Below are 130,000 nucleotides of genomic sequence, written 5' to 3'. Positions count from 1 at the left end.
ACCTTTGGGAGGTCCTTGGGGGTCGGGGGCAGTTGGGGGCCTGGGGGGCCTTTGGGACCCCGTTGGTCCTTTGGGAGCTCGATGGGCCTTTGGGGGGCCCGGGGATGGCCTTTGGGGGTCTGGGTGGGCCTTTGGGGGTGCCGGTGGCCCTTTGGGAGCTTGGGGGGCCTTTGAGGGTCCGGGGGGACAGTTGGGGGCCTGGGGGACATTTGGGGACCGGTGGAGGGCCTTTGGGGCACAGGGAGGGCCTTTGGGGCACAGGGAGGGCCTTTGGGGGTCCGGGGGGGCAGTTGGGGGCCTGGGGGGCCTTTGGGACCCCGTTGGTCCTTTGGGAGCTCGATGGGCCTTTGGTGGGCCCGGGGATGGCCTTTGGGGGTCTTGGTGGGCCTTTGGGGGCGCCGGTGTCCCTTTGGGAGCTTGGGGGGCCTTTGAGGGTCCGGGGGGACAGTTGGGGGCCTGGGGGACATTTGGGGACCGGTGGAGGGCCTTTGGGAGCTTGGGGGGCTTTTGAGGACCGGGGGCTTCCTTCGGGGTTGGGGTAGGAGGATTGGAACCCTTTGGGGTTGGGTTAGAGGACCTCACAACACTGTTCAAATGAAACTTGTGTATTATAACGACCACACTCAAAACCTCTTCCAAAATCTCTTCAAAAATCTTCTTTTAAAATGTCTCTATCTGTTTCGCCGAAATAGTTCCATAACCTGTCTAAAACGGTTTCGCCCAAATAATCCCTAAACGTAAATTCAGCGTGTTCCTTTGTTATTGGCATCTCTGCGCTAACGCATTTCAAAGTAATAAGAAACCTTTTCGCGCGCTAAAACAATTCATCGCTAAGATGTTTCTTGCCTAATTGTTTTCTTGGCCTTTGGTTATTAATATCCTTTGGAGTTCGACCAAAAGAGTTGTTCCCGAGGCAAAGACATTAATGATTTGGATCTATTCCTGGAGAAATGTTTCTAGGCGAAAATTTTTAAAGTCTGACAGATGATGTCATTGATTGATTGATCTGTCAAGAAAGGGGAAATTAATTTGTTGTTTCTAAGGGGAATTATTGATTCACGATAGGTGAATTGAGGTCACAGGTGTTCCAAGGTCGATGTTGTTGTTGTTGTAAGTGCAAGCTCTCAGCGAATGTCAAGGTCGATGTTGTTGTTGTTGACACACTTTGATTACGCAATCAAGTTCTCGGAAATTCACTTCCCTCTCGAGTCCTAGATCAATAACATTGTCCCCGTAAGAATTCAATGCGCATGTGCAACCTTCGCCCCGGAGTTATTACACATAGAAACATCAAATAAATCGACCTTGGAAAAAGAGGTCATTGACCGATTACGCAATCATTCTCCCTAGGGAGGCTATGCCCTTATTTGGACTCCCGTCAGCATTAAAAATGCCGACAGGACCACGTGGTTCTATGCCCATATATGGTGTGGGGTCACGATCAATAGGGTCTCTCTACTTCTAAGTATCTATCTATATATTATTGTTGTTTTTTGAGACTTGTGGTCTACTTGGGACAGCAATTCCCAGTAGACAGAATATATCCGATTATATTATATGTTAAATGAATAAAAGTATTGTATTTTAGACAACCTCTCTATGATCTATTTTTAGCCTCTCGAACATACCCAGTTGGTACTCCTTATTAGTTCGGTCATAGCCTAAGGCACGCTACCAAATTTAAATTACCTTAGGGCCAGAGTTTATATCCCATATAAAGGGAGAATAAAGGCATCTACAACTACAACCCCCCAATTACCATAGAAAAACATTTCACAACACTACGACAACGTCTTCTATAAGAACCTTATATGCCCCCAGGGCATAACTTAAAACCTTTGCCCTGAGGGTTGTGGGGGAGTCTCCTCCTCAAAAATATATTTTCTATCTGGAAATCAACTACGCGGAGCCAAATGGCTACCTCAAAATTTTGATTGGATGTGTTTGGGGAAATGATGGGCGGGGGGGGGGGGGCTAGTTGCCCTCCAATCACTTTCGACTATTAAAAAATACATTAGCCCTTTGAATTACCAATCGAATGAGCCTGTTTTGAAGTTTTTACGACAACGTCTTCTATAAAAACCTTATATGCCCCCAGGGCATAACTTAAAACCCTGCCCTGAAGGCTCTGGGGGAGTGTCCTCCTCAAAAACATATTTTCTAACTTGAAATCAACTACGCTGAATAAAATGGCTATCTCAAAATTTTGATTGGATGTGTTTGGGGAAATGATGGCCGTGGGCGGGGGCTAGTTGCCCTCCAATCACATTTGATTATTGAAAAGGACACTAGCCCTTTGAATTTATAATCGAATGAGCCTGTTTTGAAGTTTCTACGACTATGCATTCTATAAGAACATTATATGCCCCTGAGCATAAATAAAAACACTTGCCCTGAGGGTTGTGAGGAGTTGTCTTTCGCAAAAACAAATTTTCTATTAGGAAATCAACCAGGCTTAACAAAATGGCTCTCTCACAATTGTGATGGAATGTGTTTGGGGGAATGATGGGCGTGGAAGGGGGGGGGGCTAGCTGCCCTCCAATCACTTTCTACTAATAAAAAGGTACTAGCCCTTCGAATTTACAATTGAATGAGCCTGTTTTGAAGTTTCTACGACAGCGCCTTCTATAAAAAACCTTATATGCCCCCAGGCCACTACTTAAAACCCTTGCCCTGAGGGCTCTGAGGGAGTGTCCTCCTCAAAAACATATTTTCTATCTTGAAATCAACTACGCTGAACAAAATGGCTATCTCAAAATTTTGATTGGATGTGTTTGAGGAAATGATGGGCATGGGGGGGATAGTTGCCCTTGAATCACTTTCGACTATTAAAAAGGGCACTAGCCCTTTAAATTTCCAATCGCATAAGTCTGTTTTGAAGTCTCTACGACAATGCCTTCTATAAAAACCTTATATGCCCCCAGGGAATAACTTAAAACCCTTGCCCTGAGGGCTCTGGGGGAATTTCCTCCTCAAAAACGTATTTTCTATCCTGAAATCAACTACTCTGAACAAAATGGATATCTCAAAATTTTGATTCGATGTGTTTGGCGAAATGATGGGCATGGGGGGGCTAGTTGCCCTCCAATCACTTTCAACTATTAAAAAGGGCACTAGCCTTTGAATTTCCAATCAAATGACCCTATTTTTAAGTTTCTACGACAACGCCTTCTATAAAAACCTTATACGCCCCCGGGGCGTAACTTAAAACCCTTGCCCTGAGGGTTATGGGGGAGTGTCCTCCTTAAAACCATATTTTCTATTTAGAAATCAACTACGCTGAACAAAATGGCGATCTCAAAATTTTGATTGGATTTGTTTGGGGGTATGATGGGCGGGGGGGGGGGGGCTAGTTCCCCTCCAATTACTTTCGAATATTAAAAAGGGTACTAGCCCTTCGAATTTCCAATCGAATGAGCCTGTTTTGAAGTTTCTATGACAGTGCCTTCTATAAAAACCTTATATGCCCCCAGGGCATAACTTACAACCCATGCCCTGAGGGCTCTGGGGGAGTTTCCTCATCAAAAACGTATTTTCTATCTGGAAATCAACTACGCTGAACAAAATGGATATCACAAAATTTTGATTGGATGTGTTTGGGGAAATGGTGGGCGTGGGGGGGGCTAGTTGCCCCCCGACCACTTTCGACTATTCAAAAGGGAACTATTCCTTTGAATTTCCAATCCAATGAGCCTGTTTTGAAGTTTCTACGACAACGCCTTCTATAAAAACCTTATATGCCCCTGGGCATATCTTAAAACCCTTGCCCTCAGGGTTATGGGGGAGTGTCCTCCTCAATAATATATTTTCTATCGGGAAATTAACTACGCTCAGCAAAATGGCTATCACAAAATTTTGATTGGATGTGTTTGGGGAAATGATGGGCGGGGGGGGAGGAGGGCTAGTTGCCCAACAATCACTTTAAAATATTAAAAAGGGCACTAGCCCTTTGAATTTAAAATCGAATGAGCCTGTTTTGAAGTTTCTACGACAGCACCTTCTATAAAAACCTTATATGCCCCCAGGACATAACTTAAAACCCTTGCCCTGAGGGCCCTGAGGGATTGTCCTCCTCAAAAACATATTTTCTTTCTTGAAATCAACTACGCTGAACAAAATGGCTATCTCAAAATTTTGATTGGATGTGTTTGAGGAAATGATGGGCGTGGGGGGATAGTTGCCCTCGAATCACTTTCGACTATTAAAAAGGGCACTAGCCCTTTGAATTTCTAATCGAATGAGCCTGTTTTGAAGTTTCTACGACAACGCCTTCAATAAAAACCTAAATACCTCCAGGGCATAATTTAAAACCCTTGCCCTGAGGGCTCTGGGGGAGTGTCCTCCTCAAAAACATAATTTTCTATCTTGATATCAACTACGCTGAACAAAATGGCTATCTCAAGATTTTGATTGGATGTGTTTGGAGAAATGATGGGCATTGGGGGGGGGGTGCTAGTTGTTCTCCAATCACTTTCGACTTTTGAAAAGAGCACTAGACCTTTGAATTTCAAATCAAATGAGCCTTTTTTTAAGTTTCTACGACAATGCCTTCTATAAAAACCATATATGCCCCCAAGGCATACCTTAGAACCTTTGCCTGGAGGGTTTTTGGGGAGTGTCCTCGTCAAAAACATATTTTCGATCTGGAAGTCAACTACACGGAACAAAATAGCTATCTCAAAATTCTGATTGGATGTGATTGGGGAAATGATGGGTGTGGGGGGGGCTAGTTGCCCTCCAATCACTTTTGACTATTAAAAAGTGCACTAGAACTCAATTTTCAGTCGAATGAGCCCCTTTTGAAGTTTCTACGACGACCCCTTTCATATAAAGTGCCCTGCTCTAAAGGACAAAATAATAAATAGTACATTGTGCCAACATCATTCTTATATGCGTTCAGGGCATAACTTAAAACCCTTGCCCCGAGGGTTGGGGGAAGTGTCCTCCTCAAAAAAATATTCTCTATCTGGAAATCAACTACGCTGAACAAAATGGCTATCTCAAAATTTTGATTGGGTGTGTTTGGGGGAATGATGGGCGTGGGGGGGACTAGTTGCTCTTCAATCACTTTCGACTATTAAAATGGGCACTAGCCACTCCAATTTCCAATTGAATGAGCCCTCTTCGAAGTTTATACGACAACTCCTTCGATACGAAGTGCCCGGGTATGGAGAAAAAAAAACACATTGTTCCCACACCGTTCTTTATTTAGGCAGCGCTAGCGCGCTGCCTATTTTTTTTTATATATTGCCTATTTATAGGCATTGCAGGTATTATAACTATAAAGTGATTTATTTTCTCTGTAAAAACCAGGGAATACCTCAGGACTGATATATTTCTTACACTGATACGAGAATATTCCTGCTTGGTAGTCATGAACCTGCCTGACATTAAGCACTTTAAGTTTATTATAACATGCCCCAGTGTCATTGACTTTTTCCAAGTATCCACCAATAAGTCGTATTGTTTTGTTTCGAAGAATTTCTATTCGTTTAATACGAATAGAAATTCGAATAAAAATTTGAGTAAAAGTTGCTTGACCACAACATATATCCATATGAAATATATGGGTGGACTAAAGCATTATATAAAAGGAATAAAATTTGTGGTGGTAAGAAATTCTTAAAATGTCGAATTGCTCCAACTCCTTGTGCGACTTTTGTTGCAACAACATCCCTATGTCGTTTCCACAAAAGATTGTAATCCAGGTTGAAACCAAGGTATCGCGTTTCGTGCACTTATTTTACTGGCTCCTTCGCAAACAAAATTTGTCCATTAATGTCCTGGGGCTCACCTACTCTTGAATATAAAATAAAACTTGTTTTCGCAATATTAACAGGAGTAAGCTTAAAGTACTAAAAATATGGAAATTTTTCAAAACATGATTAACCGCTGAAGGTATTAGTTGAAAATTTCTGGGTATGTTGAAGGAGATGTAGCAGAGCTATTGGGGGGCAACCAGCCCCCCTTGTCCTTTTTAGATGCTCCCCTCCCTCATTACTGATCAACATTTTAGAAAAGCGATTTTGTTCAAAGCAATCAAAAGGTCTAGTAACTATGCCTCCTGATATGCAATGCCCACCACAGCACCCTGGATAAGGATTGCAAATTATGCCATTTGCTCTTTTTTTACATGCAGGATTTTATCATTAGAAAAAAGGGCTAAGGGTATTAAAGTGAAACTTTGGCAAATATTGAAGGATATGTTAAACTAAATTTAAAGATACTATTTGCATCCTGTTCATCGAAAAGATGCATCTGTAATATCACAAGAACATCTGAGGGTACTAAGTTTAAACTCTCAGAACATGTTGAACAGGATATTAAAAAGTGGTTTGAGGGTAACCAACCCTTTCCCGTTCTCTTTTTAGCTGACATCCTTCCAAGGATATCCAAGGATAAAACTTTAAAATAGCCATCTTGCTCAAAATAGTCAAAAAATTAAATAACTCAGGGGATGAGTTAACCCCCAGAGCCGCTGGGTCAAGTGATTAAGTCATATAATTTACCCATTGTTTATATACAAGGCTGCATATTGAGATGAGGAGGGCATGTTTGATCCTGAGTCTCCAAAAAGGGCGAGAATATAAGATAAAAGTTTTAGAAAATGTCGAGTGAGTTGCCAAACAAAAATCAAAGCACACTATACGCAGGATGGTTTTTAAAAGGACACAACAGAAATATCTAAGGAGCAGCTAAGGATATTAAGTTGAAACTTTAAAGCCATGTTGAGAGGGATGTCAAAAGCGGAACAAAGGACAGTCCCCATTTACCCTTTTAGATACGCCCCTTAAAACTGATAGGGATCTATAAAATCAATTTTGTCTGAAATAGTCACAAAGTCTAGTAGCTATGCCTATGGGATGCGTATTCAGTATTCTTGGACGAATCTTAGGAGACAATATTTTTTCATTTTTTCTATCCTTTTCTGTTCATGTAGCAGCAAGTCATACATTTTTGTTTATTCATTTACGAAATGCAGTTTTGTATATACCGTGTTACAGATGAAGTCCTTAGGCTAAAGGGCAACAACATTTGTTTGAACCCACCGTTTGATTGTCAGATCAGTCTATAAATAAATTAGTCACAAAATCAGCATTAATCAGTTTCAAAGGTAAACAACCTAAAGGGTAAGACAGCTCTGAAGAAATTGGAACATCTGTAAACAAAACAAAGCATGGCAACACTGCCATCTCTGAAGTACGGAAATAAACATTACAAGGTAAGACAAAACCTGCAATTTTTGAACATAAATGAAGAAGACAAAATTACAATTTTGGCAAATCTGTGAGACACTTAATTTGTAAAAAGATGAGTATTCAGTATTCTCTTACTAGTTCAACAGTTTCATCCCCCACAGCCCCCGGGGTAAGGAATATAAATTATGCAGTTTCTTCATATTTCGCATAAAGGATTTATCATTAGGAAAGCTGGCCAGGGGCGTAATTTCGTCAAAATCCTGGGGGGTGGCAAAGTTGGAGCCAATTTTCCCAAATCAAGTAACAAGGACAGTAAAAACTAAAAAAACCGTTTTGGTACCATAAAGGTACTATCTAGTACTTTAAAAGTACTATAAAGTTACTTTGTAGTACTATATAAAGGTAACTTATAGCACTATAAAGGTAAATATGTACTAAAGAACTGATCTGTTTCTGTTGATGCTTGAATTATGCAGGTTTATCTTAGTCTTGACAAAATTTTGAAAGAAACCAATTTTAAGCTGGGGGGGGGGCAAACTGGGGTTTGGGGGAAGGGCAAACCGAGGTCTGGGAGGGGCAGTTGTCCCCCTGCCACACAGAAAATTAAGCCCCTGCTAAGGGTATTGAGGCAAATTTCGGGAAATTTTGATGGGTATGTTTAGCTAAATCTTAAAAATAAGAAATGAATGTGGATTGACAGTTTAATGTACGTATACTGATATTTATTCCTAAAAGTCTTGATAACTTTTGATTTATTAAAGTTTGAAATTTGAAAGTATTTGAAAGCATTTAAATGTATTTGGTTTTCAGTAAAGTGTAAATTATATTTTGATCTTGATAAGGCATGGGGGCTGTCAACTCACCTCATGTTAAAAGTGCAAATTATATTCTGATCTTGATAAGGCGTGGGGGCTGTCAGCTCAGCTCATGTTAATATCTGCTCATTTTGAGTTTGGCTCAGTTATTTATTATAATTTCTGTTTCTTTTGGGTTTTATTTATTTATTGACGGTGATTTGTGGTGTTTTTACTTTTGGAAGATTATTTGACTTTATTTCTACTCATTTTTGGTTTAATAGAGCTCTTCACTATTTTTTGAAACACCTCTTTTTTGGAACTTTTTAAATTAATTTATGTTAAGTAACTAATTTGTTAATCATGTTGTACTAAATGCAATACCAGTTGAGTCTCATCAACTAGACAGCCTGGCAAACACCAAGCCTTAACATCTGCTGAAATATTCATATGATATCAATTACCCTCTTTTGGTTAATTAATCAAAAACACTATTTGCACAAAATAAGTTTTTCCAAAAAAAGTCAAGAACTCCATTAGACCAAAAATGAATAAAAATAGAATCAGATAATCTACCAAGCATACAACTACCACAAATCAGTATCAATAAATAAATGAAACCAAAAAAAAAAAAAAAGAAATTAAAATAAGTCATACTCATTACAAGCAGAAATTAAGCTGAGTAGGGTTCTAAGTCGTATGCTTTCTAAAATCCAGATTGTAATCTGTACTTTACTGAAAAAAATTCAAATGAATTTACCAAAAAAAATGTGCATTGTCAGTTTAATATACCTGACTTATATCCGATCCATTCTTTGTGGCTGTATTGGGGCTTCTTCTCTTCTAACTAGTCGTTGAATATGGCGACGGTATTCAGTTCTATCTGATGTAAGACGCAGGAGTTGGGTGAGGTTCTGGCCATTGAAGTTGTTGTACCATCTCTTGCAAGGTCGGCCACGAGGTCGTGTGCCATGTCCCCAACCTTCGAATGTGATTTTGGGGAGTTGATTTGATGACATTCGTTGGATATGACCAAGCCAGCGGAGTTGCTGACTTCTTATTCGGTCCATGATAGTGTGTGAGCAGTGGGGGAGTTTACGGAGGTCTTCATTAGATACTCGTTCGATGTAGGTGATCCCTACTATATAACGGAGATATTTTGTTGTAAATGCAGAGATTCACCTTTCGTCATTAGCTTTAACTATCCATGTTGTAATTGTATACATAGCAGTTGGGATTGGGAGAGAGTTAAAGAGCCGTACCATCAATGATTTTGATAGTAATTTACTTTTCCAACTTGATTATAGGTTCTAGAAGAAGCTGGGTGCAAAGCCCATTCTAAATCAGATCAATTTTGAGCAATCGTTATTAGAGGTTAAAAGACTGACGAGGTAGACAAAAGATTCGAAATTTTCAATTTGCTCCCCTTTTATGGTTAGCTGCATGGCTCTGGGTGCCAAGTCTCTCGATACCCGCACGACTTTTGTTTTTGTTGTGTGGACAACCATCACAAGGCCCTCGGTTGCTGACACTATCTCATTTGTTTCAGTTTGGAGGAGATGTTCATGACTGTTAATTTTCACGATGTCGTCTGCGTACGCTAATTTGTCGACAAGTATCCTTACAATGGAAGCACCGTCTGTGGTTTTAGCAAGTGATAAAGATGCATTTAGAAACAGATTAAATAGATGAGGGGATAGGAGGCAACCCTGAAGAACACCTGCTTACGTCTGAAACTCTTCTGTCAATCCCTCAGGCGTATGAACCTGGCTACAGAAGTTCAAATGCCTATGTTTAATCAACGCTACCATGTTTTTGGGGACTCCATAATGCAGATGTATGTGCCAAAGCTCGTTGCGCCATATTAAATCGAAGGCCTGTTTAAAGTCAATAAAAATTAAGAGCAATTCTTTCACAATTTCTATATTTTTCTCGATCAGTTGCCAGATGGAAAATATATGATATATAGTAGATCGATCTCTTCGGAAGCCGGCCTGATATTCCTCTAAAGTGAGGTCTGTCAGGGATTTTAGTCGGTCAAGTAGGATTTTCGTGAGGATCTTTGCCGGTTGGCTTGTCATGCTAATTGGTCTGTAGTTATTACACTCGCCCTTTCCACCCTTTTTGTAAAGGGGCAATCATGACTTTCACCCAAGATGTGGGGAAGTGGCCTGTTTCCCAGATGCCTACTGTGACTTTATGATAGATGCCTACCAGTTCTTCTGGGCCCGACTTAAGTAGCTCTGACTGTATGCCATCTCGCTCAGGAGTTTTATTTGTTTTCAGGGATTGCATAGCAGCAACTACCTCTTCTCGTAATGGTGGTGGACTTGGATCTACTGGGTACTCCGGTAGTTGAAAAGACAGTAGGATAGATGGGTCAGGTGTTATTGTGGGTTTTAGTTTCTGGCAAAAATGTTCCTTCCAGCGTTCTCGCCTCTCCTCAGAATCTGTGATAAGTTGTCCATGTTAATCTAACTGGGTTAATGCTGCCGTGGGTTTCATTTTCGACAGCTCCCGTAATTTTTTTTGCATGTAGTGGCTGTCATTTTTTTGAAGGCGTCTTTGCAATCATAGCACTTGTCGTTGACGTAGTGGCACACAGCCAGTTATATTTTTTTCTCTATTAGATGTTTTAACCTCTTGCATTCATCCTGGCTTTGTTGGTCGTGTTTGTTGGCTTGAATATATTTTCCAGAACTGATATTGATGATTTCGACTGTGATCAGTGGTTTATCCGAGCGGAGCTGTGCTCCTAAGATTTCATTAGTCGTTTCTCTGATGATTGAGGCGCTTTCATCAACCAGACGGTCGATTTCCTCGGTGGTTGGGATTCCCGTCAGTTGGATGCTTGACAGGTTATTCGGGAGAGCAGTTTTATATTTGTTTCTTGTTTCGATGTTTTTTAGGAGATAGACACGGTAGTTTGGGTAGCTTTTCTTGGGTAGTTGCGGGTTTTCGGAAGCGCATACGTAGTCCTGACATGACTAGAACATGGTCTGAGTCAAAATCACCACCGGCCAAAGATACTGTATTCAGCACTGACGACTTCCAACGCTTGTGGACCAGTATGAGGTCAATCATATTTGAGGTTCGGCCGTCTGGGGATCTCCATGTGACCTTTCTGTGTTCTCTAAGTCGAAACATTGTGTTGGTAATGAAAAGCTCGTTATCACTACAGAAATCTATGAGTATTTCCCCTCTAAGGTTTTGTCTCCCATGTCCGAACTTGCCCATTACGTCTTCGAAACCTGCATTTGATTGTCCGACGACAGCGTTAAAGTCCCCAATGACGAACAGAACATCCTTCTTGGGCACCTGGTCTATGGTGTATTGGAGCTGGGTGTAAAAGTCTTCTGCATCCTGGTCACTCCGGGAAGAGTCGGGGGCATAAACTTGGATGATGGAAGTGTTACCGATGGATCCCTTAAAACGGACAGTAATGATACGGTCTGAAAGTGGATTTATGGCAAGTAGAGATTTTTTAACACGTTTTGAGAGTAGAAAGCCAATATCTTGACGGTGAACACCGTCGCTTCGTCCTAAGGTGATGAGGGTGTTCCCGTTTTTGGTTTGTATTTCAATTAGAGGAAAGTGGGTGTCTGATATTCCAATAATATTCCAACGGTAGCGGTCGATTTCATTTAAAATTAATTACTTTTTTCTCGGTTTAGCAAGTGTTCGTATGTTTAACGTTCCAAGTGAAAGTGATGCCTTTGGGGTAAATATTGGTGTCTGCTCTGACTGGAGAGTTGTCAAATTGGTTAAATAATCTTCTGTTGCCCCGGACGCGGTAAATAAAACATTAGCATTATCATCATCAGTATTATCATCAATAATATTATCATTTCTACTATTTATAACTCTAGATATCAGACCGTCGGTTGTCCTGGATGCGGTAGCACAGGCTCTTATTCTATATTTTGCCATTTCATATTAAAGAGAAGGAGTTTCGTGGCATTTTTTTCAGGATAGCGGTATGCCATTACTCTCTATCCTAAGCGAAGGTCGTTGTCCATGGTTCTAGATCATCTGCCCTTCACAGTTGTCCCTCTCGTTCGGTGTTCTGCAGCACCGAGCAATTTGACCCATCGCTGGGGGAAGGTTTGTAACCGCCGGGAAGTGTCCACTTCCGGTGGGCCCTATACAGTGTAAATCTTAGGGGCCTTCCTCCTCCTACGCCTGTATTTATGACCCCCGGGCGAGGGTGTCCCAGTTTCAATTATGGACCCCCAGGAACGAGGTCCCCCCTATGTCCGCACCTCCCATGGAGGTATCCTACATATCCGTAGGACATTCCCCTATCTGCCACCTGGGGACCCGCTCAGTAGCCTGGGGGAGGCCCCCTACTAAGAATATGACTCAGTAGGACTCAGAATATCAGCATATGTTTAATATACATATGCTGATATTCATTCCTTAAAATCTTAATTAATTTTTGTTTTCTTAAAGTTATAAATGAAAATATAAAAAAAAAAAATTTTTCAGTAAAGTAAAAATTGTATTCCGGCTTTTAGAAAGCATAGGGTTTAGAACCCTACTCAGATTAATTTCTGCTCGTTTTGAGTTTGAATTATTTTAATTTCTGTTTGTTTTGGGTTTTATTTATTTATTGATACTGATTTGTGGTAGTTGTATGATTGGTCGATTATTTGATTCTATTTTTGTTCAAATTTGGTTTAATTGAGTTTTTTACTTTTGTTTGAAAAACTTATTTTGTGCAAATTTTTTTTTGGATTAATTTCTGTTCGTTTTATATTGACATAGTCTTTTTCAGGGGGAAAATCCGAGCCTCTTCTGAAGTTAATCAACCATCCCTTCCATAAGAACCTTTAATACCCCCTGGGCATAACTTACAACCCTTGACCCTAATCTTTAGGGTTTGTTTCAACCCCAAAAGCCATGTTATATGATATTTAGACTATTTTGAATAGAATGTTTATCTCAAAATTCCTATTAGTTTTACGACTACACTTTCTATATGACATTATATGCCCCCAGGGCATAACTTACAACCTTAGCCCTGAGGGCTGTGGGGGGTTGTCATACTTAAAGAAATAATTTCCAGACCCTTCAACTTCGTTCAATAAAATTGCTACATAAAAATGTTGATCATGAGTCTTTGGGGAAATAATGGGTATGGGGGGGGCATTCGCCCTCCGATCGCTTTTGACTGTTAAAAAGGGCACTAGTCCTCTCAATTCCCAATTGAATGAGTCCTTTTTGAAGTTTATACGACAACGCTGGTAAAGACCTAATTTCCAGAATTTTCAACTACGTTGAACAAAATGTCTATCTCAAAATTTTGATTCGATGTGTTTGGGGAAATGGTACGCTTGAGAGGGGCGTTAGTTGCCCTCCAATCACTTTCGACTATGAAATAGGGCACTAGCGCTTTAAATTTCCAATGGAATGAGTCCTTTTTGAAGTTTCTACGACAACGCTTCCTATAAAACCTTATATTCCCCCAGGGAATAACTTACAACCCTAGCCCTGTGGGGGGAGTTTCACCCTCAAAGACATAATTTTCACGTTTTTCAACTACATTGAATAAAATGGCTATCTTACAATTTTTAATGGATGTGTTTGGGGAAACGATGGACGTGGGAGGGGTTTTATACTCCCTTCAACCAATTTTGACTCTTCAAACTGGTACTAAACCATTGAAGTTTTTGATGTTTCTATTACAACGATCTATAAAATCCTTATATGTCCCCAGGGCATAACATATAATCCGGACCCTGAGGTGTGTCGGGGGGGGGGGGCTATCATCCTCAAAGATATAATACCCAGAACTTTAAACTACGTTGAAAAAAATGGCTATCTCAAAATTTTGTTTGGATTGTTTGGGGAAATGGTGGGCGTGAGAGGGAGGCTATTTGCCCTCCAACCAGTTTTGACTAGCCTATTAAAAAGGGCAGAAGCCCTATCAATTTCCAATTGAATGAACCTTTTTGAAGTTTCTTATGACAACATTTTCTATAAGAAACCTTAAATGCCCTCAGGGCATAACTTACAACATTAGCCCTAAGGGCTCTGGAGGGAGTGTCATTCTCAAACACCTAGTTTCCAGAACTTCCATATGCGTTGAACAAAATGGCTATCTCAAAATTTGATTCGATGTGTTTGGGGAAATGGTGAGCTTTAGAGGGGGCTAGTTGCCCCCCAATCACTTTCGACTATTAAAAAGGGCACTAGACCTTTCAATTTCCAATCTAATGAGCCCTTTTTTAAGTCTGTACGAAAACGCTTTCTATAAAAACCCTATATGCCCCCAGGGCATAACTTCCAGTCCTTGCCCTGAGGGGTTTGTCATCCTTAAATCCTAATTTTCAGAGCTTTCACCTACGTTGAACAAAATGGCTATATCAGAATTTTAATGGAATGTGTTTTGGGAAATGGTGGGCGTGAGAGGGGGGTTAGTTGCTCTCCATTCACTTTCGACTATTAAAAAGGGCACTAGCCCTTTCAACTTCCAATCGTAAGAGCCCTTTTTGAAGTTTCTAAAACGACACTTTCTATAAAAACTTTATATACCCCAGGGTATAACTTACAGCCCTTGCCCTGAGGGATCTGACGGGGTTGTAATCTTAAAAGACCTAATTTCTAGAACTTTTAACTATGTTGAAATAAATGAATATCTCAAAATTTTTACTGGATGTGATTTGAAAAATGGTGGGCGTGAGAGGGGAGTTAGTTGCCCTCCAATAACTTTAACTATTATAAAGGGCAATAGCCCTTTCAATTTTCAATCGAATGAGCCCTTTTTAAAGTTTGACGACAACGCTGTCTATAAAACCTCATATGCCCCCAGGGCATAACTTACAACCCCTGTCCTGAGGGCTGTGGGGGGTTGTCATCCTCAAAGACATAATTTCCATAATTTTCAACTACGTTGGAAAAAATTGCTATCTCATATTTTGATTGTATGTATTTGGGTGGGCGTGAGACGGGGGTTACTTGGCCTCCAATTACTTTCGAGCATTAAAAAGGCCACTTGCAATTTCAATTTACAATGGAATGAGCCCTTTTTGAAGTTTCTACGACAACGCTTTATATGCCCTCCAGTTGCCCTCCAATCACTTTCGACTATTAAAAAGCGCACTACACCTTCAATTTCCAATCTAATGAGCCCTTTTTGAAGTCTGTACGAAAACGCTTTCTATAAAAACCTTATATACCCCCAGGGCATAACTTCCAGCCCTTGCCCTGAGGGGTTTGTCATCCTCAAAATCATAGTTTCCAGAACTTTCAACTACGTTGAACAGAATAGCTATCTAAATATGTTAATTGAATGTGTTCGGGGACAAGAGGGGTTTGGGAGGGATGTTAGTTGCCCTACACTAACTTTCGACTATTAAAAAAGGCACAGGCCCTTTGAATTTCTAGCCAAATAAGCCTATTTTCAAGTTTCTACAACAATACTTTCTATAAAATCCTTATATGCCCCCAGGGTATAAATTATAATTTCCATAACTTTCAACTACGTTGAAAAAAATGAACATCTAAAAATTTTGACTGGATGTGTTTGGGAAAATGGTGGGCGAGAGAGGGGGGTTAGTTGCCCTCCAATTACTTTCAACTATTATAAAGGGCACTAGCCTTTTCAATTTTCAATCGTATGAGCCCTTTTTGAAGTTTTACGACAACGCTGTCTATAAAACCTCATATGCCTCCAGGGCATAACTTACAACCCTTGTCCCGAGGGCTGTGGGGGGTTGTCATTCTCAAAGAAATAATTTCCATAACTTTCAACTACGTTGAAAAAAAATTCTATCTCTAAATTTTGATTGTCTGTGTTTGGGAAAATGGTGGGCGTGAGAGGGGGGTTACTTGGCCTCCAATTACTTTCTCCAATTACTTAAAAAGGGCACTGGCAATTTCAATTTACTATGGAATGATCCCTTTTTGAAGTTTCTACGACAACGCTTTGTATGCCCCCAGGGCATAACTTCCATCCCTTGCCCTGAAGGGTGTGGGGGGGGGGTATCATCCTTAAAGACCTAATTTCCAACACTTTTAACTACGTTGAACGAAATGGCTATCCAAAAAACTTAATTATGTGTGTTTGGGGAAAAGGTGGGCGTGAGAGGGGGGTTAGTTGCCTTCCAACCACTTTTGACTATTAAAAAGGGCACTAGCCCTTCGAATTTTCAATCGAATGCGCCCTTTTTCAAGTTTATAATACAAAGCTTTCAATAAAATCTTATATGCCCCCACGGTATAACTTATAACCCTTTCCCTGAGGGCTCTGACGGGATTATCATCTTCAAAGACCTAATTTCCAAAACTTTCAACTACGCTGAACACAATGGCTATCTCAAAATTTTGATTGGATGCGTTTTTACAAATGGTTGGTGTGGAAGGGGTGTTAGTTGCCTTCCAATCACTTTCGACTATTAAATAGGGCACTAGCCATTTCAATTTTCTACTGAATGAGCCCATTTTGAAGTTTCTACGACAACGATTTCTATGAAAACCTTATAGGCCCCGCGGGCATGACTTATAACCCTTGCCCTGAGGGCTGTGGGGGGGGGGGTTCATCCTCAAAGACCTAATTTTCAGAACTTTCAACTACGTTGAAAAAACTGGCTATCTAAAAATTTTAATTGAATGTGTTTGGGGAAAAGGTAGGCGTAAGAGTGGGGTTAGTTGCCCTCCAATCACTTTCGACTATTGAAAAGGGCACTATCCCTTTGAATTTACAATTGAATGAACCTTTTTTGAAGTTTCTATGACAACGCTGTCTATAAAAATCTTATATACCCCAGGCCCTAACTTAAAACCCTTGCCCTGAGGGCTGTGGGGGAGTGTCCTCAAAAACATAATTTCTATCTGGAAATCAACTACGCGGAACAATATGACTATCTAAAAATTTTGATTGGATGTTTGGGGAGACGGTGGGCGTGGAAGGGAAGTTAGTTGCCTTCCAATCACTTTCGACTATTAAAAAGGGCACTAGCCATTTCAATTTCCAACCGAATGAGCCCTTTTCGAAGTTTCTGCGACAGCTCGTTCGATACGAAGTGCCCGGGTCTGAGACCAAGAAAAAAAAAAAAAAAAAAAATACATTGTGCCAACATCGTTCTTTACTTAGGCAGTGCTACTGCGCTCCCTATGATATTGACCTAAAACGTGTACTTTTGGACCTTTAGTGATACTGATTGAGTATCCTTTTGTGAGAACTTCTCGGCAGGAATATTTTCAGTGTTTCTTTGTCTTCACCGGTTGTAGATTTTCTCCTTTTTTGTTATTATGGTTGTCCTACATTTTCTCTAATTGTCATGTTATAATAATAGGCCCTATAGCGTTAGAACTTATTCAGTAGCAAACAAGCCTCTTGGAATTTAGCAAGTAACATTTTAACCATTAACTTTTCATCAGCTTCCAAGTTTAAAAAGCTTAGTGGAAGATATAAGGCTTTTAAAAATTTGGAAACCAACAAGAAGCCAATAGGGAAAAAATACTGACTTCGAACGAACAACTTTAAAATGCCCATTCGAAATGTAAATGGCTTATAAATCTTGAAAAGCCAATGCGCGAAGTCGATACTAGAGTAAACGTTAAATTTATTTTTAGACCAAAGAAATTAAATACACTCTAAATTGGTTTCTAGATTGTTTGTCTGCATGGACAAATAAGGAATCGAACTAGCTTCTAAAAAAATAGAAGCCCTTGAATAAGCCAATTCCTTTCTTCGGTATAATTATTAGGCATTTCATCATAATGAATCTTACAGTTACTAAGTACCTGTTGTTATATTTCAATTACCGAGACAACCCAAAATTTTTAATTAACAGAAAAGAAACATTAAGCAATCCGGAAGATGGTCTAAATCCTTAAAAACACTATTGGACACAATAATGGACATATTGTTCCTCAAGTTCTTTAACCCTACTGGCAATAGATTAGAATTGCGCATGCCTGAAGGTCTCAAAGAATTAAAATTTTTGGATATAAGTGCCTGAGAAATAACATTTCTCTATCAGAACTAAAAAAGTTTAAAAGAAAGTTGCTCGTCTAAACAACCAAAAATGATGAAAATATTTGTAAGTCTTTTTTATTATTTTATCATCTTTTTTCCTACTATGAAAACAATTTTGGATTCCTGACCTTTGAAGTTGCTTTAGTTTTCTTCCCCCCCCCCTAAATATATTAATTTCAAGTTGTTTCTTTGTTTCTTTTCCGAAATTTTTCACACAAGGGACTCTGAGCTTTTCAAATTGCTGATTTCATTAACCCACTAAGGTCAAAGACCAGCTACCGGTAAAATTTTGCGGTACTTACTTTAGTGCAGTGAAGTAGGGTTTTAATTTAAAGATTCGTGGTGTCAAATATTTTTTCGCACCAACGGTGTAACCATAGTGCCATGTTCTCATATGTGAAAGTTGGACGTTAATGTTGTCCTTGGAACTAAAAAACTTATATGGATATATATATTTTTTCATGCTGAATGAAAGTTAATATAAAAGATAACTTTAAGTTAGGCATGAAATTGCTCGTAACACCGTTATAAGTGAAGTTGACAATCTTTGTAGTCTAGCTGTGCATTTATTTTGCATATGTGGCACTGAAATAACTTCTCTGTTGTCATTAGTACATGAGTGGTTGATTTCTTAGGGTAGATATGTGGAAATTCTGAACTCCAACCCTCACCTTGACGGTAGGTTACGAGCTGGTTAACGAAACCACGTTTTCCCCTGGTGAAGCGGTTTAAAAGAGCCGTCTATAGAGTTGTAATTTGTTCCTACACAAAAAGCTGGGCTGTCTTTCCGCTTTATAACCAAAACCACTCGATCTGACATGTAGGCATAATAACCACGTTCTTTCTTTTCAATAACTTTGGTTTCTTCGAGACAACATCCCTTCAAGCAATTTTCACGTACGGTGACTGTGACACGAGTTCCTCTTGAGTGAAGCTGCGTGAGAGGATCGTGGCTTGTGAAGAAGTTACCAAAGAAGATTTTGTGACGAGATGCTTTTTCAGACAAAAGAGAATAGGTTTGTAATTGTTTTTGGACCAAGAGGTATTGATGGCTGTTCTTCACACTTTTCTCACCCCCTGTACAGATCGATTTTGAACGGATATCCATGAAAAAGCTAGCACTCATGATTTGTATAAAGATCAAATTAGTTTTCCCTGGATAGACACGTTGCAGCTGTGACGATCAAAAAAAGATAGCATTTGTTCGTCCAAGGAAAGTTTAGTGTTCACGGCATGTGAAAGTGACCTCGCTTTAGCCATTTTGTCACTTTCCTTATTATTTGCAAAGTGTAGGTTTTTCTCTATCTTCAGAAATCTGTTGCGGCTCATGACTTGTCAACCTATAAGAATGACTAGTTCATCTGACCGGGACCCGCGGATGTAGACGAGTCCAGTCAACAGTGATAGAAATATTCATTTGATTGCAATCTATCATCTTATTAACTAATTGAGATTAAATATCAACAAATATAATTTTCCTTAGAAAAATGGTCATGAGGATGGAGGGCTTCGTAGGGCAGAGATGACTACCTCTGCCCTACGGTGGCAAGAAGTGGCACAATCTTACGCTGGCGAGAAGCGGGAGAGGGGTACCAATACCAGAAGTTCTTAGTTCTAGTGTCCGCTTCAACTGCAGAAGGAGCGTCGCCTCAAAATACCCTGTTCTTTTTTGCTAAAAACGATCAAATGTCATCGAAAAAACCTCCAAGATTGTCGAAAAAGAATAAAAAAAAGTGCTGAAAGTTGACATTCATACCAGTTAGCCCAATTATTTTTGTTTTTCGTTAAAGGCTACTGTAGTTAGAAGATTTAGCTAGCTATTTGAAAATTTACCAAAAAAAATTCGTTTCTTCGAAAACTTCCTTTGACTTGATTGATGAAATGCTAGGTCATTTGTGATCCACTGACTTCGATTAGGTAATCCAAGGTATACCAAAATAAAACAATTCTTATATTCAAATTGCAAACACAATAGCTGGCTTGTTATCCACTTAACCATGTATTTCCACGGGATTATTTCAATTAATATTTGTTAGGAAAAATAAAACTTTATTTTTTCATGGGTGATTTCCCATTGTAAAAAATAAAAATAAAACGATGGGACACCCACCCAATAAGAGCGTTTTAATTGAAAGGTTATGAATTTATACACAAAAAGTTAATAATATTACTTATTTAATACAAAAAAACTTTTCTTGAAACTATTTTTGAAGACTATGTAGAAAAATTTACATCTTCATTAATCTATTTCTCTTTTTTAGGTTTTCCTTGTCATTTTCGCAGTTGCTTCCTGTGCACAGACAGAAGAAAAAAAGGAGGCCACAGACATCCAAGGAAGTGAATCCTTCCTTCCAAGCTATGGTTTTGGTCATGGCGTTGGACTTGGCTTCGGTTATGGTGGACTCTATGGAGCTTACGGTGCTGGATTATACAGGGGCATTTACAGTCCCTTTTACAGTGGTTACGGCTATGGTCGTGGACTTGGCTACTGGTGAACTAGTTAAATCCCTTTGTAATTATTATCTTTAAAATAAATATCGATGTCTGAAGCATATTATTTTTCTTAGAAGGAGAATGAAGGTAGAATGAATGATAATATATATACATATATATATCGTTCATAAAGGATTGGGACAAAAGTTCGAACTTTATGGTAAAGATCGGGGTATAGAGGAGGGGCCAGTCCCCTCATATACGGAATAATTTCTGTTTGTTTTAAGTTTTGATGTTGCTCCTTACTTTCAGTGGAAAAAAACATGTTTTTTTATTTAATTTCTGATAATTTTTTAAATAATGACTATGAAGTCCACCACCCCCTCCATAGACATTACCCCCAAGAGAAATTTTTCCATTTAAAGTTCCTTGCATGTAAAGTCTTTACCCCTGGGGAATCACCCTTGTACAATTCCATCCTTGCTGTGAATTCACCGTAGAAAATTTCTTGGAAACAATTCTGCCTGAAAAATAGTCCTCAAAATACTGTCATTTGAAAAAAGACTGGTCTTTTTAGTTACTTTCTAATCGTTTTCAGGCTATGGCGGAATCCCCCATCCCTGTATGGAACACTCCTCCCGGAAATCCCCCTCCAATGGAAAAATTTCCCCTGGTGGTAATTATCCCATGGAAAATTTCTCCCGCGGTAAATCCCAACCCCATGAATAAATCCCCAGAGAATTCCAACTCCGCTGAACCTCCTCCCCGGACAATACCCCAGAGCATCTCCAAATGTAAAATGAGGTCACCAACGAGATAGTAAAAAAAAAATGAAATAAAATATCGTATATGAATTCTGGAAAATCCCCCCCCCCGTGTACAATTTCCCCTGGAAAGTTCACCCTCGGGAACTCCCATCCCAGTGAAAAATTCGCTCCATAGAAAATACATCCCCAGAAAATACCCCAGGAAAATGTCCGCTTACTTTCCAGTAACAAATACTACATGTAAATAATGGGCAAATTTCAAAGCTTACGGCAGGCCTCCCGCTAGATTTTTTGTGAAAAATATGAACTTTTGACCACAAAAATATGAACTTTTGAATGCGCTTTTTATGATCCTAAATTTACAATATTTGTACCTCAGAAACTGTCCATGGACACAAAAAGCGGCAGTTGGTGTTTTCATTACTGGTGCGCGTATTCTTCTTGTTTTTTTTCATGAGTTCAGTTAAATGCGTTTAATTTGTATAAAAGTACAAAATACAATAGTACAAAAAACACTCTACTTGTTCCTTTTGGCAAAATATGACGAACTTAAGGACGACTTTAGTTTGTTTACCCTGCTCTGTATCAGCTCAACCTCTCTGGCTGCCTCATTTTCTTCGCGCATCTTCCGGCTCAAAGCCTCGATCATACTTTGTGCGAGGCTTTTTTCTACAAAGTCTTTGGCATCTATGGCTTTTTTCAGCTTCTCATTAGCTTCTTGAAGAGCCTTTTTGCTACTTGTCTCTTCTCCTTTTCAACTGACTTCTTCTCAATCAAATCTTTTTCCAGGTGTTCAATGGTCTTCTCCTCAGATAACATCATCTTTTTTTCCTCTTCTTCTTCTTTCCTTTTGGACTCCTTTTCAGCCTGTCTTGATCGCTCAGCTTCCAGGTACAGTTTATAGCTCTGGAACGCGTTTCGCCCCAAATTCAACAGCTTTCTGGTAATAGGGACTATCTCGGGCCTGTTCTCAAACTTCTTTAGAGCGTCAGAGACAATCAGTCTATCATTGAGCATTTTGACTTTCATGGACGATTTTTCCTCGGTCATGATCTGTCCTGACCGGGAAAAATCATGTTCAACGTCAGCGTTTCCATGCGACATGCAGAGAGCTGCTTTTACTATCTTTGAAACAAGGGGATATTTTGTCTGTCCTTGATGGTTTTTCAGACTAAAAACCGAGTTCAATAAGTGTATGTTGCATGTCCCAATATCAGCTAGGCCTCGGTCGCTGCGCACAGTTCTAATTTCGGAATCAAATAACCTCCGAACTTTCTTGTTGACATTAGGTCCGTCACTCCCCATCATCAAGACTTGACGAAGATCAAGGTTAGCATCCTTTAGAGCTTGTAGTAGGTGCTGGTGTAAATCTTCCGCTTTTGCGTGTCCTATGTAAAAGGACAGTAGGTGGCGTACAGACACTCTTTCTTCGGTCTCCGACCAGTATCTAATCATGATATTCAACTCCTTTGCACCTTTGGCATTTGTAGTCTCATCGTAAAGCAACGCCAAGTAAGAAGATCCAATGTCGCGTAGAAGGTCCTTGCAAAAAGCATTAGTGTGAATCCATGTAAAAAAAAAGAAAAAAAAAAAAATAATCAATCAACTTATGATCTTCTGCCAAGAAGTTATGTTACAGCTCATAAGCTTAAATCAACCATTTAGGAATATTACTACTAGAAAATTCTATGAATGTAGCAAAGACTCAAGCCAGAAAAAGGAAAAGACTAAAAGATAGCTTAGTACAAGAAGATATAGTAGCAATATAGGAACCAAGTTCGATGCAACAATATCTGTTTGAACAGAATAAAATGTATGTTCACAAAACATGCTGAGTGTTAAAGTATGAAACTTTTTAAATAAAACTCTTGCACATACATTTGCTTCGCTTGTCCTTTATAAGGAAAAAGACAGCAACCGCAAGTGCTTACCAGCTGATGACAAGAAAATTATGAACTTCATGAACCATTTATGAAGCTAGGTTAAAAATATAAACTTTGTTCATAATTATGAACCCAGTGGGACGCCTGCTTACGGCCATTCCTCCGGGGGCTGGGGGGGGGGGGGTCATGTCATCCCCATAGACATAGTTATTCTACCTTTCAACCATACTGAACAAAACGGCTATATCAAAATTTTGATCAGACGACTATGGAGAGAAAAGGGTTAGGAGGGGGGCTAGTTGCCCTCTTGACTTTTGGGGGATGTCACCCCCCTTTTTACGAAAATCAGGCAAATTCTCTCAGGCTCATTGATGGGTAACATTTAATTTAATGAATCTTATATATTTGGAATCAGCAAAAAAGTCAATTCTTTTGATATATCTATCGTTATCAAAATTATTTTTTTTAGGGTCTCACTTACTATTGAGCCGAGTCACTCCTTACTTGGTGGATCCAGGGGGGGGGGCAGGCCCTAAGATTTTTCTGGCGCCCTCATTCTGCTTTTTTTTTCTTCTGTTTTTCACTCTTTTTTTTTAGAAATAAACTTGTCAATTTGGTCAATAATTGGCACGCTTGTCACAACCCCCCCTCCAAGATTTTGCTCTAGATCCACCCTTGGCAGTCAAGGTCTTAAAAAGAGTAAAATTAGTATAATATCAAGTTTACTAAAACATCTTGGTTGAAACAGCATTTATGAAAAATTTCTATAAGGATGAACTTTGTATAGGAAATCAAGAGTTGGATAGAGGCTGTTTATCTAATGTTAACAATGAAAGTACAAGGGTAGGTGGGGGGGGGGGGGTGAATTTCAAGGCCGAAGCAAAAGGGATGTGCTATTAAAAATTTGAAAAGTTTACTGCTATAGTATACAAACAAAAAATTTAATCACAGAGAAGGGGCAGGGGAATATTGGTTGCAGTTCTTAGCTTCAATACACATAGCCACGGCTACAACCGATTATGTTTATAAGTATTGGTACTGTACTGCTAAAAATAAAAAACAAAGAGAGCAAGGGAAGAAAGGAAGAAGTCTGGCCCTGGGCCCAATCTTAGCAGGAAGAAGCATATGCCCAAGACCACCGTGGAGATCGATTCGCTACTCCCTCTAATGCTGGCAGCCAAGGGGGAAATGAAGTTATTACATCGATTTTTTCGAAACACAGGGTTCTAGTCTCAAAATTACCCGTTCGTGGCAAAGCAACTTTGCATCACATGGCAGTTCTAAAAATACGAGTTCTTGATGATCGGTTCAGTTATCCGATAATACATTGAAACAGATACGGTAATGTACGAACACAAATATAAAATATTTAATTTTGTATTGTTCAATATACATAACAATTAACGGAATGTGAAAATTAATAACACAGCTGCACTGTAATTGCATAAAGAACTAGACAATTTTCTTTCCCTTTGACCCAAAAACATCAATAAGTAAAAAGGTAGAATCAATTAGTAGAATGCAAACTCGTCGAAATGGTTGGCTATGGAGTACCGAGCAAAAATCTGCCAGAATTAATCAGGAATAAAAATTAATCAAATAGACATTATTGGAAGATTTCTTGACAGTTTTTTCAACTTGACAGTCTTGACAGGGATTAAATTAGGTCAACATCAAAATTTTTATTTCTATCTATCTCATCCCAGAGTAACAGTATTCAAATTATTGGAATGTCAAGGAAGGTAGTCTGTAGTCTAATATATAAAGGTGCTCGGTCTTACTTTTCAATATTACATCGAAGTAAAAATAGCGTTTGCCACATTTAAACAGACAATCCAAATTACTATAAGTGATCTTTGAGCGATAGGTTTCGAAACACTTTTTATCTCAATTATGAGTGGCAGATCCAAGATTTTTTTTAGGGGGGGGGGGCGCAAAATAGTTTAATCCGATAAACTTGCGTTAGGAGCAAGTTTATTTAACGCAAACTTGCGTTAATTAAGTAAATTATACTACTTTAGACTACGTTAGGGGGGCGCCCCCCTCTGGATCTGCCACTGCACTATGCAAAGGTTGCTAAGAACTAGAAGAAAATCGTCCAAAATGTGAACCTGAACACGTTTGTACATAAAAATACTAATAGCTTATTTAAAAGTAAACTTGTTTTTACTCCGTAAGACACAGTACGAACCAACACAACAGTGCGAAATCCCCAAATTTTCTAAAAAAAAAAAACAACTATTCCCATGAAAACATGTTTTTTTCTGTCACTTTACTAAGATGAAATTTGGCCATGAGCATGCACAAATACATTCAGCGGATAAAGCCTCTTTAAAAATCTGAAATCTACGAAGCACAAAACTTATTTTCCCCAAAGGTGAAACCAAAAACCTTCATACATAACTTTACGAAAATGGTATTAATCAGTACAATATAGAAAATAACCGTATCACTAATATGAACCAATAAAAATAAGCTCTTAACCATAGAAATCCCCAATCCCGTGACTTCTATCAAGACTGCGGATTTTTAACTCGATTTTCAATCTCTTTCATTCCTCGGAGGACTAGCTCTTCTTGCCAAGGCAGACCGACTACTTGAACGCAAAGGGGAAGTCCAATTGCACCTTCCGTTGTCTACAATGAAAAAGAGGGGGGTTACTGTTGAAATTCAATATGAATGAAGATGAGGAACTGCACTAATAACCCCTTTAAATAAAAAAAATCGACACTTTCCTCATAAATTCTCATGAAAACATATATTTTCAATCGTTAGAACTTTCAAACCTTTCATTTTGAGACGAAAATTCAAATTTTTTTGTTTTTTGGTAAATGGCTTACTATCGTTTTTAAATCTTCCCTTTTTCATGGTCCTTCGCTATTCCTATACGAGAGGCGTTCAAAGACACGCAGAACTATTTAAATCTATTAATTTTTCCATTATATTAAATCTGTTCTTCAACATGACCTTCCTCAGATCCATGCACTTCTCCAGGCGGTATTTCCATTCTCAGAGATCATTTTTGAAGAAATCTGGAGACCCCTTTATGAGTCATGTTTATGCTGCGTGTTATGCTTCATCACTGCCATCAAAAAGGACACATTTCAACTGTTTTTTGAATTTCGAGAATTAAAAGTTAGGTTGGACTAGGTCTGGGTTGCAAGCAATTCCTCTCAAGCTGTTTTTTTTAACGTCTTTTGTAACAAGTAAAGAATAAGCTGCGGCATTGGATAGAAGAGGATTGATTTTAAGACAGAGCTTTCCTGGATTCTTTTTGGCTAATTCTGGGCTCAGTTTCCTAAAAATTTTAAAATTACAATCCCTTTAAAGTACCACAACGATTGCCAGTGCCTTGTTGACTGATCTCTAAGACTTAAATTTGATTGAGCAAGATGATCCACATGGAAGCCATTGTTTTGACTGAAATATTGTTTCAAAATCGTACTGTTAAACCCACAATTCATTCTTAGCGATGATTCGATTGAAATTAATTTGTTGCAAATTCTGTCAAAATTACTACCGACAATTCCCAATAGTTTGCTGATCTGGGCATAACAATTTTTGGAACACTGTGCATAAGGTCCAAATCATCCGGGTTCCTCCTTGGACTAGAATGGTAGACTACGGGAGAGCTACAGCTTGCCGGATCCTCTTGATGCTGCATATAAGCTTTTTTCCAAGCTTACGGGTTATCCGTCGAACCACCCTTGGAAGGATTTTTTGTCTTAATGCTAGTTTCCTTTATTTTTTTTTTGCTGGATTATTATTACTTTTTTTTTATATTGTATTATTTATTTGTATGATACATTTCAAGAGGTTTGCAACCCTTGGAGTGGCCTAATTTTATAAATTGTTTGGTTTATTGAGTTTTAATTTGCACGTATTTGCTCCTGTTTTTGTACGTGTGTTTTTTGTTTTTTTTCATTTTCTTTCTTTTTATTATACTCCATCGTCATGCTTTGTATCTTTGATGAGTTATAAAATAAATAAATAAATTAAGCAGAATTGAATGAGCTGAACTAAGGGATATACCCATCGGTTGAGCTATCTAATAAAGTGTCATTAAGTATCTTTAATACTTAATTTATTTATAAAGTATATTTATGTTTTATAAAGTGTCTTTATACTTTATTTGTAAACTATTATACTTTATTTATAAAGTATCTTTTTGACAAGGCTCCTAAAAGCATGAACGTTTTCAAAATTGTTAAGGTTACTGGTGTTCCACGGCTCTCATTATCTTCAACAGCTTCTCTACCATCTCAAAACATTTTATAAACACACATTTTTTTTAGAGTATGATCTACATTAGCGTTTTACGAGGCTTCAGAAATCTTCATTTCTTCTAAGCTATGCTAAAAATCTAGGTAAATTCTTATCTCAAAATCTCCACACCCCATGGGGCAAAAAACTGCCTTTTATCCACTACCATCTTAGAGCTTGGTTTCAAGGCGACTATTGATTGTTGGCAAAAGTAAGATCGTCATTATCGTGCTCTTTCCGATCTTACCTTGTTGGCACTAGGGTCATGGAAGCATTCGTTTTATTTATTATCCTCGTATGTTCGGGAATTTAAATATATTTGCATCAATTGACCCAACATTGTTTTTTGAAAAACAATTTTCACCTAAAGTTTCTTCCTAATATAAAATTTCTCAGCAGATATGTTTTTGGCCCTTTTATTCACTCAGTTTCATATTTCATCCAAGATTTTAGAAAAGTTGAAAAGCAAAGCGAACAATAAAGTAATATATTGGTTCAAACATAAAACGAACATAAATAAAAATAAATAATAACGTCAAACACAAAGAGGAGCAGATAATGCTATAGATAAATAATTGAATGCTAAAACGAACAGAAATTACCCCTAACAGGAGTAGAACTACCACCCCTAAACCTTCTAAAGGCAACACTGTCATTTACGCTTTACTGAAACCGAGTTGTGTTTCGAGCAGTGTCTTTTTTTGTTTTGTTCCTTATATCAAGTCACAATGGATACAACTACAACCACAATATTTTACACTGCAGCTGATAATTTCCAGAACTTCTTGTTAATATTTGTCTTATCAAAATTTTTAGGTCTTGACTATATTTCGTTATTTTTCCGAGTTTTATATTTTGAATCGTTAGAAATTTCAAACCTTTCATTTTGAGAAGAAAATTCAAAGTTTCTAGTTTTTTGGTAAATGGCTTACTATCGTTTTTAAATCTTCCATTTTTCATGGTCCTTCGCTATTCCTATACGAGAGGCGTTCAAAGACACGGGAGGCGTAGACTTATAACGGAAAGACAGTTTGGTCGTAGATGTTATTTATGACTGTTAGTAAGATCTTTTTCGAAGGCCAATACTAGCTAAACACGCAATATTTCAGTTAAAAGATTTAGCTAAACCTAATTGCTGATTTACCAAAACATAACTACTGCAACACATCGAATATTTCTACGCTACAAGATGAAGAAGAAGACAATTTTCGTTTGTCTCTGAACAGCACATTTCTATAAAGAAATTAAGTATAAATGAGAATACTACGAATAAAACTGAAAAATGCCACGTATACAAACTTACAAATTTGAAAAACTTGGAAAAACGTTTCATACCCAAGGTTTTCCTAACCAAAAATGTGACTGCTAACCGAACCGCAAGGTGATTTTAAGGAGTGGCCTATTGTGGCCTAGGTGATTTTGACCTCGAAGAAATTATAGCGTAGTAAATGAAGAATAGATTTGAAAATTAATGTTCAGAAGACTAAGTCACTAAGATTAGGAATAAGTGACGGTTAAAAGATGATGTTGGGTAACGAGAAGATCGATCAAGTGGACAGCTTCACCTACCGAGGTAGTATTATTAGTAAGACGGTGGATGACGTGAAGATGTTGAAATTAGAATAGCCAAGGCCCAAGGCTTTTTTTCACAGTTGAAAAATGTATGGAAGAAAAGGAATACAAAGTCAATGAACCAAGATTAGAATTTTGGAAGCTACAGTGATTAAAGTTGTCAAGTATGGTTCTGAAGCGTGGGCACTCCGAATAACGGAGGAAGATTTGCTGGATGTTTTCCAGAGAAATTGCCTACGGATTGTTTTGGGTATCCGACTGACTGACCGCATCTAAAAAATGTCGTATGATGGAAAAAAATTTAAGGGAAGAAGATGGCATAATAGTAAGATATTGTCTTGAGACGTTAAGAAATTAAGAGGACGTAGTCAGTCTCGATTTGTCCCAGCTAAAAATAGGAACAGGGCCACTTTTAGTGATAATGGAAGTGTTTAAGAGAGTTAGATTGAGAGACATGATATTTTGAGAATGTCTTAAAGCGAGATAAAGTTACAGGAAATAATATAGAAAATTTTGACAATTTGGAAGTAAAGGAAGAATTATTTTGGGAAGAAGAGTTAGAGATAATTCTAAAAGGATTGAAAAATAATTAGATCCCAGGCGTCAATAGCGTGGTAAATGAGCTTTTAAATATGCTGGTAGCAAAATTACCAATACATTACTACGGGACTAAAGGAGATGAAAGAAACTGGAACATCATGGAACGGGGGTAAAGCTTCATGGAAAGCTTTTAAGAGGTTGGTGTTGAGGAGAAGCGTGCACAGCCGCGTTGTCTTCAGCAAGAAGTACTGCAGTAACTTATTGGGGGTAGCAGAAGGCACTTTGGCCAATCAAAACAAAGGTGATATCATACAAATCTTCCCATTCATTTGGTCATACTTATAAAACCGGTTAACTTCAAGCACAAGGCTATATAATTGTGCCTGTGGTGGCACAATGGATTCATCTCTGCTTGGCAGTAGGGTTCAATCTCACCTGTCATAGGGTGGACGCAAGGACCTTTATGGCCAAGAAGCGTCGTTATTTCATACACTAGTCTAGACAATATTTGAGAATCTAAAGGAGATTCCAGGATTCAGCTCACAGACCAGAATTCGCCATGATGTTTATACACGAAAGGTAAGAACTACTATATGTGCTATTTATTTATTAATATTTCCTACCTTTGCAATTTCACTGAGAAGCTTGTCATTCCTAGGATATTGTTTTAATTCCTCCTGATCTTCTTGTGATTCCTTGGACACTGGCAAAATGCCACAGGGGAAATTTAAAATGTTGTACGTGAGAGTGTAGCTAACACACGCTAAAAGAACGAAAATGACAGTATTATAGACAAATAAATAAATAAAACAAGATCAAGTTTCTAAAAAAAATAATTTCATATTGAAATAAAAAGCAGATCGAAAATTATTCATTTTAAAGGTGATTACCAATAAATAAAAAAAAGTGGAGTTCAATATAAACAAAATAAAACAAAACCTAACCGAAAGATCAACAAAATATTAGACCTAACCTGACTTGAGAAACCTAACCTAAGAACTAACCAAAATAGAGTCAGGTATTTTTAACAGAAGGACAAGAATCTGAAAAAGCAAAGAACTACTTCCTTTATTGGTACTACCATGAGGACATGAATGGGGGTGTACAATTGCACGATCGCTTAGAATCAAGGGTAAACATGCATCATTCAAAAAAGAAGAAAGCAACTAATCTCTTTTTTGGTATCAAAATACGGACTTGAATGAGTGTGTACACTTGAGCGATTGCTCAGAATCAAGAGAAAACTTACATAATCCAAACAAGCAAGAAACTATTTCCTTTATTGGTACTACAATCATGAATTGAATGAGAGTGTGCACTTGCACGAGCGCTCAGAATCAAGGGAAAACATACATAATTCAAAAAAGAAGAAAGCAGCTAATTTTTTTTTATTGGTACTGCAATGAGGACTTGGATGACGGTGTATACTTGCACAATTGCTCAGAATAAAGGAAAAATAGCCAAAAGCCAATATTATGTCCATATAATTGGCGCGGAATAGCCAGATCGTGATTAATCATAGGCAGCGCAATAGCGCTGCCTAAGTAAAGAACGATGTTGCCACAATGTATTATTATTATTTTTTTTTAGAACAGGGCAATTCGTTTCGAAGGAGTTGTCGTAGAACTTCGAAAAGGGCTCATTCGATTGGAAATTGAAAGGGCTAGTGCCCTTTTTAATAGTTGAAAGTGATTGGAGGGCAACTAACCACCCTTCCACGCCCACTACTTCCCTAAACACATTCAATCAAAATTTTGAGATAGCTATTTTGTTTAACATAGTTGAAAGATCTGGAGATTTTGTCTTTGAGAACTACAACCCCCCCCCCCCCCCAGAGCCATCAGGGCAAAGGTTGTAAGTTATGACCTGGGGGCATGTAAGGTTTTTTATAGAAAGCGTTGTAGTAGAAACTTAATAAAGGGCTCATTCGATTGGAAATTGAAAGGGCAAGCGCCCTTTTCAATAGTCGAAAGTTATTGGAGAGCAACTAATCCCTCTCCCACGCCCACCATTTCCCGAAAGACATCCAATCAAAATTTGAGATAGCCATTTTGTTAAACGTAGTTGAAAGTTCGGGAAATTATGTCTTTGAGGATGACACCCCCCCCCCACAGTCCTTAAGGGCAAAGGTTGTAATTTATGCCCTGGGGGTATATAAGGTTTTTATAGAGTGTTGTCGTAGAAACTTCAAAAAGGGCTCATTTGATTGGAAATTGAGAGGGATAGTGCCCTTTATTAATAGTCGAAGGTTATCAGAGGGCGAATGACGCCCCTCCCAACGCCCATCGTTTCCCCGAACACTTTCGATCAACATTTTGATAGAGCAATTTTGTTTAACGTAGTTGAAAGGTTTGGGAATTATGTCTTTGAGAATTATGTCTGTTCAGCATAGTAGAATGATCCAGCAACTATTTCTTTAGGGATATTGGGCAGGTCAACCCACCATTATTATGCAATTGGCCAGTTATGCTTTAAAAATAAATCAAAATGCGTTGTGTTTATGGTTGCCAATAAGTAACCTCTGCAATATATTGAGAACGTCTGGAATGCAAAATTCAAGTTATTATACTCATGATTTAAATAAAGCTTCCAATTTCAACTTTTTTCTCAATACCCCCCTCCCACTCCTAAAATTTTTGAGATAGCCATTCTGTTAAACCTAGTTGAAAGGTCCGGAAATTATGTCTTTGAGGATGACCCCCCCCACAGTCCTCAAGGGCAAAGGTTGTAATTTCTGCCCTAGGGGCATATAAGGTTTTTATAGAATGTGTTCAACACCATTTCTCAGCCATTCAGATAGCCATTTTGTTAAACGTAGTTGAAAGGTCCGGAAATTATGTCTTTGAGGATGACGCCCTCCCCAGTGGTGGCTTAAATAAGAAGGTGGCTTAGCGACTAATCCATCTTCGAGACCTATTGAGAATCTGGGGTTTGACTATAAAATTTGATTCAAAGGACGGTAAATTAAAAAGTCATGAATCATTTCAAAAGTCATGAGACAATCGTTTTTCCTTCCTCTACAAATATGACTAACGGTCCATCAGCAAATTCTCGTAGAGGACTAGCCACCTTCGAGAGTTATTGAGAATCTGGGGTTTGACTATGAAATTTGATTCAAAGAACAGTAAAATTTTGTGTCCCCTTTGTCGGGAAAGGTTTTTAATCAGAGCGGGTACCATCACGGAGAACTCCCAAAGCTGCCAAATTCTTCAAATGGATTTCCTTTGAGCTGATTTTTAGCGTTTTTATAGTTTTTTTTTCTAGAAAGCGTTGTCGAAGAAGCTTCAAAGGAGAGCTACTACCCCTCTTCCACGTCCACCCGTCCCCCAAACATTTCCAATCAAAATTTTGAAATAGCCATTTTTTCAACATATTTGAAAGGTCCGGAAATTATGTCTTTGATGATAACAAATCCTTCCCAGCCCTCAGGGCAAGGGTTGTAAGTTATGCCCTGGGGGGATATAAGGTTTTTTTTTTATAGAAAGCGTGGTCATACGCTTTCCTTCGGAGGGGCTCTTTGGATTGGTAATCAGAACCTCTAGTGTTCTTTTTAAGAGTCAAAGTGATCGGAGGGCAGCTATACCCCCCCCCCAACACGTCGTATTGTCCCGAAATGCATCTAATAGAAATTTTGAGATAGCCATTTTATTCAAAACAGTCTAAATATCATATAACAAGGCTTTTACAGTTGAAACAAACTCTAGAGTCTAGGGGCAAGGGTTGTATGTTATGCCCAGGATTTATTTAATGTTTTTACGGAAGGGATGGTTGTATAAACTTTAGAGGAGGATCATTTGGTTAAAAATTGGAATTTCTAGTTTCCTTTTAAGAGCCAACAGTGACGGAGAGCAGCTAGCCTCACCCCCCCTTCCGACAACCCCTCTTCACCAAATAACATCTGATTAAAATTGTGAGATAGTGGTTTTGCTCAAAATCGTCCAAAGTACTAAACAATTCCTCTAGGGTTGACGCAACTCCCCAGTGCCCTGGGGATAGGAATGTAAGTCATGACCTGGGGCCATATAAGGTTTTTATGGAATGAGTGATCGCATAAACTTCAGATGGGGCTCATTTTATTTGAAATTGAAAGTCATACTGCCCTTTTTAGGAGTAAAAGAGAAAAAGTGATGAGAGCAACCACTCCCCCTCCCCACGCTCACCATTTCTCCAAAGACGTCCAATCTAAATTTGGATATACACATTGTTCAATGTAGTTGAAGAGTCCGGAAATTATATCTTTCAGGAAGACACCCCCGCCCCTACAGCTCTAAGGGCAAGGGTTGTAAGTTATACCCCAGGGCATATAAAATTTTTATAGAAAGGGTGGTTGTATATACTTCGGAGGGGATTCATTAGATTGGTAATCTAACTTTCTAGTACCCTTTTTAAGGGTCAAGGTGATGAGAAGGTAGTTACCCCCCCCCCCCAAAAAAAAACGTCGTGTTTTCCTGAAATGCTTCGAATAAAAAAATTTGACACAGTCATTTTATTCAAAATAGTCCAAAGATCATAGAACAAGGCTTATGGGGTAGATACAAACCACCAGAGGCTAGGAGCGGGGGTTGTAAGTTATGCCGCGTGGCATTTAATGTTTTTATGGAAGGGATGGTTGTTTAACTTTAGAAGAGGCTCATTTGGTTGGAAATTGGAAATTCTAGCTCCTTTTTGAGCGTCAAAAGTGATGGAGGACATTCCTCCCCTCCCCGACAACCCCTCGTTTCACCAAACGTATCTGAATGAAATTGTGAGACAGTAAAATTTTGTTAAAAATAGTTCAAAGAGCATATAATAATGTCTATAGGGGTGAATCAACCCCCCAGTGCCCTGGGGATAGGCTTGTAAGTTATGTCGTGTGGGCATATAAGGTTTTTGTGGAATGGGTGGTCGTATGAACTTCAGACTGGGCTTATTTGATTTGAAATTGGAAGTTATATTGCTCTTTTTAAGAGTCAAAGTGATTTGAGAGCAACCAGCCCCCCCCCCTCCATGCTCATCATTTCTCTTAACGCCTCCAATGAAAATTTGGAGATAACAAATTTGTTCATCGTAGTTGAAGGTTTCAGAAAGTATGTCTGTGAAGAAGACACCCCCCCCCCCCAGTATATATCTCAGGGAAATGGTTGTAAGTTATGCCCTGGGGACATATAAGGTTCTTAAATACATTCTAAGACCACATTGGCTATACATGACGTATGAAACCACGAAAGGAAAGGATATAACAAATGAAAAATAAAATCAAATAGGTAAGAAAACAAGGATTTTTTCAGCCAGTAGCAAAATATGAAGACGAAAAACAAGCAAATATTTCGACAAGGACCTCAAAAAAAAAAAAAAAAAAAAAAAAAAAAAAAAAAAAAAAACATAAGGTTCTCATAGAAAGGGTGGTCATATATGCTTTGGACGGGACTCACTGGATTGGTAGTCAGAAGTTCTAGTGCCCTTCTTAAGAGTCAAAGTGAACTGAGCGCAGCTACCCCCTCCCCCCCACACACACATACACGTCTTTTTTCCCGAGATGGATTCAATACATATTTTGAGACAGTCCTTTTATTCAAAATAGTCCAAATATTATATAGCAAGGCTTTTGTGGTTGATACAAACCACCTGAGCCTGAGGGCGAGGGTTGCAGGTTATGCATCTGGGGCATTTAAGGTTCTTGTCGAAGGAATCGTTGTATAGACTTTAGAGGTACCTCAATTTATTGAAATTGGAAGTTCCAGTTCTCTTTTAAGAGCCAATAACCATGGAAGTCAAGTAGCCTCCCCCCACCCAACTACCCCACTTTTCATCAAATGTATCTGGTTGAAATTTTGGAATGGCAATTCTGTTTAAAATAGTCCAAAGAACATATAACAATCCCTCAAGGGTTGGCACAACCCCCCAGAAGCACTGGGGCAAGGGCTTGAAGTTATGCCGTGGGGGCATATAAGGTTTTTATGGAATGGGTGGTCGTATTAAATTCACATGAGTCTCATTTTAAATTGGAAGTTATACTGCCTTTTTTAAGAGCCAAAGTGATTTGAGGTGCCCCCCCCCCACGCCCATCATTTTCCATAACAAACATCCAAACAAAGTTTTGAGACATCAACTTTTTTCAGCGTTGTTGAAAGCTTCAGTAATTATGCGTAGCAATAGTTGTAGTAGTAGTAGCATTAGTAGCAGTATGCAAATAGCACTTTTTTTCAACAACGCCTTCAACATACAATGAAATTTTCAATTTATTACCATCAACCGGTCCTGAAGCATTGCTGATACGGCCTCTTGACAACTTATATAGGCAAGTTTGTTTCGATTTATTTCAATACAGTTACAGTATTGCCCAAAATTTTCGCCTTAATACCCTTAGGTTTATTAGTAGTAGCAGTAGCACTAGTAGTTACAGTAATAGCAGTAGGGGCAACGTTAATAGTAATAGTCTTAGCTTTAGTAGCAGTAGTAGTAGTAGTAGCAGTAATAATAATAGTAGCAGCAGTAATAGTTGTAGGAGTAGAAGCAATAGTATTATGATGCATATATTGTCTTTTGTTTAGTTAAACATCCCCAAAAACAAGCGTTGTAAGTTTTAATTTCACACACGAAACTGTTCCTGAGATATTGCTGATATGCTCTTTTGACAACCTGCATACGGATGGTAGGTTGTCATCCGTACAACAGAAATATTCTCCGAAAATTTCACCTTTATAACTTCATAGGTTGCGGATTTTGAATTAGCCAGAAGACACTCTGTGTATACATTTAATGCTGCTTCTACGGTTACTGTGACTAACGACACTAATGGCATTAAGTTGAAACTTTTAGCGAACGTTTAGGGGGAGTTTCAATTAATTGAAAGAACTATAGGGCATATAAGGACATAGGCAGCGATGCTCTATCATAGCTAGCAATATCATTCATATTTTAAAAGAGCTAATTTGATTAAAAATTAAAAGTTCTAGTGCCCTTTTAAGAGTCAAAAGTGATGGGAGGGCAATCAGCCCTCCTCTTTAGCTCATAATTTTCCAAACACTTCCAATCAAAACTTTAAGACAACCATTTTGTTCAGCATAGCTGAACAGTCTAGTAACTATATCTCTAGGGTTATTGGGTAGGTCAACCCCCCCCCATAGTTATGTAATTTGCCCATTATGCTTAAAAACTAAATGTTGCTTTAAAATTAAATACAAAACCGACTGTATGTATGCTGGTTGCCAATAAGACATCTCAGCAATATGCCAAGAACGACTGAGGGTATTAAGCTCAAACTTTCGGGGCTACTTCTATTACTACTTCCTCTCTTAATATTTTACTAAATCAAAAGAGTGTAAGTGTGTCCAGGCTGTGAAAGAGCATAGATTTAAATTTTTAGGAATGGTACTAAGTTTTATTAATCAGGTCAACTAGAGGATGTATATTACTAAATTAAACACTACTATTTGTGTCATGATTTTCAAAAGGGTTAGTGTCACTAAAAATTGCTAAAAAAGTTTCTCCAGCATGCAAATAGCAAACTATAAATTCTTAAAGAAAACCAGAAAGATTCAGACTATTATTTCATTTTTCCCCTGAAAAAGGCTATGTCAATATAAAACAAACAGAAATTAATTAAAAAGGAGAAATTTCGACAAAATAAGTTTGTCGAAAAAAGTAAAAAACTTCATTAAACCAAAAATGAACCAAAAAAATCAAATAATCTACCAAACATACAACTACCACAAATCAGCATCAATAAATAAATGAAACCCAAAACGAACAGAGAATTACCATAAATAGCCGAGTAAAACTTAAAAAGAACAGATTTTAACACGAGTAGCGTTCAAAACCCCTATGCTTTCTAAAAGCCAGAATATAATTTGCACTTTACTGAAAAAATTCTCTTAAATGTTGTCACTTTTATAACTTTAAGAAATCAAAACTTAATTAAAATTTTATAAAAATCAGCATATGTATATTTGACAATGCACATTCATTTGAATTTTTTTTTCAGTAAAGTACAAATTATATTCTGGCTTTTACTCTTACCCTGAGGGCAAGAGTAAAAACTGATAATAAAAAAACTTAAAATAAAACTTATTTTCAAAATAAGTTTTTGAAAAACTTATTTTGTGGAAAAAGTTTCTTTAATTAATAAGTGAAAGAATCGAAACACTAATGTAGGAAACTATGCAAGAAAATATTATATTTATTAGAATATTAATAGACAGTGAGGAACTTTATAATTCAATAGTTTTATATGATATTGGTTGGTCAATTATGTTAGGTGCCGCAAGGCTATCCAATATAGGAAGTATTTTACTGTTCCATGTTTAATAGAGGACCACTTGCCAGCAATCTCATTGGTGATTTTATAGAGAGCTCCTGCGTCGCCTCTCTTTGCTGCTTCCTCTGCCTGGGCTGTCTTCCGCTCAAATAATTTTCTCGGGTTTTTTCTGGCGCTTTATTTTATCAACTCATATGCAGCTCTGCATTTCTCCGTTATTGAGCATCTGGCAATTGGGAACTTGCCTTTGGATAAGTGATGGCTGTAACTTTTTTTTTCAATGATATCCCATGTTTAGTCAGGCAATCAACTGGTTCTTTGGGCTCTTCCGACATCCAATAATGACTGTTACGGAATCGTGAAAGACATCTTTTTTGCTTTCCAAGATTTTTTCACTGTCTACATTATCTGGTAAAGACAGGGGATCAAATCTATTTAGCTTAAAGGCAGGCACACCAATTAGGGAGGGGGGGGGGGCAATTAGCCCCTCATAGACTTTGAAAAATACCTTTTTATTTCTATTTCAAAGCTATTTTCTATTTTAGCTATGTGCTAAATTATAACAGCAAGATTGGATAACTGGTTGTTTTATTTGACACCCCTGTGCTTCGTTTTTTTTTGCAGCTATTAAATAGCACTCCACTCCAAAAACTGCTACGATTACCGCATGTTTTAGGTATACCTGCTCAATGTTGTTCAGTTTTTTTTTATCTCCAATAAAAAATAAAACGGAAAAAATTCTCACCCCCCTCCCTTCATTTTCGTGAATCGATGCCACTGCTTAATGTTTTGGTTGGATTCTCTGCACCGCAATTTCTCCAAGTTGAAGATCGGGTTAGCCACACCGATCTTTGACTTCAGCCACAAACTTTTTTCGATGTTTTTTTTTTTGTTGCTTAGCAGCCCAATATCACTCACAGCTACTTCCTAGTTTATTAACAATAGCGTTCATAGGTAATTTGAAGTCTTAGGATATTAGTTGTAACATTCATTCACTCAGTCTGAAGGTTAAAATGAAGAAAAAGCCACAATTTCTTGGCATTTACTTAGTAAAAGTAAATACATTTCTGTTAACAATTAAGAGATTTTCAAAATACGCAAGCATATTTTCTTGCTAAATGATTCTGTTAGGTTAGCTAAAGAATGGCCTTTCACATTTACAAGTCCTTTCAAACTAGGTTAATGTAAAAATTCATAAAACCAACAGAATCATCGTCTAAAATCTGAAAATTCAAAAACTAAAATGTGATAAAGATTGATCAAGCTCTGATCAAGGGCGAAACACTTACTTGGGAAAGTCTGTTAATTTATTTCCTAAATGTATTAATTGTTTATCTGAAAATTCAGTTTGATGTCAATATGTGGGCCTATTCATACCACCCCCTTAAAATTTTTCAAAGAAGTCGGAAGAAAAAGCAGTATTACTCTCAAGTAGTTATAGCCACACGTCACGAGTAGTCACAGTCACAAGTAGTCGTTGTTGAGGTCACAAGCAGTCATAGTTAAAAGTAGTCGCCGTCGGAAGTAATCTTAGTCACAGTAGCAAGAAGTTGCGGTAGCAATCACAGTAATAGTTGCAGTTGTAGTGACCCTCAACGTTTCAAGTTAATAACCTTAACCGTCTCTAAGGTATTGCCGATAAGTCTTTTAGATAGCCTGAAACCACAATTTGTCTTTACATTTAGCTCAAAATACCCCAAAATTTCATCTCAATACGGTTAGCCTTTTCCCCTCCAGGTTCAAACACTCCATCCGTTCCAAATGATAAATCCTGCTTGTAAAGAAGTGCACAAATGAACAATTTATAATGCTGGGGCTGGGGGGCATTGCAAACTAGGAGGCATAATTGTTAGATCTTTCGACTATTTTCAACAAAATGTTGTTTGTTTTCAAAATTTTGGTCAGTGTTGAGAATAGAAGGCATTTCAGTGTTGAGAAGATGGGGCAAGGACTATTTTTAATATCCCTCTCAGCATTTCCTTAAAGTTGCACCTTAATATCCAAACCCATTTTGGAGAACTATGATCAAAAATACCCCTTTTTCCAAAAAAAAAAACTGATAGGATATGGAAACAACGGGCATCTTGCATAATGTAGAACCCATGTCCTAGGGGCTGCGGAGGCTATGTTGTTCCAGGAGGCATATTTATTTGACTCTTAGGACTATTTTGAAGGAGAAAGCTGTTTCAGAATTTTGATGAAATGTAGTTTGGGGAGGGAAACTAAAAAGGGCAGGAAAGGAGTACTGGTCTCCAACAACTTTTCAACATCCCTCTAAATGCCCTGAAAGTTTCAATTTAATACCCTTGGCTCTAATTTAATACCTAGATAATTTCGGAGACCACACTGCCTTTCCATGACGATAAAATAAAAGTCCAAAATAGGGATAAAATCCTTTTTAATAGACAGTGTATAATAAATTTCACAAAAAATACCAGATATTTCGGTCACATATACAGTGACCGTCATCAGTAGTAAAACTTTACTACTGATGTCACTACTGATTTTTCACTACTGATTTTTACCAATGGCAGAACTACATTTTTAATAAACTGGATGCAAATAGTCACTTTTGAGTTGGTTTAGCATACCCCCACCCCAACATTTCCCAAAGTTTCACCTTAATACCCTCAGCTTTTTTGGAAGCACGCAGAATCAACCATTCCACCTTTCCCAGTGATAAATCCTTCATGTAAATAAGGGTTATATTGCCTAATTCAAGAACCTTGCCTGTGGGCTGTGGAAGGCTTGACATCCCCAGAGGCGTACCTAACAAACCTAACAAACAGAGGCGTACCCAGAGGCGTACATATTTAAACATTTTGATAATTTTGAACAAAATAGCTATCTCAAAATGCTGATCAGTATTGTTGCGAGGGGACATTTAAAAAGGAAAGGGGACAGGTTAGTAAGTATGACAACACTAAACCCTTAAGGTCGAAACCGGCAGTGCTGATCTCTGTTTCGTAGCTCTTCAGCCAGGAATTACAATGGGGAGTTGGAGGCCAGCCATCCTGTGCTTTTGGAAACCCTTCCTGCTTACCTTCCCAAAGATCTGTCCAGGTACCCATTCAGAGCTGGGTCAACTCTGGATGAGCTTTCAGAGCCAAGCCACCGACCCTTGTTTCAAAGAAATCACCGGCCACATTAGGAATCGAACCTGTGCCACTCGGACAAAGGATTCCCAACCTAGCGCGCCCACCACTTAGCCAGCTAGGACATATTCCCCTCCGATCACTGTTCGCACCCGTAAAATTTCAACTTAATACCCCTATTCGTTCCTTAGATATTGCTGATACACCCTGGTCATATAAAAAAAAGAATGGTTTACCAAGTCTGGTGGCTCATTTCCTATAGTTTAATTTTTGCCTGTAATTTGTTATATGGGATTCTTTTTTTCTTTAATTGTGTATTTCTTTTCCTTTTAATTGTAAAATCTATGGAGTCCTGCATCGCCTGATTTCTGTGTCATACTTGAATGAACTTTCTTTCCTTCTGTCGCTTCTTCTCTTTTTCTTTCTGCTCTCTATTTTGTGAATAGGTATTTTTGGCACTACACGTGGTTAATGAAAAATAATTTAATATTTGAAAGTCTCGTTTCGTTGTCCCCCTCTTTTACAGGCCATGAAGCCTTTGTAGGGGACTTGTGATTGTTTTATTGAGTTGTTTTTTTTTGTTTTTTTTTAATATATATTATCTATATTATTGAAATATGCCCCATTTTCCCAATAATTAAAAAAACATAAAAAATGAGCAACTTGTATAACTTAGAGCCCCTGCCCCGGGAATTGTGTCAACCACAAAGTTATAGTTATTGGAACTTCGGACTATTTTAAACAAAATGGCTAACTCAAAATTCTGATCAGATATCTTTAGAGGAAAAGGGCGTGAAAAGGGGGTTGGTTGCCCTCCGATCACTCTTAAAAAGTGCACTAGCACTTTCAATCGAATGAGCCTCCTCCGAGGTTTATACGACTACCCCTTCCGTATGAAGTGGCTCTTAGGGAAAAAAAAATCATACACTGAAGCTTTATAGCTCCATACTGTAGGCAACACCAGAGCGTTGTTTTCTGACATAACGAATCTGTTTTCTCTGATATAATGATAGATAAATCGATCATGAGGGAACAGTTACAGGAAAAAATTAAAATGCGAAAACAGCATGACCAACCACAATTAGTGTTTGTTTGTTTATATTAGCTAGGACCTTTTTAAACAAAGGGCAAAGATCATTCTTTGAAGTTTTCATTATAATAACATTATACATTAAAATTAATTAATAAATTACTTGCTTAAAAAATGTATATTATACAAACAAGATGAAGTTCCCTTGCAAGTTGCACCATGCAGGACTGGAAATGAAAATACCTTATGGGTAGGCATGGTTACTTCCGCCACATCGACACAGGGGTTATTGTACCGTACTATTATTTTAAGAGTTTATCTTAATTGGAAGAATCGTAATTTGCTATCTTTAATCACTTCATGCTGTCCTGTTGGTTCAAAGTTTCACTTATGTGCATGGATATTAAATAGTACGACAATGTTGTCAAAATAGTTTAGATGGAACTCTAATTATCATTACCGGTCAGTCATTGTACTTTAACATTTAGGGGATGACCCGGGGTCTAAAGCCCGGGTAGTCTAATAGTCTTTCCCTCACCCTTAGAAAACCCAAATAATCTGTGAAGTTTTGCCTTAATTTGCCAGCGACAGTCAGGTTAGGTATCCAAACATTCAAACACAAATCAAACAAAAACGTTTAGAGGGGTCAGGGATGGGAGGTTAGGGCAGGGCCATATCTAGGGGGAGGGGAGGTTAGGGGGTTGGAAATCCCCCTCCCCGAAATTTTTGTCTGACTCGCACAAACATAACAAAAATGGACATAAACAAATTTTGTATGCGTTTTTTTAGTTCTTTTTCGTTTAGTAGAGCCCCCTCCGAAAAACAAAATCCTGGGTAAGGCCTTGGGTTAGGGGGAAGTATTTAGAATCTATACTCCCCTTTGTGATAATTTCTATTAATTTTAATTTTTTTTTTCAGTAAATTTACCTTTCTGCTAAGTTTCTTTAAGTTCGATTTCGGTAAATGTTTCTTTCCTTTGTTCTCCAATAACAATTCAGTTAGAATCCCAATCCAGCAGCAACTCCTTAAACAACAAATTATTAAAAAAGGAGTTCATTCAAAACTATTTTGACAACCTTGTCGTAATGTTTACTATCCATGCACATAAATGAAGCTTTGAATCAACAGGACAACATAAAGTGATTAAAGATAGTAAATTACGATTCTTCCAATTAACATAAACTTTAAAAATAATATTATTAACTACCCTTGTGTTGGTGTAATGGAAGTAACCGTGGATAACTATCAGAGGTCTTCAAGTTCATTCCCAAACGGCGCTAGGGGATTCCACAAATATATACTTTGACAATAATCTTTTATTAATTTTTAATTAATTTTAATGTATAATATTATTATCACTAAAACCTTAAAAATTGATCTTTCGCTCTTTGTTTAAAAGGGCTCACTAATTCAAATCAACAAACAACAATTGTGGTTGGTCAACAAGCGTTGAGGATGTCTCAACACTGATCACAATTATGAAACCGTCAAATTGTTTAAACTAGTCAAAAGGTCTTAATAACTGCCTCTGAGAGCACCTTGCACCCATAGCCCCCAAGGAAAGGGCTCTAAATTATGCAATAACTCATTGTTTACAAACAGGACTTGTCACTAGGACAGGGAGGAGTGTGTATTAACTTGAAACATAAGGACCACTATTGCTACTACTACTGTGACTATAACTGCAATTACTTGCGACTGTGAAAACTTAGAAGAACTTTCAAGTCTGACAGCGTGTGACATCGACTACGAATAGTTACGACCAAAACTGTATCTACTAGCGAACATGACTACTTGTGACTGAGACAAAAGTAATTCTGACTACTTGTAACTGCGACAGCTTAAAACTGAAAATTATTGTGACTGTGACTACTTACTACTATTATGACTTATAAATGTGAGTGCACATGCGAATACAACTGACTGCTACTGTGGCTACTTGCGAATGTGACTACTTGTAGCTACGACTGGGAGTACAACTTGAACACACGAATGCAATACCTCGTGACTGCAAGTACTACTACTGGCAACCGTGGCTACCTCTATTAGAACTGCTACTACTTCTGTGATTGGGACTGTGACTTCAAATATTACTATAACTTTTACTATTACAGCTAGAGCTTTTGAACTAATTCAAAAGAATTTAACTGTATCCTGATTGTCAAAATGATGATGTGCATCCAGGGGTTTATCTGCAACAATCCGAGAATAGGTAAGGTTATTCGAACCTTAGTTAAGGTTAAATGAACAAAAATTAAAATAAATAATCGTATCAAGCATAAAGATAAAAGATAGCGATACAGAAGATATATTCAGTTTTAAACGAGTAAAAATTAAATTTAATATTTAAATATGACAACACTAAACCCTTAAGGTCCAAACGGGCAGTGCTGATCTCTGTTTTGTAGCCCTTCAGCCAGGAATTGCAATGGGGAGTTGGGGTGTACCATGATATATTTAAAATACAGGATTCTTTCCTTCTAAAGATGATTCGGGCAGAAATTAAACGTCCCCTAATTGAGTTCAAATACCGCTTCCAAGAGTCTAAATTCTTAATCAGCAAAAAGAGAAATCGCATTCTAGCTTCAGTCAAACAACGACGCTAGTCGTTCGAATTTCGCTAAGATAATTAGTAGCAAAAAAATGCTATGCACAATATTTCTAAGGAAGTTTAAATGGCAAAAAACCGTGTTAATGCTTGAATCATCAAAAACATTTAAAAGAATTCATTTTACGAAATATTTACATCCTTAGTCCTCTTAGGCCAATGGCGAGCAGTCCTTACAGCGCAGGACGAAAGAACTGCGTTTGGTAGTGGGGTAGATGTGTTTTTTAATTTTAATCGTAAGTCAGATTTGAAACGATTCGTAAGTCAGACCTAGAGAGATTCAGACGAAATTCTTATCACCGTTATTGTCACTGAAGTGATCCGTTGCTGTGCAACTAAGCATGTAAGTTCAATAAATCTATTGTCTTTTTTTATCTGTGTTTATTTCATCTTATATGTCTGCACCTAGCCTAATAATAGATAATTAGTTCGTGAGTCTCCAAGGTAAATGCTCCCAAAGGAATGTGACCTCCAGATAGCTCGAGAAAGAAGAGACAACATTCATATGTCTACATATTCAATTTTCTCCCATTAATTGAGAGCGGCGCTAGCCTAGTTGACACAATCTCCAGCGCTATAAGCGGCGCTATCGGAGAAATTTCTATCGCTACAAATGGTGCGAGTCGGAAATTGGAGAAAAACTTGCGAACTAATTAGGCTACGAAACTTTGTAATTTGAACCTAATTGTTGGGAAAGATACAGACATATAAGAAAAGTTATTAGGCCTATTACCACTAAGCTACGATAGGAAAACCCTTAAATCTCATTGGAGATAGTAGTATCCTCCAAAATAGATTAAGTAAAAATAAATTTCTTTTCAATTGATTCAAAAAAAAATGGAAGGACTGAACGATTAATTAATAGTGCAGAAGTTAGTCGCAAAAAATATAGAGATAGAAAAATCTATACCAGAGTACAATGGTCAGTCAGATATTGACGAATTTAATATCCAATTGACCCAGTTTGTACAACTAACAAAAACAGACGTTGGAGCGTTAAAAGACATGCTTCTACTACGATTAAAAGGCCAGGCCTTAACTTTTCTAAAACAGATCGAACATACCATAAGCAATAACGCCAACTTGCCAATAAATACGGTTGACGACTTGTTAAAAGCATTCAAAGAGAGATTTATAGAAACCAGTTCTATAAATAAATTAAAACACGGAGTAGTGAACTTTGATTTTTCACAGAATATAAGGGAATATCTTGATAATATACGCATTTCTGTAAAAGCAAAATACGGAAGTGGTTCTGGGCAACTGTATGAAAGTCATACTAAATACCTTTTTGCAAGGGCTACCCCCAAAACTATATAGAGTAGTAATATCCAAAAATATTCAGACGTTGGATCTTGCAGTCCAAGAGGTAGAGCGACTAATCGAAGTTGATAAAATGGTTGCTAATCATAGTAATGCAAAAAAAAAATAGCCTAGGCGACTCAAACGCGAACCTAATCTTCAAGGGCGATCAGGCATTCCCCAATTTCTTTTCAAGGGATAATTCCCCAGTGGCACAAAGAAATAAAACGTCAGGACCCGCTAGGCAGAAAACAGTACGTTTTCAGCCTATTAAACAAGCTAATTACGGAAATAACCCTACAATAATAAGGTGCTATAATTGTAATCGTGTTGGCCATATCGCAAGAGAGTGCCACTATATCAACAATCCTATACCAAGAATTGCTGTCGGTAACACGCAAAATTACGGTAACCATTTGTTCTGAAGAACAAATTTCAGCACCGGTTGTGCAATAGGCTATAGCCAAGGGGGATTGCGCCAATCAGTACCTTATAATGCATACCAACAAAATCTGTATAACCCTCTCCCCAACAGGCAAATTAATTACCGGTTTGAAAACCCAAATACTCGCCAAGGCCAATATAATGCGAGAATGCAATATAGAAATCATGAAAATTTGCCGATGAGAAATGAAAATTTTGCAAGCCAACAGTACTGGCAGTCAGCGCCAGCAAACGGCACTGACACGAGAAATCCACGTTACCATAATAATACATGGAGAAGACAGACAGACGTAAATCAATTAAATATGCCTACGGAACCTAATACGTCTGAATATCTATTACAGGCACCGACAAATGAAATAAATCCTCAGGGAAACGCTTCAGGCCCCTCAGAAATATAAATTGGACCCAGAGGGTGCCCGGAATATTTAACAGGTCCAAGATAATATTAGTGCCGTCTTGTAGCGATATTAATAACAAGTTACCTATATTTAATGATTTTTGTGTAGAAAATGTTTATTTTAAGGCTTTGATTGACTCAGGTGCAACAATTAGTATCATAAACTCTTGCGTATTTAATATCTTGCCTCCGCACATTAAACGACAGAGGAACCCTAAGAATCCCAATTTAACAAGTGTGACAGGTCATAAATTAAATGCAAAAGGGTCAATTTGGCTAAACTTAAAAAGAGACAATAGAACGTCCATGACAAATTTTATCATATGTGATAATTTCCCATATGAAGCCATGATAGGGGCAAATATTCTAAGGTCTAATAGAATACTATTAGACGAAGCCAACGAGAGGCTTGTCTACCCAGCTAACGTAGGGGAAGAAATTTCTACCTTAAGAAATCGTAACAGGGGTTACGAAGACAACATAACGGTAAACAAAATTTCTAGTGGTATAATGTCGAAGTATTATGAACCTCATGTCTCGCAAAGACATGGCATAATTGGAAATTTGTTCAATTACCCTGAGAGACATTGCAGAAATGAAGTAAATTTAAATAATGACAGTACTGAATCTGCGAAAATAAAAATAGGAGATATGCGACAGTAGAGGTCAAACGAAATTAAGAAATTAGTGGAATTGTGGAAAAACATAGTAAAACCCAACGTGACGCCCCAAGATGCCGCAATGGCGCAGCATAGCGCCAGTATGAATCTCATAAACAATGAAAATGAAGAAAAATAAGACGGATTCGCGATAAGGAAAACAAAAGTCCCTCCCAAAACGATGCTAAAAATTCAAATATCACAGATGATCAAATCAGGAGTTAGCAAATCAGAAATATGGTTTGCATACCCATCTGAAAGACCTGAAAATCTGTTTTGTGAGGAACAGATTATATCTTATGACAAAGGGGAAGGTTTTATTTGGGTAGCCAACAACCATGAAAATGATACAATTACAATTAAAAAGGGGACATGTTTAGTTCAAATCCAGGTTTTAACGGAAAATGATTTAAATACATAAGAAAATTCTAAAAGAAACCTAGTTAACGGTATTAAAACTTCAAATGACAAATATCCTTTAACTAAATCGCAATTTTTAAACAAATTTAATATGGATCATATTACGGACTTGAACCTTAAGAAAAAATTATGCGAATTACTATGTAATTTTAAGGATTTATTCTCTGCATCTTATTATGACATCGGGATATTACATTTTTATTAAAATTAAATTTGAACGACTGGTAATCCCGTTCCAAAACAGCCGTATTTTGTGCCATATAAGCACAAAGTGTGATTAAAAAATGAAATCCATTAATAAGAAAAAAGTGAAATTATATGCCCATGCTTAAGTCCGTATCGTGTATCATTGATCTTAGTACCAAAAAAGAATGGAAATATTAGACTCTTAGTAGATTAAGGATTCCTCAACAAAACAAGTAGTTAGTGATAAATTTCCTCTACCAAGGATAGATGAAATTCTTGACTCAATTTCAAGCAAAAACAAAATTTTTACTTCTTTGGACCTTACCCAAGGCTACCACCAAGTAAAAATAGCCGAAAAGGATGTCCATATAACTGCTTTTTCAGCATCTGAATGTGGTTCTTATGAATACTTAAGGATACCATTTGGGCTTAAAACAAGTTCAAGCGCGCTATGTAGACTCCTATTGCACCTGTTAAGAGGATTAAAGAATATAATTCATTTTGTTGATGATATTATATGTGTGGGGGAAAACACTGAACAACACTTAGCATCGTTAGCTAAGGTGCTCGAGAAGTTCAGGCAAGGAAATTTAATATGCCGGCCTGAGAAAGTAAATTTATTTCAATATAAAATTAAATTCTTTGGAGTAGTAGTAACCTAAGGAGAGATATCCCCAGACCCTGATAAAACAAAATGTGTTGAAAACCTCAAGCCCCCCAGAACTATGAAAGAATTAAGGGAAATTTTAAGACTCACTGGCTACTTTAGAAAATTCGTACGCAACTATAACCAAATTGCAAAACCCATCACGAAATTAACTAAAGGAAACTCCCATAATGTTACGTGGTCCCAGGTGGCTCAAATTTCCCTAGACCGACTCAAAAAGGCGCTCACTTCTGAACCAATTTTATCGCTTCCTGATTTCGAAAACGAAAAATTTGTGGTCACAACGGATGCTAGCTCAAAGGGCATAGGCGCTATCCTTTCGCAAATTATCCCGGTAGAAAACCCTAATCCCCTTGAGGGAACGCCTAAGCAAAAACAAATAAAAAAAGTTATATTCTATTCAAGTGAAACTTTATCAAAAGGCGAAAGTAGTTATTCAGCCACAAACTTGGAATTGTTATCTATTATCTGCCACTTGGACAAATTTAGACATTATTTAATTGGTAGAAAATTTATACTACGATCAGAACCTAAAAGCTTGCAGTACCTGCGCACATTTAAAAACCCCACGGGCATTCTAGCTAGATGGATTATGAAAATCCAAGACCTAGATTACGAATTTGAACATTTAAAGGGAAAACAAAACGCAGCTTGCGACTTTTTAAGTAGATACCCAGAAAATATTCCATAGAAAGCTGAAGAAAATAAGGTTAACGCGATAATTGTAAAGAGCAAAAATGGCTGTAAGAAAAACAAAGTCAGAGACGCAGTAAAAGAAAATAAGACTAACTTTTGTCCTTTATCTTTGGAAAATATAAAAAGAAAGCAAAAAAAGGACGAAATGTGTCTAGTACTAATTGATTATTTTGTGAATGATGAGGCGTTACCGGATAAATTCAAAACTCTTAGAAAAGAGATAGATAATTTTTACTACGATCTTGATGAAGAAATACTGTGTAGAATTGTGACTGCTGAGAGAAATAGAAACCAAACCTCGATAATACCTATGTTACCACAAAACTTGATAGGGCCTGCATTTGAATATTTTCATTCGGACACAGGTGGACATTTAGGAGTTATGAAAACGTTCCATAAGTTAAAACAATACTTTTACGTACAATCTGCACTGACAAAACTTAAAGAATTTGTAAGTACATGCGAAGCATGTAATTTGAGAAAAATCACCCCAGCTTATCCAAATCCTCCAATGGGAACGGTCCCGGTAGCAAAGCACCCCTTCGATATTATCTCATTTGACCTCTACGGGACAAGTGGAGGCTTACCTGTTTCTAGCAGAGGTAATGCTTGTATTCTTTAGGTTATAGATCATTTTTCCGGATTTACTTTTGCAAAAGCATTAAAAAATCAAGGTGCTTATGCCATAAGAAGGGCGTTAGCAAAATTATTTTTACAATTTGGCATTCCTAATAGAATTTTGAGCGACAATGGGAGCAATTCCGTTTCGAAAGTAACAAAAGATTTAATGAGTTTCCTTAATTTATAGAAAATGGTGACAGCGCCGTACCATCCACAAGCTAATGGCAAAAAAGAAGACAGGCATAAAATATTTTCGAACGTTCTAAGTATTTATACGAAAGAAAATAGGAGTGACTGGGATAAATTTTTACCTTATTTAACCAACGTAATCAACACGGCTTATTCCGAAACAACCAGAGACAATCCATTTTATTTACTTTTTGGTCGATATTTTATAATCCCGTATGATGAGATTATTTAATCTCGGCAGTATTATAACGACTCAGAAGATTATAAACAAGAATTCATAAATAGAATGAGGAAAACTTATAAAATAGTTAGGCAAGAGTTGGAAAAATGTAAAATAAACCAAGAGCTTAGAAACCAACCCAAAGTTAAGAGTAATATAAATTTCAAAGTAGAATACTTCGTGTACCTAAAGAATGAGGCAAAAACGGAAGGAAAAAAAACTTTCCGACAAATATTCTGGACCGTACAGAATAGTCAAAAAGTACGATAATGAATATACCTTTAAAATGGAAAACCTCGATAGTGGAAGAACGAACAAGGTGCATGTTAGCCGAATATAAAGAGCCAAATTTCCAGAGAGATGGGTGTCACATCCCTCTTCTACTGTTTCGTCAGATTTGGAAAATGAGCCCCCTAAATCAAGATTGGCAGAGCTAAAACCCTTTAATTTCAAGCAATACTATTTCGAGAATGATAGTGATGAACAAAATTTTGAAGAATTTTTAGCTATGGAAAATCTAGTTATTCCAGAGGAAAAATCCCTAACACCAGTAAGAATAAGAACGCCAAAAAGTCCAAAAAGTTATTCATCGGCGAGTGCAGGAGATTTAGATTATACAATATCTCCAAAAACCCAATTTTTCCCCGATAGAATTTTGACCCCATGTCCCCCGAAAAGATTTCTAGACGATATGGTTTCCCTTGCAACACCGATTGAAAGGCCCCTGTCTTTACAGGAGGAATTAAACAGAGCTGTAGAAACCCCCGGCATTGCTGTAAAGAAAACTCCTCTCAAAGATTTAATTAAAACAAACCTGCGAGAAGCTATGGATTTAATTAATTTCCCCATAAAAAAGTCAAAGTACATTGCCCAAGAATAAAACTCCCAAGGATGACCAGCAAGGTCAACATCAGGATTGAACCGATTCCAAATTCACACCGTAAAGATAGAATTCGTTGAAGGAAATCTTTGTACAGAGAACGCCTCACCTGCCTAAGGAAATGATATTCAAAAAATGGAGGAACTCCACACAACCTTTTGATGCCTCCAAAAGCTCTCAATAATCTTTCAAATTCTCTGAGTTGGGAACTCAAGGCGAGGACTTAGAGAATAAACCTTCTACTTCCAGAGGAGTAGAAATTTACGAAGGAAGGGCAGGTGACACCTCAAAAAGTGCCACCTCTAAAAGTTCTAATCCGGATTTGTCGGAAACCAGTTCCGAAAAGTCTGACGGCGAATCAGACCATAGAGTAGTTAAACAAATAGGAAAGTCAAGACCGACCTCAGCAGCCGCACACGGGAAACAAACGAAATTAAAAGGGCAAGAATTTTTGAAAAAACAATACAAAAAGTTTGACCTTATTTTGATAGAAAAACCGAAAAAGAAAAAACCGCAAGAAGTCGAGGAGAAAGTAACGACACAGTCAGGCAGAACGGTTAAAAAACCTGACAGATGGAAATATCCCTAATTAATGTAAAGAAAAATTTCAAAGATAACAAATTTAACACCATAATAAATTTAACAGTGTGCAAGTAAAGTTAACCAAGTCAATATTAAAGAAAAAAAAATACGAGTGATGTCAAAACGTTGACGATCACAGAAAATAACCAAAGGTAGGAAGCTAGTGGTCTACTGAGAACGACAACTGGTGTTGGACCACTTCTTGTGGGAAGCCGGGGGTGTAACTCAAGGCCAATTATTGTTTTTTGTAATTTCTTTTTAAACGACCGTAGGAAGGGATATTTCTCAGTCCTTCAAGTGCAAGAAATTAGTATTTTTATGCCAATCAGGGCCAGTCAAAGCAATACTTAAAGGTTGAATAGAAACTTCAGTGAGCTAAGTTTTCGTTTTTTGGATCAAAATGCTTTGAAAGAGAAACAGAGAGTTTACTTTTTATAGCTCCGAGGCGAAAAAAAAAAGAGAAAAAAGCTTTTTAATTTCATTATATTATATCTATGACGTATACAATAACAGAGAGATCACTGTTCTATAGTTCCGTGACAAAAATGTTCTTTAATTTCATTGGTTTATCTATGACATATCTTTTGCTCTAATTATTTTGACATATTTTCGCAAGTCAGTCACGTTATATCTTACCTATACTAACTCAGGTCCCCCTCAGATTTTCCATGAAAAATCGACCCATTTCCTAACCAAGATGGATATTATAAAAAAAAAATCCGATCCGAACTTTATCTATATTTGGCTATCGGTACGTTTATATGTAGAATTTCAAGGTGAATGTGGAATTATATCTCAATAATAATATGTAAAATTTTAAAACCATTTGAACAGTTAAGATACACGAATTGAAACCCTGTGTATGTCCAATGGTGATTAAGTAAAACCCAAAAGGAATTACCCAATAATGTGAAGATGTTTTTCGCTTAACATATTCTAATAAGACTTTAATATCAATTTATTTATTTAGTTCTGAAGATTTGCTGAAACAATAGCCTTCTAAAAAAAGATATTGATGTCAGTTCTTCATTAGGCTTATATTCTTTGCCAAGCATCAACTGGAATATACGTGGACAAGCTTGGAACCCTGCATCTAATTACCTTATTCGAAAGGCGAATATGAGGCACCAATATTGACTTGTAATTACGGAAAATCCAAGAGAAGAACACGGGGAAACAGCTGAAATGCTGAGGTTAAACCCGGAACCCCATGAGAACGTCTAAGCTAAGAAATAGGGGAGACATCACTAAACGAGTGGGTATTGAGGTCTCCATTCGTCCTTGTTATGTCTTGTTCCCTCATTGTAGTATCGTTTACGTAAAACCGTGTGGTTATGACGCTGCACATGCGTTTCTTAAACAGCACGGACTTGCGTGAACAATGCAGGCATTAAATAAGTTTTAAAATTATACCTCAAAAAAAAAAAAAAAAAATTAACCATGTAGCATAAACTCCGTTTAAATGATTATTTTAAATCTAATTAACTATGTGTTGGAAGAAGTTAAAATAAAGTGTATGTAGTAGTATATATTAGAAATTATAATAAGAGACCATACTTAAAGTTGGAGAATTAGTATTTTATAAAAAACTCCTATGTATTGAATTTCCCAATGGGAACAATTATAACCCAATTAATGCGTGAATTATTGTATGAGTATTTACTTCAAAGAACGTGTGATTCTGCCTTGCTATTTTTATTACAGGAAGTAAATGGACACATTGATTATTGAGCATTACAATGAGCTGCCCAGTACAGATACGACCCAGTAGCATCTATTTTCATCATATCTCAACCAACGAAGAGTACTCACCATAACTCCAGGCAACTTTCATCCCAACTTTGTCTACGAGAACAACAGTTACCATTGATCGTTGTTTCTTCGACCATAAACCATATTACGTATCAGGTAACACTTATTTGAACCTCAGTATCAAGTACTTTAACGAACTATATAATCACATAAACGCTGAGAAACCAATCGGTCAGTACAAGATATAAATACGTAGATATCGCCTTTGATACTCGCTATGGACCCCAGAATAATTTGACAGTATAGTGATGATAGTTGAAGCTAAACGATATTTAACGACATTCGAAGTTAAATAATATTTAAATTTGAAGATATTTGAAGCCGAAGTTAGAGACAATTTGGAGTTTAATTCTAAAAACCCCATCGATCGGCACACGATAAACGATATTTAATTATATTTGGAGTTGAATGATATTTAAAGACATTTGAAGATATTTGAAGCTGAAGTTAGGGACAATTTGAGGTTTAATTCTGAGAACACCATCGAGCAGTGCGGAATGGACGATATTTAACGATATTTGAAGTTAAATAATATTTGAAGATGTTTGAAGTTTAATTTAAAGACAATATGTTAAAAGAGTCACTATAGTAAGACGACAACCCGTTTCAAAAGGCAAAAATGAACAATTTTACGCGAGAATACATCCTCTATGTGCCTAAAAAAATCCTAAAAAAGACATGCTCAGAAAAAAAACACCACCACCTGTAGTGGGAAGAATCATTTCCCAGTTGACTATTAGAACGATATTCAACGGTCATTTCCCAGTTGACTATCAGGGAAAACTTGTCGCGTAAAGACAACTAGACTCGAACTGTTCCATGAAGAGACCATAACGTAAATGCTTCAAAATTTTTGCCAAGACAAAAAGAGTGATGGACAATAATTTACAACAGGAGGGTGTAGTACACTAAGGACTCGAAGGTGATGAATAGATGTGAATCTACATATGTTACTTCCTAATAACTTGGACAATTCAAAAATCCCAATAGTGAAAGTATTTTAAAAAATACCAGTGAACATGATAAACACAATATTGTGTTTTTCAAATCGTTTTTGTATGTAGTGTTAGATATCCAGATAGTTATGTGTAGCGTTGTCAAGCTATTCATTTAATGTAGTGTAGATAGAATGTAGTATGCCACATAGAAAAAAAAAGTGAATTAAAAAAAAAACTAATATAAATGTAGAATAGCCCCAACCTTGTTGTAAATATAAATGTAAACAGTGTTAGATGTAGAAAAAAAAATCCTTAGTATAGTAGCTAACCTAGAACCATAAATAATCTTAGTCCGGTAAATTTTAGATAGGGAAGTAGAATAAAATAAGAAAAATAATAGAGAAAATTTTTAGCACTCCTAATGAGCAGTTACTAATGACGGGACGTCATTAATTGATGGGAAGGGTGATGTGTACCATGATATACTTAAAATACAGGATTCTTTCCTTCTAAAGATGATTCGGGCAGAAATTAAACGTCCCCTAATTGAGTTCAAATACCGCTTCCAAGAGTCTAAATTCTTAATCAGCAAAAAGAGAAATCGCATTCTAGCTTCAGTCAAACAACGACGCTAGTCGTTCGAATTTCGCCAAGATAATCAGTAGCAGAAAAAATGCTATGCACAATATTTCTAAGGAAGTTTAAATGGCAAAAAACCGTGTGAATGCTTGAATCATCAAAAACATTTAAAAGAATTCATTGGACGAAAGATTTACATTCTTGGTCCTCTTGGGCCAATGGCGAGCAGTCCTTACAGCGTAGGACGAAAGAACTGCGTTTGGTAGTGGGGTAGATGTGTTTTTTAATTTTAATCGTAAGTCAGATTTGAAACGATTAGTAAGTCAGACCTAGAGAGATTCAGACAAAATTCTTATCACCGTTATTGTCATTGAAGTGACCCGTTGCTGTGCAACTAAGCATGTAAGTTCAATAAATCTATTGTCTTTTTTTATCTGTGTTTATTTCATCTTATATGTCTGCATCTAGCCTAATAATAGATAATTAGTTCGTAAGTCTCTAAGGCAAATGCTCCCAAAGGAATCGGATCTCTAGATAGCTCAAGAAAGAAGAGGCCACGTTTGTATGTCTACATGTTCAATCTTCATATATATATATATATACCTTTAATTGAGAGCGGCGTTAGCCTAGTCGACACAATCTACAGCGCTATAAGCGGCGCTATCGGAGGAATTTCTATCGCCACAGGGGGCCAGCCATCCTGTGCTTTTGGAAACCCTTCCTGCTTACCTTCCCAAAGATCAGTCAAGGTACCCATTCAGAGCTGGGTCAACACTGAATGAGCTTTCAGAGTCACGCCACTGACCCCTGTTCGAAAGAAATAACATCAGGAAACGAACCTGTGCCACTCGGACAATGGATTCCCAACCTAGCGCGCCCACCACTTAGCCAGCTAGGACAAATTCCCCTCCGATCACTATTCGTACCCGTAAAATTTCAACTTAATACTCCCAGTCGTTCCTTAGATATTGCTGATACACCCTGGTCATATAAAAAAAAAAATAGTTTACCAAGTCTGGTGGCTCATTTCCTATAGTTAAATTTTTACCTTTAATTTGTTATATGGGATTCTTTTTTCTTTAATTATGTATTATTTTTCTTTTTATTGTCAAATCTATGGAGTCCTGCGTCGCCTGATTTCTGCGTCATATTTGAATGAACTTTCTTTCCTTCTGTCGCTTCTTCTTTTTTTCTTTTTTTTCTGCTCTCTATTTCGTGAGTAGTTGTTTTTGGCACTTCACGTGGTTAAATGAATAATAATTTAATATTTGAAAGTCTCGTTTAGCTGTCCCTCTCTTTTACAAGCCATGGAGCCTTTGTGGGGGACTTGTGATTGTGTTAATGAGTTGTTTTTTTTTATTTATTTAAATATATATTATCTATCTTACCGAAATATGCCTCATTTTTCTAATATATAAAAAACATAAACAAAGGGCAACTTGTTTAGCTTAGAGCCCCTGCCCCGGGAATTGTATAACTAGCACCTTCAATCGAATAAGCCCCCTCCGAGGTTTATACGACCACCCCTTCCGTATGAAGTGGCTCTCAGGGAAAAAAACCATACACTGAAGCCTTATAGCTCCATACTGTAGGCCACGCTAGAGCTTTGTTCTCTGATATAATGAATTGTTGTTCTCTGATATAATGATAGACAAATTGATTATGACGGAACACAGGAAAAACTAAAATGTTAAAAAAGCATGACCAACCACAATTGGTGTTTGTTTGTTTATATTAGCTAGGACCCTTTTAAACAAAGGGCAAAGAGCATTCTTTGAGGCCTTCATTTTAATAATATTATACATTAAAATTAATCAATAAATAATTTGCTTTAAAGAATATATAATATACCAACAAGAAGAAGTTCCCTTACACGTGGCACCATGCAGGATTGGAAATGAAAATGCCTGATGGGTAGGCATGGTTACTTCCGCTACACCGACACAGGGGTGATTAAACTTTTATTTTAAGAGCTTATCTTAATTGGAAGAATCGTAATTTGATATCTTTAATCACTTCATGCTGTCCTGTTGGTTCAAAGTTTCACTTATGTGCATAGATATTAAACAGTACGACAATGTTGTCAAAACAGTTTAGATGGAACTCGAATTAACATTATAATGATAATACCATTGTAACATTACAATAGCATTATAACATTATAATATCATTACAATGACCGGTCAGTCATTGTACCTTAACATTTAGGGGAGACCCGGTGCCTAAAGCCCGGGTAGTCTACTAGTCTTTCCCTCACCCTTAGAAAATCTAAATAGCCTGTCAAGTTTTGCCTTAATTTTTTTCTTTTTTAATTTTTTATTAATTTTTCAGTAATTTTACTGTATAATATTATAATTATGAAAACCTTAAAAAGTGATCATTCGACCTTTGTTTAAAGGACTCACTAATATAAATTAACAAAGAACAATTGCGGTTGGTCAACAAGTGTTGAGGATGCCTCAACACTGATCATAGTTTTGAAACAGCCAAATTGTTTAAACTAGTCAAAAGGTCTTAATAACTGCCTCTGGGATTACCGTGCATCCATAGCCCTCAGGAAATGGGCTCTAAATTATGCAATAACTCATTGTTTAAAAACAGGACTTGTCATTAGGAAATGGAGGAGTGTGTATTAACTTGAAACATAAGGACCACTATTGCTACTACTGTGACTACAACTGCAATTACTTGCGACTGTGACACCTTGTAAGAACTTTCAAGTCTGACAGCGTGTGACATCGACAACGAATAGTTACGACCAAAACTGTATCTACTAGCGAACATGACTACTTGTGACTGAGACATAAGTAATAATGACTACTTGTGACTGCGACAGCTTAAGACTGAAAATTATTGTGACTGTGACTACTTACTACTGTAACAACTTATAAATGCGACTGCAAATGCGAATATAATTCGACTGCTACTGTGACTACTTGTAGCTACGACTGCGAGTACAACTTGAGCACACGAATGCAATAACTCGTGACTGCAAGTACTACTGCTGGCAACCGTGGCTACCTCTATTAGAACTGCTACTACTTCTGTGATTAGGACTGTGACTTCAAATGTTACTGCAACTTTTACTATTACAGCTAGAGCTTTTGAACTAATTCAAAAGAATTTAACTGTATCCTGATTGTCAAAATCATGACGTGCATCCAGGGGCTTATCTGCAACAATTCACGAAAAGCTAAGGTTATTCGAACCTAAGTTAAGATTAAATGAACAAAAATTAAAATAAATGATCCTATCGAGCATAAAGACTATGCTTTTAATCAGGTGACTTTGGGAAAAAATGAGCGTGGGAGGGAGCCTAGTAACCCTCCAATTTTTTTGGTATCCTAAAAAGGGCACTAGAACTTTTAATTTCCGTTCAAATGAGTCCTATCATGATATTCTAGGACCAATGGACCGATACGATCACCCCTGAAAAAAAAAGCAAGAAAGCATCCGTGATCTTTCTTCTGGCAAAAAATACAAAATTCCACGCTTTTCCAGATAGGAGCTTGAAACCTCTACAGTAGAGTTTTCTGATACACTCAATCTGATGGTATGATGTTCATTAGGATTCTATCACTTTTAGGGGGTGTTTCCCCCTTTTTTCGAAAATAAGACAAATTTTTTCAGGCTCGTAACTTTTGATGGGTAAGACTAAACTTGATGAAGCTTATATATTTGAAACCAGCATAAAAATCCAATGTATTGGTATCAAAATTTCGTTTCTTAGAGTTTCGGGTACTATTGAGCAGGGTCGCTCCTTACTTACAGTTCGTTACCACGAACTGTTTGATGAACTCACTTGATTCAATCGTCAGAAACAAACGTATATGCTCAAAGCATTTCCCACAAAGTTCTTTCTATGAGCAAAGTGCATCAAGTTTAAGAGTTTGCCTCAAGCCAGACGCCGTTCCTTCTATACTTGACAAAACAGGTAAGCTAAATTCAATGTACGTAATACAGTAAGCTCAATTTCTTTCGCTTAAGGCTAACCTCTAATATCTTATAATAAATACTATATGTAAACAATGGGGAAATGTAATAGCCTGCGAACCTTCTTCTGGCTGTTCTGGGGAATCATGTCATCTCTAAAGACACAGTTATCGTACCTTTCAACTCACAGCATAAATATTATATAATATTATAATATTTAGCATATAACATTAATCATGCACTTGTTTTGTTTTTTAGTTGTTTTTTTATTCTTTTTCTTTCTCCCATGTTTTTAGTTGTCATTATTTAGATGGTTTTATTTTTTAAATATGTTTTTCCTTCCTTAAAGTTTTTGTTTCTTCCCGTTTAGAAAGTCTCCCGGGCGTGAAACCTTACTCCCGTTGAGAAAGGCTCCCGGACGTGAAGCCGAAATATTTGTATCTTTTTATTTTTATCTATTAATATTTTCTTTTCCTTTACCTCTTTTCCACTGTTTTATTGAAGTTAAACGCGTTCTTCTCTCTTAGTTTTTGAACGACTTTTTGAAAAAAAGGCATTGGAGGGGTGCTAGTTGTCCTTCAGTTTTTTTTTCACTTTAAAAGGACACGAGAACTTATAATTTCCGTTCGAATAAACGTTAAGATCGTTACGTTTGTTCGTTACGATCACCTCTGGGAGATACAAACAAATAAAGATGGATTCTCTGATACGCTAAACATGAAGGCGTGATTTGTTTTTAGATTCATTAACTTTTGGGGGGTGTTCCCCCCTTTTTCAAAATTTGAAGAATTTTCTCAAGCTCGTAGCCTTTGATTTGTAACATAAAACTTAATGAATATTACATATTTTGAATCAGCATAATAAGTCAATTCCTTTAGTATATCTATGTATATCAAAATTCAGTGTTTAGAGTTTCGGTTATTATTGAGCCGCGTCGCTCATTACTTAAAGTTAGTAACCAAGAACTGTTTGATAAGAAAAAAAAGGTAAAGAATACTGCACTAGACCATTAAGGGCCAAACCGACGGTGCTAATCTCCATTAACCAGGAAGTACAATGGGGGCTGGGGGATATAAGCATGGTGTTTAAATTATAAATTATAACGCATTTTTATCCCATAAAAGTGCAGCACTTGATTATGTACTGCGGTATTTTGTATTATCTTCTTTCATTACAGAGCTTGGAGTTGAGGATGCTGCTTGTGGAACAACAGATAGAAGTAATGCTTTCGACAAGATGCAAATTAAATTCATTAACTTGGGGCGTCAAATTCTGTCGCACCCAAAAACCCTCGCCAGTTGGCAGCACCCTCTATTGGAAGTGTGTCAGGTCATTCAACCGAGATATATTGACAACTGTGACCTCACAGAAGCTTCATCGAATGGTTGGAATCATTTTTAGCAATAACCTTAGTATCTTGTAAAATATACCTAAATTAAAAACGGTTAAGGAAAAAGGTAAGATAATTTTGTGGCTTCGAGTTCTTCTGTAATTTTGATAGCATGACGAACATCCAAAACTGTAAGGGAAAACAACTTCATGCGACCAGAAGAAACATGCAAAATAATAGTTGCAAAATTGGATTTTTACAAAAACTAACACAATTCGGTCTGGAGAATATTATTGTATATTATGTAATCTAATCTTAAAAATTGGTGATACCCTCAGACCTGCGTCAAAGAGAAGCTGACGACTATGAAGAAGTTTTGTTTTCCATTTTATACTTTGCATCCATTATTTTGGTGTGAAAGACGCGTGAAGCAATTGCGCAGTTTCAATGTTTAGTATAAAAATTTACTTCTGATGTTTTCGGTTTATGTAGAAATTAGAATGGTGAACGGGAAAATAGAGGGGTGGGTGCATGGTTGTTTTGAAAGCTTTTTAACAATTGTTGAGTGCCTTGCTTATAATACATTTTTATAGCACGAAAAACTAACTGCCTTTTTAATTGTTGGAATTTTCTATAGATTATCATACTGGTGATGCCATAGATAAGAGTGAATACCCAGTGACACCGACGACGACTCCTAAACGCCAGAAAATGGCAGAAGTGGACAAAACTCCTTCGAAACGCGTTATATCCGATTCTAGAGCACTTTGTTAGTCCGAATCGTCTACGATTAACGGATCTAGGAACTTCAAAACAAAATACACACCTCGAAATTTAAATTCCGTAAAATCCTCAGACTAAAGGAACAGAAAATCAAGTGCTCCAAAAAACGAATCTTAAATCTAAAAAATAAAGTGAAAGCAAGAACCTTGGTCTGCAAAACAAAACTGAAAAGGATGCTTTACAGGAATACGTAATCTAACCTAACCTAGGTACCTTTTTTGCCCCTTCAACCCCAAAAAACTAAAGTTTGAATCTTTGTCACGGAGTGAGCAATACCTCACAAGGCAGCGAAAACCGGTTTTTCATAAAGCATCTTTGAGATTTCGATGCGGTCTTTCTTGTGTATTTACCGGATTCTTAATAAGTACCAAAAAATTTTAGATCGGCATTTTGTTCAAAATTATTCATAGATCCAATGAATATGGCTCCCGGAACGACGTGAACCTCCAGTCCCAGGAGTGAAGGTCATTCACAATGGACATTGCCAATTGTTTACATAGGTTCTATAGCGGAGCTTTCAACTACATTGAACAAAATGGCTATCTCAAAATATTGATTGGATGTGTTTGGGGAAATGGTGGGCGTGGAAGGGGTATTAGTTGCCTTCCAATTACTTTTGGCTATTAAAAAAGGAACTAGCCATTCCAATTTCCAATTGAATGAGCCTTTTTCAAAGTTTCTACAACGACTCCTTTGATACAAAGTGCCCTGGTCTAAAGGAAACAAATAAATAATACATTGTGCCAACATTGTTCTTTACTTAGGCAGTACTATTGCGCTGCCTATGATAAACAAGTGAAGGTAACTTAAGTTTTGTAATCTTGCCGGGTAATCTAGACCTTTGCACCCTTCTATACATTTTGTGGCCTTTTGTTGAATGGATTCAAGGGCAGCTACATCATCTTTATTGATAGGGGAGGCAAAAGTCATTCCATATTCTATGACAGGCCAAACTAGGGCTTTGTACAACTTTAGCAAGGCCTGTGGAGCTCTGGAGGAGAATGTCTGTTTTATTAACGGTAGTCTTTGTGATTCTTTACCAACAATCATTCCTGTATGGGAAAACAACAATAACAGCCGTGACAGATTGAAATGACTACTGAATTTAAAAGCTAATATCATGGCTTCGAAAATTATATTACATGAAAATCCTGACAGAATATATCCAGTTGCATCAAATCACATTTCTTATGCGGAAGGGGGGGGGGCGTTTGTGCAATTTTGTCAATGACGTCATTTATGGTTGTAACATATTATATATACCTTTATATATTATGACGTCATGCATCAATATAAAAGGATGCAAAGAGTCAAGTGATCTCCGTATGATAAAATTACAAACAGGAAAAAGCCTACGGCTCTTTTTTAATTGGAATAGTAAGAGACGACCTGGCTACATCCTACTATTATGACGTCATTGATCAATCTTTAACATGAAATATGCAGTTTTTCGTAAAAATGATTCTATTTTTAAAATAATTTGTTTTTATTACAAAAGGTTTTTAACCCCATTAATTTCCTTTAAAATGAGCCACCTACGATGTTCCAGTGCCAAGCTATCTGTGGAAGAAAAAAAGAAAAAGAAAGATGCCGTTTATGCAGAATACTGTAGTAGCTGCCACTTTTCTTGATTTTCAAGCCAATATATTTCGCTTGCTGTTCAAGCCAAGGGCCAGAAAGTTTCCTATATAGATGGTTTCGGACAAGGTTGTTCTAATGGTGTACTCTTTTGTTTTGATCTGACTCTTTTTTTAGGAGTTATGGGTTTTTATATTTCTTAACATTGGACGTGATCGTCTCTTACTAGGTTTCTAGCTACCGCTGCAACCCGGATGACAGCAGCATTACGTAGCGTAATGCTAAAGGTAAACCTCGAGTCTACTTGATACTGCCTACGTAACGGAAAAAAAATTTGAATTATACTAGTGTGAAAACTTCTTCGGCAGAGTGCGGAAGTTTCACTACTAATTTCGGACTTTTTGGTCTGAGTATTCCAGTACCTTATCTTTGCAAACATGAGTCAGGTTTGCAACTGCATTTAAAATACAATCTGGTTAAGTAATATATCTTATTAATTAGATTAAACAAGATTTTATTCGGAAAAAATGGACTATGAAAAAACCAAATGGACCAAATTCCCACTTCAGAGTCAATCTCTGATATTATGAGATTGGTAAAAAAAAATCAAATCATCATTTCAAAAAGACTGACAACAATTAAAACTAGCAGAACTTATACAAAAAAATAAAAATAAAACACAAAGACAATTAAGTCTTGGTAACTAACAAACACAAATCGCAATTTAGTTATATATCAAATAAAAAAAAAAACAAGTTTTTTAAACTGAAAGTAAGGAGCGACATTAAAACTTAAAACGAACAGAAATTATTCCGTATATGAAAGGGACTGTCCCCTCCTCAACGCCTCGCTCTTTACGCTTAAGTTTTTTATTGTTTAAAAAAATAAAGTTGTGAGACAGAGTCAAACTTTTAGCGTAAAGAGTGAGGCGTTGAGGAGGGGACAGTCCCTTTCATATACGGAATAATTTCTGTTCGTTTTAAGTTTTAATGTCGCTCCTTACTTTCAGTTTAAAAAAACTTGTTTTTTTTATTTAATTTTTGAACGTTTTTGAATAAATGCAGCTTTTGATCTTGGCTCACCTTACATGAATAATTAAAACAAAATTTTCATATTAATTTACTTTTATTTAGTTAAATGGCTTTCTTGAAACTTGTTTAATTTTATTTACGAACGTTTTTATTAGTAATAAATATACGCAACTTACGAATTAACTTACGTAACAAACTTCTATATTCATATATTTTTAATACGTTTATTAGGGGGCTCACTCCCTAGTCAATACCTCGCTCTTTAAGCTAAAGTTCGAATTTTGTTCCAATTCTTTAAAAATGACCGCTTAATCACAAAGGCCGTTAATTCGAATAAATAGCTCTAATGAAAGTACTAAAAAATCTTTGGCTTAAAGAGCGAGGTATTGACTACGGGGTGAACCCAATCATATATGTAATATTTTCTGTTCGTTTAATGTTTCGATGTTGCTGCTGTTGCAGTTGAAATACTTGTTTTTTTATATTAAATTTCTTATCTTTTTTTAAATAATGATGGGAAGTCCGGCGTCCCCTTCATAGCAATGTCCCTTCCCCCATGAAAACTTCCTTCATGGAAAAATCCTCCCACCTACCCCCCGACCCCCCCCCCCCCCTACCAGGAAAAATCGCCCCTGAAAACGTCTGTATGCTTCCAAATAACCAATACTATATGTTAACATTAGGTAAAGTTCATAACTTTCAGCCCTCCCCCCGGGAACTTTGGGGGATTAAGTCATCCTAAAAGACATAATTATAATATTTTCGAACATGCTGAACAAAATGGCTATCTCAAAATTTTGACCAGGTAACTTTGGGAAAAAAATGAGCGTGGGAGGGGGCCTAGTTGCCCTCCATTTTTTTTTGGTCACTTAAAAAGGGCACTAGAACTTTTAATTTCCATTCCATTGAGCCCTCCCACGATATTCTAGGACCACTGGGTCGATACGATCACTCCTGGGAAGAAAAACAAACAAAAAACAAACAAATAAACACGCATTTATGATCTTTCTTCTGGCAAAAAATAAAAAATTCCACATTTCTCTAGATAGGAGGTTGATACCTCTACAGTAGGGTTATCTGATACGCTGCATCTGATCGTGTGATTGTCATTCAGGTTCTATAGCTTTTAGTGGGCCTTTCCCCCTTTTTTCGAAAATCAGCCAAATTTTCTCAGGTGCGTAGCTTTTGATAAGTAGGATTAAACTTGATCAAATTTACATATTTGAAATCAGCCTTAAAATCTGATTCTTTTCATGCATCTATTTGTATCAAAATACCGTTTTCTAGAGTTTCGGTTACCATTGAGCCGGGTCGCTCCTTACTTACAGTTCGTTACCACGAACTGTTTGATATGAAAAATGAACTATAAAAGGTATGCTCAAAATCAGTAAAATAAACTTTGAACAATTATTGGTAAGAGGAATGTGTGGTGGGGGGGGGGAGAAATTTCAATTATTTAACATATGAATTATGTAGGGGATATTTTTTTATATTTTTCTGTGGAAAATGTTATAGGGGCAAAAATGAGTATTTTTTTCAGAGCAGAACGAAGGGGGTGAGGTGTAAGGGGAAAACTGACTAGGGAAAAGTGGATTTACCTGGGAATTACGAACGGCAGTATTAGAACACAAAAAGTTATTACAGTCCTTCCCTGGAGGGCGACTAAATATGGCCACCAAAGAAGGGAGAAACAAGAGACTAATCATCGAGATACAGGGAGTAGCACTTTTAACAAATAATAAAGACAGGAATTGCGAATAAGCCGACCTTCCAATTCAATGTCTGGTCCTGAACAATTAAAGCTGGACAAATGACAAGATCACGATAAAAAATTTTTTTGATGATTAAGGAGTTAATGAGGAATTAATAAAAGTTAATGACAAAGAGATGACTTACGAGTAAAGCGACCTTCTAGTCCAATTTCTGGTGCTGGACAAGCAAAAGCTGGACAAATGAGAAGATCTAAGCCTTTTCTCTTCCAAGCATCAGAAACTATTCTAACATAGTCGTCCTTAAGATGAACTGCTGCCCATAACTCTCTTGATAAATTGGTGCAAGTTCCACCAGAAGCTGCAAAAACAAAGAAAAATAAAAATACCATCGTTTGAGAGCTGCTCTCTCAGCAGGTCTTTGATGCTCAGAAGCAGTTCTTTTTGCGAGTCAGAAGCATTGTTCATTGCTGCCACCTCCTTATATAAAAGGTCTGCCTATCCAAAGCAAGAATTATAAAACCAAACTATGAGATGCCACAGATAAAGGCACCAGCCAAATCTACCACCCGATAAAGGCATGCCCCCAATTCCGCGTAGACAACTTACCCAAGTTAAGAAAAGGACCCGTCAAGGAGCTGTTACCTCTCCCGGCCACTTTAATAACTATGTACTGGAAGCACAAGATATGTGCCCATCTTCACTGATTTTATCTTCTCTAAACCTTTCCTTGGTACCCTATGCTGGCGACATCCTAAACCTTAGGCGAACTCTTCAACGTATCACCGAAATTTTTGGAATCCTTGAAGCAGAATACTAGAAAGGTGGGCTTAAATTCAACTCCACCTAATCTGATATTGTCCTGTTTAACTGGAAAACAGATTCCTCTGCACCTTCCATCATGTTATGATCTAGCTTTGTTCAACCCATAGATCACTTTATATTTCTAGGTCTGCCCATTGCTTCTTCTATTCAAAACACACAAAAACTTCTTCTTGAACAAATCAGACATTGAGCCACAGCAGCTTACGCTTCCATTGTATCAAGTAAACTTCGAACCAACCGACCTCTTCTAGAAAATCTATATAATGCCGTTGCCCTTCCCAATATCCTTTGCACCACACCCTACTGGAAACTCCTAACTAAAACTGATAAGAGTAAAATCAGATCCATGTTCTTTCGTTTTGCGACGTATCTGCTTCATCTGCCTCCGTGGTATAGAAATTCGCTCGCTATTGCGGAATTCAAGGTTGCTGACCCAGAAGTTGCCGTTACCAGACAGAGAGCGAAAAATTTATAGAAAAATAAATTGGAATTTAAATGATTGGTCGCATTCTTAAGCAGTGATGTATTGTGTTTTTCTTTTTCCTATGCTCAGTCTTGTTGTGTGTTTAATTGTGACGGGTTTTTCAACAATTTCCAATAATAATAACAATTTAATTCTTGTAATATTGTTTAACGTTATTTTTCTGTAGCATATATAGTATATCACGCCGCTTTGAATATTTTTTTTCCGCACTTATAATATCCAAATTAGATGGTGCTATTATCGTTTCTCAAATTATTTCTTTCGGCTCCCACCTTGGACCCGAACTCGTTTGTGTTTATTTGTTATAGTATAACTGAATACTGCCGTTTCAACAAGTATTGTGATTTTTAAAGATTTATTTGTCACACCACTGCGACCATATCTTGCAGTGGTAAGATAATGGGCACATTAGAAAGTAAATGTGTGTTTTTGTACTCGTTCGCTTAGAAGATTTTTTTTTATATTCTGGTTTCTTCCGTATATTTGCTTGTCTTGTATTTTACTCAACTGTTGTCTTTTTGTTTTATTATTTTGTTTTCTTTTACTGCTTCGTCTTCTTGCTTTTGTATGACTGGTTTTCAAACAAACAAACAAATCATTTTATGAACTCTTTTGTTCCTTTTTTGTCAGTGCATTTAATCGAATGTTAACTTTTGACCTAATGTTGAAAAAAATAGCGTAATTTAGTTAGGGCCTAGGCTAAAATTATGAAAACTATTTTTATTAAATGGATGTCGAATCATAGTTGTCTAGCCTGCAAAATAAAGAAACTTTTGCTACAGGTTTGCGCATAGCCCTCTTGGCAAAAGTGTGTAAAAATGCAATCCCAGCAGCTCTTCGCATCATAATTATAAGTCCTACAAAATTATTTTTTTTACTATCAAGTACCCCCTTCCCCCCTCCATTTGGGGACACTTAGCAAAGAGCGACCTGGCTCGCATATATTTTTTGTTGAAAAAAATAGCGTAATTTAGTTAGGGCCTAGGCTAAAATTATGAAAACTATTTTTATTAAATGGATGTTGAGTCATAGTTGTCTAGCCTGCAAAATAAAGAAACTTTTCACCTGAAGCAGTCTAATGGCTAAGGCTGTTACACTACCAATATCAAACGGCCTAAAAAGAAAAGTTATTATTATGAGCCATTCCTTCGATTTTCGTTTTCTTTTTTTATCCAGTTTTGTTCATTATGCTAGGTTCTTGCTTGTTATGATGTTTAAAGCTTGGTATTCTCCACTTAGTCCTCATAACCTGACCTTATTAAACTATTTTTATTAAATGGATGTTGAGTCATAGTTGTCTAGCCTGCAAAATAAAGAAACTTTTGCTACAGGTTTGCGCATAGCCCTCTTGGCAAAAGTGTGTAAAAATACCATCCCAGCAGCTCTTCGCATCATAATTATACGTCCTACAAAATAATTTTTTTTACTAACAAGTACCCCCTTCCCCCCTCCATATGGGGGCACTTAGCAAAGAGCGACCTGGCTCGCATATATAATTTGTTTTTGCCACCTGTCACTTTGGATATAAAAAAAAGGTGGTAGTAGAAATTTAGGAAGGGGCTCATTACAATGAAAATTGAATAAGAAGAAAGAACATTAAGTCATTTGGGGAGTGCAGTCAAGTTATAGTCACGCATTACATAACGGTTTGCAAAGGGTAGTTGAGGTTTCAGTTATTCTACACTACTGCTCTGTAAAGACCAAATCGTTAGTAAATCTACAAAACGAACAAATTGACACAATGAAATAAATGAGGACTTCTACGTCAAAATCAGCTTCATGACACTAGGCACAAAACAAAATAAAATATAATAGGCATTGTAACAATTGAGTTAAAACTGGCAATTAACACTTATATGGGATCTATTTTGTTCATGATCGATAGTTATTCTATTGTTCACCTAGCTTCATTATTTAATTATTTTACTTATTTTTGGTAGAGGTAGCTTTATTTGCCGTTACATTTATATTTTTTTTACCAAGAACAATTGTCACGATTGCATTTGTTCAATATTTGTCTCTGTTGCTAGCTCTGGTTAGTAACATCGAAGTCTAAATGAAGGGGCTGGGTCTTGCACAGGATTTCGACTTAAGGTGGAAGAGAATTCATTGGATTCATTGAATTCATTGGAATTCAGTGGATGGGGGGGGGGAGTGAGTCACAAACGAAAAAAATGACACAATGAAATAAATGAGCAAAGCCAAGATAAATCAACGTCAAAATCAGCTTCATGACACTAGGCACGGAATATAGTAAAATATAATAGGCATTGTAACAATTGAGTTAAAACTGGCAATTAACACTTATATGGGAGCTATTTTGTTCATGATCGATAGTTACTCTATTGTTCACCTAGCTTCATTATTTAATTACTTTACTTATTTTTGATAGACGTAGCTTTATTTGCTGCAGCATATATATTTTTTTACCTACAACAATAGTCACGATTCCATGGGATTGTTCAATATCTGTCTCTGTTGCTAGCTCTGGCTAGTAATATCGAAGTCTAAATGAAGGGGCTGGGTCTTGCACAGGATTTTGACTTAAAGCGGAAGAGGTCAATTCATTGGATGGGGTGGGAGGTGTTTTTCCTGCAAAATAACCAAACAATACGTGTTTTATGTAATTTCTCATATGTCAAAAGGAGTGGGGTGAATTTTAAAGCAGTCACAAGCCCACTTCATCCCTCCAACTAAAGAGATTGAAAATTATTGTGATTCCGGTTCACACGAGCTATTACTTGCCTACTGGTGCAACAAAAAACTGGTTAGTCGCTAATCCCACACTTCATAAGAAGGCGAGTGTACCGGTTTGTACGTGGTTGTAACAATTCCGTTTATTTTATTCGTCTTCTTTGTAGAAAGACTATATTATTCTTAATTTTATAAAACAGACGAAGTAATCATGCAAAATGAATGAGTAAATGTCGGATAATCTGAAAACGGAAATCAGCTTCATGATACTAGCCACAAAATAAAACGGATTGTATAGAAGTTTTGTATAAGCTTCGAGAATTCTTCTGTAATCTTTAAAATCAACCAAAGGACTTTATCTTTGGATGTGGATTCTAAGGATCAAATTATGACTAAATAAATAAAATCATCGAGAAATACTCAAAACAGTTGTTGTTCTATTACCTGTTGTTTCTTGAATTCACTTAAATGCCCCATAACTGATATTCTAAAACTGGAGACTTATGATTAGGTACTCTATCCAATACGGAGCATATTAAAAAGTTCGTACCTTGAAATACCTTGGCGATGCGAGGGGAAACAAATGAAATTATGAAACTCAGATATTTTTTGAAGCAATTTGGAATGTGTACTCCAAGCTTAGTAAGCATCAATACGCTTGCAACTCTTTCACCAAACATAATTTCCTTGAAATAATGTCCACCATCCGCCTGAAGCAGTCTAATGGCTAAGGCTGTTACACTACCAATATCAAACGGCCTAAAAAGAAAAGTTATTATTATGAGCCATTCCTTCGATTTTCGTTTTCTTTTTTTATCCAGTTTTGTTCATTATGCTAGGTTCTTGCTTGTTATGATGTTTAAAGCTTGGTATTCTCCACTTAGTCCTCATAACCTGACCTTTCTTAATTATTTCTGATGACGATTATATTTGTTTCTGGAAAAATGAAATAAAGTCTTTTCTGTTTCATTTTATCTCCTAAATCTCCTTTGATTTTTGTTGGTGCTTTACATTCTAAAATTTGTAAACTCTTCCATAATTTACCCGCGGCAATCAGTATCTACCTTATTTTCAGTTAATCTTTGATGACTATACCAAAGAGCGTGGGTAGCCGACAAGAAATGACCAAAGCCATCTAGTGTGGGGTATTTATTGGCATTTTCGGCGTGAAAATAAGATGAATTTGCGTAATTGACAAAATTAGTGAAATAATAAGTGGGTCATCTCGGCTTCTAAAAAAAATATTTTTTTAAAGAGCTTGAAAAATGCCACAAAATGCAAAAGGTTAGATAGTATTGGAGATTTTTCTTTGTTGATTAGCCTCAGTTTCCACTCTTGTAGACTACTCCTGCTCTTTAGATTGTACTGATTATACTTTTTTTTCTTATTTCCTTGGTAATCCTTTAGTTGAATATAGCTGAAGGCCACTGAAATTGTATAAACAACTGTCCTCCCCCCACTGAAAATGTATAATCAACTATCCTCCCCCCCCACTGAAGAGCATTTTATGAAATAAAACGCGCATATTTTCTTTGTTCAACTGCCATTATTCATTATTCTCTATCCTTTTTCTTTTCTTTATTACATATTGAAATTCCTGAATTCTTTTAGTTGAATCTAGCTTTAATTTTTGTGCCATTATTTCTGCCATTATTTTTTACTCATTCTGTATATTATTGCTATAATTTTATATATTGTATATTTATATATTATATATAGATTTATATATTTTTATTCATTTCTGTGCACTATTGCCATTATTTGTGAAGTCGTACGTATACAGTAGCGAATAAGTCCATGTTGTAGTTTTTTGAATTTGGTACTCAAGTATATTACTCCCGGCTTCATATGTATACATGATATTAATATGAATACTCAAATGTACATTAAATTTAATAAACTATAATACATAATAATACAGTAAATATAGTATATATAAGCATAATGTAAATCATGTATAACATTATACAATGTATAATTTATTTGTATGATATTTTTTAATAATGAGGATTATTACGAAAAACTGAAAAGAATATTTTAGCCACCAAACAATAAATAGTTTTCTTTTTAGGTGTATTTAGATAATTTTTCCATAGTAAGATGTATTTAAATACGTTCATCAGAATCAGACACAATCTTCAACACTCATCTTCAAGCACACAAAAATCTCAAGATTTTTCAGATTAACACTTTGAAAAAGAGCGACTCAAAATATGTTTTTGAATAGATTTACTAAAAGCTTCCATCAGTACAGCGCCACCTATTTCGTTCTCCTTTTCGGTTCTGTAATACAGTCTTGCACCAAGCCTCAAATTCCCTGAAATTTGAATCTGACTGAATAAAGATTTAACAGTGTTAAACTTTCAGATTCTACAAGATTTACTCCAGCGTCTGAACGCTGCCTAAGATATCGATTCATCAAAAAAGACTCCAATAATAAGTCCAGACGCATAGGATTTTAACAGAGATCATCACTATTTTCAACTTAAAAATTTTTCAAGATATCTTAAAAGATTGTCTTTATCTTTTACAAGAAAGACAATAAAACCATTTAAAGTTTTCCTTACTACCCTATACAGATTCGAGTTTTACCGAACCCTCGTTTAGCTGAACTTCGTGCGACTGAACCAATTTAACCGAACCCTTGTGCAAATTAGCACCCGTTTAACTGAACCCCCGTTCAACCCAACCCCTGTTTAATTCGACCCCCATTCAACTCAACCCTCATTCAATCGAATCCTCGTGTAACTCAACCCCGTTCATAAGCTCAGCCAGCACCGGAGCCCTTTTTCTTAAGAATGACTCCAATACTAAGTTCAAATGCATAGGATTTTGACATAATCCTTTAAAGATTTTGTCACTATTTTCAACTTGGAAACTTTCCAAAATATCTGGAAGGTTTTTTTTAGGCAATAAAACTTTACGGTTATCCTTACTAATTTATAGGGTGAAACTGAAACAACCCTCAAAGGATTTTGCAAGATCTTAAGCGTATTATATCTTCCCATCCCATTCTAGAAACTGGCCATAAAAACAGAAATTTTACATTTTTGTTTATAAAACATATAATTAAAATATGCACACGCCTTCGCTATCTTTTATATGCCCTAACTTCTTTTTTCACGAAAAAATTGAGTTGTAATTTAGGTGAGTAGTGATTTAAGTTAGAAACTTAAACATAAGCGAGGTTTCTGAAACATATAACCTTTATCATGTATAACCTTTTTTCTCTGACGTTATTTTTATTTTGTCTTAAACAATGAATCTGACGAAAAATACGGCTTAATTTACCATCTGTATAGCATGAAATCTCTAGTTAACATTACTTTCTTTTTAAAAGAAAGTAATGTTACAGTTTAGTGTACACATTCTAATGCCAAAATTTTTCTGTTTTTGGATAAGCAAACAGATGAATTAAATAAAAGTGACAAATCACATATCTTTTTGTGAATTATTTCGTCAGTTAACCTAATTCTTTCCTTAATTGACCTCTTATCTATCGGTAAGCATATTGGCATTGCAGCTCGATGGCCTTTGCATTTCCTCAGTTAACCTAATTCTTTCCTCAATTGACCTCTTATCTATCGGTAAGCATATTGGCATTGCAGCTCGATGGCCTTTGCAATAATTATCATAAATAGTATGGTTTTTCCTTAAAAAATGACGTCGATACAGCAATTTCCTTTCAAATGAGTCCTTAGACAGATCTCTAATATGTTCCAGAGCCCCACTAGCGGCGAAGAAAAAAAAAGAAAGGTAGGAAATTTTAGTGCTAACGATGCAAAAAGTGATTTTCCTTGTTTATCAAAATGGGGAGCTGCAACTTTTACTATATAGGGTTTTGAAAATGGTGTTTCCAATGGTGTACCTTTCGTTTCGATCAAACGCCACTTTCGAGGGATTTCAGGCTATTTTTCAAAATTTCCATCAATTTGTATTCAAACAACATTTTCTGTTAAAAGTAATCAAAATAATTGTTACCATTCGTAAATCAGCTAAAAAATGGCAATTTTTTTTACTAAAAGTTTTTTTTGACAATTTTTTTAATTTTTAGAATTATGAATCGTGGTTAGGTCTTTACTAAGTTGCTCCTACTAAGGCAACCATGACAAAACATTTCAAATTACACCAAATTTAAAAATTAGCACATTTCATTTTATTTCCCACAAAAACTTATTTTTCTCACAGGTATGTTAACTATATCCTTTTGACTCTCACAAATACATGCTTTGGTGAAGTAATAGTCGACTCATTTAAATAGGTCAATATTTTTAGAAATAAAATAAAACATAATTGGAAAACAAAACTAGTAATAAAGAAAAAAAAATTAAAAAGGAATAGAAAACACTATGCAACTCTTTGAAAAAACCCTTGAATTATTTTTAGCACTTCTACTAAAAAACTGGACGGGTGTAAAAGAAAAACTACTTTTCTTGTCTGTTACTTCTTCTTTAATGCAAAAAAATGCGTTTAATTAGCTGATTTTTTATATATGGAAAAACAAAATTACAGCATCCAAATTCCTCCTTTTACAACAAAATTCCTCCTGTTCATTTGACTGTTCCATCCTGTTCATTTGTGACATCTGTTGTTGCCTTTTGTCCAATACTTGAATACCTATGCTTGACTGTTCCTCCTGTTCATTTGATACAGTTCCTCATGTTCCTCCTGTTCATTTGACTGTTCCATCCTGTTCATTTGTGACATCTGTTGTTGCCTTTTGTCCAATACTTGAATACCTATTCTTGACTGTTCCTCCTGTTCATTTGATACAGTTCCTCCTGTTCCTCCTGTTCATTTGACTGTTCCATCCTGTTCATTTGTGACATCTGTTGTTGCCTTTTGTCCAATACTTGAATACCTATGCTTGACTGTTCCTCCTGTTCATTTGATACAGTTCCTCCTGTTCCTCCTGTTCATTTGACTGTTCCATCCTGTTCATTTGTGACATCTGTTGTTGCCTTTTATCCAATACTTGAATACCTATGCTTGACTGTTCCTCCTGTTTATTTGATACAGTTCCTCCTGTTCCTCCTGTTCATTTGACTGTTCCATCCTGTTCATTTGTGACATCTGTTGTTGCCTTTTGTCCAATACTTGAATACGTATGCTTGACTGTTCCTCCTGTTCATTTGATACAGTTCCTCCTGTTCCTCCTGTTCATTTGACTGTTCCATCCTGTTCATTTGTGACATCTGTTGTTGCGTTTTGTCCAATACTTGAATACCTATGCTTGACTGTTCCTCCTGTTCATTTGATACAGTTCCTCCTGTTCCTCCTGTTCATTTGACTGTTCCATTCTGTTCATTAGTGACATCTGTTGTTACGCAGTTGTTACGCAACATCTGTTGTTGCCTTTTATCCAATACTTGAATACCTATGCTTGACTGTTCCTCCTGTTCCTTTGATACAGTTCCTCATGTTCCTCCTGTTCATTTGACTGTTCCATCCTGTTCATTTGTGACATCTGTTGTTGCCTTTTGTCCAATACTTGAATACCTATGCTTGACTGTTCCTCCTGTTCATTTGATACAGTTCCTCCTGTTCCTCCTGTTCATTTGACTGTTCCATCTTGTTCATTTGTGACATCTGTTGTTGCCTTTTATCCAATACTTGAATACCTATGCTTGACTGTTCCTCCTGTTCATTTGATACAGTTCCTCCTGTTCATTTGACTGTTCCATCCTGTTCATTTGTGACATCTGTTGTTGCCTTTTGTCCAATACTTGAATACGTATGCTTGACTGTTCCTCCTGTTCATTTGATACAGTTCCTCCTGTTCCTCCTGTTCATTTGACTGTTCCATCCTGTTCATTTGTGACATCTGTTGTTGCGTTTTGTCCAATACTTGAATACCTATGCTTGACTGTTCCTCCTGTTCATTTGATACAGTTCCTCCTGTTCCTCCTGTTCATTTGACTGTTCCATCCTGTTCATTTGTGACATCTGTTGTTGCCTTTTGTCCAATACTTGAATACCTATGCTTGACTGTTCCTCCTGTTCATTTGATACAGTTCCTCCTGTTCCTCCTGTTCATTTGACTGTTCCATCCTGTTCATTTGTGACATCTGTTGTTGCCTTTTGTCCAATACTTGAATACCTATGCTTGACTGTTCCTCCTGTTCATTTGATACAGTTCCTCCTGTTCCTCCTGTTCATTTGACTGTTCTATCCTGTTCATTTGTGACATCTGTTGTTGCCTTTTGTCCAATACTTGAATACCTATGCTTGACTGTTCCTCCTGTTCATTTGATACAGTTCCTCCTGTTCATTTGACTGTTCCATCCGTTCATTTATGACATCTGTTGTTGCCTTTATCCAATACTTGAATACCTATGCTTGACTGTTCCTCCTGTTTATTTGATACAGTTCTTCCTAGTTCCTCCTGTTCATTTGACTGTTCCATCCTGTTCATTTGATGACATCTGTTGTTGCCTTTTGTCCAATACTTGAATACCTATATAGGTATTCAAGTATTGGACAAAAGGCAACAACAGATGTCACAAATGAACAGGATGGAACAGTCAAATGAACAGGAGGAACAGGATGAACTGTATCAAATGAACAGGAGGAACAGTCAAGCATAGGTATTCAAGTATTGGATAAAAGGCAACAACAGATGTCACAAATGAACAAGATGGAACAGTCAAATGAACAGGAGGAACAGGAGGAACTGTATCAAATGAACAGGAGGAACAGTCAAGCATAGGTATTCAAGTATTGGATAAAAAGCAGCAACAGATGTCATACCGTAGTCTGCCCGTTTTAACCAAAACTTTTCAACATTTTCAGGTTCCCAATCAAGATTTTTCACGCCATATATATGTCAGTTTCCATTATGTTGCGATTCGGAAACATAAAAAGAAGTTAAGGTGCGTTCAATGTGACTCTTGCCCTCATTTTTCAGCAGATAAATCCTCCTGGTTATAACAACTATTACCAAAAAAATGTATTTTTAATCTTACCTAAAAGGAACAAGCTCGTGACCACTTTTTTCAAGGGCAGTCATCGCTTCTTTGACAGCTCGTTTCATTCCAGGGGTTGCTGGAACAAAGTCATCTTCCAAGTAGTAGCCTATCTTCAACTTCCTCTGAGATGAGAACACCTTGAAGTACGTTTTATTTATTTATATTTATTTCAATTAATTAATTATTTATTTAATTAATTTATTTATTAAATTCATTTATACGTATATTTATATTATCCAACCGCTAACCAACAAGCACAATCAGCGGGGGATGGGGGGGGGGGCTGGATTTAGACTGATAGTGCACACACCCGATAATTTATGCAAGGGCTGCGTAATTCGTCAAGGTAATAGCCGCCATGGTAGGGATAGGAGGCAAAGACAGTTTGATTCGTAAGAGCTACTACAGAAAACGAAGCCTTACAAATTTGGTCCCAATACAAAAGCAAAAGTGATGGCCAGACATAGGGATATCCACATTCGAGAAGAGCCTAGTCCCTCCCCCCACCAATAATTATGATGTTTATAATTATTTTTATGTTTTTCCTTTTATTTTCATTTAATTCACCAGCTTTTCGTTTTAGTTAATTTCAATATTAAACTTTCCAACTTTCTTTTCCTTTCTAAACTTTTCTTTTTCAACTTCTTTTAAAACTTGACCAAGGTTCAACAATCATAAAGATTTCCCATTAAATTGATGATAGATGCCAAAACATGACAAGGAATTGGTATGGGGGGGGGAGTATACATCAAGCATTAAAAAAGCCACTTGGTTCTTTCTTTCAAACAGAATTTGAAGTGGCAAGTTTGTTGTATCAATCCCCATCCCTATAAGCACATTTTGAAAGAAAAATGTTTTAAAATATACTGATTTCAAAGTATTTGCATCTAATTTTTTTTTTTAAGATTAGACCATTCTCCTGAAGCAAAATAGTCTTTTCTTCTAAATAAGAACTTTGTTTTGGCTATATGTATGGCACCACGAATAGAAACAGCAGCCGGTCTCAGCACTGTAGAGAAGACGCGATAGAAATACGTCACTGATCTCGACTCGAGAATGGAAGGGCTTGTTGTTTTACAATTGGTTTTGCAGCTCCCTCTCAGCAAATACAAAAGGATTTGTCATTCTTGCGTTAACTTACGGACGCTAAAGTTAAAGTTACGGACGTTAAAGATCGTTACGGGCGTTCACCACTTTTCGTCTTTGCGGTTGCCCACAGGAAAACGAATTATCAAATTCGTTTAAATACTTCTTTATTTACAATTTAAATATCTAGTAGATATTTTTCGAAATAAATGTAACCAAAACAAAGAAAACAAGAGAAATATAAACATTCATGGGTCCCCCAGGTGTATCAACCCATTGTATCATATAACCCAGGTGTATCATATTCGTATATATTAATTTCCTTGTCACTCTCAGTCAAAATGCTACGTCATGGAACATAAGAAAAATGATTATCTTTTTCTCCCACTAAAATTGTTTCGCTACCTGATTTAGTTCCAATAAACTGTCCAATAAAATGAAGCAATATTTCCTTTTTTATTCTTTTTTTTAATAATAGTTCCAAATTAATATACTTAGTCATCCCTGAGTTACGCCCTTTTGATAACCCGTATGAACATAACGTTTTTTTATTTAGTTCAACACTCCCCTCAACATTCATTGAAAAGCTCACCTGAGTGCCCTTTGTCTTTTTGGAAACTAAAGGTCAAACATGCCCACTATATGCCCACATATTTTGTTCTTAGTTTAATTTTTTTAAGTTTATGTTTATTCTATTTTGCTGATCTCTTTAAAGATGCCACATTTTATTTGTTTGGATTAGCTTGACAGAAGTAGAGTCACCTTTAAAACCCTCTACAGATACAATTTGAGTTTTTTTTAGAAAAAAAAAAACACCCCAGCGCTTTAAAAGATAAAGATAGAGCCAAGAGCCTATAAACAGTACTATTTCCCCTTTCTCTTTGTAATATTTATTTTTCTTAAATATAGGAAAAATTTCTACAGAATGGTGTCTCTAATTCTCCATATTTTGGAGAATTAGAGACACCGACAATCTTAGATTTTAAATAGCACTTACTTTTTCATTCCAATCGAGTACAGGTAGTAGCGGATCAAGTTCCGATTGAAGTCTATTCCCAAATAAATGACGTGACACGCCGATTACTGCGTCAACGTTTTTCGCCAAAATACCCGGAACTGAATCAACTGAAGAAAGAAGAAAATATAATATAAGAATACAACAAATATAACAGATAAATAATATAAACCTTTTCTATTTGACCTCTTTCCTGGAGGATTTTAAAATAAAACAAAATTATGAGAGTTAAACGGACGAACAAGCAGACCAAGCATGTTAAAACCACCAAAAAGACCCAAAAAAATTTTTTTTTTAAGATAAGACCATTCTCCTGAAGCAAAATAGTCTTTTCTTCTAAATAAGTTGAGACTGTCACTGTCAGGAAATGTCAATCGGGATTTCCTGAAGCAAAATAGTCTTTTCACCAAAATACTCGGAACTGAATCAACAGAAGAAAGAAGAAGATATAATATAAGAATACAGCAAATATAACAGATAAATAATATAAACCTTTTCTATTTGACCTCTTTCCTGGAGGATTTTAAAATGAAACAAATTATGAGAGTTAAATGGACGAACAAGCAGACCAAGCATGTTAAAACCACCAAAAAGACAAAAAAAAACACCAAAAATACCAATTTATTCTAACAAAACATAAAACTACATGGTGTTCTTGAAATTTTTTTTCATTATAAAATAAATTTTACAATGAACCAATATAAAATTTTAGTTCTATAATGAAACAACATATGTCCCAGTTTATATTTCACTTGCAAAAACTTAAATAATAATAGTCAAAAAAAAAAATAAAAAAATCGAATTTCGATGGTTCCGAACGGGGTCGATATGCGGAATAGATTAAAATACAACTTTTTCATACTTGAGGATTTTTTGGGTTGCTTTTTAAATGAAACAAGTTGTTATATTTATGTTCTTAAATGAGAACATCGATAGAAAATTGAAATCAAATTGGTCAACGCACGGACTTTAAAGAAAAAATAATTCAAAGGAAAAAATGGTTTCACTTCCATCAAATATCATCTTTTTACAGTGTTTACAGCAGCACACTTTATGATTGAATGCATGAGATTTCTTCAATGTTAATGGAAATATTGAATGATAAATAATAATAATAATAAAAATAACCTAATAAAATGCCACACAATAGCAAATGAAAAAAATCCAACAAATCAAGAAAAATAAAACAAATAGTTTTAGTTCAAGAACATAAGACGTAAAAGTTATATTTTGGATCAGAAGAGCTTCGCAATTTATTCTACCTTTCAATAACGAAAATGAGAAGCCCAGTAGCTCCATGTTTTGCTGTTACTCTGGAATTTCTGGCCCAGAGTAGGTTAAAAAGGTACTCACGCCTGAACGACGTAAAAGCTTAGACTTAAGTTTATTTAGACATACATTCTATCACAAGGCCAATTTACGTAGTTTTACAATAAGAACCCATATTTCATATGGGTATATGGATATTGAATACCCATATTTCATATGGGTATTCAATACAATATATGTATTGAATCACTACGACTTGTTACACACCTCCACAAAATAGGGGATGAACGAGTTTCGATGCCAATTTGTCTTAAATTTTCACAGGGTCTAATTTCAGCTTTGACCCAGGTTGTGGTAACATGTGGCAGTGTTGAGGGGAGAGAAGCAATGTATTCCCGAAAGATATTATCAAGCGGTCACTGTCTTGTAACGTTTCAAGCGTCAAATTTCCAAGCGTTTGGGCATAATCTACTACTCTACTTACACTTATGATCGCTGCTGCTCTTTTAGTGCAGTTCTAAGTAGCTTAAATTTTAGTTTTTATTTATTAAAAACTAATATATTATTTATATTAGTTTATATTTATTAAAAATTTAAATTTTTAAGTAGCTTAAAATTTTTTCGTATAAGTAACTAGGTTTCCAGACGAATGGATCATGAATATGCGCAGCTATTCGAGTTGCGGTCTTAGTTTTGACATAGTCGCTCACCACACCCAAATCGACGCATTGCAGTAAGAGTTTGGATTGATGCGTTGCAGGCGTTTATAAGCTTATTAAGATACTCGGTATGCGTACAATCAGACGAAAGCACAACTTCAAGGATTTTCGACGACAAAAAAAAAAATAGAAATGGCACAAGGGGGAACTTAAGGTCACACTTTAGGGGGTCAAAACCTGATGATAATTCAATTTGGCGTGGTTGAGAGTCAATCAATATTCTTTGCTATCATTAAAGAAAGGGCTTAGGAGGTTATCACTGAACTGCGGCTCAATCCCTTTGTTAGATACTAGATACTTGAGAAGCCGGAAAGTTTGATTCCTTGTGGGGCTCTGCACGTTATGTTTGTTCATTCTGATGTAGTTTCCCAACAGTGGGAGTGCGCACTATTTTTTTTTTAAAAGAGCTAGAGTATGTTTGTGGGCACGCATAGTTTTCATATTCGTGGCCAAAATCCAGTGGCTTTTGAGGTCTAATGCTTTCTGAAAGTCCACTAGTACAAGGTCACCTTATCTACTACCACTATCAAGCCCTTTGAAGACTAACTACACTATGCGAGCTAGGTAAACTTTGTGTTGCATCCCTTTAAACCGCCGTACGAGAAAGTGTCTAAGCTGTTTTTACTTTGTTTTAGCAGTTTTTTGTTGAAGATTAAATAAAGAAAACCTGTTTTTTTTCAACTGAAAGTAAGGAGCAACATTAAAACTTAAAAAGAACAGAAATTTTTACCTATATCAGAGGGGGGGGTCCCCTCCTCAATACCTGACTCTTTACGCTAAAGTTTGACTTTCAGCTCCAATTACTTAAGAATGACTCCTGGAACACAAGGGCAGTTTAATTTGAATGAAAAGCTCTTTTTAAAAGTTCTAGAAAAAAAATAAAGAGCAAGGTATTGAGGAGGGGCCTATTTATATCAATAGCCTATTTTTATATGTAAACAATGGACAAAGTTTATGGCTTGCAGCTCAACCCCTTGGGGCTGTGAGGGGTCAAGTCACCCTCAAAGACATAGTTAAAAAATCTTTCGACTATGCTGAACAAAGTGGCTATCTCAAAATTTTGATCGGACGACTTTTGGAAAAAAGGGGCATGGGAGGAGGGCTAGCTGCCTCCCAATATTTTTGGTCACTTAAAACAAGCATTACAACTTTTGATTTCTGATAAAAAAAAATAAGGCCTTTCCTGATATTCTAGGATACTGGTTCAATACGATCACCCCACGAAAAAAAAAAAAATAATAACACGAATCCGTGATCCTGCTTCGGGCAAAATATGCAAAATTCTACATTTTTGTATATAGGAATCTGAGACCTCTACAGAAGGGTTCTTTGATATGGTGAATCTGGCGGTATGATTAGATCACTTGATGCTTTAGGGATATTCCCCCCCCTTTTCCAAAAATTAGGCAAATTTTTACAGGCTCGTAACTTTTGATGGTTAACATTAGAATTGATAACTTTTATATATTTTGAATAAGCATCAGAATTCGATTGTTTTGATGTACTGTATCTACTGTTATTAAGACCCTGTCTCTTACAGTTTCGGTTACTATTAAGCCACATTGCTCCTTACTTACAGTTCGTTACCACGAACTGTTTGATAAGGATTCTGTGACCTTTGCGAGGGCTGGTGGGATAAATATTGGTCGAAATTCACAAAACGAATTTGGAGTTTTTGGAATAATTCTAACATAAGCGTGTTTCCAGAACTGAAGAGAAAAAATTTCAGCAAAACACAAGTTAATAACATATGCTAGCGGTTTTACGATGAATAAAGCAAACTCCCGTATCAAATGAATTTGGAGCCCTTCGGGTAATGAGGGGCTCGGTGCTCTCAGTTTACACAACTCTTTATATACTTCGTACTCAGATATAATAATTTCACCTTCGTCTGGACACTCGGAAAGTAACTGTTCCACTTCGCGATTTTCTAGTGCTGGGGAAGTCGAGCAGATCTTGGTAATAAAAAACTTATTAACGTCATTAGATGTATCTTGGGTGCCGTCATCAGATACGATTCTGGAACAAGATGACGTTTTCCCTTTTCTTATTTTCCCAAACAATTGATGCCATTTTCGTAAGTTTTTAGAGATAGCTGGGTCACTGATTGATCAATCAAATGCTTTCCGTGCGGCTCGACATTGGTAAACGATTTTGTTTCTAAACAACTTAGCTTGGGCATTATGATTTATGGATACAAGATAACAACGTTCTTTGATGAGCTGTCTGATCACTATGTTAATCGATGGTTTGTCACGTTCACTTTTCTAAATGTCTTGGTGGGGAAAAACTGGTGGGGAATAATATTTTGAGTAAAGTGGAGAATTAAACGCCTGGGCTTTTGCGTGAACGTCAAGGCTTGAGTGAGTCTCACTGAATTCGTGTGTTCCGACCGATAGTGCATAGCAGACGACTGACATTTGAGTGATACTGATGTTGTTTTCATCTTCCCATGTTTCGTAACTTAACATTTAGCTCTCACCACTAAGGCATGGTGATCAGATTTGCCAATCGGTCCAAGCGAGAAAACATTTTCATAATGCATACGCAAGTTCGTTAAAATGAGGTCCGTGATGCTTCCCGTTGTGAAGGTAGGCACATTTATCACTTGGACAAGGCCGAGTACAGAGGCAATCAATTTTATTTTTGTCTAGTTGAAATTACCAGCGATTATGAATCCTCGGCGGCTATACTGTTGTCATAGACTGCCAATAGAGGTTTAATTGGTAGGAAACCAGTTTCTATCTATTTTGTGCACTTTCATTGTGAACGGTAGTATGCCTGAACTCGTTTTTTTAATTTGAAAGCTTTTCCAAGATGTTTTCTTTTGAATCAATACAAAATGAAACGCAGTTTTCAGCCGAAACCTCGCCCAAGGACTAATGAAAAACATATCCAACTGCAAAATAACATCTTGAAAATATGGTACCATAGCTTAACCTATACATCAACTTCTGGTAGATGTCCTCATGAAAAATTTTAAAAATCCCTCTCGTCAAACGCCGTCACATTGTGTCCGGACACCAGAAAATCACAACTAGACCATTGACTTCTACTTTCTATTATGATTGGTTGATATATATATATATATATATATATATATATATATATATATATATATATATATATATATATATATATATATATATATATATATATATAAACACTTTTTGTATGTAATTTTTATTAGCTTGACTAGTTTGCAGGTATTTCACAGGTTTGACCTGACATAGGGTTACCATATAGATCTTATGGTAGAGGCGCCACCGTGCTGGGTAAAGAATGTAAAGCCTCGAAACCCGTTAAGGCCGGTGGTATTCTTCTGATGAGCCCTAAATGGAAGGTTTTACTTGGAAATATTTTGCTAGATTTAAGGTGCTTTTGCTGGTAATTTTACATCGACTTACATTTATTGATGACAACTTTGCATGGATTTGGACTTTTCTATTTGGTTGATGGTTTGGGTATACTGTTTGGTCCTAGGTAGTTGGATGGATGTGTAAGGTGAGAGCCTCGTTCAAGTGCACATTTGTCTCAATTGCTGGATTAGGACTACAGTTTTTTTTTTTTTTTTTTTTTTTTTTTTTTTTTTTTTTTTTTTTTTTGCCAAGTAATTACCTCTTAAACATAATATATATATAACCACTCATTATTCTAAATGTTATATGCTAGAAAACTACAAGAGACGCAATGGTTTGAACCCTAGATATCTAAAAGACAATTCCATTTTCCACAGCAGTGCAACATTAGGTGATCCCTAAATAGTTACGTTTTAGAGCTAAAAGTTTATTTCCGATATGTTTTTCTCCTCCTTTCACGATTTCACACCGTTACGGAGCAACAGACAGCTGCTCACAACTGAGGAAAAAATGAATGCACCATTGCTCCTCCCCAACACAATACTCCTCCGCAACAAAATCCTTGGTTATCATAGGGGTATAGTTTCAGCCTTATCAATAGGAACCTCTGAGATTTAGGCATTTAGTCATGAAGACTGTACTTTAGAAACAGTTAACAACTCCCAATAAATTATTTCCAAGGAATGTAAATAAGACTGATTCGCTTGATTGCAGGCGGGCCTCATAGTTATTTTTGATTTTTCCGCTACTGATAGTATTTCTACTATAAACACGATAACATAATACTTACCGCGATAAGCTAAACGGTACACAATTATCAAATTGTACGGTTATTAAACAAATATACAATAAATTGATAACTAAATTACTGAAACCTCCTGGAATCAGTTACTAATAGTGGAAAGCAATTAAAATCCAATATTTAAGCTAAAAAAAATATTAACGTCACAAAAGTTTTGTCAATCACGTGCGGTATTCATATCAAGAGCAACCGAATAAAAGAAGTAAATGGTAAAGAAAGAAGGAGAGATAGAGCAAGGAAATAGAAGAAATGAGTAAGGATATCAGAGAGAGAGAGAGAGAGAGAGAGAGGGGGGGGGGAGAGACGTTTGTTTAAGTAACTTAACAAAATTGAAAATGTGCAATATTTGACGAGGAATTACATATTTTGGCACTCCTGTATTAAACGTACTCTCTTATATACTGCAATGGAAACCAGTCACGAAAAACCCGTTTTTGACGGGTTAATTCAAGACACCGCTATAGAGTAATGCAAGGCATAGCGTGATTTTCATTGCGTATACGATATTTAAACTGTTGGTTTTTAGGTTTTAGGGGGGGGGGAGGTACCTAGGTTAGGTTACGTAATAATATATGCTATGCTTTACCCCCTCCCCCCCCTCAATGTGCAAATATATAGCTCAAATTTGTTTCTAAACTATTATATATTCATCCTATATTATTTTATTTTATTTCATTAGCATTAACCAAACTAGCAGTATATAAAAGAGTTCGTTTAATACAGGAGTACCAATATTTTCCTTTAATAACAGGATTGGTTAGATCATCACTAGATAGCGTTTGAAGACGCAAAAAAAAAAAAAATACCCATTATGTTTACCAAACATGACGACGTTTTTAGTTAACATTATATCGTATTTATCAGAATATTTACCGGGACTCACCTCCTAAGATACCTTTAATTGACTTCTTGAAACCATGGTAGCTTATTCTTCCACCAGTAGGTTTAATTGATGCCAAGCCGCAAAAGGCAGCAGGAATTCTCGCACTGCCACCAATATCACTACCTATACCAACGATTGATCCTCCACCACCGATAAGTGACCCTTCACCGCCTGACGAACCACCTGGTGAGCGAGATGGGTTGTGCGGGTTACGAGTTTGACCCCATACGGGATTATCACATCCAAAACTAAAAAAAGTGAATATGAAAGAAAACGAACCAATAGTGATATGAATCATAAGCTGTTGTTTTTCTGTTGTTACACGTTTTTTTAACTGTAATAATAAAGCCCTTAGTTATTTCTTTTTTTACTGATAAACGTTAAATTTCAGTAACAGGTGTAAGAAGCAAGTTTTTGGACGAAACTGTAGAAAAGACTGAATAAGGTTTACGCGTTGTTTAATAAAACTTTAAAAACAGTAAGGAAAGGCAACCACAGAGTAAGATATAGCTACTATGACAAGGGACGGTTAAAAATCTATGAAAATGCAAAATTTGAAAGAATGTGTCCAGATTTATTTTTTCAAAACCACTTGTCCAGATTTTTTTTTTTTTCAAAACCCTTGCTACCACAATCAGGAAAAATTTCAACAGGGCTGGCTGTTAACATCTGAGAATTTAAAACAACGACACAAAATATCGGTTAAGAAACACTGGAGAGCAAAACTAAAGCTACGTTTCTGTGGCCGGGGACAAAAGTTAATTATTGAAAGAGTTGTAATACCCCACCCGGATACAACCACTGTAGATAATAGCAAACATTGGTCAATTTAGTCAAGAATTAATTAGAAGTTTGATGAAGCAACAGCTAGTTCATGGGCGCCAGCAAGGGGGAGGGGGCAGAAGGGGCATGCCCCACCTGGAAATTTAGGACTATAAAGTCATTATAAGGAAACTAAAGGAAATAGAGCAGAATAGGAGAAAACCATGAAAAAAAATGTTTGTTGCCCTCTTTTGGATGCCTGCCAATAGATTTTAACCCATAATAAGGAAAATATAAGTTGTAATTTATGACTGAGTAACCCTTAACCAGTTTTCCAAAAAAAAAATTTCTATATGATTTGGTTGGAGTAGCAAAAAAAAATAAAATTCTTCATAGTTAATGAATGGTAAGTAAATAACGATCCTTGTCAATAAGAAAAGTGTAAGAGTTTGAGTATTAATAACACTCAGTCAAAGAATTAGCTGTTTATGGTGAGGCTAAATTTATTTCTGCTTCTGAGTAAATAGTGCAGTTATTAGAACACGTGAAGGTTCGTACAATTATAGAAAACACAATGAAAACAACTTAATAAGGGGCAATTTCGGTAAGAATATGCCGTCAACTTTTGCTTGCATTGTAAGAGTACCCATGAGCTGATATATGAAACCACTATAGTCAAAATGTTTCCCTGAACGGAATAATGGGAATTTCTGTATTATCCTCATAAACGGATACGTTTTTGTGTTTTATTATCGATTTTTTCCAGGAGTAAGGTACTTATTTCGTTGTCACTTTGAAGAGGATTTAATTTTTTACGGTTATAAAGAATAAAGGGTTTCAAATTTAATAAGTTTTGGTATTCAGAATTAAATTAAGAATTTTGAATTAAAATTTTTGATTTGATTTCACTAATCTTAGTTTTAATGTTTTACTTTGAACAAACTAATTTGATAATGCGTTACTTTTTACAAACACTGAGTCTAAAGGCCTTAAATATTTTGGTGTTTGATAACCAAGTTCAAAACCGTCAATATTGTTAAAAAATATCCGCCCAACGCTACAGCATTGCTCAATAGAACTAAATGCTGGGAGTTTATATCTATTTTTTGTATGTAGGCTATTGTTTTGTGTATTTTTTGTAATTACTTACTTATTTCATTTTTATATACTTTTACTTTAATTGACATACTTTTCCATTGCCTTCAGAAAATTGTTTGTCTCTAAGCTTCATTAAATAAAAAAAACAAGTTTTTTCAACTGATAGTAAAGAGCAGCATTAAAACTTGAAATGAATAGAAATTATTAAGTATATGACGGGGGTTGCCCCCCTCCTCAACGCCTCACTCATCCCACTACAGTTTTTTCGGCACTTTAAAAAAAAGTTACTCATTGTTCTAATTAAACGACCCTTGTGTTTCAGGAGCCGTTTTTAAATTATTGGGACAAAATTTAAACTTTAGCGTAGAGAGCGAGGCGTTGAGAAGGGGGCAACCCAATTCAAATACGTAATAATTTGTGTTCGTTTTAAGTATTAATGTTGCTCCTCACTTTCAATTGAAAACACTTGTTTTTTTTCTGATTGTTTTTTAAATAACGCCAGGATACCTGGCTCCACCTCCACGGATAAATGCCCCTCCCCACAGAAATATCCTCTGGAAAATTCAATCCTGGCAAAAATTTACCCAAGACAATTACCCTTAACATGTCCATGCGTAAAATTGAATCGGTAAAGAGAAAGCAAGACATATAAAGAAATTTCATGTTGGAATTCTGGCAAATTCACCCAGTGTAAATTTCCTCTGAAAATTTCACCCTCTGGAAACTATCCTCTTCATAGAAAATTTTCCCAGCAGAAAATTCGTCCTCCTTTCCCGACCCAAAAAATGTATGCATACTTTCCAATAAGAAATAAAACAATGGGCGATTTTTATAACCTTTCCCCAGGGGCAGTAGGGGTAATTCTATCTCCACAGACATAGTTATTTGGCCTTCAACTATGCCGAACAAAAAAGATATCTAAAAATTTTGATCGGACGATTTTGGGAAAAAAGTGGCATGGGAGGGGGCCTAGTTGCCCCCCCCCCCAATTTTTTGGGCACTTAAAAAGGGCACTAGAACTTCATTTTCGTTAGAATGAGCCCACTCACGAAGTTTTAGGCCCACTGGATAAAATTTTAATATACTTAAAATAATTGGCGATGAATAGTAATTTTGGTGAAAAGTCTTTGTTAAAATTACTACTAAAGAATTTCGGTTGGATGAAAAGGAGTATTATTGTTTGTATGGATGGAAATTCTGCGAGACTTATGATCTTCTACATAAATGAAGCCATCACAGCCTCTACAATAGGATTTTCTTATCGATAAATACATTACATATATTTTGTTTAAATACAATGAAGTATTTCGTATAAATAGAAAAAAAATATTACCATTTAAAATTGCTGAAAACTAAGTTCCTAGCAGTATTTGCCACCCCAAGGAAATTTCATTGCGGGGCTGATGAAGACCTGCCTTGCCTTTTCCACCTCTGTGCTGATAAATATGGGAATGTAACATAATAGCTGTATAGAGAAACATTCCAATTAATTCCTACTCCCCCCTTCCTCTTTCAACGTTTATCTGAAGCCTCATGAAGAGTAAGCAGTTTGTCCATTAAAATGTACTTTTGTAGGAATCTACCCTACCCCCCCCCCCCTAAACAATGACTCACCCCCCCTCCTCATTATAGCTGATACACAATTACAGATCACCAAACGTAGCCTATTTTCATTACGAATAAAGCAAATCAACTGGTTGAATCCAGCACTACCACCGTGCGGCATTAGTTCTTTTGGAACTTGGAAGCCTAAAATATAGTTATTGATACTTTTAAATCAATTAGCTTCTCAGGATTTTAAATCGATTGCAAATTCGTCCTCTTCAAGGTAAATTCGTAGTTTGGTGCCCTAAGCTGCCTTAACTGTCACCAAACCACCGCTGCTATTTTGGCGTCTTCCCCCCTTTAGGAAATTTTCTGCCGGCGCCCTTGAGCTAGTTCTAATGATCACATAATTAATTATTTTAGATAAGCTCTAATGAAAACATGCTTTCTTTGCGACTGAATGTTAATAGAATTGATACGCAAATTAAAAAAAATTACGCCTCTGCGCAATACAAAAAAAAAAAAAAAAAAAAAAACTTTGAAAATAAAATCATTCAAAACAGAGAGGATGCACAAACGTCTGGTGCATGGTTCAGTTTACACGGATGCAGCTTGGAAATATAGCTTATGTGTGCATTTTTAGACATACTGGACGATTTTGTCTACAAATTCTTTAAATCCCTCCTCCATACTAAAAACCCTTGCGGCACCACTTTATCCAGTATGCCTCCAAGGATGAATTCTTTGGTAAGACACCATATCGTATGAATGTAAAGTAAAGTTTTCACATTAATATGTTAATGATTAGAATACAAATTCCCATTATTGAAATTTGAGTTTCAAACAATCAATTTCAATAAACATATTACACTTCTGTCAATCAGATTTTCACGTATTTGTGTTTATGTAACTAAACCGGCTTAAAATAGTTATAATGGGAATTTATCGGCAAATTATATCGATATCATATCGGACCCCAAAAATCCATATCGGTCGGGCCCTAATACACATGATTATTTGCATTAGAATAATAAGACCAAGTTTAGGTCAAGATTTTTAGAAAAATATCAGTCATATGGAATATGACAAAAACGTGAATATATATATATAATATATATATATATATATATATATATATATATATATATATATATATATATATATATATATATATATATATATATATATATATATATATATATATATATATATATATATATATATATATATATATATATATAACTTCAAGCTCAGAGAAAAAAATTAGCTTAAAATTACAGAGGACTGCAAATGTACTTTCCTTGGCTAACATTGACATTCGTTACGTTACATAGAGATTAGCAACAACCCTATTTGGTTACAGTTGGCGACCGTTCTTCTAACAGGGTTACAGAATGCTAGCAATCCTGGCATCAGTTTGTGCAACCCAGAGGGGCCGTCACACTCATTCTTCGGTTGGCACTAGGACAAATGCAAAACATCTAAAACCAATCTTTTGGAAAGATAGCAAACTTTTCAATACAACCCCCTACTTCTCATGGTTCTATTAATATTTTAAAGGGAAATCATTTGTTCTGAATAATCCCCTGCACCCCTACCCCTAAACAGGAGATTGTGTCCCCGAGTGGATAATGAGATTGATAATTTTTGGTTGATATTTATCCACTCGTGGAGGTTGCCTTTGTAAAATGCAAATGCTAAAGGAACTGAAACTTGGAAACTTCGACAGGAACTGGAATTATCCGATAATTTTATAATAATTTTCCAATATCTAATGTCCAATATAGCACCAATTTGAAAGAAAAACTCCACCAAATTCGAAGAACTTTTGCTGTATAGCCCAGAGCTACATCCCCGCATTAGATTATTGGAATTTGTAATTTAATTATTTAGATTATTTGTTATCGAAAGATCCGATAATTAGAATTTCTAAGATACTTTTCTAACATTAATAATAATAATAATTTTATGATATCGTAATTCAAACTATTAGAATTATCAAAATTACAATTAAAACCACTGATTATCATAAACAGTTTGAAAGAGTGAATTGTGAAAATAGTATCATCAGAAACGGAATTTCGTACGAGAACCCCTTTCAGTTGTTGCTAATTCTTTATAAATCTGTCATATCAATTACTATCAAAGACGGGGGTTTATTTCAAGATATGTACAGGTGTCAAGAAACAATCAATCTCTTATTTACCTGCTTTGAGAATAGAAAAAAAGGCTTCACTTTTTATTCTACATTTAAATATTTGCTTTTTTGTGGCTATCAAACGTTTTTTTATTTTACTTAGTTAAATTTCTATTCTATGATTCTCTATTAGTGAATAATAAATGACTTAAGTAAACACTATCCAATGTACGCTTTTCACGCTTTCTATTCAGTGCTAGCGTATTTATTGACTTAGTCCATGACAGCTTAATCCATCGATCCCCAAAGTAGGCACAGACTAGAGGACACTTGAGACCCTCTAAAAAGGCAATGACAATTCTTAATAAGCTCTAATCTTAAAAAAAAATCCTTAAAGAATACAAACGACTTGTAGGGTAGGAGCCAAGTACTTAAACCAAACTCTTTTCTGTTTATTGAAAAACAAGCATGCTAACTGAAAATCAATTTTGGCTTAGAATCCCTGCTCAATTCTGAAGAACTGTCTATCTAGGTCTAAGAGCAAGAGAAGCAATCTTTATTCCTTTATTTTTTTTACATAGATACAATTCATGTTTCGAAAATTTGAAACTCTTTTAATCTTTACTTTTCATCCTTTTTCCTCCTTATATTATCTTCTCTACAACCCCCCCCCTTCTGTGTATCATTATTTCTGTCAACATTGTCAGTATCCTTTTCCATGCCAAAATTAACGGAGTACGGTTTAATTGGATTCAAAGTTCCAATTTTGACTGGAAGAGCAAATTCAACTCAAAGTTATGTTAATTACTTTATAACTACTACTATACTATCATAAAGGGTGTCTCAAAGAGAACACAGAATTTGAATCTACTATAAATCGAGTTGACAACAAATTTACATCACAAACATTCACCTGGAAAACAAAAGCACAGTATCAAAACATAATCTTAATGATCAGCGATAACAGAACATACGAAAACAACGTTGTCAATAACAACAAATAGAGACAACAACTTTTTCAAATCCGGTGCTCTTTTTGAGACACCGTTTACTATTACTCGTTTTGTTTTGCGCTGGGTTTTTAGCAAAGATGTGTCAACTTATAAAAGACTAATGATTCGTTTTTGCGATCTCCATGCTCCTTCCTTCCATGCTAGCAGCAAGGGTTTCCAAAGTTTATTTTTAGTTATTTTAGGATCCATCAGAAAATTCATTATTTTAATCAGTCGCATGGTGGTTGTTTACCAGCTCAGTTATTGCAATGACTTTGCAATTTTATATAAATCTATTCAAAAAATCTATGGATTTTACTTCGTCTGTCGTTTGTCTTTAGACTAACTATAAGAATTTATACATTTTATATGCAAAATCTATAATTTGCTTACTATCAAGAGTAGAATACACACCTGAGCATAGTTTGAGGAATATTTGTCTTGCAAAACGGGACAGCCCCGAGAGACTTCAAAACTGATACAATGACAGCATCAGCACAGCATGGACTGTCCAAAAATTTTGCAATCCCGACAGTTGCGTCGTAGCCTTTGACGCCAACATTGTCCTTAAGACTAATAGGCAGTCCATGAAGTGGTTTGCGATCCTCTTTTGGAATGGCATCTAGTTGATTGGCTAATTCATCTGCTTCTTCGATAAATTCAGTTACACAATTTAATGTGGCAGTAACTTCCAAAGCCTAAATAAAGCAAGTATTATGAATGAAGTTTAGGCGGACGCATTGCCAGTGCTTCCTATAAAATAAAGCAGAGGCGCTTAGATTGACAACATAGGGGAAGAATAAAAAAAATCGAAAAGGGGGAGGAGCCTAGTCCTTTATAAAATATTTTCCAACCCGCTAATTAAAACTTCAATACAAACTAACACACACAAGTATTTACCCAATCTCAAAATCTTTCATAGACATCTATTCACTTCATAGGCGAACAAATCCCCCCACTCTACGCCTCTCCTCCTTGCGGACATGAAGCAACACATCAAAATACTATAAAGTACGTTTTTAGTAAAACCACAGAACCAATCCATACTAATCCATGACGGTTGTTATAGAATTTCGCTTTCTGATCCGCGTATTAGTTCAGTGTCAATTAAATGAACAAACAGAAATTCCTACGAACAGGAGTTTATCCACTCCTGCCCCCCCCTTAACCAAGAACCTTCATAAATCTATTGCTTCATTTGCGTTTTATTGAAAACTAAACTTTTTTTAAGAGTGTGGTTTAATTTTTTTTCAACATAGACGAAAAATATAAAATAAAATCCATATAACAATCAATATGATTGGAAAGAACTAATAAAACAAACCAATCGATTAATATAAATGATATTGATTCCTGGAAACCACAGCAATTTAAGATTTTATTCAACACTGTTTTTTTTTCACAAAAAAATGTTTAGAACATATTTGGTTTTCACAAAAGCGCAAATGATGAAGTAGACTTTAGAATGTTTACTGATATGGGGGTGGGGGGGGCACCCAATCTCCTGTTTGTAGTAATTTCTGTTCGTTTCAAGTTTAACGCAAATATTCATATTAGTTTATCCTCGTTTTATAATTTATTTATTCATCTATATCCGTATCCAATATAATTAAGTGATAATTATCACATACGTGATCAGATTAGGCCTATATTATGTGATAAGAGGTGATAATTCATTTTAATTTTTGTTTCTTTTGATTTTGATTTATTCTTTGATAGTAATTTCTTGCTGCTTGAAATGTAATAGGACTTCATTTCAGCTCATTTTAAGTTTTAATATGGGTCTTTACTTTTCTTTGAAAAAGTTCTTCTTTGGAAAGTTTTTAAAAAACTATTTTGATTGTTTTTAATTGCTATTGTTAATGATATGAATATTTCTCACGTTTTTCATATTTTCGAAATAGGAATTAAAATATCAGATTTCAATTTGCTCAATGTGATCTGAGCACTGGCTTTGATTGTATTCAATATAATTATTGCATAAATTTCATTTAACTTGAAATCAAGATTTGTGACAGTTCTTGAACTAAGATTTTAATCCAAAAATATTATCTGGGTAATATAATAGAAACACACCTTCTGGGAAAATCTTCATATGACTAGACATTCATTTTCATTGTCTATGAAAATGGAAAAAAAATAAATAAAAATATATCAGAGGGATCACTCAGCTTTTTTATACCTGACTCTTTAAACTCTTTCATTTGTGACTTTGACGTGAGCGTTTGTTTTGTCGTAGGGGTGATGAAACAAGTAACCATCCGAGGTTTTCGGAATTAGTGTTTTATTTCCCCGCTCCTTAAAGGTGGGCATTATTTCCTGGTAGATTTTATGTGGAAAGACCCAAACAAAGTGCTCTTACGTAACTTCAAAAGCCAAGCTGAAAAAGCTTAGGGAACTGGGTATAAAATTAGTGTTTTCACTTGCCCCTTCGTAAATCCTTACCCGAGCACTAATTAAAAAGCATATAGTTTGCAATAAAACCAAAAAAAAAAAGAAAAATAAATCAACGGGCCATTATTTTTCTCAATACACCCATACCTGAATTTCCTTTCAATTTGGAAAAGCTCTGGGGTTTCACAAATGGGTATTATAAGTTAGAAGCTGCGAACGAAGCGACGAGCAAATTTTGAGCTTCATTAAACGCTACTTCGAACTTATTCTTAGGCCTTGGGTTAGGCTGAGCCAAAAAGAGCTTTGATTTAAATGGAGGTTGAGTTACATTAGAGTTGAGTTAGACGGGGTTTTAGTTGAACAAGGGTTCAGTCAAATGGGTAAAAGTTGCACGGGGTCCCAGTTAAACGAAAGTTCAGATGCAGGAGGTTTCAGTTAAATGGGGTTGAGTTGCACGTGGGTTTAGTTGCACAGGGGTTCAGAAAACTAGAGGCTCAGTTTCACCTGGGGTCAGATGCACGAGGGTTCAGTTACACAGGGTTCAGTTAAACGAGGATTTGGTTACACGCACACTGCCGCTTTTACAACTTGGATACACACAATGTCTTATGATTTAGAGCAATACCCCCCTCAAAAATTCCCTGAAAGTTTCAATTGAATACCCTTGGTAGTTCCTGCAAAATTTCACGTATGCTCTTTTGACAACCTGGATGCACATAGTGTCTTTTAGTTTAGTCCAGCATCCCACTCATCATTCCCTGAATTATCAACTTTATAGCTTTAGCCATAACCCTGTGGTATCACAGTATATTGACGTTCTACTTGGCAATTCAGGGCCTAGGGATCAATCGTCACTGCAAAAGATTGGGCGACAAGCCTGCAACTTGACCTTAAAAAAACTATTCACTAACCAAAAACTTGATTTAACACCCTATGCGCCACTAATTACTCTGGAGGATCTTTATTCTTATCATAAATCTTACCCATTTCTTCGATATTGCAGATAAGCCATTTTGACGACCTGAATGCATTTAAACTCCGGTAATTTACTTGTTTAGCTGGTATGCGGGAGGAGGGAAGGGGGTGGCTTAGTCCCTCTGAAATCTCATGATTTTCTCACTGTCTGTATTGGAAAATTCTTGCAAAATCCACTTAAATAACTTGATTGTAATGTTTTGGTGAATCTTGCCTGACCCAAAATAAATTCGATAGGTTTGTAGGTGCCTTTTATGTGTGCAACAGTAACAGTAGAACCAACTACAGATTAAAGAGAAATCATAAATGTGCTCGCAGTTTACTAATAATTTGGTATTTACAGAAGTTAATCATGACAGGGAATTTTACTTGCTATGGCTATGAATATTCAGTACGAATATTCAAATACATTGCAGAATATTCATTCATATTATGAATATTCAATGGGAAGAAATTGCATTGGCAAAACTGCTGACTTTTTCAATTCCAGGAATTGCGATGTTATTTTCGCAAGGAAAAATCTGCGCAATGAATCTGAAGTAAGCACACACGATTTCCAGGTATCAAAATTCAAAGACAACGCTAGCGTTGCCTGTAATAACAAGTCATAAGCCTTCAATGTATTATTTAGTTATTGCTTTTTCCTATAGTCTAGCCACGTCACATGGAAGGTTGATCGTAGGAACTGTAGAGGGGGCCCATTCGATTGGAAACTGGAAGTTCTTGAACCTCTTTTATAAGTCGAAAGTGATCTGAGGGCAACTAACCTCGCTCCCACGATCTTTTTAGCTGCCTTCCTCCCAAAGATATCTAATCAAAATTTGTAGATAGCCGTTTTGTTCTGAATAGTCTAAACGTCAAATAGCCTACCTATACCTCTGGGGATGAAATTACACCCACAGTCCGTGGGGCAAGGGCTGTAAATTATGCAAGCTACCCATTGTTTAAATATAGGTTTTGTTATTGTAAAAAGGGGGGGATGTTTGATCCTGGGTACTAAAAAAGGTTTAGTGTATTTAGGTGAAACATTCAAGATAGGTTGGGGAAAATTGAAAAGAGGTTGGAGAGCACCAGCCCCTGCCCCCTTGCCCTTTGTAGATGCCCTCTCCCCACTCAACACTGACCAAAACTTTGAGAAACTCATTTTGTTCATAATAGGTCAAAGTTCCAATAACTATCCCTTCAACGATCACATGACCCCGTACACAGTCCCTGGAGCAGGGGACCTAAATTCACCAAACAAATAAACTTATCTAAATAGAAATTATATGAGTTTTCCAATACAGATGGTGAGGAAACCATGAGATTTCATGGGGTCTCCCCCTCCAACATATGTGCTAAACAAGTAAGGAAATTTGTGTAAATTTAATTCAAGCTATTAGTCCTCTTACCACAGAAGCAACACTACTTCAGGGATTAGTTAGCAATATATCAAAATCACACATACAATTAACAATGCACAAGTCCAGTAATAATAGCCCATACTGAAACTATAGAACCAAGGACCAAAGGCAGGGGAGAATAATGGGTAATCTCCCCCTCTTTAGGAAAAGAACTTAAGTTCAAGGAAAAAACTGTACACTATTCAAAACTACAACAATACTTTTTGTGGGCTTTTAAATATTTTACAACAAATAACAATATCAAAATTTACCCCCCCCCCCCCCTGCAAATATGCGCACAGGAGGAAGGACCTTCGTGACATTGCCCCCCTCCCCTTTTTTTAAACATTTTATTTTTAAGTCTTGCGTTTTCATATAATTTGCCAGTTTTCATTTTTACTTTTGCCTTATCCCCACTTAAAAAATTGCCCTGTATACGTGCCCATTAGCCCCTCCTCTCTGCAGATTGTGCAACCACTCTTGATAGCAAGATTAATCAAACAATAAAGTTAGTGTCTAAGTTTTCACATGTGACCACCCTATCAAGAACTTTTTGCGTATTGTAATACTTATATATTGACAAACTTGGAGAAAAATATGCTTTTACTGCCTGAATTATAGCTTTTATCTTTATTTCCCATGTCATAATTAATACTCTCATTCTATTTCGTCTTGAAATACTTGTAACCCACTTAATTGTCCATTATCCTTTTATCTGCAATCGTTCTTAACTTAAAACAAGCTCTGAATCAGCTCTACCTATACAACTTACTTTATGGCACAGACCTTAATTAGCCTCTTAACAACTCACCTTGTTTCTATAGGCATTCAGTACTTGTATAGCTTTGAGATCGTCATTCTTCAATTTCTGTAATAAATCATCATAAGATAATGACAAGATTGTATCATATTCTTCAGACTTTCCTGACAATTTTTCGGACAATTCATCTTTCTGTTTTCTGACCTTGATACGTTTTTTCTGAATTTTTTCATCGTTGGCAGGCTAAAAAAAGAAATATAAATCACAGTCTATTTATAGATAATGATAACGAAAACAAAGGAGGGAAGAGGAAGGGAAAGTAGGGATAAACCAACTGAAATTGTTCTAAAGGGCCCCCCCGCCCCCTCCCCCCCTACGAAAAAAACTATGGCCCAGAAGTATGCCATTAAAATTTGTATTCAACTAAACTGTCTAGTCAGGAAATTTTCTTCCTTCACACAAGTTTTGAAATGGCAACTTAAGTTATCATGGCAAAAGCTTTTATCCAGATTCAACCAAACAGTAATTTCTATTCGGAGTAAAGATTCAGCGTCACACAAAACAAGTGCCATGTGAAGGAAGACTTGATGCTTTCTTAAAGTTGTAGATACAAATAATGGTCCCTATGAAAGCTAATGTTGACTACCGAGTATTTCTTGTAAATTGGCCGTTGTAGCCGCACATTTGGATTAATTGTGACATCTAAAAATACTTGATATAATAAGAAAGCAGAAGTTATTGTGCAAGATGGACCGGTAAGTTTCGAAACTTACTCTTACAAAATTAGTTACTAGTATCTTTGCAAAGTTAACACAAAAGCGGTAAGTTTCTAATACTCATGAATTTAAAAGAAAATATTCTCTCTTCTCTGACAGACTGATAAGAAGAAATATTATTTTTGCATCATTTTATTTGTTTATTTTCTACTTGTCTACACAGGGAAAAAAATTATACAAAATTGCACTTTAGGCTTCAAATAATTCTTTATAAGAGATAAGCTAGAGCTGCTGCTCCTCCTCATCTGGTGCATCTTCAATTGCTATGTCTGGCAGATCATCTTCCACTAGACTGTCTCCACTATCACGTGGCAGTGAACTATTGATAGAAAGACATGATGGCAGCGTGAACATTCCTTCCAGCCTTTCACGTCAATTTCCAGGCATTTTTGAAGATGCACAGCGATGCTCATTTTTTTGCTATTGAGTGACTGACGGACCAATAGAATTTTGTTCGCTGTTTCATGCTTGATGTGGTTTCTACAGTGGGTCTGTACTAGTCCATAATGTGACCAGAGTCTGTTGCAGGAGGTTTTCTCAATGCTGGTACCGAGTTGGCAAGAGAATTAAACAAGTAAGTAATTCCAATCATATTATAATCAGGATCCAAATGAAGAAAATTTAAAACAGCAGCATGTGTATGCTCTGTCAAGTGCTTAGCTTGAAGTCCAAAATGAAATTGTGGAAAAAAATCATTCATTTCTAAAAAGGTGAGTAGACAGGAAAGCAACCTTTTCAGAAATTTGTTTAATACAGACAGTGCAAAATAGTAGCCAATAATTAGCTGGATCACTCCAAGGTTCACCTTAGAAATTTAGAATAAAAACAATCACTCAACCTTCATTTCAGTGAACTGGGTAAAATTCTGTCCTCAAAACGCATGTTTCAAGACTTGTAAAAGAAGAAATTATTGAAGAAAAAATGGATTTGGCAACCTTGGAACCCATTAACAAGTTTAATCATCTCAACATCAAAAAATTGTTCAGACAAGTTGGACCAAAATACAACTTGAAATTAGATTTAGAAGCAGAAGAGCTTGCTGAAGAAAACACTTTTTTCTCAACAATGGCAAAATAAGAGGTAAATGTTCCTTGAACAACAAGTTCATCCTACATTTTAAACATGGTAAATATCAACTGTATTTTAAAACAACATACATTACACCATTATTTAAGTCAGGTAGTTTTGATAAGTTAAGAAACTATGGATATATATCAGCATTACCAATTTTGTCCAAAATAATAGAAAAGTGTTTTGCTATTGCTATGAGGTTATGTCTAGAACATCTAGAACAATGCTCTACATTGTGAATTTGGCTTCCTGAATGGTCGTAATACATAAAAAACGTATTGCAAAAGTCAGCATTTTACTGTGTTTATTATTTTCATTATAAACCAACTTTTTATGAGAAACAAGCACAAGAAATAATAATTGAACTTCTAGGTAGTACTGGATGACAGTGGCTATTCTGAAAGAAAAAGTATAAAACAAAAATGGCAGTAGCAATTAATTTTGTATTTTATACTATTTTACAATATATTAGTCATGTTTATGGTAGCAATACCAACACCAGCCCTCGACCAGATCAGAGCTATTCCTAGGGTTGGTGGTCCCTGGGAAAAATTATTCACAGCACTCCCTTTCCAACTGAAATACAAGGAAAAAATACCAAATCAAAGTTTAAAAATTTGATCAAATTTGGCAATCTCCCAGCCACAGCACACAGGGCAGCTAACCCGGTTGCCCCACCTCCCCAGGAATGACTCTCCCCCTGATGGTCCTATATACAGTACTAAATAGTTAATTTCTTTGTTGTTTTTCATATCATGATGCATCATATAACAGATAGTTGCATTCCTGAGTCTCAGTGATTGCCATTACCAATAAAATTGTGGACACAAATATTATTTGAAGTCATTTAAAATGACTTCAGAAACTTAATAACCTGATTAATAGAAACACACTGGATATTAAAAAGGTAAGAATTCCATTTGTCTCTTTTTTAGTTTTTATTTGTCCTCGGAATATATCTGGGACCATCAGGGGGAGGGATGCATTCTAACCCTCTGTATAAAAAAAATAGCATAAAAGTAAGGAATCCAATGGTGCTACTCTTTTTTTATGGTGGTCGGCGTTTACCCCCCCCCCCGCGGAAAATACCCCTCCATGGAAAACAAAGCTTACCAAATTTGAGAATTTTATTTGAGTTTTATTTTTCTAATTTCCGTTGGGGGAAGGAATATTGGTACTTGTGTATTATGTGCCACTCACTCAAGTTTACACTGTAAAATTCGAGAACATGCTGTTTGTTTTTGTTAGATTCTTTGTTACTGTAGAAATAAATTTTGGCTATAGATTTGCACCAGGGGGAGGGGGGTAAAGTATAGCGGGTCTGCATAAAAAATGCGTTTAGTACAATTATTCCGCATATTAAATACATAGATAGATGAGTGTATTTTAAAGCCAAATATACGACAATGAACACAGTAAAATAACATAAATGAAAGGCAAAAATAACAAACTTTGATCAGCAATCATCATAAAACACTTAAATGAAACACTACATTACTGGGATTTTTCTTATACTGGGATTTTTTTTTTTTTTTTTTTTTTTTTTTTTTTTTTTTTTTTTTTTAGTTAACAACATTTCCAGATACCTCGCTATTCTTCTGTAATTTTCTAGTGGCCATATACCTAGAAAGAATTGTTTACTAACTTCAAACTGTCCAAATAATTAACCCCCCCCCCCTCCTTAGGTGCAAATATATAGCCCAAATTATATATTTCCCATATATTCTGTGATTTGTCTTTGTCTTGTCTTGCCCAAAGCTAAAAAAAACTAACAAAGAAACTGTTTAGTTCTCGAGTTTTATGCAGTGTAAACTTGAGTGAGTGGTGCATAATACACCAGTACCAAAATTCCTTCCCCCTGCAGAAATTAAAAAAATAAAACTCAAATAAAATTATCAAATTTGGAAAGCCTTATTTTCCACGGTGGGGGGGGGGGGTATTTTCCAAGGGGTCTTTCCCGTGGGGAGGGGTAAACGCCTAGAACCTTTTTCTTATAGTTTTACCTTCAAAAGAACTGTCCTTGTCCAGTGGGACCAATTTCTTTACATGGTCAGGGATTGTACCTGTCTCCATTGGGGGGGGGGGGTGAGGGGGACTGTAATGCGATTATGACAATAATATATTTGGATAGAGCATTGAATAATATATCTCATTTTATTATCAGTTCTACTAACAAATACATAAGGAACCACATAGCCCAGCACCATATATGTTAGGTCTAAAAACAGAATTGCTGACTACAAGCAATTAGTAGGCTATAACTTATTTGCAAAGAGTATCAAAAGGTGTATCAAGTGGTATGTTCATTATTTAGCAAGAAAATTAACCAAGACATCAAAAGTTTACTTGCTCTTTTGCTAGCATAACCAATTTTTCTTTAGGGGGCTGGAACAATTGCCATCATAACAGTCCATTGCTTGTTGGAAACACTGTTTAACAGGATATGCAATGGTAGGCCTATTGTTATTACACCATTTAGTTCAGAAGAGGCCTCAGATAAGACTATCTACTGGAAAGAGTGCTGATAATCTTTGGTGCTTCCAATCTCAATAAGGAAACACAATAAAATTCTGGAAACTTACTTAAAGACATTCTAAAATACCTACTCATATCGTTCCTAAATTTGCTTTGCTTCAATTTTCCTATCATCCCTCCTGATGGACAAATATATAATGCAAAGCATATACACTTATTGTATTTCCAATACTCCCATTATTTTACCTTGAATCACATGTCCAGCAAGATAAGGTGGTGATGAGCCTCATCTGGAACATCTTGGTAGTGATGTGAGATGGCTATGGTTCAGCATTCCAGGTTAGCCTTGACTCTGCACTGGCAGAGTCCTGATCAACTCTTTTCTTGAACAATGGTTTGGGACTGACTGGTGGCTTTGGAGAGGCTGTTCCAGTGAGGGGTGATGCATACAGAGAAGAAGTGCTGGTGCTCACATCAATGGCAATGCAGGATTTGCAGCTTCTTTGTGTGACCTCTTGTTGTACTTGCAAGGGATGAGGAAAAAACCTGACCCAAGAGGTCGCTTTCAACCAGTTTGTGAGTAGTAATTGCATCACCTCTCTTCCTTTGATAAACTAGGGTGGGGAGTTTGAGGGAAAAAAGGCATTCCTCTTACAGCTTGTCTTGCAAAGCTGGTATAAGCTTCATTGCTTGCCTTTTGACACTCTCTAGTGCTTTAATATCCATTTTATAATGGGGAGATGCTAGAGTCATTCCAATTTCCAGGTGTGGATGTACAATAGCTTTGTACAGCTTCTTGACCACACATCACTTCCTGGCGGTAAACCTTTGTTTTATGAGCTGTATGGTTCAGTTTGCTTTAGCAACTTGAGCTTGTGTGTGACTGTAGAAATTGAGTTTGTCATCAACAATAAACCCCAGGTCTCTCCTTACTTACAGCTTCAAGTAGGTCTTCTCCAATGTGGTAAGGTGGTCTAGGGTTGCTGTGTCCATGATGCAGGACTTTACATTTTGACACGTTGAACTACAAAACCCACTCAGATAACCATCTAGATAGTTCATCTTAATCCTCCTGCATCATTGATTGATTGGGGCTAATTTGGGCCTGTTCTAGGAGCTTGCAATCATCAGCATATAGTGTCAGTCTATATTTCTTCTAATTGATTTAACAATAAACAGCAGGCTAAACATGAAGCAGGAAGAAAAGAGTCACACTATTTAAAATACAAGAAGTATATATAATACTACTACTACTACTACTAACAACTCACCGCAGAACCAAGCCACTTGAGGCCAACACAGCTACACACGCTCCTCCTCCATCCTAATCCATTTAAGACCTCCCTCTTCACACCCTCCCACGAAGTTTCCATTTCCTTTAAACCTTTCTTTATGACATCCTCCCACCCCAGACAAGGACGACCTGCTTTCAATTTAGCCCAAGATGATTGGCAAAAAATGAACAATCTTCAGCAATCTGTCATCCTTCATCTGCAAAATGTTACCTAGCCATCTCAACCTTTCTTTCATCATAGCCCTAGAGAGTGGTATTGAACCACATTTTTTGTAAAGCCTATTGTTTGAAATACAGTCAGTCAGCCAGGTACCCAGAACCATCCCTAAGCAATTTCTCTGGAAAACATCTAGCAAATCTTCATCCACTTTTCAGAGCACCCATGCTTCACAGCCATATTTGACCACTGTCATCACTGTAGCTTCTAATATTCTAATCTTGGTTGACAGACTTATCTTCCTATTCTTCCAAACTTTTTTTAACTGTGTAAAAACACTTTGATCTTTGGCTATTCTACTTTTAACATTTTCACTGCTCCATCTTACTAATAATACTACCAAGGTAAGTGAAGCTGCCCACCTGATCAATCTTTTCATTACCCAACATGACCTTTTCATCTTTACTTATTCCAAGCCTTAGTCTTCTTGACATTAGTTTTCAAACCTATTCTAGGACCCTGAACTCACAAAGCCTTTAAAAGTTCATTCATTTTGCTCACACTTTTGTCTAGGATGCTTATCTCATCAGCATGCTCTAAGTCCAGGAGACTTTTTCAAAATAATCCATATAAAGGGGGATAGAACACAACCCTTCTTAACTCCTGATTTAATACAAAACCAGCTGCTAACCTCATTTCCTACCTTAAATGCAGAAGTGTTATTCCTGTACATAGCACTAATCAGTTTAATGGTGGGTAAAGTAACCGAACATTTGCCCCGTTTTTGGAAAATAGACAGTTGTTTGCTTACAGCACTTCTCATATTACGGAAACGATTTTCATACTAATCCTGGCTGATGCCAGGGCAAGGTTCTACAGGTTTAGGCAGCAAATTCTTCCAGATAAGGAGTCTGAGCGATTTTATTTACACTTTTAGCCGAAAAATGCAAAAATAAACCTTTCTTTTGGTCCCCTGCCTTTGGGTAACTGGATTTTTGTCCCCTAGGTAACCGTGTTTGTCCTGGGACGAAGTGGATTGAAACATACCCTCCCAGGACAAATTGATTGGAATGTTGATTCTGTCCCAGGAACTAAAATAAATACTCCAAACTTATTTTCGAATGTGTTTTTTTCTTCAGTTAAATACAAAATACGTAAAAAAAACTTTTCTCATCAATTTTGACTAGATAAAAACACAGGATAAAAACGCACATTAAAAAATACTCTTTAAAAGTCCACGGACTGGGCAAATTCGGAATACTTCAGGCCCATCAGCAAGCATAAAAGGACCAGTGCCAGATAATTTCAAAGATCCTGCAAAAATTCTGCTCTCTGGAATGTCGGATACATTATCTTTGTTTGGCCACTTCATTGTGAATTGTGGGAAGGAACACCTTTTCAAAAATTTTAGCTGGCATATATTCTTATCCAGAAAGTCCAAGACTCAGCTGACAAACCACGGGAAATCTTTTTTCTTTGTACTGAAAAAGACAGCATAGTAACAATCCAGGAGTACTCCTTCTTCTACTGTCACAGCGTCCTCGCTAGGTCCAGCTGACGTTGACGGTTCAGGTACTTCTGAGGAATCTTTTTTCTTTGACTTGACAGTTTACTTTTTAGTATCTTTCTTTGTGCCCATGCTCTTTTCTTGCCTATACGACTCATTTGACTGATGTTGAAAGAACTTTCTTCAGACGGTCTTTTGGAGCTCTGCAGCATCTGCTACCCAACTAGGAGATGGGGTGAGCGAAAATCTTACTCCGTCTCCAGGATACCTCAGAAACCTCCAATAAGTATAAAGATCCTTTGACACTTCCTCTACTGTTTCAAAAGGGCCAGGATAGGCAGAAAAAAAGTGTTACAAGGTTTCAGCATTGATGAAATTTTCCATTGATCTCAGTACCACATCTGAATGGCTGTCTTTGGTCGCTGGGCTGTCTTCTTTGTCATTTTGTTGTTTGTTGGCATTCAACAGGAACAGTCCACAAGCTTCAAATGATTTTTTTGGTAATTCTTTTGTCATTTCTGGGTCAATGAATTCGCCAAAAAGGCTGGCAAAATTCCTTTTTGTTACTTTAAATTCCTGGCCATCCAGCTTTACTAGATTTCTTTTCTTACAAAAGAATTCCTGCCATCCTGACTTCAGAGGCTTAAACATGACAACATATAGAGATTGAAGAATGAAGGTGCTGTTTGGTGGCAAGCAGACTTGCTCAATTCCTTTTTCTTCACGAAGTTGGCTCAGGCTAAGTGACAGATGAGAAGCATGACCATCGAAAAAGAGGAAAACGGAAGAAGGTACAGACAACTCTTCTACCTTTTCCAGCAACACCTGATCAACAAATTCATACACGTTTTCAGCCCTCATCCATTCCAACTCAGATGCAGACTGATAGACGTTTTTGGGGCAATCTCTTTCACCATAAGGATGAACTCTCCCAGATTTGTACAAATAAACAACAAATGGTTTGCAACTGTCTCCTGCAGCATTCACGAACATCATGATGGTCATACAGGTTTTCTCGTCGCCTCCCGTGTTTTTTACTACTTGCTTGCTCCCTCTCTCAGCAAGAACAACCTTCCCTCTAGGGAGGAAAAAGAAATTCGTCTTGTCCCAGTTCCAAATTGGTCTCAGATCTAGCTGATCCATCTTTGGGTACTCTTTTCTTTGAGATATTTTTCGTGGTTCTGGAATCATCCCCAAATCTTGGCTTCAGTGACCTTGGACTGTCTGCCATGTATGGTTTCTGGGACATGGGTTGTCACCTCAGGGTTTCTTTTCAGGAATTTGTAGTACCAAGAAAAGTCAGTTTCTTCCCATGTATCTTTCTCCCTGCACATTTCAAACATAGCTCAGCTGTTTCAATTAGCTCCTGGTGTATTAGTGGAAATCCTTTCTTCTGACAGTCAAATATGAATTTAACAATAGCTTTCTCTTCAGCAGCACTGAAATATGATGGCCCCAAAGCAGAACTCTTTGGGGTATCATCAGTTTCTTTGTTTGACTTATGTTGTTTGTATGCATAAATAAGTGTTATACGTGGTATCCCGTACTTTTTGCCAATGGCCTTGAAGCCCAGCTCACCAGGGATGTACTCAGAAAGCACCTTTTCCAGATCAGATTTTGTGTATGTTGCCTTATGCTTCTTTTTCCTGACCTTGCTTTTCTCAGATGTCCCAGTACTTTTTCTGTTTTCATGGTTTTTCTTCACCAGTCTTTTTCTTTTCACCATGTTTTTTTTTTTTGTCTCCTTCATCAGAATCTCTGTCACTAGAATAATCTTCACTGAAGTCACTTTTAATGTCACTGCTGGTTTTTATCGAGGAACTTGAAGAGCTTGTGCTACTTGAAGATGTAGACAATTCTGTTACTAGAAAGTAGTCTACAACCGACTCCATTTCAGTCAATGAGGAATCACTTTTTGCATGGTATTTTTAGTGTCTCCTCCAATTTTGGTAAGTTTTCTTTTGACTGGCTTTGCTCACCCTCTTCCTTTTCTGTTCATCTTTCCAGTTGCTGTTATACTTTTCTTTCCTCTTCTTCTTTCTCTGCTCCAAAAAAGCCAGCTGAGGCTGAAGGTGCTTCATGTGTCTTTGAGGTGGCATTCTAGAAAAAAACAAAATTAATTTCTGCTTTATACTTGGGGACAAAAACAAAACAAATCAGCAAAATTAGTCCCTTTTTTCAACAATTTGTCTCTTAGATGGTTCACCTTTAAAAAGTATGTTGTTAGAAAGTTTTGGCCCCAATATCTTTATTCTGACCCTTTGGTCATTCAAGCCACAAGGGGAAAATTTTTTTTTATTGTGATTCATCCCTGGTAAAATGAAAAGCTGTAGTTTTCCTGGTAATTTCAATAATAATTGAGTACCAACACAGCTGACATTTCTTCAGTCTGGAAACAAGAAACTAAATGGAAGCCATTAAACAATTTGTCCCCTAGTAACCTGTTTGGTCCCTTGCTAATCTAGGAAAAAATTGAAGTAAAGAAACACATATAGCCTGTTCTATGCATGCCAACAAGAAAAGGAATTAATTTAGAACAGACCAAATGCAACAATTTGTGTGTATGTTCAAAATTAAAAAAAAATATTTACATTTGTTGATTACTCACTTCAAAATCCTAAACTTCAGTTGGGCACCTTGAATACACATGTGTCCCCGGAAACTGAAGAATCTTTTCTTCTTGAAGTTTCACGGCATATTGGCCCACAGACAAGGGTGGGAACAAATACAGACTATCCTCAGTCTAATGCATGACTGTTTCCAATCAACAGTTTTGAAGCTTGCTCAAGTATCCTGAAAATTTGTGTTCCCAGTTATGGATTTTGGGAGTCAAAGTTTGGTAACTTTACCCTATTTGTCTGGTATAAGACACAAGGATAAAACCTTTACTAAAGCTCTTCTATCAACAGAATTGAATGCTTGCTCATAATCTATAAAACTGAGGACCAAAGGTGTTTGACAACTCAGGCACTTTTCAATTATTAAGACAAGAGTGAAAATTTGGTTGACATATCCTCTACCTTTTCTATAACCACACATGTTCTTCTCTTAAAACTTGGTCTACAGCATCTCTCAGTCTAAAAAGTATCATATTACTAAGTAATTTGCTACCTACAGAGACCAGAGTAATGCCTCAATAATTACCACATTCACTTTTAACACCTTTCTTATAAAGTGGCTTAATTAAGGAGCCATCATATTCAAGAAATGCATTTATCACCCTATCAGCACCTGGAGCCTTATTATTTTTTAATCCTTTTAGTACAGTCACTATCTCTTCCTCACAAAATAAATCTTCCTTCATATCCAAGGTGTCACAAACTTTCAATTTCCTCTATATCTTTTCCTGCAACTCTATCTTGGTTTAGCAAATCCTCAAAATGTTCTGCCCATCTCTCTTTAATTCTTTCCTTATTGCTAATTGTGCCTCATTCCTATCTTCAAATGGGCCAAGTCCAGATTGACTATTCCCTTTCAATTTATTAAAATACCAGTACAATATTTTACTATTATGCCATATAGCTGCATCTTTCAGATTTTTGGCAATTTTATCCATGGCCTCCACTTCACACCTTCTTAGTTCATATTTTAATGCTTTCTCCACTTTCTTTACATTCCCTTTGTTTTTGTATGATCTACCACTAAGATATTTCTGGTAAAAGTCCTTTCTCCTTTATATTAAACATAAAGCTTTTACACTAATATTTTTAGCTGCAGTCCTAGCTTTTTTCCCTCAGACACCTTCAGCAGCTTCACAAATTATTTTTCTAAAATTATTCCAACCATCTTCCACATTATCAAATTTTAAACTATCAAGTTTAGTATTCAACTGTTCCTGGAAAGTTTCTCTCAAATTCATATCCTGGAGTCTACCAACATCATAACTTCACCAGAGGAAGTTACCCTTACCCAATTTTAGAATGTTTTAATTTAGCTTCCAGAATTAGTAAAATTATTGATTAGGGGCTTCTTGGTATTTGGAGTAACTTTCAAGAGTAAGTCCAGGGTATAAAATTTAACCTAGGGAGGCATTATCCAGGTATTATCTCTAGCCTTTTCTTATTTCTAGGGCTTAAAAGATTGTATACCTGACAGGTGTATACCCCTCAAAATTTGGTAATTTTTGCCAAATCATATTATTGACTTATGAATAAAGCTAATATACCACTCAGTGCCTTTTTTATGTTATTTCAAAATATAATAATCATTTTTTTCAGAAATGAATTATACCCCCACCACTATATATACCAATTCAGGGTATATATTTTGCACATTAGGTTGGCAAATTTTATTTCTGATGTAAATGGGAAGTAATTTTAAATTTTACCCCCACCCCCAATGTGCAAATATATACCCTGAATTGGTACATGGGCATAGGGAGGGGGGCAGGGGGGCAGCTGCCCCACCCTAGACCTTCAAATTTACATTAGATCTGGCTGAAAAAGCAGATGGTTGGAAAAGCAGTAGATAAAAGGCCCTCCATCACACTATCGACTGCCCCCCCCTCTAGACAATATGCTGCCTATACCCATGAATTGGTATAGCCTATATAGGGGGGGGGGGGTAAAATTTATTTCCAAAAAAAATGATTATTATATTTGGAATGAGCATAAAAAAAGGCATTGAGTGGTATATTTGCTTTATTCATAAGTCAATAATATGATTTGGTAAAAATTTACCCAAAATTCTAGGCTAACATTTGATAGGCTAAGAAGAAGATCTAGCCTAGCCTAGGAATTGACATAGTAGTTTAGAAATACCTTCCGAAGAACTTTTTGGTCTAAGATTCAGTCCTGAAAGATTCATTCATCTAAATCCACTACTTTCCAAGATAGGCCTAGCTAGCCTAGTAGGCCTAACCCCTAAACTAGAATTTTGAAGTGTTTCCTTACAGAAAGTGGAACCAATCAACACTTACTGAGTGTTGGTTATTTATTTTTAATCTGAATTCTATCCTAGCATGACCATAAATTTACCCTTGCCTAGATTATTAGGGCAGCCTAGGCCTATGTTTATCTCCAGTAACCTAGCCTGGATGTTCACATTCAGTTCATAGAGACGTAAGATACCAACATTTCCTGTCCAATTATTGATTATCCAATATCTAGTATAGATAAACACCAATGAAAATGTGAAAACTACTAAAGAAACGAGTAACATCTTCAAAATAACATGGAAACAAGTTGGTACATAAGCACTGGAAGAAGTTCAAATTTAAGTTTAAAGAGCCATCTATAAAACGACTTTCATAAATGTCAGCTTCATAAATGACAAGCTTTTCTAGCAGTGGCGTAATTTCGTCAAAATCTGGGGGGGGGGGCAAAGTTGGAGCCAATTTTCCTGAATCAAGTGAAAATAATAGTGAAAATTGGAAAATAAGTCATATATGACCATAAAGACAAAGATATACTAAAAAAAACTGGCATGTTTCTCTGGATATGTGAATCGTGCAGACTATCTTAATTTTTACAAGATTTTTTATAACACCTAAATTTCAGTTGGAGAGGGGGGGGGCAAACTGAAGTCTAGGGGGACAAACTTGGGTCTGAAGGGGCTAGCTGCTCCCTGCTTTATATCAAATTACGTCCCTCTTTTCTAGAAAGGTTGCAACATTTATCACTATTTCTGATGATTGATTTGATGCCTAGCAATTTTTCCGGCTAGAAATTTTGAGTATTTTTTTCTAAAACTAAATATTTCATCCTAAATCTATTGTTTTCTCATAATAGAGCGTGCAAATTCAAGCGAATATTTTGGAATTTAAGGAGCTAATTATTTTGCAAGCAAAGGGATGCCTTAGAGAAAACTCTACTGACGACCAGGAATAACCAAAAACTATTCTCTCTCTTCTTTATTCGAAAGTATAGTTAATAAAAATAATAAAATTTGACCAAGATAAAGCTGATACGATTTGTGTGGACCAATTTTCATAAAGCAACATTACATAAATAAGAACTGTTAAGGCTGTAAGCCTCCACAGCATGACGGCCATTTGGTCACCTTTTTTTTCATAGAATATTTCAATTGAATCTACGTTGAATGGTCTGGATCAATTGTTTCTTTTCATTTTATTTTTAATAGCAGAATCTCAACGAATATTCAGTTCTAGCTTCGTAAATTAATGGTCAATATATTGTAAATTTGGTGTGAACCCTTCGCAATTTTTTTTTTCATAAGTTAAGCAAGTCTTTACCTTCACTTAGATAATAATTCTCTCTATCTTTAATCCATCAAGTATTTGTAACATAATTTTCGATTGTATCGGCAATAATAAATAGAATCCTTTTCCAAACAAAATGATTACCCTGGCTGGTAATACAGCTGTTAAAGAAATAGCTGGAGCCATTATGTTATTTTTTTTGTAATTTGTAAACAGAAGAGTAAAGCCCTATTTCAAGAGTCAAAACAATTGCTAACTTTGCCTATATTGAAGACAGCGCTTAACCGGGTAGATCAAGATTGCAGTCTGGAAAATGAAAAGGGTCTTAGTCGAGATATTGCACCATCAGGAAAATTAAGAGCTTGGCACCATTATTGTTCTGATTCCAAACATGTCGGGAATAATCTGAAACATGACGAGAGAGTATGGGGCACAAATTTCAAGATCAGCAGATACTTTTTCAGATTGAAATACTTATATTATCATAATAATTGAACAAAATAACTTGGGAAATCCTTCTGAATTCTAGTCATCCGCACGGAAGTTTAGCATAAAGAAAGAAATGGTGTTTGAACTACTGAATAGCTTTATGCTGAGTATTTTCGGTTTAGCTCATTAACCTTTGACAGGCCACTATATGAACGAATACCAGGAAAAATCTACAACGCTTCCCATGTAATCTCTAGGTCAGACTATTGACGAAAAATTTTATTTTTGCATGATTTATTCAAAATTGTCAATTTTAGACCATGTTGTAAAAATACGACATTAGCCTCTCGATTATATAAAAATGGGGCATTTTCACTTGGTGTGGAAGGCTTTAAAACAATTGTTTTTGGCAGTAAGGCACAGTGGAAGGTCACATTTTTCGCATTCAAAAGTGGTATATCCCGATTTGCACTCTTTGCAGCGGCTCTGCTTTTCAGTCTTTTTGGCAAGTGATCAAGTCCATCGGCTTGAGCAGATATTGCCGGTCGGATTCGATTGCGACTTCGAATGGGGCTGGGGCTGGGACTATCTTCAACATCTGCGGATGGTCTACCACGTTTGCGTTGGGGCATCATACGCTCCGAGGCATACAACCCTGCAGCAACTACATACCTGAAGGCTCTCAAGATTATCGGTTCATCTGTCCTTGAAGTCAACGCTTTGACGTCTGACCTGAAAAAAAGCCAGCTATTGCAGACTGCTGTGTCAATAAGCCGCTAGAAGATTCTCATATACCATTTTCGTGTCCGAAGATGAGTTCGGCACATCTCCGCCAGCATGTCTGCTAAATCTACACCACCCATATGAAGTTTGTACTCATAAACAATGGCTGGCCTTGAAACTTCAACCCTGGATTTATCCTTAACGTTCCAGCGTCTGCACGTATCCTGTGGCGTTATTCCTGCATACGTTGAAGCCAAGCAAACCGTGTTGTTATCTAACCATTTCACTACAATAACGCAGAATGAATGTCAGTCCTGTAATCTGACGTTCCTCTCTCTCATTTCTTCATTTCACCTTCTGAGAGAAGTGGCCAGCCCTTCAGTTGTACTTTGTTCAACGTACCAATACAACGGAATTTTGCAATATTGAGCAAACTCATCAGTTTCAAGCTCAAAAACCATTTGTAAAAGTAAATACTGTAGTTCATTTTCTCTGGTAAGGTACTCATCAGACGTAAAACTATGTTGCCTCCAACTCCAAGATCTGGCTCTATGTCATCTTCAACAAGAGTGCCCTTCCCTTGGTAAACTTCAAAATCATATACAAAACCTGACACACCGGCTCTTGTGAACACTTTTAGTCCCCACTTCGTCGGCTTTTTTGGTAGATATTGTCTCAAGTTGCTTCGCCCCTTGGAAGGAATCATTTGCTCGTCAATTGAATGGTGTTCTTCGGGGCTGACTTCAAGAAACTTGGAACGGATATGACTCAGGACGGGTCGAATCTTGTATAGCTTGTCAAATCCTTGTTCTCCAGGTTTCTTAGCTTTATTTTTGTCGTTGAAATGAAGAAAACGTTTGATCTTGTCAAACCTTTGTCGGCCCATCTTGTCGGCAATTTGAGGGTATCTGGTGGCTGCTTCCCAGTGCATTTGATAATAGGGAACTTTTATCACTCCAAATAATGGAATAATGCTCATGAAAACTTTTAGCTCTTCGGCAATGAGGCAGAGGTTGCATCCCTCAGTTTGAAGTGCAAAGACGTTACTTTGTTCAACTATCAGCTCAAGAAGTTCATCGTCAAAGAATTTTTGGAAGTATTTCAGTGGAGTCTCCAAGATGCCCGGAACTTGGCGAGGCTCTCCTTTCCAAGACAGATCAACTTTTTCCATCTCTGCTTTTCTCCAGTCGAATTTTTCTTGGACTTTCGATTTCTTCTTTGATTTTCCAGTACTTGTTGTTACCGGTTGCTGTTGCTGACTGGAGGGTGGAGTTTCCCCCGAGTCATCGTCACTGGGTTCAGTGTTAGCCTCCACGTCATCCTGTTCCAAGAAGAAGTGGAGATTGTCCAGTAGAGGCAACAAGTCTGCATCAGGATCATCGATAAGATCTTCTGGAGACAGGAAGTCTGGATCATTGTCATCATCATCGTCGGACAAATCAGACAACATGTCTTCTCGAATGTCAAAAATATACTTGGCCGCCTCTTCTGCGTCAATTCGGCGATTTTGAGCTCGTTTTCTTAGTCTGTCGTAAGATTCCGCCATCTAGAAAGAAAACAAAAATTAGACATATGAAACACCCTGTCTACTCAATGATCCACCATTCCTGAGGGTGGTTTGAGCTACTATGTAGGAGGGACTCCTCCTACATAATAGCTGATGTAAAATTATATTGTTTTCTTTACCCTTTTTATTTTCTTATTTAGTTGTTTGTTTCATAATTTTGAGCCACGATCGTCCGATGTTGTATTTTTACAACAGGAGGAAGTTTATCTTGCTACTGATCCAAATTCTTGCACATTTCGTGAATTTCAACTACAGTAATTCTAAACGGTATATATTTTATACGCATATGACATGCAAGGAATCTCCCACCATTTCGTTTTGTTTCCAGTTTCTAGCTTAGAAATTGCCTACCTTTTCATTCGTTTTTCTTATCCCTTGGTTTGGTGACTCACTGTTTGGGTCACATGTCAAACAGCAGCTCCCCGAAGGCATCAATCGACTGTCTTCTCTCAGCCCCATCGAAAGATGTTGATAAAAGCAGTATTTTTTTACAGCAAGATGGCAGTCCAAGCTCAAAAAGTACAGTGTGGTTTTTTTACAACAATTGCCTCTGTAGGGTTAAAGCTCCAATGCTGAGTGAAAATTCTCAAAAGTGAAGAATATGGAAACGAAAATTTGCTAGAGAAACAGCTTGCTTGCTAAAACCCTGCAGGATTTGATACAACCAAAACAACATATCTGCGGGACAAGCAATCAGTTATATTCGTAAGAGGCACCGGAAAAACTATTCTAGTCTAATAGAAAATAGGAAATGACCTTCTAGAATAGCAAACAGAGTACTGTTAAAGTCCCAGTGGAAGAAGAAGAAATTATATCTTAAATTAAGGTCCTATTTTCATAAGCTACATATGTAATAAAAGATTATTAAGTTTCGTTTCAAATTCACCTAGGTCATTTGGTAAATTAAGGTATGAAAATTTGAGTTATGTGTGAAGACTATGTTGTCATCAAGAGGCTTTGTGCTGCGGTGAGTAGTTAATAGCAGTAGTAGTAGTTAGAACTGCAAAAATGTGAAAATCATTTGAAAATTCTTGAAAATTAAATGCTTTGAGATGTGAAATTCTGAAATTTAATTCTACGACTTGTGGAATTTGAAAAGATATGCGAGAACCATGAAATGGAAATGTTTTGTTTTGTCAAAATCTAAAAATTAAGAATTCAAATACTCTGAAAATGATCAAGAAAACCTGAAAGTGTGAACACGTTGTGCTTTCCCAATATAGGAATTTTAAGTCTTTGGTTTCAAAATGTGAACATCGTAAAGTTTTTTGAAGTTTGTAAAATATTGTGTTATCTAAAGATTCTTGAAACATTAATGCTTTTAGATGTCAAAATTGTGACAATTAAGTCTATGACTTTTGGTCTTCTGAAAAAAAAACAAAAAAAAACAGTTGATATTCTCTAATTGAGAAGCTTTTGAGTTGTCAAATTTCCAAAATAACCTCTAAAAACTAAAATAATTTCCAAAAAAGGTACGAAATTTGAAAAGGTAAAGATATAGTTTTGTTCGAATATAAAAATTGTTGCTCTTAGAAGTGTGAAAATGCGATACCTATTAAGATTACTTAAATGTGAAGGCTTTGTGCTGTAAAATTGTTAAAACCCAGTCTAAGAATGAAGGAATTTTGAAAAAAGTTTAGATACTAAAAAGTGTGACGACATGGTCATGTCAAAGTTTTAAAAATCGTAAGCCTTAGAAGAATTTATTAAGATTCTTTAAAGTTGAAGGCTATGAGTTGTGAAATAGTGAGAATCATGTGTTAAAACTGTGGATCTTGAAATAACGCTGAGATTTTTGAAAGTGTGAGGGCATTATGAAAAATATAAAAATTATGTGTCAAAATTGTGAAAATGTTAGCTTTCTTAAAATTATCGATTTGAGTACCTTTGAGTTTTCATACTATGAAAAATAAGCCTATGATTTGTAGTGTTGGGTTTCCCTAAACTGTGTTGTCAAAATATAAAAAGTGTAAAAGTGTAAAAAGTGTCAAAATAAAAGTGTAAAGTGTAGAAAGTGTGAAAATGAGTGAAATTGTTAAGATTCTTTAAATTTGGTTAAATAAAAAAAGCAAGTTTTTTCAACAGAAAGTAAGGAGCAACAATTAAAACTTATAACGAACAGAAATTATTACGCATATTAGGAGGGCTACCCCTCGTCCATACCTCGCTAATTACGCTAAAGTTCAATTTTTATCCCAAACTCTTTAAGAATGACTCCCAATTCACAAAAGCAGTTTAATTAGAATAAATAGCTCTTTTAGAAGTACTAAAAAACTTTAGCGTTAAGAGCGTGGTATTGACGAGGGGAGACCCCTCTTATGCGTAATTATTTCTGTTCGTTTTATGTCTTAATGTTGCTTCTTACTTTCAGTTGAAATAACTTGTTCTTTTTACTTAATTTCTGATCGTTTTTTAAATAATACTGGGAGATCTGGCTCCCCCTCCATGGAGGATTCCCTTTCTTCATGAGAAATTCCTCCACGGAAATATCCTCCAACGTATCCCCCCTCGATCCATCATCAAAATAATCCCCCTGACAAAGTCTTTATACGTCCCAATAACCAAGACTATATAAACAATATGCAAAGCTAATAACTTGTAGTCCTTCCCTCGGGGACTGTGGGGGATTAAGACAACCTCAAAGACATAGTTATAAGATTTGTTGACTATACTGAACAAAATGGCTATCTCAAAATTTTGATCGGGTACTTTGTGGAAAAATGAGCGTGGGAGGGGGGCTAGCTGCACTCGAATATGTTTGATCACTTAAAAAGGGTACTAAAACTTTTGATTTCTCATCAAATTAGTCCTCTTCCGATCTTTTATGATCAATATTTTGATGTGATCACCCTTGGGAAAAAAACAACAAAAAAGCAAATAAACACGCATCCGTGATCTTCCTTCGGGCAAAAAAAATACAAAATTCCACATTTTTGTACACAAGAGCTTGAAACCTCTACAGTAGGGCTCTCTGGTATGCTGAATCTGACGGAGTGATTTTCATTAAGATCACTTGATGTTTTAGGGGTGTTTCCCCCCTTTTTCAAAAATAGGGCACCATTTTTCAGGATGGTAACTTTTGGTGGGTACCATTAAATTTGAAGAGTATCAAACTTTTTGAATAAGCATCAAAATTTGGTTCTGTTTATGCATCTATGTTTATAAGGACCATGCTCCTCTGGGGTCTGGTTACTATTAATCCGTATCGTTCCTCACCTAAAAACAGTTCATTTCATTGAACGATTTGATAGTTTCAAAATGTTAAATTTTTAAAACTAATTCTAAGGATTGGGAAAATTTGAAAAATAATTTATTATTCAACTCTGAAACCAATAATTTTCATAAAAAGGGATTTGTGACTTTTTTGACATAAGGGACATTTCCTCTTGCGTTGATAAAAAAAATCATTTATTTTAATATATCCAACTTAAATACCTATCCAGAATAAAAAGAAAGAATTAAAAAAAAGTTTTCAATATATAGAGTCAAAGTTATTTTAGATGAAGTATAAACATTTCGCTTTCTAAAGCCTCAAAATAAGCTTGTTACATAAATTGCAGTTGAAAAAAACAATTATGAAAGTTCCGAATAATATTTTTGTAAAGAAAGAACAACTTTTTCAAAGTCAAAACAATAAACTGCCTTTTAAAGCTACAAAAAAAAAAACCATTAAAAGGATAAGAGGGTAGAAAAGGGTAGCAAGGGGTATGAGATTTAAAGGGGATTGAAAGTGTTGAATAAAGGGTTGAGTGAGTTAAAAAGTTGCAAAGATTAAAGGGGATAAGCCCCCCTGCTCCACTGGCTCCGATCGGATACCTTAGCTATTTCTTCTGTCGTGTAAGGGACTCTTGTTTTTCGTATCATTAACGTCTGTTCTCTTAACATCCAGTAGAGTGAAACCACTCATTTCAGTAATCAATAGACAATTCTAAAACCTTTGCCAAAGTCAAAAAGATTTTTTTCCTAAGAAACCTCCATTAAATTCCTAGAGAATTGAAACACACAAGCAGAACTATTATGGGGGTACGGGCCTCCCAAAAAATAAGGCCAGAGAGCAGGCCAAGTTTTTATTTCATCAGCTTTTAATTTGTATCATCAATTTCTTAGACCTTTACAAAGGAGACCACAGTGCACAAGAATAAATCTAAAAAATGTAGTGTCTCCAAAAACAGAACATAAAAAGGAGCAAAAAAACTCATTTTTTTCCAAATAGCTTGAAACTTATATCCTCAAGCCATGACGATCCAAGTTAAAAAAAAAGAAAATCAATGGTCCAGAAATTGGACGCAAAAACGGGTGAATGTTTCTTTCAAACGTCTTGAAAAATAGATTCTTAAGGCCCTGAGCAAACAAAACCCCAATATGGTAGCAAATTCTTAGATTGGGACTAGTGCTTCTGAAATGGGGCGGAAAATACACTAACCAATGATATTTAAATCCCTTCAAAATGCTTAAAAATGCTCATGATGATGCTGAAGAATTTTTGTGGTCGTTTCCTCGCCAAGCGGACTTTAAATTTTGGTTAGGGAGGGAGAGGTTGTTATGGGCCTGAAAACAGGCAAGAAAACCGTTTTTTTCTATCGATTTGAAACTTGTATTTGCAAGTTCGTGGGATAAGGGAAAATTTATTTACAAAAAAATTGGTTAAGGGCCCAACTCCTTTGCAACAGGGCCCAAAAAGGGCCGAGCAGTGTTTTTTGGATAAATCTGAAACTTGTATCCTGAATAAGGTAAACACGAGATTTGAATCTATATTGAATTTTGCCTATCAAACAGTTCGTCGTAACGAACTATAAGTAAGGAGCGACCCGGCTTAATAGTAACAGAAACTCTAACAAACGGAATTTTAATACCAATAGATACATCAAAAGAATCAGATGTTTATGCTGATTTCAAATATATATATTTGATTAAGTTTAGTCTTACCCATCAAAAGTTACGCTCCTGAGAAAATTTGCTTTGTTTCCGAAAAAGGGGAAAACGACCCCTAAAAGCTATAGAACTTGAATGAAAATCACACCACTAGATTCAGCGTATCAGAGATCCCTATTATAGAAGTTTCAAACTCCTATCTGCAAAAATGTGGAATTTTGTATTTTTGCCAGAAGAAAAATCACGGATGCGTGTTTATATGTTGTTTTTTTTTCCCCAGGGATGATCGTATCGAACCAGTGGTCCTAGAATATCGCAGTAGGGCTCATTCGAACGGAAATTAAAAGTTCTAGTGCTCTTATTAAGATAAAAAAGTGGAGGGCAACAAGGCCCCCTCCCACGCTCATTTTTTCCCAAAGTCACGCGATCAAAATTTTGAGATAGCCATTTTGTTCAGCATGGTAAAAAAACAATAACTATGTCTTTGAGGATGACTTAATTCCCCAACGTCCCCGGGGGAAGGTCTTCAAGTTATGAACTTTGCCCAGTGTTTACATATAGTATTGGTTTTTGGGAAGTTTACAGAAGTTTTCAGGGGGGATTTTTTCTGGTAGTTGGGGGGTGGGTGGGTCATGGGTTACGTGGGGGGATCTTTCCACGGAGGAAGTTTTCATGGAAGAAAGTACATTACTATGAAGGAGGCACAGGATTTCCCCGCATTATTAAAAAAAACGATCTGAAATTAAATAATGAAAACAACAAAAAATTTTTCAACTGAAAGTAAGGAGCAACATCAAAATTTAAAACGAACAGAAATTATTACGTATATGATTGGGTTTGCCCCTTAGTCATTACCTCGCTCTCTACGCTAAGTTTTTTTTTGTACTTTCTTCAGAGCTATTTATTCTAATTAACGGCCTTTGTGATTAAGGGGTCATTCTAAAAGAATTGGAACAAAAATTGAACCTTAGCGTAAGGAGCGAGGTATAGAATAGAGGTCGAACCCCCTAATATACGTAATAAAAATATACGAATATAGAAGTTCGTTACGTAAGTTAATTTGTAAGTTACGCCAGAACAAACTTTCAACAAAGCCATTTAGCCAAAAAAAGTAGAATTAATATGCAAATTTTGTTTTAATTTTTCATGTACGGTGAGCCAAAAATCAAAGTTGCATTGAATCAAAGCTGCATTAGTTTAAAAACATTCAGAAATTAAATAAAAAAAACAAGTTATTTCTAAACTGAAACTAAGGAGCGACATTAAAACTTAAGACGAACAGAAATTATTCCGTATATGAAAGGGGCTGCCTCCTCCTCAACGCCTCGGTCTTTCCGCTAAAGTCTGACTCTGTCTCGCAACTTTATTTTTTAAAACAATAAAAAACTTTAGCTTAAAGAACGAGGCGTTGAGGAGGGGACAGCCCCTTTCATATACGGAATAATTTCTGTTCGTTTTAAGTTTTAATGTCGCTCCTTACTTTCAGTTAAAAAGAAAATTGTTTGTTTTATTTAATAGGATAGGGATCAAGATGGTTTTAGGCTCATATAAAAGCAGAGCTTAGCCTGTTTTTTTTTTTTATCAAAACTCTCCTCCATATTCACCTCAACCCAAAAAATGATTGCACAGTGTACTCTTTTGATATTTTGATGAAATATTCATATTTTGCAAAACAAAATTTAATTCCGGTTCAGATTTTAGTTTTAACCAGAAAAGCAAAAAAATAAACTTATCAACAGATGTTGCACTTGACCTGGATCAGAACTGTGTCTATTAAGACAAACATGGATTTATAAAATAATTTTTGGAAGTTCTTTAAACTTTATATAGCTTTTTTAAAGTACTAAAAAACTTTAGCGTGAGGAGCAAGGTATTAAGGAGAGGGCAATCGCCCTTATATATGTATTAGTTTCTGTTTTAAGTTTTAATATTGCTCCTTACTTTCAGTTGAAAAAACTTCTTTTTTGATTTAATCATTTTGAGGGAAACAAAAGTATAACACAGATCTGAAGGTTTACTCAAAGTCATTTGGGTTGCACGCCGTTCGACTTCTAAAGTTTGAAAATGGCATAAAAATAGGTAATTTTATGCAGTATAAAAAGACTATTAATAGCGAAGTGGGGTTTGAATTGGCATAAGGGAGCTGTTACTCCTCTTAGGCTTTGTTTTACTCTGGTTATTTGAAATGGTTTCACCCAGTTCCACTTCTCTCTAGAATAATTCACTCGTTGGTAGGGTCATATACAGGTTAACGTATTTAAACTTAACTATTTTACGCTTTGAAGGACTAGGCACACGTAGCTGATTAAGGGAACCGATTTTAGCATCAGTGGACAAACGATAGCGGTAAGAAAAATTTGTTGAAAGAAAAATTTATTGCGCAAAATTTTCAAAACAAAAAATCATGGACACAAATAGTCAACTGGAGTTTATTAATAGTTGCTTGATTGATCTCAGCATAGCTTCCAGTTTAGTTCTCAGCTCACTAGTGGGGTCTTTCACCACAGATACCTCTGGCTGACTATTTATTTGTATCCCTATTTTTTGTGATAATCACGATGAAAATCAGCGCTGATTTTGTAAACCGGTGCCGAAAACTAGAAAATTTCTCAAGCTCAAATAGACGTCGATTTTTTTTGAAATCGGCGCTGATTGGGAAATCCGTTCCCGAAATCAGCTACGTGTGCCCAGCCCTTAACTGCTGAATAATATTTTGTAGACCTTTTTACTACTACAATGTGCTAGTGTTTCAGCAACCTGTAGTGAGTTAAACAAAGCCAATCTTTTGTTAAAATTAGCTCTATTAAAGCTAATCGAGCTAACCTTGAGATGAATCAAATAGCTATCTCAAAAGTTTGATAAGATGTCTTTGGAAAAAAGGCATGGGAGGGAGACTAGATGCTCTGCAATGTATTTAGACTCTTAATAAGAACACTCGAAATTTTAATTTTAATATTTAATAAGTCTTTTCTCGATTTTATAGGACCATTGGTTCGATACGATCGTCCCTGAAACAAAAAAAAAAAAAAACAACAACAAATAAACACGCCTTCATGATGGGCCGTCGCCTTTGCTCGTAAGCTCGTAGCTTTTGATTGGTAACATTAACCTTAATGAATTTTATATATTTCAAATCAGCATAAAAATAAACTTCTGTTGATGTATCAATTTATCAAAATTCTGTTATTTAGAGCTTCTGTTACTTTTGGGCCATGTTGCTCCTTACTTACAGTTCGTTCCTAATAGCTATTCGATAGTTCTTGGGTGTTTAAGAAAACCTATTACAAGTTAACCTTTAGATATTTGTACGTAACAGTAATGGATAAACTAGATCAGACACGTACACATAACTTTTTTTTTTGGAGGAAGAAAGCAAAAACAAAACAAAACTGTAATTTGAATCAGAAGTAACCAGAAATTTAAGAGATATTCGTATGTTTGGGCCCCAGCCCCGAGGCCGTGCTTCCTGCGTACATCGCTCATCCAAAGGAGGCTCTGCAAATCAACTAAAAACGAACGTAAAGCATCAGAAATACAACTGATTCAGCACCCCCCTTAAACCCACATCAATGCTACAGTGTAATTGGCACCATGTCCTTAGGTCGTATTCTTCCTTGTTTACTTGTTTTAAAAGTGATTCACCTTTTCTTACACTCAACTTGTAATTATATACGGGGTCATATATTGGTTCAAATATTCATACGTAATGATTCAAGGTTATTGACTGAAGAGTATTTTTTTTTTTTTACCTTTTATTACAGTAAATGCTAGTATGTTAGTATGTCAGCAAACTCATTAGAAGCCAATCTTTTAAAAGTTTGATTTGATACATATGGATAAAATTATGGAGGATATTAAAGGGGAGTCGTCTTTCAAGTAAGCTGTAGCTTAATATTAATTATTGAGAAAGCTTACTCCATTATTTTAAATCACTTCGACGAAAGCTATAAAAAAATAAATGTTACTATAAAAAAAAAAAAAAAACAGCTTTAAAAAAAAAAATAGATGCTATAAAAAAAAAGCTATAAAAAAAAAAATAGATGTTACTTCGTACAAAATAGGGCAGTTGGTCCTCGATACCTGTTGTAAATAATACTGCATCATTGGTAAAATATTGAATTGAATTGGATTAAACTTTATTAAAAAAAAAAAACACACACACATTTTAATCATTTGGTAAATTTATTGGTAAATTATTGTGACAAGGTAAACGCACTAATCAACGTACTTTTTCATATTCTTTCTAAATATGATTATTATTTCATTTGCACATCCTATTAAAAACCATTAAATGGGCCCTAAGTGACACTTAATTGCTGTCCCTACGTGACAGAAGTGGCCAAAATACTGGTAAAACTATTACATTGCTTATTTTATTGTTCTTTTCAATAAAGTCGTTACCATGGCAATGCTCTCCTTCCCTCCACTGATAGTCCAATATATACCACTAATAGTGCAGCACCAAACCGCCTGAGGCCAAAAAAGCTCTGTACGCTCCTCTTCCATCCTAATCTATTCAAAGCCTCCCTCTTTATACCCTCCCAAAAAGTTCCCATTTCCATTAAATCTTTCCTTACGACATCTTATCACCTGACTTAGGGGTTACCTGCTTTTCGTTTGGCCCTAGATGGTTGCCCGAGAAGGACGATCTTAGACAATCTGTCATCCTTCATCCGCGGAATTTGTCCTACCCATCTAAACCTTTCTCTCATTATAGCAATAGAAAGCGGGCATGAACCACATTTTTCCTACAGCTTACTGTTTGAGATACGGTCAGTCAGTCGGGTATCCAAAACAACCCGTAGTGCTTTTTTTCTGGAAAACATCTAGCAAATCCTCAGTTCTTTCGCAACGCTCTCGTTTCAGAAGCATTCTTGACCAATGCCATTATTGTAGTTTCCAATATTGCTTCCACCCATTCTTGCAAACTTTTTTTCAACTGCGAAAGATCACCCAGGCCTTGGCTATTCTATTTTTAACATCTATACCACACCCACCGTCTTTACTAATAGTTCAATAAAAGAAACAAGTTTTTTCCAACTGAAAGTAAGGAGTAACATTAAAACTAAAAACAAACAGAAATTAATCCGTAAATGAAAGGGTTGCCCTCCCCCCCCCGCCTTGATACTTTGCTCTTGATGCTAAATTTTGTTTAGCCCTTTAAAAAAGTGTTTGATTCTAATTAAACAACCCTTGTGTTTCAGGAATCGTTCTTAAAGCACTGAGAAAGACAATCAGACTTTAGTACGTAGAGCAAGGTATCGAGGTGTGGGGAGGGGAGGAAATCCCCTCATATACAGAATAATTTCTGTTCGTTTTTGGTTTTAATGTGGCTCCATGATTTCATTTGAAAACCCTGGTTTTTTTTAATTGAATTTCTGATTGTTTTTCAAATAATTCCGGTAAATCTGGCTCTCCTCCGATGAAAAATTCTCCCCCTCCGTTCGGGAAAATCGTCCATAGAGATTCCCTTCCGTGTAAAATACCCCCCTACCCTCCCTTGAAATTTCCTCCGGACAATTCTATCCTCGCTGGAAATCCCCCCCACCGTTAATTAAAAAAACTTTAATATCTAACCGTTTTCCCAATAACTCTGGAAATCCCACGTTTTGTGGAAAATTTCCCACAGAAATCCCCCTCAGTGGGAACTTGCTTTCACAGAAAATTCCCCCATGGTGAATTTCTCCCGCGGAAAATTATCCAATAGATTATTTGTCTCGCGGGAAATCAAGCTTACTGGTGAAAAATTTCCAGGACAATCCCAAACCTGCTGAAGATTTCCCCCGGACAATTCCCCGGATTATCTTCACATGCAAAATTGAGTCAACAAGAAAAAAAGTAAGACGAATAAAAGGAATTTCTTGTAGGACTTCTGTCAATCCTCCCGTCCCCCCTAGTTCACCCCCAGAAACTCCTCCCTCCATGGAGAATTCTCCTCATGGTAACCAACCCCAGCTGAAAACCCCCCACCCCTTCGAACAAATTTTGTAGGGCGTTAGAAGGCCCGAGAACAGGTCAGAAACTGTTCATCTCTATCAACTTGAAACTTGCATATGTAATTTAATAGGGTAACGGAATTGCTATTTAAAAAAGTTTGGTTATGGAGGCCCACCTCCACCAAAACAGCACCAAAAAGGGCCTTAAACTATTTTGGATAAACCCGAGACTCGGATCCTTAATTCCTTGGGCCATGGGGCATCGAAGCACGAATGAAAAAAAAAGAACGGTTCATCCGAAAAGAGGCCAACATATGTTTTTTCGAATGGCTTGATACTTACATCCAAAGGTTATGGGACAAAGATATTCTGCTGATAAAGAGTTATTTTATTTGGGGGAATGAGCCCTTCGAAGATGATCCAAAACTTTTTTTCTGATCGGCCTAAGACTATTAGACTTCTTATTATAAATAAGCTAGACGTGCATTTATTTAAATACGCTACCGTTTGAAAAAATAAAAATAAATCAAAGCTTGAAAGATTCTTTCGTAAAGTAATGGAATAAACTACGTCTATTTTCAATTGTTTCAAAAGGATGGGGATCGAGAAGCAAAAATTATCTGATTGTTAATTAGTGCTATTAAAAAACCTGTCACTATTCACCACAAATGTTAAAAATGTTAAAAACTTGAAAAAAATTTGCATAACCATGCGATTGTGATATTAACCAGAGTGATTTCACCAGAGAAGCTAAAAGACAACTTGTCAAATAGGTCCTGCTATGGTCCAAGACTAGAACCCTGTCAATTAAGACAAAAATTAATTTTAGAAATGCTTGGACCAAGAATTAGCAGAACAAATACCTTACAAAAAGAGCTAAAATCAAAACAAATGAAAGTAAAGACTGAGTGTTAATTATAGCGTAGTAGGTGGAATTTAAGCTACCTAAAAGGTGTGACATTAATTTTTTATCAGAAGCAGAAATGTGACAAAAATCCGAAGGTGCACTTAAAGTGGTTTGGGTTTCAGACCCAAATTTTTATAGGTAAATTTATTGGTAAATTTTTGTATACTATAAAAAAAAACATTAATGGGATGTGGAAAGTTTTATTAGGACAGGAGATGGGTTTTATCAATAGCCCGTTCCCTCCCCACCACCCCCCAAATGTCCCAAATACCTCCCCCGAAATGTCCAATAAAATTTCGTTTTTTACACTTTGACCTCTTTATAAAACTCGCATATTTTAAGCTTACCAAATCACAAGGTTACTATAATTACCGGCTTAGCTTCAACTAGTTGCCGTTGAGTGAACAATTGAGTCAATTATTAGCATTAAGCAGCATATCTTCTTCTTCAGATCAGCCTTCTCTTAGCTGGTGCAATCCGATTTCAAGTCAGTTTGCATCTAACACTGAAACAATGAGGAAACGACAAGCGGATAACGATTTAATTCGATACTTTCAAGGGAAAAGGCCCGCAATAGAAAGCGTGGATACCCGGCAACCAGAGCCAGAATGCGAATATCCCGTTAGGGTAAGAGACCAGTATCCCTGGTCTTTTATCATGTGCCTGAGCGTTTTATCTTGAAAAACTGTTAGTGAACCGGGGATCGTTGTCTTAGGACTCTTAGGTGTAGCTTCGGAAACGCCTTATACCAGTTCTAACCTCGAAAGTTTTCTCCAGGGATGACGACTCGTCAATGCAGGAGACTTCCCAAGGCAGCAACCATCTTCACATCCCACATAACGACATTGTACAAGCTGTCAACAAGGCCTGTGATTTAGACGTTACTGCGAAGTTTCAGTTACTTGAATCTCCGTGGCTGTCAGACAAAAGCCACTCGTTTCTAGCATCAGGCAAACGTAATTTGAGGTTTCAGTGAAGCTGGATGGCTCCGTTTTCCTTGGCTTGTGTACTCAGATAAATTTGAGGGTGCTTTCTGCCAGTACTGTGTAGTCTTTGCAGCTGGATGCTTCGGTAAAGGAAATAGATAGATAGATAGATAGTTTATTTTAGCCCACCAATAAAACAAAAACATGGCGGAGTAAGGGAAAAACAAAAGAAAAAAAACATTACTTCAAAAATAAACGATTAGATTATATACACTATATACATTAACAGCTCGTACATGACGTGCAACGGAAGGAAATCATAAAGGGGCTCCAGTGCACATTTTCTAGCATTGGTTTCCTGCGGTACCGCACCTTCACGAGGCTATGGAATAAGATACTTGTCCAAGAGAAATTTATTTCTCTCAAACAGCGGTACTCGTAACAGAAATTTTAAATATTTGCAGAACGCAGATCTAGCCTTTAGTCGCTCTGTTTCCGTAAACCATTCCCATACAGGGGACAGGTAAAGAATATGTGGGAGTGCCACCGCTCTATATAGCCTCGCCAGAATTTGCCGATTGTATGAATACTTCAGGGGAGCCAGTTTAGCATAGCTAATTTGTAGGTTTGACATAAGGGTGTCAAGGCAAAAAATTCTAGTTGGTTTCTTATCTCGACCCTACAAAAGACCTAAGTATATAAGCGACGAAGATGGTGCAATAGTAGCGCTGTCTATTGAAACAGTTGGTTCTGGTGCATCCCGTTTCATTGAGTTGAAAACCAGAAATTCAGTTTCCTTACCATTAACTTGCAGACCAATAGCTCTATAGCCAGATACAAGCTCATCTAAATTATCCTGCAATAGACTCAGAGAAAAACTCAACATAAGTAAATCATCGGCATAGCTTATTAGATTCAGATCACAAAGATCAAGGCTAAGCCCACCAGAGATTTGTTTTGTAACCTTAGAAGTCAAAGTGTTAAATAATATTGGACTTAGAACTGAGCCTTGTCGAAGCCCTCTATTTAGTTTAACTGGCGCACTAAGTCTTTCAACCCCGAGTTTTACTCTTATATAGCTATTAGAGTACCAATAGGATAGCATAGCTAATATATGGGTGTTCATGTCAGTATCTAGCAGAGTCTGGTAGACAGCGGACTGGATGACTGAGTCAAATGCAGCAGAAATATCGACACTACATATATACACAGACAACCCGAGTAGTTCAGCCTTAGCAAGAATACGCTTTAGAAGTCTATGGGCAAAAGCACAGCTGAGATATTTTCGAAATCCAAACTGTCTGTGGTCTATAACACATTTCGATGCAATTTCGCTAAGAACCAATCTTTCCAACACTTTGCTCAGCGTACTTGAGACAGTAATAGGCCTATAGCCTCCACACTCATTCGCGTTTTTTCCTTTCTTGAGGATATTTGTAACAACCCCGGTACAGAACGAGTTAGGAACGGTCGCACTATCTATACACATCTGAAAGAGTAGTTGCAATGGCTTGGAGCAATGGTTCTAAAACCATTTACAGTGTTGAAAGACGCGATTGAAGTTTTCGCTTGTCACAGTAAATTGAATTCCATATAGGAAGTGCTCTACTTGCGGAGGGCTTTGCAGCCGTACAGAAAGGCAAGCAAGACAGTATTCTCTTCAAGTTAGACGATGCTCGAAAAGCTCAAGCGAAAGAAAATCGCATAAGACTCAAAAACGCTGTAGAAACTATTGTTTTTTGTGGTCGACAGCAGCAAGCCCTTCGTGGTACAAATGATCACAGTTCTCTGTGTCCCTAAAATAAGAACCAGCTTTAAGCGACGGAAGCTTCTGTACTCTTTTGAGAATGAGAATGCGATGTAATGATAATGACGAGCCGAAAAAGTATATTGAAAAAAGTGTGGGAAAGGGGATGAATCTGTCCCCAGTAGTGAAAAATGAGCTTATCGGTGTGTGTGGAAAGATGATTTAAGCTGATATTGTTAAGAGGGTATTATCACTTTACTGAAAAAATATAAATGTTTTACTTTTATAACTTTAATAAATCAAATAATATTAACATTTTGATTACTAAATATCAGTATATGTATATTAAACTGACAATGCACATTCATTTCTATTTTTTTCAGTAAAGTGCAAATTATGTTCTGGCCTTGGGAAGGCATAGGGATTTTGCGCCCAACTTGTGTTAATTTCTGCTCGTTTTGAGTTTGACTCGGTTATTTATTGTAATTTCTGTTCGTTTTGGGTTTCATTTATTCATCGATGCTGATTTGTGGCAGTTTCACGCTTGGTAGATTATTTGATTTTATTTTTGCTCATTTTTTGTTTAATGGAGTTGTTTAATTTTCTTTGTGAAACTTATTTTGTGGTAAAAGTTTTTTTTAATTAATACCATACAAAAAGAGCTAAAATGAAAGAAAAGACTGAGTGATAATTATAGCGTAGTAGGTGGAATTTACGCTACCTAAAAGGTGTGACATTAATTTTTATCAGAAGCAGAAATGTGAAAAAAATCCGAAGGTGCACTTAAAGTGGTTTGGGTTTCAGAACGTTCGACTTCTAAAATACAAAATGGCGAAAATAGGTACATTTTTGTATAATATAAAAAGAAACATTAATGGGATGTGGAAAGTTTTATTAGGACAGGAGATGGGTTTTATCTCAAGGCCATATCCAGTTGGGGAGGGGGGTTTGAACCTCAAAATGTCTGAGAAAATTGCGTTTTCAACACTTTGACCTCTTTATGAAACTCGCAAATTTTAAGCTTACCAAATCACACGGTTACTATAATTACCGGCTTAGCTTCAACTAGTTGCCGTTGAGTGAACAATAGAGTCAATTATTAGCATTAAGCAGCATATCTTGTTCTACAGCTCGTCCTTCTCTTTGCTGTTGCAATCCAATCCCAGGTCAGTTTGTATCTAACACTGAAACAATGAGGAAGCGACAAGCGGATAACGATTTATTTCGCTACTTTCAAGGGAAAAGACCCGCAATAGAAAGCGTAGATACCCGGCAACCAGAGCCAGAAAGCGAATTTCCCGTTAGGGTAATCCTTGGTCTTTTATCTTGCGTTTTATTTTGCGCCTGAGCGTTTTATCTTGAAAAATTGTTAGTGAAACGGGGATCGTTGTCTTAAGACTCTTAGGTGTAGCTTCGGAAACGCCTTACACCAGTTCTAACCTCTAAAATCAAATCCACTTCTTTCTAAAATCAAGTTGTCGTAGGTAGAACAACATATCGGTTTACATATCATATTTAATGAATACGTGCTATTAACTGCTGAAGAATATTTGTCTACCTTTTACTGATAGTACGTCAGTGTTTCAGCAAACCTATAGCGAGTTAACCTTTAAGTAGTTTGAGATGACAAAATGGATCTTGATCCGGTATGTTTACGCGTGTTTTTTTTTTGGGGGGGGGGGCAAAGGACGCAATAATTGCCAAAAAAATATAATTTGAGAAAGAAGTACCTGGGAATTTAAGAAGATTTAGGATGTTGGAGGACTTGGACCCTTCTTTATATGTGCATCCCTCATCCAAAGGATGCCCTAGAAGTCCACTAAAATCGAATATAAGATCACAAGTAAATGTATTTCAGCAACACCCCGTAAACCCCCTCAAAGCTAAAGTTTCACTTTTTTAAAGGAAAGGTAAATCCTTATTAACGCAACATGTTACAA

The 130,000-nt window shown here is 36.4% G+C and overlaps 3 protein-coding genes across 3 annotated transcripts; 1 reads left to right on the top strand and 2 right to left on the bottom strand.

The window, feature by feature from the left end:
• Window positions 1-9,717: 9,717 nt before the first annotated feature.
• LOC148944144 (uncharacterized) lies at window positions 9,718-10,074 on the bottom strand. The gene has a single exon (XM_089099839.1). It carries the CDS (start codon window positions 10,072-10,074, stop codon window positions 9,718-9,720), a length of 357 nt encoding a protein of 118 aa, XP_088955965.1.
• A 7,929-nt stretch (window positions 10,075-18,003) lies between these two features.
• Window positions 18,004-20,530, top strand: LOC148944143 (uncharacterized). Its single transcript, XM_089100218.1, has 2 exons — window positions 18,004-18,042; window positions 20,240-20,530. The coding sequence occupies exons 1-2, from the start codon at window positions 18,028-18,030 to the stop codon at window positions 20,471-20,473; spliced, it is 249 nt and encodes an 82-aa protein (XP_088956344.1). The 5' UTR covers window positions 18,004-18,027; the 3' UTR covers window positions 20,474-20,530.
• A 3,892-nt stretch (window positions 20,531-24,422) lies between these two features.
• Window positions 24,423-109,993, bottom strand: LOC148944142 (fatty acid amide hydrolase 1-like). Its single transcript, XM_089100804.1, has 10 exons — window positions 109,867-109,993; window positions 97,565-97,756; window positions 92,417-92,700; window positions 85,469-85,716; window positions 78,419-78,546; window positions 76,333-76,472; window positions 69,918-70,126; window positions 65,552-65,725; window positions 30,060-30,199; window positions 24,423-25,697 (listed from the first exon to the last, which is right to left on the bottom strand). Exons 1-10 carry the CDS (start codon window positions 109,951-109,953, stop codon window positions 25,575-25,577), a joined length of 1,725 nt encoding a protein of 574 aa, XP_088956930.1. The 5' UTR covers window positions 109,954-109,993; the 3' UTR covers window positions 24,423-25,574.
• Window positions 109,994-130,000: the final 20,007 nt, after the last annotated feature.

The sequence above is a fragment of the Artemia sp. Qi Xiang Cuo genome, chromosome 14 (assembly GCF_049724085.1).
Source record: "Artemia sp. Qi Xiang Cuo chromosome 14, ASM4972408v1, whole genome shotgun sequence".
In the NCBI taxonomy this organism is placed as follows: domain Eukaryota; kingdom Metazoa; phylum Arthropoda; class Branchiopoda; order Anostraca; family Artemiidae; genus Artemia; species Artemia sp. Qi Xiang Cuo.
This window is presented reverse-complemented; position numbering and strand designations above follow the sequence as displayed.

What these genes read in the sequence shown, in the direction of transcription:
- LOC148944144 (XM_089099839.1), bottom strand. Translation starts at nt 10,074, where the DNA reads ATGACAAGCCAACCGGCAAAGATCCTCACGAAAATCCTACTTGACCGA.
- LOC148944142 (XM_089100804.1), bottom strand. Translation starts at nt 109,953, where the DNA reads ATGTTACTCGTTTCTTTAGTAGTTTTCACATTTTCATTGGTGTTTATC. An exon ending in TCAATAATTGGACAGGAAAT is followed by an intron (nt 97,757 to 109,866) that starts GTTGGTATCTTA and finishes TTCTTTTTTTAG; the next exon opens with CCTGCCAACGATGAAAAAAT. An exon ending in AATTAAAGGTATCTTAGGAG is followed by an intron (nt 78,547 to 85,468) that starts GTGAGTCCCGGT and finishes TTCTTTCTTCAG; the next exon opens with TTGATTCAGTTCCGGGTATT.